Here is a 144179-nt window from a genome sequence, read left to right on the forward strand (position 1 = left end):
CTCCGGCCGATCTCCCGGGTCCAGCCAGGCCCCGCAGCCTGGCTAATTGCTCCCCGGGAGCCCAGACTGGCTCACGTGCACCTCGGCGGCGGCAGCCGCCTCAGCAGAGGTCAATGACCGGGGGTTTCCCTCCCGGAGGGAAAGGGTGGGTGGGGCCTGGAGGTGGTGGTGTGTTCCCGGTTCCCGGACCCTGATTGGTCGCGCCACTTGGACCGCACGCCTGGCCCCGCCCCCCGGGGCCCCCGCCCTGCCCCGGCTGGGACTAGCGGGTCAGTTTGTCCCGCGGCCGGGCAGGATCTGGTCCAGCCCCTTCCAGGCAGGCGGGCAGGCGGGCAGGCGGGCAGGCGTCCGGGCCCGCCCCTCCGCCGGCAGGACTAAAGGCGTCGGCTCCGCGTGCTGAGCCCGCTCTCGCTGTTTCTGCCGCTACTCCGAGGAGCTGGTGCCAGGCGGGCGGGCGGCTCCCTGCACCCCTAGCTCAGGGTAAGGCGGCTCTGGCTCAGCCGGGAGCCGGGAGGACTTCCACGTGCCGCTTAAGCCCGACCCACCTGCTTGGCGCGGGAGGACTGTGTGCGCATCCCCGGGGCTGGGGGGAGACACCTGGGTCTCTGTGTGTGCTTTTCGCCTGCCCTCTGGCTCTCCGCATTCTTTCCCTTTGCCTTCTGGATCGCCGCATGCCCCCCCGCCCTTGCCTCCCACCCAGTCCCCTTGGCCATGCCTACCGTCTCTTCTTCCCTTCCCTTCCCCACCCGCTGCTCCAAGCTCTGAGCCTTGGGCCGCGACACCGAAGAATTGGGTTTGAGTCTCCCGGCTCTTGACGTTGTGTTTTTGGGGGAGTCCCTCGGGTTCCTTATCTGTAAAATGGGAGTGGTTGGATCAGATGGTTTCTAAGGGACTTTCTAGCCTTGAGGATGTTAAAACTCCACTTGGGGTCCTGGTGCTACCTTTCACGCCCCAGTCAGACTCTTTCTGGGGGACTCTGTGGTTTATGGCAGGTTGCTATCGAGAAGGGGAACTCGGGCTTGGGCTGCCTCTGGGGCTTCACCCCCAGCTTTATCGCATGGCATTTACCCCCGCCTTCTCTGGGCACACTGGGTCGGGAGTGGCACGGGGCAGCCTTCGGAGCCCTCTGACTGAAGTCTGGCAAAGTCTGGGAGCCGAGTGCTAGGGGGTTTCAAGGACTGTAGGGCTAGAAATGAAGTTAGAACAGCCTGTCCCCAGGTTAGCATGTTCCTTCTCTGGCTAGGGAAATTGAGGCACTTACCAAGTCAGAATTAGCACCCCGATCTCCTGACTCTCATGATCCTGTGTTATTCCTGACCACCTCCCATGCGTCCCTAACTTGCTAGTCCAATTCCTAAATTTTCCAGAGGGGAAACTGAGGCCCACAGGGGGATAGTGGCTTGCTCAGAATCACAGGGGCAAGCATATACAGCAATAAAGAGATCCTTGAGAGGTGATGGTGGGTGGGTTATGTGTGTGTGGAGAGGGGCCTGTCCAGAAAAGAAGGACAGAGTCTGGTTGTAGTAGGGGGTAGACAGCAGCAGCTTAGTCTAAAGTTAGTTGTCCTTGAGGTCAGTAGGTCTGGGTCACTTAGTAGCCCAATGGTCATCAATAGGTCATTTTGGAGTCCGTTTCCTCATTGGTAGTGGAGATGACATTTGAGAGGCTGCCTACCTCTCTCACTTCCCCTCTCTTAGCCTGGAAAATGGGCATAAATAATACCTGTCGATCTTGTGGAAAAACCTTTGTAAAACTTAAAATGCCATTGGAAATGACTCCTGTATCTTGAGGCTCTTGGGTTGGTGGGAGCTGCCTTTGAAGGATGCAAGCTGTTATTCCCTAGGGAGGGGAGCTGATGAAAGGTATGGTTGACAGACAAGGTTTAAAAAAAACCCAAAAAACCCTCACCCTGTGAACAAGAGGTAGGGAACAACAGCCCCAGCTGCTGGAGGACTGTCCTAAGAGGCAGAAAGAGAAGTAGCCTGCCCCCCCCCCCTTCCATTTGTTTCAGGTGTTGAGGGAAGTTAATCATAATACAGAGCTCAGGTTTCAGTATTACTATGTAAACCTGCATTAGCCTCCACTAGTCCTGGGGAGTGGGTAGGGAGTGGCTGCCTTGTCACCCTCCACGTTGACAGGTGAGGAAGCAAATATTTGATCTGGACGGGGGATCCCTTGTGGCCCTGCAGCAGGGGGCTGTCCAAAGCTGCTGGGGTCAATGAGAGCCAGAGGGGGGGCTCAGGCAGGTTTCTTCCCCAGGCTCAAGTACCCCAGATATCAGGTGGGTAAGGGGCTGGACACTCTTCTTCCTTGCCCTGGTTTAAAAAAATTCCCTAATTGGAGGACTTTTGAGGTAGGGCATGGAGAATGAATTTTGGAACCAGAGACCATCAGAGGTGGAATGGCTAGTAGAAAAGAGGCTGTCTTAGCAGAAGGGACTTTAGAACATAGAATGTCAGAGGTGGAAAAGACCTTTGAGATGACTGGGGCCTAAAGTGAGGTCTGTTCCAGGATAATCCCTCTGGAGATGGAAAAGAAAAGGATGGGGAGGCTAAAAGGAAGCCAGCATCAGAGATGCATCAGCCCTAGTAATTTTTTTTTTTTGAAAGGGCTTCTACATCATTTGCATAGATCAGCATTTCTAGATAATTTCTAGAAGCCTTTTTGAGGTCCTAGACTTAGAGGTCAGTATCTAATGACTTCCCAGTAGGAAAATAAATAGATTTTACTGATAACTTTTATTTTTGCTAATTGCCTAATTTCCCCTTGTAACTCTTCCCCATTCCAGCGTACCATCCTTTATAACAAAGATTTAAAAAATAAGTCAGCAAAACCAGTCATGATACATTAAAAAAACAAAACCTGGCAGTATATGCAATATCCCACACCATTGCTACCTTAGCAAAGGAGTAGGGGGAAATGTCAGTCAACTCGAATTGTTAAATACCTACTATGTGCCAGGTGTGCACTGGGGATAAAAAAAAAAAGGCAGAAGACAATCTGCTTTTCGCAGTCTTACAGTATCTGCTCATATACCTTCCTTCAGACCAAGCTTCTTAGTAATTCTGCAAACATTCAATTTTGGTCGATTGGTTGTTTATAGTTACTGTGTATCTTATTTTCTTTTTCAGTTGCATCAGTTAATGTCAGTCTTCCTGTGATTCCCTGTATTTATCACATTTGAATTTTTTGTTGTTGTTCAGTCATGCCTGACTTTTTTTTTTTTTTTAAGTGAGGCAATTGGGGTTAAGTGACTTGCTCAGGGTCACACAGCTAGTAAGTGTCAAGTGTCTGAGGCCGGATTTGAACTCAGGTCCTCCTGACTCCAGGGCCAGTGCTCTAGCCGCCTGCCCCGCCTGCCCCGCCTGCCCCGCCTGCCCCGCCTGCCCCGCCTGCCCCGCCTGCCCCGCCTGCCCCGCCTGCCCCGCCTGCCCCGCCTGCCCCGCCTGCCCCGCCTGCCCCGCCTGCCCCTTTGTGGCCCAATTTGTGGCCCAATTTGTGGTTTTCTTGGCTGTGATACTGGAGTGGTTTTCCCATTTCCTTCTTCAGATCATTTGATGGATGAAGAAACTGAGGCAAACAGGGTTAAGTGATGTGCCCAGGGTCACACAGCTAGTAAGTCTCTGAGGCTGGATTTGAACTCATTCATATCTTCTTCCATCCAGGCCTGGCGCTCTCCACTGTTCTCTGGAACTTCTAGAGGGCCAGTTAAGCTGGACTGTGAAGAAGAATAATGTACATTTAGCTTGCAATGGTGGGTTTGGGGCCAGGTCCTTAAGGACTTTATGTGCCAAACAAATGGGCTCGTGTTTTATCCAAGAGGCAGCCAGGGGAGCGTCTTGATCCTTCTCCCCACCCCAAGGAGGAAGGTATAGGGTGCTTTGGGGGTCAGCTGGCCTGGGCTGAGTAAACAACAGCTTCCAAGTATTCAAATCCTGGAGTTCCCATATGATGCTTTGTGGTGATTCATCTTCAAGAAGATCAGTTTCCAAGGGTTCTCAAAGACTGTTTTTTCCAGCTCAGTTTAAATGGTTAAAAGTAATAGTTATTATAATACCAACTGACATTTTATATAGCACATTAAAACCAAGTGCCATATGTGCCTTTTCTCATTTAAACCTTACAAAGTTAGATACTACGGCATCATTATCCTTATTTTATAGATGAGGGAATGGGGGTTCAGAGAGGTCAGTTAACTTGTCCTTGGTCAGTAGGCATAGAGGCCAGATTTGAACCCAGGTCTTTCTGACTCAGTGCTCCAGCTATCACTTGGAATGGGGGAAGCTGGGTACCTTCTAGCCAAGAAGTTAGTGGTTGAGTATACCAGCAGCTGGGAGTCAGGCTGGGGTGTTCCAGAACCACAGCATTTCTAGAAGAAACATCCCCAGAAAAAGTGGCCATCCATGCCCCCCCCCCCCCCCGCCCCCCGCCCCCCGCCCCCCGCCCCCGCCCCCGCCCCCGCCCCCGCCCCCGCCCCCGCCCCCGCCCCAGGCTGGCCTTGCCCAAAGCGCTGGGGTTAGCTCTGACTGTTCTACAGCTTTTTTCTTGAGTGAACCCTAAATCAATCCTCTGCTTTTGCCAGTTTCCAGTCATCATTCTAGGTTCTGACCTCCTCTGGCATCTGGGGCTCGAGAGTTCAGTTGACATCATCTGGGTCATTGCCTCTGCATCTGAAGCCTTTTCCAGTTTCCAGAACAATTCTGGAAGGTTCACTGCTCTGTCTCAAGCCTTTCCTTCTGAATGTCCTTATCAGGGTTCTAATTAGAAACTGGGGGAGGGCGGAGAAGGGGTGCAAGTGAGTTAGAGGGTAGCCTGGTTAGGGAAAAAGGGTTCTGCTTGTGTGTCTGGAGGTTTCTGTAGCTAGAGGCTTCCCCCAACTCCTTGTAGGCTTTTTGCCTTCCCAAAAGATATGGAAAGATATTTGGAAGTTCTCTTTTGGGGCATAAAACATAGACTGACAGAGCCAGAGAGCTATGATATATACATACATACATATATATATGCATATATATGTATATATATGTGGCTAAAGACCACATATATCATATATCTAATCTAATTATATTACAGATTGAGAAACTGAGGCCCAAAGAGGAAAGTCGATTTGCCCAAGGTAACACAATGAGTTGGTGACAGGGGCAGATGACAAAGAAATTTGACAGTGGCATTCAGAATGACTATATATCAGGTCTTCTGCAAGGGCCAACTTAACCTTTTCCCTGTAGTGAGAGCCTCAGAAATTTGTCCAGGCGCTTTCAGTCAGTCTTCCTTGATCAAGCAATAGACATCCCTCTGTCCCTTTAACCATTTCCTTAAGCTTGTATCATGGCTGCTGTGCTGGACTTGGAGTTAGGAAGATCTGAGTTAAAATCCTGTCACTGACATTTGGTAGCTATGTGATCCTGGGCAAGTCACTTACCCTGCTGTCTGCCTTGGTTTCCTGATCTGAAAATGGGGCTAAGAGAACTTAATTCACTGGGGATATTGTGGGAATTGACTTTGATGATGTGTGTAAAGCGCTTTGCAAACCTTAAAGTGTTCTATCAAAGTTAGTTATCCTATCAGGTGGGGAAGGTGGTGTTGTTTCTCCTGTATTTTGCTCAAGACACAGCTGTGCACTCTGTGAGGGTTCTGGACAAATGCTTATCATGTCATTACGTAGCATTCCTTCTGGCAGGGCCTGGGCTGGCTGCCTTGCAGAGGGGTCTGTGTCCCAAAAGCCCCTGGGCCTTTCTTCCCAAGTGAGAAAAACAGGTCGAGCATGCCAGTTACAGCAATAACAGCACTCATGCTTTAGAACAAAGATTTGGAACCCCTTTGTGCGTTCTGGACCCTGTGTCTGTCAGTAGAGTGAAGCCTGTGGACCCCTTCTCAGAGGAATTTTTTTGTGTGTGTGTGGGGCAGTGGGGGTTAAGTGACTTGCCCAGGGTCACACAGCTAGTAAGTGTCAAGTGTCTGAAACCAGATTTGAACTCAGGTCCTCCTGAATCCAGGGCCGGTGCTTTCTCCACTGCACCACCCAGCTGCCCCACATCCTTTATTCTTGCTTCATGACCGGCCAACCTCTTTTCCCCCAGATCAAGATGACGGTTTCTATTTCCGATTTAACTAACATATACAAACTAGCTTTGAGGTAGGCAATACAAGTAGTATTATCCCCATTTTATAGATGATGAAACTGAGGGCCAGAGAGGTTGAGTGAGCCTATCAGGATCCCTCTTGACTCTAAATCTAGTGCTCTTTCATTGGCTAGAGCTAGGAAGGACCTTCTGAGGTTATCCAGTCCAATCCCTTAGTTTTGCAGATGAGGAAATCGAGGCCCATGGATGCTGACTTACCCGAGGTCATACAAGTAGTAAGCATGCAAAGCAGGATTTGAAGCCAGGTCTTCTGACTTTAGAGCCCCTGCTCTTTGTATTATATCAAGCTGTCTCTTGTCAGATCCCTGATGTCTTTTCTATACCTTCTCCCATGGGGCAGATAGGTGGTGCAGTGGATAGAGCACTGGCCCTAAAGTCGGGAGGACTTGAGTTCAGAATCCGACCTCAGACACTTACTAGCTGTGTAGCCCTGGACAAGCCACTGTGATGTTTAAAATCTAAATTGTGGTCGCCTTAAATCAGAAGCTTCAGCTCCAGTCTAGCCTAGAGTTCCAGCCTGGTCGGGTTCTTCCTGAAGTCCTCCTCCACGAGCCTGCTTTAATCAGGAACTCCTCCCTCCGCAAGCTGTTTGTGGAAGCTTTTTATAGATCTGGAACAGAGGTGGTCCTTACACACTGCTTCAAGCTGATTGGTTGGCGTCCTCCAAATCCATTGGCTTTGAAGGTGTTCTCAAGTTGAGTTCACAGTCTAGTTTCTGAGAACAATACCTTCTTAAGGGCTAGCCAGGTGTGATTACAATCCAGTTAACTTGAAGTAGGCTTAATCAGCAGCCAATCACTCTCACTTGATTCAATCAGTCTCGATTAATCTCCAGGTGAGTATCTGCTAAATCCCATTATTTCATCACACCACTTAACCCCAATTGCCTTAAACATCCAGGATGACATCTAGTCAGTTCTGATGTATAATATATATCCTACCACTGGACCCAGATGACTCTGGAGGAGAGTGTGAGGTTGGTGACTTTGCACAGCCCTCCCTCACTTAAATCCAATTCACTGAGCAGCTAGGGGGCACAGTGGATAAAGCACTGGCCTCGGATTCAGGAGGACCCGAGTTCAAATCCAGCCTCAGACACTTGACACTCACTGTGTGACCCTGGGCAAGTCACTTAACCCTCATTGCCCCGCAAAAAAACAAAACAAAACTATAAATCCAATTCACTGCAAGTCATGACATCACCCTGGTGTCATGGTCCTCTTAGAGAATGAAGGACAAACAACACCACTACCTTATCCCTTGTAAGTTTGTATTAAGTTATAGCCTGCTTACGTGTAGCATGTGATCTTCAGTTTCCCTTTGCCAATTAATTAATAATAAATGATCCTCTGTGACTATCCAGAAGTCAGGGGCTAAAATAACCCAGAGGAGTGAGTTCAGACTTCAGGATGGGCTATAGGGGCAGTTGGATATGCCAGACAGAACCAGTCCTGAGACTTCCACACTCACATCCCCAGCTCAGTGTGGGGAGGTGGTTGGTTGGCTCAGGCCAGAAAGCCTCTTGCCTGTTCTGCTTTGGGACCCTGTTAGGTCTCTGGAAGAGGGAACTTGTGACTCATACAACATGTATGAATGCAAATCCTTCCATGGCTGGTTATTGTTCCCTGAAATATTTGCTCACTGGAGGAGTGAGAGTATGCCATTTCCTGGGAACATTAGCAGCTTACTGGCTTTGTGGCTTGGCTGAGCCGTTGGCCTTATCGCATCCTCTGTAATCACAGAATCACAGAGCTGAGGAAGAGAACATCAGAGGGGATTTGGTCTGACTGATTACCCTCTCACTCACTGATGAGGCTTCCCAATGACTTACATTTAATGGGGACTCATTACTTCCCCAGGAGGTCTGTAATTGTTGAGATGGGTCTGGGCACAAAATCATCTTCTAGTTTTGCCTCTTGGGGCTAAGCAGAACAAATCTAACCCCTCCTTCTAGGCCTGTGAGTGACCACCTTGCTGTTTACTAAAGGCTTTCTTTGGGTGGTTCAAGGAAGACATTAGAGGAAGAAGTTTACAACAAATATTTGACCGGGAGATGCCTCTTTCAGACCCCAGGAGACAGTGAGAACCCAGCCAGTTGGTCGTTTGGGTCTCTGCCAGTATGACATGGTTGGCTAAGAACTTGTGGTTAAATCATCTCACGGATCCTTCCCACCCTTGGCCATCTCTTGAGCCGTGGATACTTCCTCTTTTCTCAATAGGAGACTTGTATTTTACAGGGGACATACAGTTCAATTTACCTTACAGGGCTGTGGCTCACAGTTTCACAGATTCTGAGCCAGAAGGGATCTTGGAAAAAAAACAATCTGATCCAACCTGTTCCTCTTATGGATGATGAGCAAACTGAAGTCTAGAGGGGAGAAGTGACCTGTTTTAGGTCATGCAGGTAGTCAGATTGGGACCCAGGGCTGTTGGCTCCAGACTCCTGTGTTCTTTCTACTTTATAAGGCTGTTGCATTCATTATTATTGAAGGAGAATCAGTAAGCATGCGCACATGCTGTGCTGTATGCACACTGAGGAAACGAAGACAAAAATGAAAACAACCCCTGCTCTCAGGGAGCTTACATTCTTGTTTGTTTTTGCGGGGCAGTAAGGGTTAAGTGACTTGCCCAGGGTCACACAGCTAGCAAGTGTCAAGTGTCTGAGGCTGGATTTGAACTCAGGTTCTCTTGAATCCAGGGCCGGTGCTTTATCTACTGCGCCCCCAGCTGCCCCAAACTTACATTCTATTGGAGGAAAATGGAATGAGCGTAGAAAAAGAAATACAAAATATATGTAATGAGAGTCTGTCACCATGTTCGGGCTCCATCAGTTTGTGAAGGTGGCATGATCCATGTGGAGGACACCATCTTAGTAGACTCAGACATTTGCCAAGAGCTCCCTTTCTTCCCTCTCCTCCTCTCCCATCCCTGTCTCTTCATCCCTCTCCCATGAAAAGGTGACGCTTCTCCTTACCAAGGCAAACTCATCTCTGTGTATGAATGATCCCCTCCAATTCTGTCACCTCCAGCAGGTTGCCCCATCTTTTGTTACTACTCTCCCGTGTATTTTCAATCTCTCCCTGACTACTGCCTACAAACACTCGCAAGTCTCTTGCCTCCTCAAAAAACCCTTGGGGGGGGGCAGCTAGGTGGTACAGTAGATAGAGCACTGGCCCTGGAGTCAGGAGGACCTGAGTTCAAATCCAGCCTTAGACACTTAACACTTACTAGCTGTGTGACCCTGGGCAAGTCACCTAACCCCAATTGCCTAAAAAAAAACCCAAAAAACAAAAAACTCTCGGTCACTCTGTCCATCTTCTCAAGTTATCATCCTGTATTTCTCCTCCCTTTTGTGGCTTAAGTGCTTGAGAAGACTGTTGACAATTAGTGCCTCCATTTTTTTCTCTCTTGCTCTCTTCTCAACCGTCTATGATCTGGCTCCTGACTTTATCATTTAGCCTAGACTGCTGTCCAAAATGACTGGTGATCTCAATTACCCTTTTCTTGAGAAGATGATTTGGGTGACACTACTCTTGCCTGGCTCTCCTCCTATCTGTCTGACAATTCCTTCTTGGTCACCTTTGCTGGATCTTCATCCAGGCCAAGCCGGATAATGATGTAGTCCTTCCTCATTCCCCTAGCCATGATTCTGTTCTGCGTCTTCTTCCCTTCTCCTTCTATACTTTTTCACTTGGTGATCTCATCCGCTCCCATACTTATCATCTCTATGTTGGTGATTCTCCATCTAGCCCAAACCTCCCTCTTGACCTCAGTCTTATATCTCCCTTAATTCTAGTGCCTTCTTGCTCTTACTTATTTCCAGTGTCTCCTTCATCAGACTGGAAGCTCTTTGAAGGCAGGCACTGTCTTTTCCCTTTCTTTGCATCCCCAGTGCTTAGCTCGGTTCCTGACACCCAAAGCCTGGCACTTGATAAATGTTTACTGATGGATTGATGGGATCTGCATATGGTACCAGATTACCATTACATATATATGAAATATTTTCAGTGTGGGAAGGTACCAGCAACAGGAGGCATTCAGGAAGGCCTCTTTTAGCTGGTGGCCCGGTTGCTGATCTTTGATGGAAGCTGGGGTTTTTCCTCCAAGAGGTAGAAGTTAGGAGGAAGGTCATGCCAGGCATGAGGAATATCAGTAAAAACACTTTTAAAAACCCTTTTGTGTGTGTGTGTGTGTGTGTGTGTGTGTGTGTGTGTATATATATTTTTTAGTGAGGCAATTGGGGTTAAGTGACTTGCCCAGGGTCACACAGCTAATAAGTGTCAAGTGTCTGAGACCGGATTTGAACTCAGGTCCTCCTGACTCCAGGACCGGTGCTCTATCCACTGCGCCACCTAGCTGCCCCTTGTGTATTTTTTTTTTTTTTTTTAGTGAGGCAATTGGGGTTAAGTGACTTGCCCAGGGTCACACAGCTAGTTAAGTGTTAAGTGTCTGAGGCCAGATTTGAACTCAGGTACTCCTGATTCCAGGGCCGGTGCTCTATCCACTGCGCCATCTAGCTGCCCCGTGTATATTTTTTAATAATCAATAACTTCAATTTATTACTGCAGTGACAAGTATAGCCGAACATGTTCAGAACCTTATAAAGCAATCCCCTCAAATAATAAACAAATACCATCTATGCACAGAAGCCAAAGGGCAGTTAGGTGACACAGTAGATAAAGCGCTGGGCCTGGCATCAGGAAGACCTGAGTTCAAATTGGACCTCAGACACTTCTTAGCTGTGTGACCCTGGGCAAGTCACTTAACCCTCTTTGCCTCAGTTGCTGAATCTGTAAAGCGACCTGGAGAAAGAAATGGCAAACTGCTCCAGTATCTTTGCCAAGAAAACCCCAAATGGGCTCACAAAGAGTCAGACATGATTGAAACGACTGAACAACAATAACACTGACACCACAGAAGCCAACTTTGTTGGAACAGATGATCATAGCTTTGAAAAACTCACATGACCTTCTAAAATGACAAAAATAGATTTTTGAGCATCACAGAACTTCTTTACTCTATAAATTAAATAAATAAGCACTACACTCTGAAAACTCTGTCCTCAGCCCAGCCAAACTAATAGGAAGACACATGAAAATCACACACACAGTGTCTGGCATACAAAAGCCAAAATATAGATTTCAGTCAACATTTACTATGTGCCAAGCACTGTGTGCTAAGCATTGGGGACAACAAAAAGAGGGAAAAGACAATCCCTGTCCTCAAGGAGCAATCGAATGGGGGACACAACATTGCTTCTAATTTCATGAGGGAAAAAACCAAATTTGCCAGTGTAAAAAGGGGACCATTTTTTCTCTTTTTAGACATTTCTTAAATTCAAAGTTAACCTTTTCTTGGAAAAAACATGACTTTCTTTCAAATCCATGTCCTAATTCCATTGAAAAGAAACCAAACTAAACCCCAATTGCCTCACTAAAAAAAAAAAAAAGAAAGAAAGAAAAAAAGAAAAGAAACCAAGCCCTTCCAGTAATGTTCTTTGTAGGAGTAATCAGCCACCATTTCATGGAGAGTTCAGGTGAGATCCCAGATGTTGCTGTTTGGTAAGAAACAAGTTCTTCCTCTACTCACCTGCATGAATCAGAAATCACTGGTCTTTTCAATGTATGTAGAATATCAGAGTACATCACAAGACATTTGGTTGTCATATAAAATAGAATTAATTACAGATCCTATTGTTTAGAGTTGGGATGTTGTTCACGAAGTAAAACACAATTGGCCGCGATTCATTCAGATTCACATTCGTTTTCCACGTTGAGTCTTTGTGAAATAAGAACAAAACCAGAACAATGCCCAAGTTCAAAGAATCCACGTTTTGTTTTGGTTTAAAATTGATAGCAGACTTTGTTCTTGTGACTTTCAGTGGTTGAGGAGAATGGCTTTTGACAAACCTCCAAAGGAAATTCTTTTTGCTTGGCCTGGTCTCCTCTCTTTATGGTCTGGTCCCCTCTCTCTATGACCTGGTCCCCTCTCTTTATGATCTGGTTCCCTCTATAGTCCAATCACCTTCTCTCTATGGTCTGGTCCTTTCTCTCTTCATAGCCTGGTCCCCTTTATGGCTGGGTTTCTTCTCTCTCTTTATAGCCTGGTTTCCTCTTTTCATGTTAAGGAGAATTCATTGAAAAGCCCCTTTTTGCTTTCTAAGTTACTTCCCATTCCAACACCATTATCCCTTTTTTTTTTTTTTTTTTGCTGGGCAATGGGGCTTAAGTAACTTGCCCAGGGTCACACAGCTAGTAAGTGTCAAGTGTCTGAGGCCGGATTTGAACTCAGGTACTCCTGAATCCAGGGCCGGTGCTTTATCCACTGCGCCACCTAGCTGCCCTACTCCCTCTTCTTGATAAAATGTGGACATACTGAGGATCTTCATTCTCAAAGCCTTTGGTGTTAAAAACCATCTTCAGATTCTGGAGGAAAACCTTCTATTTCAAACATAGCTTCTCTTTAATCTTACATGTTGGAGCAGCAAAACAATAGTATCTTGAATATCTTCTTGCCTATCCGAAGGTTGCTGAGGTGAAGGATTAGTAGTTGGGAGGGGTTTAGGTGCCTTCTGTCCTAAGAGAGTGTGTGTGTGTGTGTGTGTGTGTGTGTGTGTGGAGGGAGGTGGTGAGCAGTGAGTGAAAGTGGGAGGCTGCTAGCAGCATCCAGCCTCCAACTTTATATTTCATGCTTTACCTCCTGCTTTTTAAATCTTTAAAGTGCCACAGAATTGTAAGATATTACTATTTATTGGCAGGGGGGAGTTGATCAGTCTGGTCCCTTCCAATTCACTTGCTAAGATTATGGACCATAGGGGCAGCTAGATGGCTCAGTAGATAAAGCACCAGCCCTGGATTCAGGAGGACCTGAGTTCAAATCCAGCCTCAGACACTTGACACTTACTAGCTGTGTGACCCTGGGAAAGTCACTTAACCCTCATTGCCCTGCCCCCCCCCAAAGAGATTATGGACCATAGACCTCTCTCAAAAGGTGGACACCTCCCAAGGAATGGGCTTGTGAATTTGGCCCCTTAGTGAGTGACAAGCCCCTTGCGGAGAGGACAGGTGAGGTCCTTGAACTGGTCTCCTAGTTCCTGGAATTGTCTGCTAATAATGATTAGTTAACTAAGGAACAGCCACAAGCTCCAGTGACCTGTTAAAGTAATTTGCTGGACTCACATGCCTTTTCCTCTGTGCCTAGTTCCAAAGTGCATCAAGAGACAAGGGAGCAACTTTCTGTTCTCCTATGGCACCCAGAGCAGCAGCAGTGACTCCCGGCAGAAGCACATAGCAGGGGATACTTGTGCCTGTAGCAGCCTGAGAGGAGCCTGTCATAACTGAGCAATCCCCTTTGCTCTGCTGGTGTAGCCTTTGATAAGCCATTGTAGCCTCCTCCTCATGAGGTATCAGGAGAGGCCTGTAGTGGAGAAATGACCTTAAGAAGTCCAGCCCCGTGTTCCTTTGCTTCTGTGAACACTGGAATTTACTTTTTTTCCCCCAGAGAATTTCTAAGATTTATTTAATTAGTATTTGTGGAGAACCAAAATTGGAGTTGACCTTGAGGGCAAGGACAAGATGCTTAGAGTTGCAGGATGTGGTAGTAAACAGGATGACTTGCATTAGAGAAGACATGGTATAGGCCATTTGGTAGGAGAAGGTGTTGAGGTGATTATGTAGTAATCGTGAGGTGTAACCATTAATCAGTAAACATTTAGTAAGCACCTACTGTGTGCTAGGCACTGTGCTAAGCACTTGGGATACAAAAAGCAGCAAAAGTGTGCCTGCCCTCAAGGAGGTTACAACCTAATGGGGAGTTTTTGTTGTTGTTTGTTGTTCAGTTGTGTCTGATTCTTTGTGACCACATTTGGGGTTTTCTTGGCAAAGATACTGGAGTGATTTGCCATCTCCTTCCTCGGCTCATTTTATAGATGAGGAAATACGGGGGGGGGGATACAGTATGCAAACAGATATATACAAAGCAAGCTATATGTAGGATAACTAAGAAGTGATTAATAGAAGGAAGACACTGGAATTAAGAGGGGTTGTAATTAAGAAGGTTTTCTGGAGAGGATGAGATTTTTTTTGTTGTTGTTGTTGTTGTTTTTTTTTTAAGTGAGGCAATTGAGGTTAAGTGACTTGCCCAGGGTCACACAGCTAGTAAGTATTAAGTGTCTGAGGCCGGATTTGAACTCAGGTCCTCCTGACTCCAGGGCCAGTTCTCTATCCACTGCGCCACCTAGCTGCCCCGAGGATGAGATTTTTTAGTTGGGATATAAAGAAAGCCAGGGAGGTCAGTAGTCAGAGTAGAGGAAGAAGAACATTCCGGGCATGGGGGGCAGCCGGAGAGAGTGCCGGGAGCTGGGTTCAAGTCACCTTTGTGACCTCCAGCAAGTTACTTAGTCTTCACGGGCTTCTGTAAAATGAACTGATTGTACTTGATGGCCTTTTTAGCTGTGGAGCGCTTATCTTAGGCCGTTCCCTGAACCTGTTTCCCTCTTTGTACAGTCAAGATATTGCCCTCCATCTCAAGGCAATGTTGTCAGGTTCAAGAGAGGAAAAGTTTGTCAAGTGCTCTGTAAACATCACTTTCCTTCTTTGCTCAAAAGTCCTGTTGCTTTCCCCTGGGATGTCTCACAGTCCCAGACAAGTATTTATTTATGGGTTCAGCCAATGTCCACAAGAGTTTCAAGGCCCCTAGAATTTGGGAAGAGCCGAGTGAGCCACATTCCCCATTGACCCCTCTGCGTGCTAAGCTTAACCCAGAGATGGACAGCTCTGCTCACCTTAGAAACCTTCTTTTTGTAGGAAACATGCCTAACGAGCATACTGTGCGTGCCGCAGTTGCAAAGCCTGTGCCCAGCCCTGTGCTCTTGAAGTCCTACAGAGCCCTGCCTGATGACTCGTCCCTTAACAACATCAACGTGAACACTGCCTCCAGGTTTGTCCCGTTTCCCCACGTCACTTTCTTAAAAAAAATAATTAAAATATTTTTTTCAATGAACAAGAATCAATTTTCTCTTCCTCTCATCTCCCTTCTCTGCCATTTTGGTGAAAAGAAAAGAGAAAAACAAAACTTTTGGTGGTGCATGTAAATGGTTCGGCTGAACATTTCCTTGCAGAGGCCACGTCTGAAAACTAGGTCTTCTTCTGTACTCTGAGTTCGTCCCTCTCTGTCGGGAGTGAGGTAACCTGCCTTGTCACCAGTTCTCCGAATCGTGGTGGGTCGTCCCATGGGTCAGAGTCCTCCGGTCTTCCAATGCTCGGTTGTCTTTACGTTGTTTGGTCATTGTTTTGGTTCTTCTCCCTTTGTTCAGTATCATTTCACACAAGTCTGTCCCTGGGTCACACCTCCTGGGTCTCCATGCCAATGTGTAGGGAGAGAGATTTTAGAGCTGGGAGGGCCCTCAGAGGCCAATTAGGCTAATCCCTTCCTTTTACTCATGAAGAAACTGAGGACCAGGAGGTGTTAAAATGATTTGCCCAAGGTTATGCAGGTGGTGAATAGCAGAGATGGGATTTAAACCCAGATCTTTCCACCTCAGTTTCTGAGCCTCGGTTTCCTCGTGTGTAAAACAAGGATAATAAGGCTGGGATGACCCAGCTCACTCAGTCGATGAGTAAATGGAGGTTCCGAGAGAGGAGGAATTTGCCCAAGGTTATGGGGCTTATAAATAAGGAGGATGATAACCCCACTCTACTGTCTTGGGAATGTGCTTCAGAACACCTAGGACTTCATGGGTGTAGGGACTCAGGTTCTTAGTGTGGAAAGGACCTTGAGAGGTAGAGCATGAATGGCAGAGAGGAAGAGACCTTGGGACACAGAACCAGAAGGAACTTCAGCACATCCGTGATGGTGCCCATTGCTCACGGCCCTGTTTATGTCGCTCGCTCTGTGCTCAGTGGGGCTTATTTCTCAGAATGACCTCGTGAGTATTAGCATTGGTGCCATTTCTGAGAGTTAAAGGGACTTGTCCACATTCCCAGAGCCAGAAGGAACCTTCGTTTTACAAATGAAGAAACTGAGTCCCAGAAAGGGAAACTGACACCCAACATCTGGATTCTAGTACAGAGCCAAACTGGGACTCCCGAGTCACAGGCCACTTTCCATTATCCTGCATTCCCTTTGCCGAAACAGATCTCACCCCCTTCACACCTTGGTAGATAAACGTCATGAGTGGGTCCCCCTTTTCTCACCCCCCCCAAACCTCCCACCAACCCCAAACAAAACGCATCCAGGCTTTTGGTGAGAAGCTTCTCTGTTTCTTCAACTGACAAACTCTCCTTCCTTCCTACCCGAAGCCTGACTTGGTACACAAGACCCACCAGAACTTGGGCTCGTCAGGTGCCATCTTTGAGAGTCCTGGGGTCACCCGTTGTAGAGGCGTGTGTCAGAGGTGGATCTTTGATGGTGGTGATGATGACGGCTAACCTTTATCTAGTACCCACTATGTGCTAGGCTCTTCTACAGCTATTCTTATCCTCAAGATAATCCTGGGAGGTGGGTGCTTTTACAATCCCCATTTTACAGTTGAGGAAACCGAGGCAGATGGAGGTTAAGTGACTAGGCCAGGGTCACACAGCTTCTACGTATTTGCGGCCGGATTTGGACTCAGGTCCTCCTGACTCCAGGCCCAGTGCTCTGTCTGCCGCACCACCTAGCTGCCGTGTGTGACAGAGCTCATCAAAGCAGTCGAAAGTGGGGAAGCTTTGGTGTTTCCCTGCCTTTTTCCTGTTCCTGTACCTCACTTAGGTACCCCCAAAGCCTGGTCAGTAAGGGGTAGTGGAGCCTAAATCTGGGACATCTGAGTGTGAATCCCAAACTGTCATTGAGTCATATGTAGAGTGAACCCCTGCCTCTCTTCCTCCATCTCTAATGACAACCAGTCAATTTGGGGGGATGACCAGAGGCAGGTCAGAAATTTCCGTCATCCCCGTGAGGGTACGATATAAGATACACCTTTTAAAATCTATTCTTCTGGGGCGGCTAGGTGGCACAGTGGATAAAGCACTTGGCCAAAGCACTGGCCCTGGAGTCAAGAGGACCTGAGTTCAAATTCGGCCTCAGGGGGCAGCTAGGTGGCGCAGTGGATAGAGTACCGGCCCTGGAGTCAGGAGTACCTGAGTTCAAATCCGGCCTCAGACATTTAACACACACTTACTAGCTGTGTGACCCTGGGCAAGTCACTTAACCCCAATTGCCTCACCAAAAAAAAAAAAAATTTGGCCTCAGACACTTAATACTTACTAGCTATGTGACCCTGGGCAAGTCACTTAACCCCAATTGCCTCACTTAAAAAAAAAATCTATTCTTCTTGGACCTTGTGTGACCCTGAAGAAATCCCCTCCCTTTTCTGGGCGTCCCTTTACAAGTGTGCAGAATGAAGGGATTGGACTTAGATGATCTCTGCGGGCCCTTTCAGCTCTGAACCCCGTCATCCCAGGCCACAATCCCAGGATTCTAAGGGTCTCTGTGGATAAAGTTGTCCCTCCCTAGAGAAGGAAGGTCAGTCCTTGCTCAGATGTCACTCCCCAGGGTGCTTGTGGTGGGATGGGACCCAGAGAGAGGCTTGGACAAATGAGCCAGGGAGCAGACTCAGTGGGGTGTGGGAGGAGAGAATCAACCCATCAATTAGCATTTATTAAGTGCTTGCTGTGTGCCAGGCCAGGCTGAGGGAAATAGTTCAGAACTAAAGAGATAGCCCATTGATTGTCGCCGCTCTGTGCAAGCCAAGGAGCAATTATGTTTGGACTTCCAACAGGTCCCATTTTGGATCTGGAAAGATCCTCAGAGATCAGTCGATCCAATCCCTGCCTTTTACAGATGAGGAAACCAAGGCTCAGAAATAACACATAGCTGGGACAAAGTCACGTAGATAGTCGAGGGCAGAGCCAGAATTTGAACCCAGACCCTCAGATTCCAGGTCAGGCTATACTTCCATCTCGGCTACTCTCTCTAGTTGTTTTGTCTTGAGGCCAGGGATCAGCAGGAATCTTCCTGCCCTGCCTTGAGAAGGGAGTCTGTGCCTGAGGAAAAGCCTGATGTGAAGGTGCCTAGGATTGGGAGTTAGGGGATCTGGGTTCTGGTCTTGCTCTTTTCAGGCTGTCACCTTTTGAGGGAGGCCCCAGTCTGTACATCTGTAAACCAAGCAAGACAGCTAGGTGGCATCATGGACAGAGAGTCAGGCCTGGCATCAGGAAGACCTGAGTTCATATCTGCCCTCAGACACTTACTATCTGTGTGACCCTGGGCAAGTCACTTAACCCTGCTTGCCTCAGTTTCCTCATCTGTCAAATGAGCTGGAGAAGGAAATGGCCAACCATTCCAGTATGTCTGCCAAGAAAACCCTAAATGGGGTCACGAAGAGTCAGATACAACTGAAAAACACAACAACAACAATCCAGGAGAGCAGGACCTGACACTCACACCTTCAGGCTGAGTTGACCCATTCAGGACTTCAGTGAAGTGGGCGTGTCTCTCATCCCAGAGAAGTCTGTCTGTCTGCTTGCCCTCAAGCACTCCTCTTCAAGCATTTGGGAAAGGCGATGTCACCCAGGGGTCAGGCTCCTTGTACCTGCTTGGGGCTGGTCAGCTTCCTAGGCTCCTGTCCGTTGTTCCAGGGGTCTCCTGGTTCAGCCAGGAGAGCTAAAATTTGTGTTCTGCTGAGATGGGGTGGGGGGGAAGGAGCTCTGGATCTGGGGTTCCCAGGTTTGACTCCTGACTGCCACACATTAGCTGTGAGTCTTTAGGCAAGTCGCTTAACCTCTGGGCCGCCATGTCCTCATCTGTGAAATGGGGAGATTGGACTCTTTTCTCAACAACTGCCCTGTGAAGGGAGGGAGTGTATGGAGGAGTATCCTCTTTTTACAGATGGGGAAGTAAAGGCTGATCGATTTGGCTTTAATTGCTGATCTAGTAAATGTGGGAACTAGGACACAAACCCGATGGATCTGATTCTAATTGGGAGGAAGGGATGAGAGAGGCAGGGAATAAGCATTTATATAGCGCCTTCTGCATGCCAGGCACTGTGCTAAGCACTTTTACAAATATTTTCTCCTCTGATGCTCACAGTAACCCTGGGAGGCAGGTTATTATTCTTCCCATTTCACAGTTAACAGAGGTTAAAAGACTTGTCCAGGGGGCAGCTAGGTGGTACAGTGGATTAAGGTGTCCTGGATTCAGGAGGACCTGAGTTCAAATCTCGCCTCAGACACTTGACACTTACTAGCTGTGTGACCCTGAGCAAGTCACTTAATCCTCATTGCCCTGCAACAAACAAACAAACAAACAAAAACAACAACAAAAATACTTCTCCAGGGTTGCCCAGCTGGATTTGAAATCTGGTCTTTTGGATTCCAGGCCCAGCTCTGATCTCTGAGCAGCCACCAGTCAGTTGCTTAGCTGCAGTGTCTCTTTCCCACTTAGTCACACTGATTCTCCCTAGGGTCCCATAGATTTGGAAAAGCGGCCAGGGACCTTCTTCTTGAAGGGGCCAGGTGAGTCCGCCTGGTATCCCGGGGAGGGGGCGGGGCGCTTCTGAAAGCTCATCTTGAGCCAGCCTCATCCACCCAGGTTGGATAGAACCCACCCTGAGGTGGGGGTTGGGGAGGAGGGTTGTTGAGAGGTCACCGTGATGTCATAAGTACCAGCCGGCCAAGAAGGTTCCGAGAAGCTGAATTTTCCCGTTTGAAGGCCAAAGGAAGCTACCAGCCTGCCTACCACTGCCAGCATACTATCTGTCAGCCATCGGTGACCAGAGCCAGAAAAGGTGGAGGGTGCTACCCCTCCCAGCCTCCCTGTGGGGCAAGAAAAGTTAGTAGAAGGGAGGGACACGTGGGGAGAAACTGAGGGTTTTGGTCGCCCAGCCCCTTTGCCAGTGATGGCCCCAATGGCATGTGCCCGGGGAGTGACAGGTGCCACAAGGACTGAACCCCAGGAAGGAGAGGGAGCCACCAGGCGTTGTCCTTAGAGTAAAAGCCCGAAGGGAACTGAGAGATGCTCCTGTCCTCCTCCCCTGCCCTTTCACAGGAGAGGAAAGGGAAGCCCAGAGAGATGAAATTATTTTCTCAGGGTTCCACAGCACCAGATATTCAGCGCAACCAGAATTCAAGCCCCGTGGCCTCTGCGCAGCACCCTGCGGCTGCTTCTGCCCCCTTTGCAGGTTCCCCCCTCCAGAGCATTCAGAGTTGGCAGAGACCCTAGAAATCACTTCCTCCAGCCCCATCATTGTACAGGTGAAAAAAATGAGGCTCAGAGAGTAGAAGGAACTTCCTGGGGGCATGAAATCTTCCTTCCACACTATTGACATACTGGGTTACACAAAAAGTACTCCTTTAGGGGGGAAGGACAAGGGGAATAAGCATTTATGAAGCACCTACTGGTGCCAGGCACTGAGGCAAGCATTTTACAAATATGTCATTTGATCCTCACATCAACCTGGGAAAAGTTATTATTGTTCCCATTTCACAGTTGAGGAAACTGAGGCAAACAAATGTGAAGTGACTTGTCCAGGCTCACACACCTAGTGAGTGTCTGTGGCAAGATTTGAACTCAGGTCTTCTTGACTCCAGAGCCAGCATTCTATCCACTGTACCACTTAACTGCCTAGAGAAAGAGCTCATCAAAAGTGTTGGAATCTGAGAGTTTTGGCGCTTCTTACTTGATCCTCACAATAAATAACCCTGTGAGGTAGGTGCTGTTATTTTCTCCACTTTTACAGATGGGGAAACTGAGGCAAACAGTGGCTAAGTGACTTGCGCAAGGTCGCATAATTAGTGTCTGAGGTCACATTTGAACTCAGGTCTTCCTGACTCCAGGCCCAGCATTCTATCTACTGAGCCACCTGGCTGCCTTATAGAGTTGTGTGATATCAGATACCCTAGAGTGATGTGCTGGTCACTTAAATAGTTTTATGAATTGCTAGAAAAAAAATGTATCCTTTTATAGTTTGTGATTGAGCACCGTGATCCATCAAACACTTTTTGTACACACACACACACACACACACACACACACACACACCCGCCCTCCATTATATGTGCATTTATTTATAAATTACTGTACTACTGTATTACTATGTACTTGTACCACATACTACTATTTATATATAGTAAAATCAACATAAAAATAGAACTTTAAAAAAAGGTGAGATGGATATGAGAAAATATTTGATCCTAGGGTCACTGGAGAGCCATTGCAGTTTACAGAGTAGGGGAGTAACACCATCAGACCTGTACTTTAGGCACGGAGACCAGTTAGGAGACTGTCTCTGGTGGTGGATACTGGGTAAATGAGCGGAGGGGACAGATGGAAGAGATGCATGACCAAATTTGGCCAATGACTGGACGTGTGGGGTGAGTGGAAACTAAGATTGAGAACCTAAGTGACTAGGTGGGTGCTGGTACGCTCAACGGAGATGGGGGAACTTGGAATCATGATAGCTTTACGGGGAAAGAGAATCAGCTCTGCTTTGGTCAGGTTGAGTTTAAGATGCCTGTGGGATATCCAGTTCAAAATGTCCAGTGGGCCATTTGATGTGGGACTCGTGCTGAGGAGGAAGATCTGGGATGGAGCCCTGGGCCTGGAGGCAGGAAGACCTAGTAGCTGTGTGACCATGGGCAAGTCACTTAACCTTTGTGTCGGTTTCCTCAACTGTAAGAAAGGGATCATAGCATTTTCCTTGCAGGGTTGTTGTGAGGACCAAATGAGATGATACTAATCAGGTGCTTGGCACAGTGCCTGGCACATGGTAGGAGCTAGATAAACGTTTCCTCCCTCCTTGTCTTCCTCCTTTCTTCCCTCCCTTCCTTCCCTCCTTTCCTCCCTTTTCTTTCCTTCCTCCCTCCCTTCCTTCCTTTCTCCCTTCCTCCCTCCCTTCCTCCTTCCCTCCCTTCCTTCCTTCCTCCCTTTCTCCCTTCCCTCCTTCCCTCCCTTTTCTTTCCTTCCTCCCTTCCTCCCTCCCTTCCTTCCTTCCTGCCTTCCTTCCCTCTTTTCTTCCATTCTTTCCTTCCTTCCTCCCTCCCTTCCTTTCTCCCTTCCTTCTCTCCTTTCCTCTCTTTTCTTTCCTTCCTCCCTTCCTTCCTTCTTTTCTCCCTTCCTCCCTTCTTTCTTTCTTTCCTTCCTTCCTTCCTTTCTCCCATTCTTCCCTCCTTTCCTTCCTTCCTTCCTCCCAAAGTCACCAGGTGAGAGAGGATAGAGAGAAGAGAAAAGAGGGCCCCAGACAAGGCCTTGGGGCATACATACCCTCAGTGAGGGGGCCTGATAGGAATGAGGAGCACCCTTCCCAGGAGGAGAACTGAGAGCACTGCCACAGAGACAGGGAGGAGGGTCCCTCAATGCAGGAAGTGAGTGTGGTCCACCACTGCCAGATACCGCAGAGGTCTAGAAGGAAGAGGCCTGAGGAGAGACCATTGTATCTGCCATTACGAGGCTGTTGGTGACTTCAGTTAGCGAGTGAGGCATCCAAGAGAAAGAGAAGCCTGAGATGCTGGGAGACTATGATGGATGGTGGTACTGACAGAAGGAGGGGGATTGTGGAAGAGGGGTTGGTTTGGGGTGCAAAGACAATCTGACGGCAGCCTCTGCGTGCTTGCTTTTATTCTGTGCTGCTCCCAGTTTCCCATCAATACACAAAAGGTGGAGGGAAGGATAATGGGGAGGTGGCACTCATTGGCTGGTTACTCCTCCAGAACCGCAGCTGGGGCGGCCAGAACCCTTGAAGAAGGCCAGCTGTGGGAGATGATGGAATGGGGCTAGAGATGTTGAGCAGGGTGTTGTAATTGTGTCAAAGACAAAGCCATGATTAGCTGTGGGAGCAGACGATGGAATTTGACCTACTTTCCTACCCTCTGATGGGTTGGTTACCTATCCCTTGGAGTGAAGCCAAACCTGTGAAGACCGCTGCTGATAGTTAGGCTGATCCTGAGAAGACAGATACACTTGTGTGTGTGTGTGTGTGTGTGTGTGTGTGTGTGTGTGTGGCAGTTGGGGTTAAGTGACTTGCCCAGGGTCACACAGCTAATAAGTGTCAAGTGTCTGAGGTCGGATTTGAACTTAGGTCCTCCTGACTCCAGGGCTGGTAATCTATCCACTGTGCCACCTAGCTGCCCCAGATACACTCTTGATCCTCAGGCCGCCACTCAAATCCTTCCCAATTTGGCAGAACCAAGCAGAGCATGTAACTCGCTGATGTGGCCTTTAAGAACCTGGGTTCTTATCTGGGTGCCGTGATGGGGCAGTGGAGGATGGCTTTAGTGTTCACTAAAGTTGAGCCAGCATTTATCACGCACCAGCTGTGTGCCAAGCACTGTGCCAAGCAGTGAAGGTACAAAGACAGGCCTTGCTCACATAGTGCTTCCGTTCTTCCAGGGGGATACAACATATATGCAAGTCAGTAACTGCAGTCATTTTAAGAGGGAGAGAGTGCTAACACCTGGGAGTGTTTAGACTTGTGCTTTTATTTATTTAGTGTATTTTTTTGTTGTTGGGCAATGAGGGTTAAGTGACTTTCCCAAGGTCACACAGCTAGTAAGTGTCAAGTGTCTGAGGCTGGATTTGAACTCAGGTCCTCCTGAATCCAGGGCCAGTACTCTATCTACGGCATCACCTAGCTGCCCTTGGACCTGTGCTTTTAAAAAGAAGCAGCCACATCCCAGGCTTCTCTGACGTGGTGAGGAGGGAAGGTGCCCCATGCAAGCGTGATGACTGGTCTATGGGGAACTGTTGCTGGCCGATGGGTTTGTTTTGTTTGTTGTAATTTTGACCTGCTTTATTTTTCTCCCAATTAAAAAAAAAATCTTAATTGAACAAGCATTAATCACAACGAGCGTTTCTATCTCCATAGTGTAGCAGGAGAGGGGGTTGTACATGAAACTCTGAATTTATGATGTCGATGAGGTGGTGCAGTGGATAGAGCAGCAGGCTGGGGGGCGGGAAGACTCGAGTTCAGATCCAGCCTCAGACACTTGTGCGAGTCACTTCACCTCTGTCGTTCTTAGTTTCCTCATCTGCAAAATGGAATAATAATAGCATCTACCTCCCAGGATTGTTGTGAGGATCAAAAGAGATAATAATTGGGGGCAGCTAGGTGGCGCAGGGGATAAAGCATTGGCCCTGGAGTCAGGAGGACCTGAGTTCAAATCCAGGCTCAGACACTTGACACTTCCTAGCTGTGTGACCCTGGGCAAGTTACTTAACCCTCATTGACCCGACCCCGCCCCCCGCCCAAGGAGATAATAATTGTAAAGTACTTAGCAACAGTGCCTGGCATATAGTAGGCCCTGTATAAAAGTTATTTTTTACAGCTTGCTTTTCTTTTTAAGTATATAATAAATATATCATGGTACTCTGAAAGCTGTCCTGCTTGTCTGTGATTCCTTCTGGACTTCCTTCTTTTCCCTTCCATGCTTCTCTGTTTTCTTTTTTCTTTTCTTTTTTTTTTTTTAGTGAGGCAATTGGGGTTAAGTGACTTGCCCAGGGTCAGACAGCTAGTAAGTGTTAAGTGTCTGAGGCCAGATTTGAACTCAGGTACTCCTGACTCCAGGGCCGGTGCTCTATCCACTGTGCCACCTAGCTGCCCCTTCTATGCTTTTCAAAAACATATTTCAGTCACTTTTTTTTCTTCTTTGTTTTGTTATGTTTTGTTTTTGCAGGGCAGTGAGGGTTAAGTGACTTGCCCAGGGTACTTTTTTTTCCCCCTTCTTAGCTACCTGGCTTCCCTTTGCCTCCCTGTCCTGCCTCTCTTATTGAGAAGGGGAAAAAATAACAATAAGCCTTTGTAAGACATAGCTATACTCAAGCAAAACAAATTCTCGCATTGCCTATGCCTGAAAATGTATGTCTCATTCTGCCTCTGGAGTCCCATCCCGTCTCTGTCAGGATGCTTCCGTAGCATGCTGCTTCTGCAGCCGTTCTCCAGAATCATAGTCCGTCATTGTATTGGTCAAAATTCTCAAGTCTTTCTTGTCTTTACAAGGTGATTGTTATATAAAGTTCTCCTGCTTCTGCTTAAGTCACTGTACATCAGTTCATGTGAATCTTCCCAGGTTTTTCTGGAGCCAAGACTTTTGTCATTTCTTATGGTGAAATAATATTCTACTATGTTCATATGTCTTAATCCGTTTAGCCATCCCCCAGTTGATAGGCACCCTCTTGGCTATAAGAATAGGGACATATAGGTCCTTTTCTCTGATCCCTTTGGGGGTGTAGGCCTAGTAGTGGTATCACTGGTCCAAAGGGTATGTATAATTTAGTGACTATAGACATAGTTCTAAACTGCTTTCCAGAATGCCAGGGCCAACTCACCAACAGTGTGTTAATGTGCCTGTTTTCCCACAGCCCTTCCAACAATTGTCATTTTCTTTTTTTTTAATTATCTTTGCCAATTTCATGGGTATGAGGTGTGACTCCAAGAGATGTTTTAATTTACATTTCTCTGATTATTAGTAATTTGGAGCATTTTTTCAGATGCTTGTCTGCTTGGATTTCTTCCTTTGAAAACTGCCTGTTAGTGTTTTATTGATTGGAAAATGGCTGTAAGTCTTATGAAACTGAATCAGTTCCTTCTATATCTTTTTTTTTTTTTTTTGGTGGAGCAATGGGGGTTAAGTGACTTGCCCAGGGTTACCCAGCTAGTAAGTGTCAAGTGTCTGAGGCTGGGTTTGAACTCAGGTCCTCCTGAATCCAGGGCCAGTGCTTTATCCACTGTGCCACCTAGCTGCCCCTATATCTTTTATGAGACCTTTAACAGGGGATGAAGGTCTTCTTTATCTCAGAAACTTTCTGCAAGGATTTTACCCACCTATAACTGGTTTCCTTTTTAATTTTAGTTGCACTAGTTTTCTTTCTGCTAGCCACATTGCCTGGGATGGAGAGTGCGTGAAGAGAAACAAAGTGAAATAAGACCAGGAGAGGCAGTGGGAACCAGATTGGAGAGGGCTTAACCCTATGTGTAAAATAAATTTGTTTAATACCTAAATTTCTTTTATGGTTACGAAATGCTTTCCTCACACTTCTCTGAGGTAGATAGCATCAATATAGCTCCTTAACCCTACTTTGCAAATTAGGAAACTAAGAATGAGATGACATGACCTATCCTTGGACACCTGGTGACTTTTTAGAAGAACTGGGACTTGAACCCATGCTTGTTGACTCCTGAGTCCATTGTTCTTCAACCCATTGAAGAGGTTGAATGACCTCTTTAGTCCTTACCAGTTTTAATGCCCTAAGTTTCTTAGCATATTGCCCTATACATACAACACAGGTGCTTGGTGATTAATAATAGGGGCTTCATGATTAATAAAGTTTTGCATTTGATCCTCACAAGAACCTTATCTCTGAGGTAGGGATCACAGATATTCTCTTTCTTTCTTTTTCTTTTTCTTTTTTTTTTTTTAGTGAGGCAATTGGGGTTAAGCGACTTGCCCAGGGTCACACAGCTAGTAAGTGTTAAGTGTCTGAGGCCAGATTTGAACTCAGGTACTCCTGACTCCAGGGCTGGTTCTCTATCTACTGCGCCATCTAGCTGTCCTCGGGATCACAGATATTCTAATCCCCATTGTACAGATGAGGAAACTTAAGGATCAGAGAGAGACTTGCCTATGGTTATATAGTACCAAAGGTAGGATTAGAACTCAGGGTTAGCCAACTTCAAAGCTAGCACTCTACCTATCTATTATGATGAACTAAAAATGATTAAGCTTTTTATGACTTCACTTGTACCCAGTTTGATCTTAGAGACTTGGAGAAAACCAGCATCCTCTGGCAGAGAACAGGAGGAGATGGGAGATGGGGAAACTTTGGACTATCCCTTAATAGATCAATCAACAAGCATTTATTAAGCACTTCCTGTGGGCCAGGTACTATGTGAAATGCTGGGGATACAAAGAAAAACTAAAAATAACCTTTGCTCCCAAGGAACTCATATTATAGTAACATGTAAAGAACTATAGGGATGTAGGTTTATAGGTATATACCTATATGTAAGCATAGTAACATGACAGATACATAGAAAGCCAATGGAAGGGTGGTCTAGGGGAAAAGGCACTAGAGCTGGGGGTGGGGTGGGCAGGAGAGGCCTCCTGTAGAAAGTGGCATGAGTTGAGTCTTCAAGTAAGCCAGGGAACCAGAAAGGCAGAGGTGAGGAGCAGAGCATTCTAGGGATGTGGGGAGTAGCCAGTGAGTGCAAAGGCATGGTGGTGGGAGATGGAGATTCCCACTTGATAGACCTGTTTAGCTGGATCACAGAGTGCAGGAAGGGGAGCAAAGTGTAAGAATACTAGAAATCCCCAAACAAATCTCTCAGTCAATTAAGAATAGCATTATCATGGTTATTAGTTTAATGATGTGTAAACTTGAACATTGTAAAATATTTTTTCAATAAATATATCTGTGCATGTTACATTTTTATTGAATTTTAAGATTTATTTGCATTTAAATTGCAATACATTATTAATTTTATTTTAATAAAGTATAAACCAAGAAAAAATTACTAGAAAGATGAGGAGGGGCTGGCTTGTGAAGAGCTTTAAACAGGAGTTTATGTCTAATCCTTGAGGTAATAGGGAGCCATTGGGGCTTAAATGAGGAGAGGGCATCCTTTAGGAAAAGTCACGTTAGCAGCTGTGTGGGAGAGACAGAAGGCAGGAAGACCATTAGGATCCTATAGTGCCTGAGTTAGGGTAGTGACTGTGTAAACCAAGCCAAGGAGTTTGATATGAGAGTTGTTAGTGAACTCGAAAAGGACAAGACTTGGCAGCTGATGTGAATGAGAGCGAAGGGCTGAGGATGGCACCAGGGCTGTGAGCTTGGGAGGATGATGGTGTCCCGGACCATTGTAGGGAAATTTGGCAGAGGAAGAGGGGGGTTGGTTGGTTTGTTTTGGTGGGCAAGGGTGGTGGGGGAGGCAAGATTATGGATTCTGTTTTGGATGTGTTGAGTTGGAGAGTCTTCAGGGGCACCCAGGTGAGGCTGTCCAAGAGGAAGTTGGGGATTTTGACCCATGGAGCTTAAGAGAAAGACAAAGGCTGGATATAGAGATCCGAGAACCGTCTGCATAGAGCTAATCATTGAATTCGTGGGAGCTGATGAGATTTCCAGGCCAGAGGCTAAAAGAGAAAAAAGAAGTGGGCCCAAGGTAGAGTTATGGTGGCCACCCACAGTTAGTAACGCCGATGAAGAACCAATAAAGGAAACTGGGAATGAGCTATCAAAAAGGCAGGAGGAGAGACGAGAGAGCGGCGTCATGACACCCAAATGGAGAGGATGAGGTGGTCAGCAGCGTGCAGTGCCTCAGAGAGGGCAAGAAGAATGAGGATGGAACGAGGCTTTTCACATCAGAGCTGACTATGAAGAGGTCTTTGGTCCCTTTGGAGAGAGTGTTTTCAGTTGAATGGGAAGGTTGGAAACCAGATAGATGGCAGAGGGTTTAGAAGACAGGAACTAGAGGCCCTGACTGTGGTGGACTTTCTCAGTAAGTTTACCCCCAAGGGGGAGGAGAGATATAGAATGATTGATAGCTTGGGGGCATGGCAGGACCAAAGGAAGGTGGTTTTTTTTAGAGATGGTGAGACATGGGTGTGTTTGGAGACAGCAGGGAGCAGCCAGTATATAGAGACGGATGTTTAGAGAGAGAGAGAGAGAGTGAATGTAAGCTGGGGGGTGGGGGGGGTGTGCGGTGAGGGGGGTAAGAGGTTCAATCTGATGGAGAAGATGGGAGGGGATGGGATCAGACACTTCCAGAGATGGGTTGGCCTTGGCTAGCAGAAGGAGATTGTGGACAATGTGAAAGCCTCCTGATATGAGGAGGGGAGAAGAGAGAACTCCCCTCTGGTGGCCTCCATTTCTTTGTTGAAGGATGTGTTGAGGTTCCTCAGCTCACAGGGTCTGTGGGAGGTTTGGACGGAGGAGCCAAGGTTGGGAACAGCTGCTGGGGGTCCTGAGTCCTCATTTTCCATGCTTGCCTTTCAGCCCTGTACAGAATGGTCTCCATGTTCCAGAAAAGGGGAAGACCGAGAATCCTGAAGGAGAGAATCCTCAGGCAGAAACTCATCCACCAAATATGGGGGAAGGTAAGGAGGGTAGGCATAACACTGGGAGAACAGGAAGGGGCTTTGAGGCTCCAGCTTTGTTGGTTTGATCCTCCCAGGGATTGAGGGGGATTTCAAGGGCTCTGCTCGAATTTGAGACGCTTATCATCCTGCATATGGTTTAATGGAAGGAGCACTAGGTTTTCAGTCTTCCTGAGTTCCAGTGTGGCCCCAGACTCTTCCAGCTGTGTGACCCATTGGCCTCAGTTTCTCCAGATGAGCTGAAGAAGGCAATGGCAAACCATTTTAATATCTTTTTTTTTTTTTTTTGGTGAGGCAATTGGGGTTAAGTGACTTGCCCAGGGTCACACAGCTAGTAAGTGTCAAGTGTCTGAGGCTGGATTTGAACTCAGGTCCTCCTGAATCCAGGGCCAGTGCTCTGTGCCACCTAGCTGCCCCTTACTCTAATATCTTTGCCAAGAAAATCTCAAATGGGGTCACAAAGAGTCAGACACGACTAAAACAACTGAATGACAGCTCCAGATATGGCCTGACCAAATCAGAGGCCAGTGGGACCGTCTTTGTCATTATCATTCTGAATACTTGACCTCTCTTTTGGTCTGCCATGAAGCATTTATTAAATACCTACTATATTCCAGGTGTTCTGCTAACTTCTGAAGAGACAAAGAAAGACAAAAACGTGGTTCCTGTGCTCAGGGAGCTTGCATTCTAAGACGGGGAGGGACACAAAACCTATATCCAAAATATATGCAGAGGGGCAGCTAGGTGGCACAGTGGATAAAGCACCAGCCCTGGATTCAGGAGGACCTGAGTTCAAATCTGGCCTCAGACACTTGACACTTACTAGCTGTGTGACCCTGGGCAAATCACTTAACCCCAATTGCCTCACACACAAAAAACCCCAAAGAAAAAAAACCCAAAAAACTAAAATACATGTAGAGCAGAAGGAAGGTCGTCTCAGAGGGGACAGCTCCAGCAGCTGGAGATGCTTTTTTAAAAAGCCCTTTCTGATGTCTGTAACATCCACTGCTTTCCTCTGCTCATCCTGGGCCTTTCTGCTCTTGACACCATTTTCCCAGGACCCTGCCCCGATTTTGTTCCTGTCCCATGTGGTCTTCCCTTCCTCTTGACCACTCTTAAGTTCCTTTTAGAAAACGTGGGTTGGATTCGAATCCCGTGCAGCTACCCGGGTGTCTTTAGGCCACTGTCGTATACAGGCCGGACCAGCTGCCCTTTGCCCCTTCCCAGTGGGTGACCCTTTGATTCCATGGGCAAACGGCTCAAGGTGGCTCTCCCCCATTGACCTCCTCAGATAGATGTGCTCTCTGGACCGTGCGGCGGGATGGAGAAGTCCAGCTAAGGATGGAGAAGTTCGGCTTTGGGAGTGAGCTTCCAATGACCGTTCACCAGTTCATGAGGGACTCTGTCATCAAGTATGGGGGGTACATGGCCCTTGGAACGAAAAAGGAGAAGGAGTGGCACATGCTGTCTTACAGAGAGTATTACAACGAGTGCTGGAGGGCTGCCAAGTCTTTTCTCAAGGTGGGCCTTTCTTTCTTTCTTTACATCTTTGTGGGAGTGAGTCAAGGACTGGTCTCCAGGCGGGATGATCCCTTGTCGGGTGGGGTAGCTGCTGAGATCCCTCCCTACTTTGAAGTTCCAAGTTGCCTTAACCTATGGTGTTACTTGCTTCATCTTTGTGTGTGTGTGTGTGGGGGGGGTTGTTTGTTTGTTTGTTTGTTTGTGGGGCAGTGAGGGTTAAGTGACTTGCCCAGGGTCACACAGCTAGTAAGTGTCAAGTATCTGAGGGCAGATTTGAACTCAGGTCCTCCTGAATCCAGGGCCAGTGCTTTATCCACTGCACCACCTAGCTGCCCCCTACTTGCTTCATCTTCTAAAAACAAAATGAAACATCTTAACAATTTTCTACTGTCCCTGGGTGGGTCCAGAGATGGGCTGCACATCTGTCTCCCAAAGAAGATCTCACAGAGTCTCCCGACCTCTGTGGCTGTAGGGTAAGGATATTTTTTTAGCCGCAGAAACCCTGGAAGACAGAAATTGCAAACGATGCAGAGAGAGGATGGGGCTTGCACCCATGGAAGGGGGGCCTGCACTATGCAGTCAGGCAATGATGGCCTCAGTAAAAAGAGGAATAAATCATGTCATCTGCAGTGTCCCCCGTGGGGGCCCTTTAACCTCAAAGGTGTCAGTCGTAGTTCACAAAGCTAGACGTGCCCTCTGAACGGAGCACATGAGACATTGGGGCTGGACATCAGGCCAGAGTGTGCATCTTTTTTACTTTGTTTACAAATCAATGACCCAGGGGGGCAGCTAGGTGGCACAGTGGATAAAGCACTGGCCCTGGATTCAGGAGTACCTGAGTTCATATCCGGCCTCAGACACTTGATACTTACTAGCTGTGTGACCCTGGGCAAGTCACTTAACCCCCATTGCCCCGCCAAAAAAAAAAAAAAAAAGAACAAATCAATGACCCAGGGGCAGCTAGGTGGCACAGTGGATAGAGCACCGGCCCTGGATTCAGAAGGACCTGAGTTCAAATCCGGCCTCAGACACTTAACACTTACTAGCTGGGCAAGTCACTTAACCCCAATTGCCTCACTAAAAAAAAAACAAAACACCCAACAACAACAAAAAACAAAACAAAACAAAACAAAATCAATGACCCTCTGAGGGATGCAGGGCGAGTGTGGTCCTTAGCTCCATTTTAGAGATAGAGAAACTACTTGTGCAAGGCCACCCAGCTTAGTATGGGTCATACCCAGAATTCTTCACTGTATCTGCCTCCCTCTCCAGCTGGGCCTGGAGGCTGGTCTGCAAGATCATCTATCTTATACCATCTACCATGATGGAATGTGAGGAAGGCAGTAGGGGTTTGGCAGTCCTGTTTTACAGGGGAGGCATGTGAAGTCTGACAGAGGCTAAGTAAGTAAGTAGTTTGCTTGGCCAGGCTCACCTGGGTCAGTAATTATCAGAGCTGTGCCATGGAGCTGAGATCTCTCCTGTCTCCCAAGTTCTGCTTCCTCCAAACTCACGGTCTAGTCTCCTGATTTTATAGATCAAGAAATAGAGATGATAGCAAGAAAGAGAACAATAGCTGGTGTTCAGATAGTACTTTACGAGTGTCTCATAAAAACCCATAGAACAGGTAACACAGGTGTTAGGCTTCTCCTTTTATAGCCAAAGAAACCAAGGCTCAGGTGAAGTGCTGTGTATAGAGGTGAAATCAGTGGTGGGACTCGAACCTGAGTCTTCCCCATTACCTTGTGGTGTTGCCTTCTAGAAGTTTGTGACCGTTGGCCTCCAGGGCAGATGAGAATTTTTCCATTACATTTTTCCGACCTCAGGATCCACCAAGAACGCCTTTATTGAACACCTGTTTACCTTGGCTCCCCCGTTCCCATGACGGGATCACCCTTGAAAAATCAGGTTTCCAAAACAAATGAAACACAAAGCAGGCTTTCCCTTCAAGCAAAGAATGATAATCCCGGGGCCCCATGTTAGAGCTTTGGTCTTTGTTACCTGAGCTCTGAGAAGGAGGCATCCCTAGGCCTGGAGACCTCTCAAGCATTAGGGCTGGTGGGTGTTGCCTGGGCCCCCGAAGCTGAGCTTTGACCTGCGGTGCCCGTCACGGGATGGCAAAGTCTCTTTTCCCCTTCTCCTCATCTGTGATGGTTAGAGCGAGACAGGACCTTGACCTCTCATAGCCCAGGCTCCGCTTGGTACAGATGGAAAGCCAGGGCCCACAGAGGGGAGGTGACTTTCCCAAGGTCACAGAGGAAATGAGTGGCAGAACTGGGGTTCTGACTCCACATCTGCCACCCTTTCTGCCACCCCTCACTTTCTCTGGACCCTCCTTCCGGCCCTAAACTCCAAGCCACCGGAAACAGTGGCAGGAGCACCAGTGAATGATTTGGAGAAGACTGAGACTGAGAACAAAGGACATGATTTCTGCTCCCTCGCTCTTCTCCTTCCAAAGCCGAGCCTGCCTAGAGATGGGGCAGAAATGAGGCGGCCACATTGTACTGGAAGAGTGCCCTGGGGGGGTGTTGGGAGACTTGGGTCCAAGTTCTGATTCCGTTGCGAACTTGCAATGTGACCTTTTGCAAGCCTGGGCCTTAGTTGTCATGTCTGTAAAATGAAGGGCTTGGCCTCCTCTTAGGCTGTCCTGTTGTCTTCTGTCCTCGTCAGTGGGCGGTGCACATGGTAAAGCCTCCTGGGCCAGAGGGTTTGGTAGCTGGTGACACCCTGCTTCTCCATGCAGTGTCAGGGGCCATGTCTGCCCAGCAAGGGGAGGGGCTGCCCATGGGGCCTGGTCTAGCACCTTGGGGAAAGAAGTGAGCTGAAAGGCAGAGAGAGTATAGGGGGTCACCATCGAGTCAGGAAGGAAAAAGGGAAGAGAAAATTGTCAGGAAGGTTGTGGGGGGAGAGGAAAAGCTACCTGTGATTCCTGGAGTCTTACTAGCTCACACAAGGCACTCACTCTCTCTAGGTTTCCTCATCCATAAAAAAGAGAATGATTATTCTTGCTTGTTTGTTTGTTTGTTTGTTTTTTGTGGGGCAGTGGGGGTTAAGTGACTTGCCCAGGGTCACACAGCTAGAAAGTGTCAAGTGTCTGAGGCCGGATTTGAACTCAGGTACTCCTGAATCCAAGGCCGGTGCTTAATCCACCGCGCCACCTAGCCACCCCAAGAGGATGATTATTCTTGACAGGCAGTTTGGTGGGTGCAGCGGATACAGCACTAGACCTAGAGTCAGGAAAACCTGAGTTCAAATCTTGCCTCAGATAGAGCAAGTCACTTAATCGTCCTCATTCTCATCTTCCTCATCTATAAAATGAGGATAATAAAAGCCCCTGCCTCTCAGGGTTGTTGTGAGGATCGAATGACATAATATTCATAAAACAGTTTGCAAACCTAACAATACTATATAAATGCTAGTTATTATTACTTAGTATTATTATTACTTACCCTTCAGGGAGAAAAATAGGTGGTGCCAGGCCTGAAGTCAGGAAGACCTGAGTTCAAATCCAGCCTCAAATACTTACTAAACTGCGTGAGCCTGGGCAAGTCACTTCACTCTGTTTGCCTCAGTTTCCTCATCTGTAAAAAGAACCAGAGAAGGAAATGGCAAACTCCCTCCAGTATCTTTGCCAAGAAAACCCCAGATGGGGTCACAAAGAATTAGACATGACTGAAAAACAACTGAACAACAACAAACACCATTCATGGGTGGGGAAGAAAGTATTTTATAAACCTTAAAGCTCCATAGAAATGCTACTTGGGATTTTCTTACTAGCATAAATCAAAAGCAGTTGGAGAATTCAAGGAAAGAGGAGGGTGTGGCAAACATATGACTGTCTACCAAATCCCAGGCCCTTTATCGGTCTCCCCCTGCACAGAGCCCAGTGCCTTGCATTCTGTAGGTGCTTAATAATTAGGTAATGACTAGGGGAGTTCCTGCCTGGCGCCTGCTCAGTCATGCTCCATGTGTCAGCACCGAGGGGTAGAGACGGTGGAGGCAGAGATCTGTAGAGCTCTTGATCTGTTTGACTTCTGAAAATAAAGACTCCATTTAACATCCCCGTGTCTGTCTCTCTCCAGCTGGGCCTTGAGCGTTTCCATGGCGTGGGAATCCTGGGATTTAATTCTGCCGAGTGGCTCATCGCTGACATTGGTGCCATTTTCGCTGGGTAAGGGTCTCCATCCTGGCCGAGTATTGTGGAAACTAGATCTCGTAGGTTTGGTGTCCTAAGCCCTGTCTTAACAGCCGCAGACCAGCTGCGGCTCCATTTGAAAAAGGCAGAATGTGTTGGGGGGTATTAATTTGGGGGTTATTATTAGGCCTGCCCCTTGCTGCCACCTGTTCTTCATCCTGCTTCTCGAGTCTCCTTTTGAAAAGATGGCTTGGCCCTCCCCCAGAAAGCTGCTGCTCCTTTTTGTGGTAGCAAAGAACTAGAAATCGAGGGGATGCCCATCAATTGGGGAGTGGCTGAACAAGCTGGGGTATATGAATGTAATGGAATACTACTGAGCCATAAGAAATGATGAGCAGGTGGATTTCAGAAAAACCTGGAAAGACTTAAGTGGACTGATGCTGAGTGAAGTGAGCAGAACCAGGAGAACATTGTATACTGTAACAGCAACATTGTGTGATGATCAGCTGTGATAGACTTAGCTCTTCTCAGCAATACAGTGATCCAAGACAATTCCAAAGGACTCATGATGGAAAATGTTCTCCACATCCAGAAAAAAGAACTGTGGAATCTGAATGCAGATTGAACCATACTTTTTTTGCTGTTGTTTTTTTTTCTTTTTTGAGGTTTTTCCCTTTTGTTCTGATTCTTCTTTCATAACATGATGAATGTGGAAATAGTTTAAACATGATTATACATATATAATCTATATCAGATTGCTTGTTGGATTCAGGAGGGGAGAAAAAAAATTCAGAACTCAAAATCTTACCAAAATGAATGTTAAAAACTATCTTTCTATATAACTGGAAAAAAGAAAGATTGAAGAAAGGCCCTGCAGAAAGGGCAGAGGTCACTGTTCTAGAGTCCAGACATCCCACCGTAGCCTGGCCTAAAGGCAATTTTAATCAATTTGCTCACTTTAAAAAAAGTGATGTTTAAATTAATGTTAGTATATGGAAGCTTGTGGCATTTTTGTCACTCCCCCAGAAGTCCATCAGATTTTTTTTTTCTTCAGTCTCTTTTGCCTGTTATCACAGGTCGTGTGGACTTCATTCTTCTGACTGCTTTTTTTTTTTTCCACTTTGCATTGTTCTACAAAGGTCTTTTCAAACATATTTTTAGTGTTAGATGGTATCTCATCATATTAACGTACCATGCCTTGTTTAACCATTCCCCTGTTGTTAGACACTGGAGTAATTTCCAGTTTTTTATAGTCACAGAGAATGTGGCTATGAACAATCTTTGAACAGATAGTTCTTTTGGGAGGGAGAGAAGGGAAGCTTGATAATCAAACTTTCAGGTTCTTTTCCCAACAATTAAATTATTGGCATCACAAAGCATGATTATTTTTGTATGTGTTCTATCAGATTGGTCTCCATCCAGATTCCATAAGTAGCTAGACCATAACTTATTCATCTAATGCCTCCCCAGTCATCACACACATACTCACACACCCCTTGCTTCATTTTTATTGCTATTACATATAAAATTGCTATGAATAATCTTGCAGATAGCAAGTACTTTGCAAAAAAAAAAAGTTTTTATTGAAACATTTTATTGTGACACGTGTACACATCTTGAAAAAGTCCCTGAGAACTATTAAGCAAAACAGTCTGAAGAGTAATTGGCATGCAGTCTTACAAGAAGTTAGTTTACTGTTTGTTAAAAGAAACTTGTATGCTTTTGCTATAATTGGTTAGTATCTGTATTGTCTATTTTAAAAATCTCTATTTTACACTGTTATCTTTGATATAAACTTTATATAGTTGTAGTCATTGTGACATTGTGACAACTGTTTCATGTACATTTTGATGTACATTTGATGTACATTTCTTTGAATTTTTCATATTTGTTCCTTATGGTAGCGTAACAATTCCTCATGTTCAGGCATCCTGGTTTGTTCAACCATTCTCTAATCGTTGGGTGCAGGGTAGTGTCAACTTGACTATATTGATAGGGTTTTTTTTTTCTTGTCAATAATCTCTATGGAGTTCATTAATAGGGATCATTGGGCTAGAGGATAAGAACAATCTTGTGTTTTTTCATCTAGAATTTCACCTTGTTTTCCAGAACAGTAGCAACATTTTATAGCTCTACCAGCTGTGAATTACCATGCCTATTTTCCCACAGCCTTGCCAACACTGAATCTTTGCATTTTTGGAAATTTTATAGGTGGGTTGGGTTAATATCTCAAACAGTTTTAACTTTGAATTCTCTATTAGCAAATTTGAGCATTTTAAAAATTGCAATTTAGTGGGTTTGTAGATATAGAGCCAAAAGACCATCTGGTCCATTTTACAGATGGGGAAACTGAGGCTCAGAGAAGAGGTGGAATTTCAATCCAGGTAGTTGGGCAAGTTTTAATACAATTAGTAGTCAGTGTCTCTTCCCATACAACTAGGATTTTTCCCCCTTGGGGGTAAAGTCACTCAAATTCAAGCTAGTATATTTTTTATCATAAAAGTATTTTATTATTTTCTAGTTACATGTAGAGATAATTTTCGACATTTGTTTTTATAAGATTTCTAGTTTCAAATTTTTCTCCCTTCCTCCCCTCCCTTTCCCCTCCCCAAGACAGTAAGCAGTCTGATATAGGTTAGATATGTACAATCACATTAAACGTATTTCTGCATTAGTCATGCTGTGAAAGAAGAATCAGAGCAAAAGGGAAAAACCTCAAAAAAGAAAAACAACAAAAAAGTAGAAACAGTATGGTTCAATCTGCATCTAGATTTCACACTTCTTTTTTTCTGGATTTGGAGAGCATTTTCCATCATGAGTCCTTTGGAACTAAGATAGTATATTTTATGTTGTTTTTTTGTTTTGTTTTGTTTTCTTGTTTTTTGGTGAGGCAATGGGGGTTAAGTGACTTGCCCAGGGTTACACAGCTGGTAAGTATCAAGTGTCTGAGGCCAGATTTGAACTCAGGTCCTCCTGAATCCTGGGCTGATGCTCTATCTATTGTGCCACCTAGCTGCCCCTAAGATAGTATATTTTAAAGATAAATAAACTGTCCTCAGGGTACATGGGAAGAGTGGCTGGGTACCACTAAGGTCCTTTTTGTGTTTTTCCTGCAGGGGATTGGCTGTTGGCATTTATACTACCAATTCTCCTGATGCTTGTGAGTACGTCCTTAACCACTCTCAGACCAACATCTTGGTGGTGGAGAATGAAATCCAGTTAAACAAGATTCTCCAGGTAACCAGAGGCCTCCCTTGCTTCTGATGAGCTCCACCTTTGGGCCTCCCCTGAAAGTCTGGCCTCTCTCAGATGGGAGTAGAGTGTCGGTGGGGCATGGCAAAAAGTCTTCTGGGCTGGCACTCGGGTCCCTGCTTCAGCTGTTTGCTCCGTGTGGCCTGAAGTCATTTCCTATTGATAGTAGTTTTCTGATTCCTTACTGTTAAGCCCTCTTCTCACAGCAACCTCAGAGGGTAGGTGGTGTGAGTATTATGTATCCCCATCTCACAGATGGGAAGACCAAAATGCAGAGATCTCAGGATTCACACAGGACAGAAATTATGAAGTAGCAGAGATCATCGTCTGATGTCCTTGCTGTTCCTTCACATAAGATCCTGGCACCTCAGAGCTGGAAGGTGCTTCTTTCTTCTTCTTCTTCTTTTTTTTTTTTTTTTGGTGAGGCAATTGGGGTTAAGTCACTTTTCCAGGGTCACACAGCTAGTAAGTATCAAGTGTCTGAGGTCAGATTTGAACTTAAGTCCTCCTGAATCCTGGGCTGGTGCTCTATCTACTGCGCCACCTAGCTGCCCCCTGGAAGGGGCTTCAAGGGGCAACTTGCCCAACCTGGACCAGAATGAGAATCCTGTAACATCAGTTAGTGAATCCACTTGCATTTATGAAGGATCTACAAGGTACTAAGAACACACACACACAAAAATGAAACAGTCCTTACCCACGAGGACCTTATGTCAGAAGAGTAAATAGGAGACAGTTTTTTTGTTTGTTTGTTTGGTTTTGGTTTTTTGGTAGGGGAGAGTTGCCTTGAAGCTGGGATATGGGGTGGAGGTGGCAGAGATCAGGAAAGGTCTTATGAGCAAGGAGTCTCATACTCACACTGAGCTTGGAAGGAAGTGAGAGTGTCTAAGAGATCTAGATGGGGAGGAGAGAGAGTCTCCCGGGGAAAGGCATGGCCTCTGCATAGGTACAGAGATGGGAAATGGGGTGACACGTGGGCTGGGTTGTCTGGAGTGCAGCGTATGAAGTGGGGACGGGGGAGGGTGATCTGTCTAACAAAGCTTGAGAGGAAAGCTGGTGCCAGATGGCAGAAGGCTTTAAACACCAGACCGCGGACCTCCCAGAGGCCACACATCCAGTTTTCTACCTAGTTCTCATCTGCTATGATTGGAGGTCCACTTGCCTTCTCTACTTCATTTTGCAGACAGTCCAAATTGTCAGTGTTCTTCCTAAAACCTACCCTGTCTCAGCCCCAAATTGACAAGACAGTAAAGTTCTGATGAATTTAGACGGGGGTGGGATATGGTGGGACCCAGTGCTCCCATGCTCTGGACACTTTGCCTCTGCTTGGTGCAGCCTGATGGTGTCAGATTTGGGGGGCACTGTGCTGCCTAGCTCCCCCCACCCCATACTTGAAGAAGATTCCCCTCTGTAACATCAGCAAGCAGTGGACATCCAGCCTCTGCTTGAAACTACGTCCTAAGACGACCCATGCCATTTTTGGAATCTAGCTTAGTTGTTAGGGAGATTTTCCTTCCGTCAAGCCCACAATTTCCCATCCACTGCAACTAGTTCTGCCCTCCAGGGCCTAGCAGAATGAATCTAGCCCCTCTTCTCCATGACAGCCCTTTAAATAATCGAAGGCAGAAATCACCTCTTCCTTCCTCCCTCTGGGCGGGACGTCATCAGTTCCACCAACCCAATCTTTCTGTGGCCTGTTTCTGGGTCTCTTAACCCTCCTAGTTCCCCTCATCCTCCGTGGATCCCAGATTCTCTGTTTCCTGCAGTGTGACCCCTACCCCAGATGTGCTCTGACCGGGGCAGAGGGCAGGGTTAGTGGGGTGCTGGATTATCATTTTCTTCATTCTGCACCCTGTACCTCTCAGGGCCACCTAAAGTCACACAATTTTGAATAGCTCTGGCCTCTCACTCCTGACTCATTTAGAGGATGTAGTCTGTGATCACACCTGGATCTTTCTGCCGTCACCTCCTGACAGGCCCACCCCCTCCATTCTCTGGCCCTGTAGTGGATTCTCTGAACCCAAGAGTTAGTCTCCATCTCTCCCTAAATTTGACTGTTTGATTTGTCCCGTTGTGTCTAGCCCGCCTCGTTTTGGATCTTGCCCTCTCGTACGGCATGTTAGTAGGAACCTCTCCAAGCTTCTTGTTACCCATGGATTCGATTGGCCCGTCTCTGCTTCACGCCATCTGATGGATAAAAGTTGCTAAAGAACGGGGACTAAAACTGGATCTCTGGAGAATTCCCTTAGGGGCTTTCCTCCACCTTGACCCCCAGCTCTTAATGACCGCACTCTGGGTCTGGTCCCTCACCTGGTTCCGAATCCTCTTTACTCTGTCACTATCTAAAGCCACTTCACTCTGTCTTGTCCATGAGGAAAGCAGCTTCAATATAGGGAGCATTTACCGAGGATAAGCACCGTGCCAGCTGTTGTTCAGTTGTTTTCAGTCATGTTTGACTCTCTGTGACCCCATTTGGGGTTTTCTTGGCAGAGATACTGGAGGAGTCTGCCATTTCCTTCTCCAGTTCATTTTACAGATGAAGAAAAGGAGGCAAAGAGGGTTAAGTGACTCGTTCAGGGTCACACCGCTAGGAAGTATCTAAGGGCAGATTTGAATTCATGAAAATGAGTCTTCCTGTCTCCAGGGCTAGCTCTCTATCCTCTCAGTCAGGGGTTGGGCTTATTACCAGTCCCTGCCCTCAAGGGGTTCACCCTTTGTCAGGGAAAACAAGTAGATAAGTAAATACAAGATCATCTGGTCAATCGAAAGCCTTCTTGCTCGGTAGCTGGCTCTGTGCCTAGCCCTGGGGATGCAGAGGAAGGCAGAAACAATAGCTCCCATTCTCCTGGGGAAGAGAGAGTGTGAATAAACAGACACAGGGGAGATTGTAGACAAGATAAACTCAAGAGGGTTAGAGATTGGCTGTGGTTCACAGTCTAGGAACAGCGAGCACCCTGATGGGCTGGGGAAGCTGGTGAGCAAAGGAAAGTCATGGGCAGTCAGCCTGGAAAGAGGGGTCAGAATCAGATTCTGGAGGACTTTTGGAGCCAAACCAAGGAGTTTCTATTTTATCCTAGAGGTAAGAGGAAGCCCGTGGAAATTCCTTGTCAAATGCTTTCCTGAAATCCAACTCTGCTCTGTCCATAGCATTCTTCTCAGTCTGTTGTTCAGTTGTTTCAGTCGTTTCCTACTCTCTGTGACCCCATTTGGGGTTTTCTTGACAGAGAGACTGGCGTGGTTTGCTATTTCTTTCTCCAGCTCCGTTTTCAGATGAGAAAACTGAGGTCAACAGGGCGAAGGGCTTTGCCCAGGGCCACACAATTAGTAAATATTTATCTAGTTAAGCGTCTTCTGATCTACCAGTCTGGTAATCCTGTTGAAAAATGAAAATGAGGTTAGTCTGGCATGAATTTTGCTTAATGAAGCCATGTTGGCTCTCAGTGATTCCCAGGGGGAGGCAGTCTGGTGTAGTGGCTAGAGTATTGAACTTGGAAGACCTGGGTTTAAATTCTACCTTCCAGGGCAGCTAGGTGGCGCAGTGGATAAAGCACCGGCCCTGGATTCAGGAGGACCTGAGTTCAAACCCGACCTCAGACACTTGACACTTACTAGCTGTGTGACCCTGGGCAAGTCACTTAACCCCCATTGCCCTGCCAAAATAAACAAATAAATAAATAAATTCCACCTTCCACAATTTCTAGCTCGGTGGTCATGGACATGCCATTTAGCCTCATAGATCTTCAATTTTCTCATCTATAAAATGAGAATAACAGTACTGGGGGCAGCTAGATGGCGCAATGGATAGAGCACCGGCCCTGGAGTCAGGAGTACCTGAGTTCAAATCTGGCCTCAGACACTTAACACTTACTAGCTGTGTGACCCTGGGCAAGTCACTTAACCCCAATTGCCTCACTAAAAAAAAAAAAAAAAAGAGTGTATCAAGAGAATAACAGTACTTACACCACCTTAAGCTTCATGGGGTTTGTTGTGAGTAAGGTATTTTGCAGCCCTTAAAATGCTATAGAAACATGAGCTCCTTTTTCTCACAAACCATTCTTTAATATTATATTCTAGGATTTTCCCAGGAATTGAAGTCTGTTTCATGAGGCCATAGTTCTATGATTCTGTGACACTTTTTTCTGTTTGCCAAGATTTTTTTTTTTTTGACATTACTATTGGGCTCAGCAGTCACGTGTCAGTCTTTCCCAGTATTCTGAAATGTGTAGTTCATCAGATTCATCAAGGGCAACTCTTTTCTTACTGACCTAGTATTTCAACTATTTGTTAACCATTTCTCTCTGTCCTTTCCAGACCTGGGAACATTCTTTCTCTGAAAAGAAAACTGAAGAAATTAGGGATTGAGTAGTTCTGCCTTCTCTGTACTGTCCATTATCATTATCTTATCTTCCCTGAACAGCAAGTAGTCCTATCCTTAGTTTGATCATGCTTTAGCCTACAACGAGGTTTTGTGGTCCAGGTGGTCATTGCCAACCTTGGTTCACTCCATCAAACAATAAACATGAAGTGCTAGGCACTGTGCCAACACTGTAGGCTTTAGCTGTGGTGACCTCCTTTAGCTGGCAGTGAATCTTTCAGCAGGTCTCTCCTTCATTTGGAATTTCATTTCTTTGATTAGGTTGCTCCAGAGAGACGGTAAGTTCCTCCAGCCCTGACTCCTCCTCCATCTCCTCCTCCTCCTCCTCCATCTTCTTCTTCTTCTTCAGCAATTGGGGTTAAGTGACTTGCCCAGGGTCACACAGCTAGTAAGTGTTAAGTGTCTGAGACCAGATTTGAACTCAGGTCCTCCTGACTCCAGGGCCGGTGCTCTATCCACTGCGCCACCTAGCTGCCCCTACACTGCATCTTCTACCAGAGGCAGAGACCCTTGGTTTGACTCTAGGCTTTGCCATTTGCTATCTGTGTAAGACTTGGGAAAAGTCACTTCCTCCCACAGGGCCTTCGGGGGTCAGAGTTCTGATGCCATTCCTTCTATCTCTGCCTGTTTGTGTCCTAGTTCTGATGTCAGCGTGCTTCTTGGGATCATCTGAGTACAGACCATACTGGAGGGAGAGGGGGAGAGATTCCTGGTCAGCTATGGCTAGGAATAGGTGGCCTGTGATGCCCCTTCGGGCAGCTAGGTGGCACAGTGGAGTCAGGAGGTCCTGAGTACATATCCAGCCTCAGATACTTACTAGCTGTATGACCCTGGGCAAGTCACTTCACCCTCTTTGCCTCAGTTTCCTCATCAGTAAAATGAGCTGGAGAAGGAAATGGCAAGCCACTCCAGTATCTTTGCTAAGAAAACTCCAAGTAGGGTGACAAAGAGTCAGATGGACTGAAATGACTGAACAAGAGGCCCCTTCAAACTCCGTGCTTGAAGTGTTTGTGGTGAAAATACACCAATTCAGAAACAATACACCAGGGGGAAAGTATGCGCAAAAGACAGCTGCCTACTTCTGGACTGAGTAGGCTGTAAGCTGGATGGAGAGGGATTGAGCCTCGGCAGATGGAGGGTAGAACCTAGCGTAAAGTCAGCCCTAGCTTTCAGTTTCAACTTGGATACTTACTTGCTTTGTGGTCACGGATGAGTCATACTCGCCGGCCCCAAAACTCTGTTGGCTTGTTCTTTCCTCCTGGATCAGGTATCAAATTCCCTTTAAAGCCCATTTTGACCTGGCCCCTTCCAACCTTCCCAGGCTTCTTAAAACCTCCCTCCCCCTCTTGTACTTTATAATTCAGTGACCCCGGCCTCCGAGCACTTCCTGGCCTTTGTGGTCTTAGCATCATGAAGACGGACAGGCCAGATTCAACATAGATGGTTGAACTTGGTAAAGTGAGGCCTTGGGGTGGTAGTAGACAAATATGAGTATTGCTTTCAGTATATGAAGGGATGTCAGGGGCAAAGGGAAAAAAATTTGGTCTTTAGTGCCCTGGGGGGCGGGGTGGATCTGGACAAAGGAAGTTGGGGGTAGGGGAAGAGGTGGCAGATTCTGTCTCACTATAAGCAAGAACTTTCTAGAAACTGAATCTGCAACAAGGAGAGGTAATGAGCTCCCTGTCCAGAAGAGGTCAGTTGACTTGTATGTTAGGTATAGGTTGGTTGAAGTGGCCTCTTTGGTTGCTCTCAGTTCTGAGATTCTAGGATCTTCTTTCAGATACAAGCCTTGCTCTCACCACCATCATCATATTTTTTGACCTCCATCTCCCCCTCTATAAAACTTCAAAGGGTTGGATTAGATGATCTCCCAGCATTCCTCCTGACTGTAGATCCTGTGGCCCTCTCTGACCTTGACATTGAGAAACAATCAAATTCTTTTTCAGGTTAAGGAAAAATTAAGTTATCTGAAAGCAATTATCCAGTACAGGGGACAAATCAAAGAGAAGATGCCAGACCTTTATTCTGTAAGTATTCGCTTCACAGTGTGTGTGTGTGTGTGTGTGTGTGTGTGTGTGTGTGTGTGTGTGTGTGTGTGTGTGAGAGTGATAGATCGAGAGCGAGTGTGAGCATGCACTAATGTGTGTGGAGTGCAGCAGGTGAATAGCAGCCCTGGGCTTTGAGAAAGGCTAGAGATGGCTCTGCGGCTTGGGGAAGGGCACACAGACAGGCCCTTCAGGAACAACACCAGCTTGGGGTCCTGGTTAAGAAGGGTACCTGGAGGGGCAGCTAGGTGGCGCAGTGGATAGAGCACCGGCCCTGGAGTCAGGAGTACCTGAGTTCAAATTCGGCCTCAGACACTTAACACTTACTAGCTGTGTGACCCTGGGCAAGTCACTTAACCCCAATTGCCTCACCAAAAAAAAAAAAAAAAAAAAGAAGGGTACCTGGGCTTTGTGAGCTGTAGAGAATCTGACTAAGTCTGGAAGGTATCATATGCTTTGAGCTGGAGGTCAAAAGTGACTTCCAGGAAGCCCAGGGAACACATGCCTCTGTCTTTGGAGGACCCAATCTATATACCTTTTCTTCGTCTTTTAGCGGCAGGATAATAATGAATCTCCTTGCCACCTGAGTTCTCTGTATGCCTTCCTCTCTCCTGGCACAGTGGGATGAATTCATTGCCATGGGGGCGAGCATGCCTGATGAGCCGCTAGAAGAAATTCTGGAATCACAGAAGCCCAACCAGTGCTGTACACTGATCTATACCTCAGGGACCACTGGACAGCCCAAGGGAGTGATGCTCAGTCATGACAACGTGAGTGTCTTTCTCTTCCCCATGAAAGCTCTAGAGAAAGTGCCGTCGGGACACGCCACCTCTGCCGATGTATGTTGAAAACCTGTGGGATAGTTTGCTCCAGAGGGTGGTGAGCTCCCATCTTTGGAGGGGTGCAAGCGGAGAGCCTTCATCAAGGATATTCTAGAGGGGATCCCTTCCGGGTCTCGGGCTCTGCAGAAATTCACCTTTGGGGCCCTGAAGGACGCTGTTGGGTGGTGAAGACCATATTTAACCTCTTGTTATTCTAGGTTCTTCTGGGTGGTGTTTTCAACACTGCATTTACTTAACCAGGGATATGTGATGAATTTTCAGGGCCATCTCCCCCTACTCTGCTCTCATTTAGTTCTGGTGCAAACCTTCCCCACAAAAAATGGCCTTTCCCCTGTTCCCAGTGCCACACGCTGTGTTTGGACTTCTGCTCTCCATCTGTTTATAGCCCTTCGGGTCATGCTTATTGGGGTACTGGCGCTGGCTCTGTGAGTGAGGCAGAATTGCAGTAGCCCAAAAGAAAGGTGAGTTGCGCAGTGCACTCTGTGTTCAGATGGGCTATTTGTGTCTGAGCTATGGTGAAGCCATCTGAGCTCATCTTGGTCTGATCGGCAGTGGTCAGACACGCTGGACCTTGACCCTGACATAGCGGTGTCATTTTGATCCTCTTTGAGAATGAAGGACAACAACCAACCATTTAGGTACATACTGGATACCCCATGGTAGATCTGAGCCTCAGTTTACTCCTCTCTGAAATGGAGTTAATACTTCTTGCTCTCCCTACCTTGTGGTCAAGGCTTTGTGACCATAAAGTATGCTTCTATTTCTAATCTGACCTAAAAGCTGAGGATTGATTTAGCAGATGTTAATTGGACCCTTACTCTAGGATGTTTTGATTCTTCAGACGTTTATCAAGCTGCATGCTGGGTATTGTTGGGGATATAGAAATGAGATAGATAGTGCCTGCTCTCAAGGAGCTTACAGTCTATTAGGTAGAGAAACAACACTGATAGAGCCTCAAGTAAAGGGAAGGAGTGGGAGCTTCTGTTGCGATTGCAGGCTCCAGCCCTGCCTGCCCCTTGTTTATATGAAAAGGGACTGCCTTTCAGATCACATGGACGTCGGGAATGGCAACAAGTAGCCTCACACTGAGTTCACCCCCGGACCATCAGGAGGTTGTGGTGAGCTACCTCCCCCTCAGTCACGTTGCTGCCCAGATGATGGACATCTGGTTACCCATGAAGATTGGTGGGACCACATACTTTGCTCAGCCTGATGCACTTAAGGTAAGGAAGCCCAGAGTGCTGTCTGGACCACCGTCAAGCCACTGTTTAATTGTGGGGTCTGAGGGAGAAACGTGTGGCTTTGTAACTGACGGGATGGGTGCCTGACGCCACCGTGTCGATGTTCGCTCTTCCACAAGTCATTCTGTGTCCCCAAGGCCTAAAACCTGAGAGGGCATCCCCCCCACCCCCCCACACACACCTTAGCTTCGCCGGCTGGTGCCCTTTTCTGAATAACGACTCCTATTTCTATTACCCCTGAAGCTTTAGGAACCCCTTACCCATGACGTCCTGTGAGGTAAGATGTGTTAGCCTTCTTTTACAGATGAGGCTGAGATCAACTGTTTTGCCACAGTCACCTGGCTAATAAGTATTAGCTGGCTTTAGCAGAGGTTCTGATTCTGACCACTGCTCCTCCCACTACACCGTATTCTTGCCCATCCCTGGTGTATGTGGTGAGGAAGTATGGGAAAATGGAAGTGTAGACCATGGGCACTATGACGGCAAGAACTGTTTGCTTTTGTCCCTGTATCCCCAGCTACTGGAATACAATAGGCAGTGTGGTATAACTGCAACAGCAATAGCATTTCTTCTTTTTTTTTTTTTAGTGAGGCAATTGGGGTCAAGTGACTTGCCCAGGGTCACACAGCTAGTAAGTGTTAAGTGTCTGAGGCCAGATTTGAACCCAGGCACTCCTGACTCCAGGGCCAGTGCTCTATCCACTGCGCCACCTAGCTGCCCCAGAGCAATAGCATTTCTAAAGTGCTTTGAGGTTTGCAAAAAACTTTCCATAAGTCATCCCATTGAATCTCACTGCTACCCTGTAGTGGTGGTTGGGGGTGCAGTAAATGCTCTTATCCCCATGTTATAGATAAGTAGGCTGAAGCTGAGAGGGATGAAATGACTTAGCCAGGGTCCTATAGCTTATACACATCTGTAAGAAGATTTGAACTCAGCTCTCCTTGATTCAATTGGAGTGTTCTATTCATCATCCCAAGTGCTGGGCTTGAAATCAGGAAGGACTTGGGTTCAAATCTTGCATCTGTTTCGTTTTGTTTTGTTCATTTAGCTATATGACCCTGGGAAGTTCAGGCTCAATTTCCTTGGCTGTAAAATGAAGATGATAATGATAATACCTGTAATTATGAGGTTCAGATGAGAGTAATATGGGGTCAATGAAAACTAACTTAGAAGTCATCCCTTAACCTAACATGAGTTTTTTTTTAAACTTATTCACAACTAGAGAAATTCAGGGGTGTCCTTTTTTGGTATGCTCTTTTTCATTGATAAAATTGTAATCTCTCATTAATTAGTTTGAGCCCCTATCCCAGTTCACGAAGTATTAATTATTTAATAAACTGGAGAAAACCGTTTTCTTTCTTTCTTTCTTTCTTTTTTTTTTTTGCGGGGCAATGGGGGTGAAGTGACTTGCCCAGGGTCACACAGCTAGTAAGTGTCAAGTGTCTGAGGCCAGATTTGAATTCAGGCACTCCCGAATCCAGGGCCAGCGTTTTAACCACTGCGCCATCTAGCTGCCCCCAATCAATACATTTTTGAAAAACCTCCTATGCACTTAGACTCTTATCCCTCTCTTCCCTTCAGTCACTTTTTTTTTGTTTTTTGTGAGGCAGTTGGGGTTAAGTGACTTGCCCAGGGTCACACAGCTAGTAAGTGCTAAGTGTCTGAGGTCGGATTTGAACTCAGGTCTTCCTGAATCCAGGGCTGGTGCTTTATCCACTGCGCCATCTAGCTGCCCCGCTTAAGTCACTTTTTTTTTTTTTTTAAGTGAGGCAATTGGGGTTAAGTGACTTGCGCAGGGTCACACAGCTTGTAAGTGTTAAGTGTCTGAGGTCAGATTGGAACTCCGGTACTCCTGACAGGGCTGGTGCTCTATCCACTGCGCCACCTAGCTGCCCATCTTCAGTCACTTTTAATAGTCTCTTTCCAGAGTTTACATAATGGATCAAAAGTAAAAAAAAAAAAAATGCTCTCTCCATTATTCCATATTATTTCCATAGAGAGAAACACCTTATCACAAGACAGTTTTCAACTGCTATAACAAATTGTGTATGTGTGTGTGTTTTGCAATTCACTTGGCTTTTAAAGACCCGGTAATAACATCTGTTGTTTCTATGAGAGTTATTTAGAACAAGAGTTACGTATGTAAAGTGGTTTGTAAATTTTAAAGCATTATATAAATGTCATTCATTTTAAAAGGGTTTTTTTGACCTTTGATCTGTATAGGGAAATTTCAATGAGGAACTTCTTCCCATCCAGATCAACACTCACTCTGCAAATAATAGTCTTAAGAAGTTGCCTAGAAAACACTAAAAGGTTAAGTGACTTACATAGTCACACAACCAGTATTTGTTAGAGATGAGACTTGAACCCAGAACTTCCAGACTCTAAGACTGGTTTTCTTTCCATTATACCACATTGTTATTATTTTTTAATTTAAATTTTAAGATTTTATTTTTATTATTTTAATTTTTATATTATTATTTTTTTCTTTGGTTTCAGCTGTGTCCAACTCTTTGTGACCCCATTTTGCATTTTCTTGACAGAGATATTAGAGTGGTTTGCCATTTCCTTCCCCAGCTCATTTTACAGATGGGGAAACTGAGGTAAACAGGATTAAGTGACTTGCCCAGGGTCACACAGCTAGTAAGTATGTGAGGCCAAATTTGAACTCAGGTCTGTTCTCCCCCAATTGATTCCATAAACATTGCTGTAAGCTCCCTGGGGCTCTTCCCAGGGCAAACCACTCCAATATCTTTGCCAAGAGAACCCCAAAAGGGGTCACAAAGAGACCCTTGACATGGGTGTTTGTCCTTATTCTGCCCTTAACTTGGGAAAATAGCTTCATCATTGTTCATCAGTCTCTTCATTGGTAGAATATAACACACAGGTGTTGCCTACCAGGGCACTTAAGAAACAGGAGAATTGGCCAGCTGAGCAGAGTGTGGGTCTTGGGGAAGGGGGAGGAGGGTGTAGTGTGGCTTGGCTTGGTGTTTGATGATTCAGCTTCAGTTTAATTCAGCAAATGTTTACTAACTATCTCTTTTGTGAGAATCAATCCACAACATTAAGCACTTGCTGTGTGCCCCCAAGGCGCTGTTTGTTAGGACACTGGGTATATAAGACCAGGGAATGAAACAGTCCTTACTGCCATGGATCCTCTGTTCTCACAGGGAAGACAAGTGTGGAAAAATTTAAACAGCTTCAAGCTGATAAATACAGATGTAACTTGGGGGCGGTGCGTGTCACTAGCAATTGGAATCCTTGGGAGAGGCTACATGTAGGAAATGGCATCTTGGAGAGGACTCTTGTGAGGCAGGCATAGGAAGGATGGGAGTGTACTCCCGGCATGAGAGGACAGCTAGTGCAAAGGCCTGGCGATGGGAGAAAGCAGAGTGTGTGTGTATGTGTGTGTGTGTGTGTGTGTGTGTGTGTGTGTGTGTGTGTGTGTGAGCGCGTGCACAGAGAAAAGGCCAGCTTTGTAAGGATCAGAGTCTGGGAGGTAGCAGGGGGTAATTAGTGTCCAGGGAGGTCCTCAAGATAGGCTAGGGTTCGGGCTCTAAAGGGCTTTAAAAGCTAAACACTGGAGTTTCTATTCCCCCCCCCCCCCCAGACCAAAGGAAGCCAGTGGGTTGGGCATAATGTTTAAATAAGGCTTAACTCCTGCCCTCACGAAACTCACAATCTAGCAGGGAGATAAGGGGCCAACACAGTATTAGAGTATTCCGGCCCAGGCTTAGGTACCTGCTCAGTGGAATGTTCCCGTGCTTGTTGCTAGAGAAGATGCAATAATAATAAATAATTATAGTAATAATAACAATAGCAACAATAATAAAACAGCCTTTCTATAGTGGTTCAAGGTTCACAAAGTGTTTTACCTGTATTATTTCATGTTGGCTTTATAAAACCCCTATGAGGCAAATACTATTATCATCCCCATTTTATGGATGAGGAAACTGGGGCAGGCAGAGGTTGAGTGTCTTGCCCAAAGTCACCCTGCTAGTAAGTATCTGAGGCAAGATTTGAATTGTCTCCAAGTCTGAGAGGCCTCATCTTCCCTGCTCCCCACTCCCCAGCCTCCTCCCTGCTTCTGCCCATGGAATGGACAGTGTGGTGTATGTAGGAGATTACTCTCTGCCAGGAAGCAGACAACTTCTGTTAATTCTGGAGGGCTCATTTCTCCAGGCCCCCTCTTGAGAGTGTCTTTGGGTCACCAGGAGCTTTCTCTCCAGAGGGAGGGGGCAGCTAGTTGGCACAGTGGATAGAGCACCCGCCCTGGATTCAGAAGGACCTGAGTTCAAATCCAACCTCAGACGCTTGACATTTGCTAGCTGTGTGACCCTGGGCAAGTCACTTAACCCTCATTGCTCCAAAAACAAACAAACAAACAAGCAAAAGCCTCCGAGGGAGACCTCTCTGTGTTGGATAGCTCCAGGGCCTGTGGTAAGTGATTCATAAATACTTGTTGGCTGATTGCTATGTAGCAGGAATGGCCTTGGCTGGGACTCAGTGAAAGGACCGGGGCGCAGGGTCATGGAGCCCCGTGGATCAGATCCTTGATCCATCAAAGAAGCTCCGCACTTTCCTCTGGGGACCCCAGGATTTAGCGTTCCATCTCACCACCAGAAAGCCTCATTTACGTTGAGCCCCTGAGAGGCCGCAGTGCCCCAGTTGCTAGAGAAGTTCGCCTCAGACGGGGCTTCCAGTCTGCCTCTGACATCTGTCAGCAGCTGTGTGACCCCGGGAAAAGCCTTGACCTTCTCAGGGCCAGAGGCAACTCTCTGAGACTAGAAGTGGCTGAGCCTGCCTTCAATTCTCTAAACATTTATTAAGTGCCTGCTGTGTGTCAGACACTATGCTAGGCACTGGTGATAGAGAAAGAGGCAAAATACAGTCCTTGCCCCCAGGGAGCTTACAATCTAATGGGGAGGGGGGATGCCAACAGGCAAACATATATACAAAGCAAGATATGTCTATACAGCTATATAGATACATAGAATCTTGCTTATATACATATATATATATGTAACACACACATACACCTATATATAGGTATATATACTTATATATACACACACCTATATACAGGTATATATTCTTATATATATATACACATACACACATATAAATACACACACATATAGCATAAATAGGAAATAATTAACAGAAGGCACTGGAATTAAGGGTGGTTGGGGGAAGCTTCCTGTAGAAGGTGGGATTTTAGTTGGGACTTAAAGGGAACCAGGGAGGCCAGTAGATGGAGATGAAGAGGAGGAGCATTGCAGGCATGAGGGGCAGCCCAAGAAAATGCCCAGAGCTGAGAGAGGAAGGGTCTTGTTCAAGGAGCTGCTGGGAATCCAGTGTCATTGGATCAGAGTAAGTGTTGGAGAGTAAGGTGTAAGAAGGCCGGAAGGGCTTCAGATACCAAATAGAGCATCTTGTATTTGATGTTGGAGGCGATAGGGAGCCACTGGAGGTGAGTGAGTGAGTGAGTGAGTGAGAGAGAGAGAGAGAGAGAGAGAGAGAGAGAGTGTGTGTGTGTGTGTGTATGATGTGATCAGACCTATGGTTGTGGAAAATCCCTTTGGTGACTGAATGGAGGATGGATTGAAGTGTGGAGAGATTTGAGGCAGGCAGGACCCCCCACCCCCATTACAGTAATCCAGGTGATGAGGATCTGCCCCAGGATGGGGGCAGTGTCAGAGGAGAGAAGGGACCATATTAGAGAGATACTGCAAAGGTGAAATCAATAGGCTTAGCCACAGAATGGAGATGGAAGGTGAGAGGTACAGTCATGAGGAATTAAGGATGACTTACCAAGTCATTAAGGGGGGTTCCTCATTGGTATTTTTTTTTTTTGCAGGATAATGAAGGTTAAATAACTTGCCCAGGGTCACACAGCTAGTAAGTGTCAAGTGTCTGAGACCTGATTTGAACTCAGGTCCTCCTGAATCCAGGGCCGGTGCTTTATCCACTGTGCCACCTAGCGGCCCCTCCTCATTGATATTTATACCAATAATACCACAGCCTTTATCTCCTCAAAAAAGCAGTCATCCCGGTTTGTGTTATGTAGTTGGTGGGTTAAACTTAAAGTCTCTGCCTCACAACACTGTATATTTTACACATGAAGAAATAGACAAGGCATCTAGGTGGGCTGTGACGTGGAGTCAAGAAGACTTGAATTCAAATCCAGCTTCAGGCACTTGCACTTAACAGCTGGGCAAGTCACTTAACCTCACCTGTTTCATCTATAAAAGGCACCAGTATACTATTTTAGAGCATATTTATCTGTCTGTCTATCTGTCTATCCATCTGTCTGTCTGTTTATTCATCTATCCACCCATCCGTCTATATATCTATCTGTCCTCTCCATCTGTCTATCCATGTTTGTTTGTCCATCTCTCCATCTTTCTGTCTATCTCTCCATCTGTCTCTCTATCTTTTATATCTATAAAAAGGCACCTCCCCCCAGGGTTGTTGTGAGGACCAAAAGATATAACCTGTGAAGTCCATTGCCAACCTACAAGTGCTATGTAAATGGTAATAATCATAGTGATAGAAATAGAGACCAGTGGAGAAAAGGTGACTGCCACGGTCACGTGGAAGGTTCGAGGCAGCCAGTCTCCTGCCATTTGCAGAATTGGGACCGGAATCCCGCGTCTGGCCTCAGCCTGTAGCACTTCCCATGATGCCGCGCTGCTCAGGCTCGGGCTTGCATGCGTCATCCTTCTCCTGGGGGCTGCAGGGATAGCTCAGGAACATGGCGGTGGCACTTGTCTGGGTGACCTTGGGCAAATCACTGAACTCCTTGGTGCCCATGGGCAACGCTAACTCTGTCAGATCCGTTATCAACCATCGACGGTCAGGATCTGCTTCAGTGGAAGGAATTGCCCCCTTGACAGTTTCCTGCATGGAGAGACTCAGGGATCCAGACTCCTCGGCAAATAGTTGTGGGGAAAGGGGACTTGAGGAAAAGGAGGGTGCAAAGTTTCTGTGGAGACGGGAGGTCCAGGCAGAGGGATTTTCCTCAACCTCTCTCTGGTTGCTCTTTTTGTTCGGTTCAAGTTTGGGGACTGAATTGCAGGATTTTGAGGTGAAAGGGTTCCTAGCAATCACCCGGTCCAATCCCCTCAGTTTACAGCTGGGGAAACTGAGGACCAGTATTCAGGATATACTTATACACATGTTGTCCCCCATATTGGAATGTAAGCTCCCTCAGGGCAGAAGCTGTTTCCCTTTGTGCCTGACCGTAGCAGGTACTTCATACATAAATACTTAGTGATTAGTTAACCAGAGAGGGTTGGGGACTTATTCAAGGCTGCACAGCTGGTAAGCATCAAAGCAAAGATTTGAACTTGGCTGCAAATCTTGTGCTGTTTCTCCAAATACCAAGACACTCGAACCTTGAGGCTTGGACCTCATGGCATCTTGGGATCAGAGATACCTAATTATCCCCCTCATATCTTGTTTGGCTCAGGGCACATTGTCTATGACTTTACGGGAGGTGAGGCCTACAGCATTCCTGGGAGTGCCCCGGGTGTGGGAGAAGATGCAAGAGAAGATGAAGGAGGCGGGGGCCGCCTCTTCCTCGTTTAAGAAGAAGGTGGCCACGTGGGCCAAATCCGTGGGTCTTCAGAAAAACGTGAAACGGATGAACGGGTTAGTGGAAAGTGAGGTTGAGGTGCCCGTGTCTGGGCCTGGTGTGAGTGAGTGACCTTTTCTTTTGTAGGGAGCTAGGAAAAGCATCAGGAGGTTTCTCTCCTCCCACTTGTGACTGAGTAGGAGTCCCCTCTGTGACATTCCAACCCCTACTTGAAGACCTTCAGCCACAGGGCCTCCTTGCCTGCCTCCCTCTCAAGGCTGCCCATTCCACTGTCCATTAGTCTATACACTCCTTGAGGGCATACTTAGTGCAGAGCCTGGCATAAAACAAGCGTTTACTAAATGCTCTCTAGCCAGATCACTGCCGGCTCTAATTGTTAGAAGAGTCTCCCTGACATCAGAAATGGGAGAAGAGGGTGGCGGCAGGGCTTGGGGGGTGTTACAGGCCCAAAGGCCTTACTGTTCGTTGATGGGGCCCTGGTCTTGATTTCTTTTAAAGGGAGGCAGAGTTTTCTCTGGGCTACCATCTAGCCAAGTGGTTAGTGTACTCCAAAGTTCGGGTTGCCCTGGGCCTGGATCGCTGTGCCCAGTACTTCAGCGGAGCTGCCCCCATCACCAAGGACACCCTAGAGTTTTTCCTAAGCTTCGATATGCCTGTATGTGAGCTGTACGGCATGAGCGAGAGCACAGGGCCCCACACCATCACCCACCGAGATTGCTTCAAGCTGATGAGGTATTAGGGTTGGGCATCCTGAGAGGTCATTTGTCCTCTTCAAGGGACAGACCAGGAAATACTGATGAGGGGTGGGAGAAGGGGTATGGGCACCTTGTCCTGGGAGGGCCTTTACTCTTTATTTTTATTTATTGTGTGTGTGTGGGGGGGAGGTAACAGGGGTTAAGTGACTTGCCCAGGGTCACACGGCTAGTACAAATCTGAGCCCAGATTTGAACTCGGGTCCTCCTGATTCCAGGGCCAGTGCTTTATCTGCTGTGTCACCTTAGGCTTTTTAGCAAATGTCCCTTTACCATGCAAGTGACCTTGGGCACTGGAGCCCCTCTGCTCTCTGGGTGTGTTTCTCCATCAGGCTTTCAAACCCATGTGCTGTAGGTTGAGAAGGAAAAGGTTCAGGCAGATGGTGGGAGATTGAGTCAGTCACAAGGTGTCTGGATGGTGGGGACCACTGGGACATCTGGGACAGCATTCTCCTGTGGCTCTCCTCAGGATGTTGTGCCCATCCCTTCTCAGCCTCCAGCCTCCTGCTGCAACCAGGCAGTTCAGAGGAGATGGTGTAGGTAAAGCACCAGCAAACTTGATGGTGTAACAGAACTGCCAGCAGTTTGGTGCTGTCATGGAAGGGCCCTTGGAACACAGGCTGTCAGGTTTGGAAGGGTCCTCAGAACACAGAATGGCAGAACCAAGGGGAGCTTAGAACAGAAGGTATTAGAGTCGATGGGGTGGGGAGTGGGGGGAACCTTAGAACGTAGAAGGTATCAGAGCAAGGAGGTCATTTACTCTAACCTTCTCTGACCTTTTAAATTTTATTTATTTAGAAATTTTTTTTGTTTTTGCAGAGCAATGAGGGTTAAGTGACTTGCCCAGGGTCACACAGCTAGAAAGTGTCAAATGTTTAAGGCTGGATTTGAACTCAGGTCCTCCTGAATCTAGGGCTGGTGCTTTAATCACTGTACTACCTAGCTGTCCCAACTTTTTTTTTTTTTTTTAAAGAGACAGGGAAGCTGAAGGTGAGGAGGTGGGAGGTCCAAGATCATATATATCAGATGGCAGAGAAGGAATTAGGACCCGAGCAGTGCCTTTCTTTGAAAACCCACTTTTAAAAAATAATTCATATTCTTTCTCTGCAGTCTAATCCCCTTTCCTTCCATTTGCCATCAGTTACAGCCACCATTTAGTACTCAGCTTGGATGACTCCAAGGCCTTCTCACTGAACAGTTTCCAGTCAAATAGTATTGGGGGAGGGGGCAGCTAGGTGGCACAGTGGATAAAACACTGGCCCTGGATTCAGAAGGACCCGAGTTCAAATCCAACCTCAGACACTTGACACTTACTATCTGTGTGACCCTGGGCAAGTCACTTAACCCCAATTGCCTCACCAAAACAAACAAACAAGAACAAAAAAATACAAATAGTATTGGAACTGGGGATAAGGAAGTCAGAGAGGAATACAGAATAGCTAGGATTCATATAGCACTTTCATGTTACCCATTTGACCCTCACAACAACCCTGTGAAATGGATGTTCTTCTTATCCCCATTTTATACATGAGGAAACTGAGGGTGAGGATGGTTAAGTGACTTGCCCTGGATCACACAGCTAGTAAATGTGTGCGGCAAGCTTTGAACTCGGGTCTTCCTGACTCTAGGCCTGGCACTCTGTCCACTGCACGACCTAGCTGCCTTCCAAATGGGAGTTTGGCATCTGAGCTGGCAAGGACCTCAGAGGCGCAACCCATACCTCAGTAGGAATCCTTCTGCAAACTACTTTACAAATAGACATTCTGCCTATGCTTAAAGGCCTCTGGGCGGGGGCGGGGGAAGAAGGGGACACTTATTATTTTTTTCTTTTTTGCAGGGCAATGAGGGTTAAATGACTTGCCAGGTTCACACAGGTAGTAAGTGTAAAGTGTCTGAGGCCAGATTTGAACTCAGGTCCTCCTGAATCCAGGGCCGGTGCTTTATCCACTGTGCCACCTAGCTGCCTCCACACTTATTATGTCTTAAGGCAGCTAATTTCATTTGGGGGGGGGGCAGGGCAATGAGGGTTAAGTAACTTGCCCAAGGTCACACAGCTAGTAAGTGTCAAGTGTCTGATCCGGATTTGAACTCAGGTCCTTCTGAATCCAGGGCCAGTGCTTTAGCCACAGCACCACCTAGCTGCCCCCAATTTAATTTTTTTAAAACTGTGAGAAAGTATTTCCTTACCTAAAATCTGCGTGTGTGTCTGTAAGTTCTCCTTGTTTCTAGTTTGACCTTCTGATGCCAAGCAGTATGAGTCTCACTTCTCTTTCCAGCCCTTTAAATGCTTACTTCCCCATCCTCTCCAATATCTTTCTTTCTTTTTTTTTTTTTGCGGGGCAATGGGGGTTAAGTGACTTGCCCAAGGTCACACAGCTAGTAAGTGTCAAGTGTCTGAGGCTGGATTTGAACTCAGGAACTCCTGAATCCAGGGCCGGTGTTTTATCCACTGTGCCATCTAGCCGCTCCCTCCAGTATCTTTCTTAAAATGTGGCAACTAGAATTGGACATGGGATTTCAGAAGGGGTCTGACCTGGAGAGCTGTCTCCTAATTTAGCCTGAGATCTCTTTAGTTCTTTTAAGAAAAAAAAAACATGGCTTTTTTCCATTTATTTTAATAGTTTATTATTTTTATTTTTCAATTTACAATGAAAAAATAATTTATTCCTACCTTCCCCTAATTGAGCAGATTTTTTGCTTCCTATACAGTGTGGCAGGATCCAGCAAAACAAATTCTTACATAAGTCATGTCTGAAAACATATGTCTCTTTGTGTTTTTCCAGATCCCTTCTACGTCAGGAGCCTAGGGGTGTGTTCCATCTTCATCCTTTGGGGTTCTCATTTTATCATTGGGTTGCTCAGAGTTTTAAAGTTTTCCAAAGTGGTTTTTCTCCATAATGTTTGTAGGTGTAGAAATCGATCTCCTGTTTTTGTTCACTTTTGATCCGTGTTAGTTTGTAAAGGTCAAAGGCTCTTTTGGTGCTGCTATCAATAGGTCCACCCAGACCCCAAGATCTTTTTTCCCCAGGAACTATTATCCTTCCTCATCCTATGCTTAGATGCTTGATTATTTGGACCCAAGTATAGGTCGATGTTATATTAGATTTTGCCTGTCATTCTACTATGTCAAGACCCTTAGGAATCCTAACATTGACTTTGGATTTCCAGGTGGTTTCATGTCCTCCAGTAGAGCATTCTTCTCTTGCCTTTCTCTGTCTCCTGGGCCCTCTCTCTCTGTATCTTCCCTGGGTTCTCACATCGCTAGCTTCTTTCTGCTGTACCCATTGACATCCCATCAGTGACCTCACCAGAGTGTCCAGATCAGAAGATCGGAACTCCCTAGATGTCCTGGAGGAGGGGAGGGAGAAGGGGATGAGATGAGGAGTAGGCTCCTAAGTACCACTGTGCTATTCTTAGTAAAGCACATAGTAGGCATTTAATAAATGTTTATTGATTGGTCAGTTACCTGTTGCAGTGGAAAGAACCTGGAGTTGGGGGTAGATAAGCTCTGCATCTGAATTTGGGCTTGGACACTTTCTTTTCAAGTCCTGTAATCTTGGAGCCTTAGTTTCCCCATCTGTAAAATGAGTATTAATCTTTGTACCACCCACTGGGTAAGTCACTTAACCCTCACTGCCCCACAAAAAAAGCTCTTTGTAAACCACAGAAATTGGAGCAGCTGGGAGTAATAGCGTACATTTTTCTTAAGCTTTACTATTTGTAGAGAATTGACAACAGCTTTGTGAGAAAGGCAGTATAAGTATTATTGTCCCCACTTTATAGAAGAGGAAACTGAGGCCTTTAGAGGAAAATCAGCTTGCTCAGGGTCACAGGTTGGGTAAGTGGCAGAACTAGGATTTGCTTCCATCCCTTCTGACTCAAGCTCAGAGTCCTCCCCTCCCCCCCTCCCCTGTCTTGCTTCTGCAGGCATGATTGATTGAGGTGATTGAATGGAGGGAACTTGTCTGTAAGTGTGCTTCTCTCTCCTCCCAGCTGTGGGAAGGTGATGCATGGTTGTAGGAACCTGATTCACCAGAAGGACGAGGAGGGCGTCGGGGAGGTCTGCTTCTGGGGCCGCCACGTCTTCATGGGCTACCTGGACATGGAAGACAAGACTAGGGAGGCGATCGATGAATGGGGCTGGCTCCACTCTGGGGACCTTGGGAAGATGGACTCCAGTGGATTCCTTTATATCACAGGCAGGATCAAAGGTAATTCATGGGAAGGAAGGGGAGGGAAGGAAAAGAAGAAAGGAGAGGAGGAAGGAAGGAGGAAAGAGAGAAGGATGAAGTGATGAAGGAGGAAGGGAAGAAAGGAAGGAGGGAGGAGGGAAAGAAGGCAGAATGGAAGGAAATAAATATTAAGCTACTACTATATAGGCATGGTATTAAACACTTTACAAATATTTCATTGAATGCCTATGACAACCCTGGGAAGCAGACCATTATCCCCTCACTTTAAAGGTAGGGAAATTGAGTCAGACAAAGGTTCAGAGATTTATCCAGGGTTTCCCACAGCTAGTAAGTGTCCCTGAGGTTGGGTATTACTGACTCCAAGCCGACCTAGCTGCTCAAATCTGGCCTTAAACACTTGTGTCAACTGTGTGACCCTGGGCAAGTAATTTTTTTTTAGTGAGGCAATTGGGGTTAAGTGACTTGCCCAGGGTCACACAGTTAGTAAGTGTTAAGTGTCTGAGGCCGGATTTGAACTCAGGTCCTCCTGACTCCAGGGCCACTGCGCCACCTAGCTGCCCCCCCCGGGCAAGTAATTTAACCTCTATTTCCCTCAGTTTCCTCACCTGTGAAATGGGGTTAATAATAGCAAATAACAGCATCTACCTCCCAGGACTGTAAGGCTCAAATAAGACAATGTTTGTAAGGCGCTTAAAGTGCTGACACATAGTAGGTGCTTTATAAATGAGGATGTTGATCAGGTTCCTGATGCTGATCTAAGTTCAGTCTGTGCAGCAGATGTTTCTTTGGCCCTCTTTCACTTGGTCCTGGGCTCAGGCTTGGAAGGAAGCCCACTGACCCACTGCTTTGTTCCAGAGCTCATCATCACCGCTGGGGGAGAAAACGTCCCTCCTGTCCCCATTGAGGACTTGGTCAAGGAGAAGATCCCAATCATCAGCTATGCCATGTTGGTGGGCGACAAGGCCAAGTTCCTCAGCATACTCTTAACCCTTAAGGTAACCTTGGCTCTGGGGTATGGGGGTTTTTCCATGGGGCAGCCAGGCTTTGGGACTCAGGCTCTGGAGACAAGAGGGAAATCCCCCAACCCTTGGCTCCCCAAACTGGCCTTTTTTTTTTTTTACTGATTTGAGGACCTTTGGGGTAACTTTGAGAGCATGGGTGAGGATTGCCATTGGTGTCTCCTTCTGCAACAGTGCGAGGTCAACCTAGATACTGGGGAACCCCAAGATGAACTTTCACCCGAAGCCCTGGAATTCTGCCAGAACTTGGGGAGCAATTCCAAAAAAGTGTCAGATATCATAAATGGCAGAGACCCCCTTGTTTATAAAGCTATTGAGAAGGGCATTGAGGAGGTCAACAGGGAGGCCACCTCCAATGCCCAGAAGATCCAGAAGTGGATGATACTAGAGAAAGACTTCTCCATCGTTGGCGGAGAGCTGGGTAAGCAGGGGGTGCGCGGGCTTTTTGGTGCCACAGGTGGGATGGGGTGGGCAGGGCAGGGCTTGGCAGTGGGGCAGGGAGTTGGGTTTCTGGGAATGCCTCACATTCTGATAAGCTTCCCTTAGGCAAGTCCAAATGATTTGAACAGCCTCTGAGCTGTTCCATGCTCCTTTTCTCATAGCTTGGCCACTGGCATCTGCCTCGCGGCCTGTGATCCCAGTGTGTCTCTGGCTGGGATGGTGAGGGTGTGTGGGCATAGGAAAGGGCAGTGCTCCCAGCAGCACAAAGTGCTTGGAGTCATGGCCAGGAGGGACCTAAGAGTCCATCTTTTACAGCCACTTGAGGATTTGGGAGGTGAAGGAAGCTAGTAAGTGTCAGGGGCAGGATTTGAATGCAGGTCCCTTGTCAGGAAAACAGGGGTTCATCGCCATTTTTGTGCCCTGGACCCCTTCTTAGCATCCCATTTGTACATGTACGAGATAAAATGTGTAGGATTACAAAGGGAGTCAATTATATACACTTAGCAAAATATTTTAAGATATTAAAAAGAAAAGGATATTTTTTTAAAGTTCCCAGAGCCCACATTAAGAACCCCTGCTTTTGAGTCATTCATTGCCCTTTCCACTCTATCATGGGTGAATGAGAGATTCCTTTTCCATAGCTGACCCACTTAGTCTTCATTTCTACCCACCACTGCCACCTGCCCTAGGGAAGGGACTATTCATTACATCCCCTAAGGCTGTTCTCTGTTCCTCCCCATCCCCTGTAGTCATTGTCAGTAAGCCTTTCCTTATAGAGCACTTCAAAATTTACCCAAGTGCCTTACAACTACCTGGTAGAGGCAGGTAGAGGCTTTTTATGCCCCCATTTTATAGATTAAGAAACTGAGGCTTGGAGAAGTTTAAGGGGCTTTGCCTTCCTCAGGTTATGTGCCCAGTCAGTGGCAAAGGCAGGATTGACTTGTAAGTCCTGTCCAGTGGCAGGGAGGGTCATGAGAGCCTGAGCCCAGGCCCCAAGCCTGGCTTGCCCTCCACCATTGAACTTGATCCCTCTCTCCCCGGCAGCAGCTCCCACCTCATCTTGATGGGGGAAAACCACAGTCTGACTTTTCTCCTGCAGGTCCCACCACAAAACTGAAGAGGCCCGTAGTGGCCAAAATGTACCAAGAACAGATCGAAAGCTTCTACCAATAGCTTCGGGTCAACCGGCCGGCGGCTGCCCATCCTTGTAAAACTTAATTTTTTCAGCCCAGTAGGCTGTGCAACAAACATTTCCAGTGCCACAGACTGGCGCTGATGTCTCTGTCCAGGCCCACGTAGTCCACGTGTCCGTCTGAGGGGCATTCTTCTCTGGGAGCAAATGAAGAGAGTATTCTTATTTGTATACATGTTGTTCATTATATCTCTGGGTTCTTAGTCATCCATGTGGTCTGAGTAAATTCCTTGAGTTGACAACTTGGGCTTTGGGTGGGTGGACCCAGCTACTTCCGCCCTTCCCCGCTGTCCCCTGCTGGGGGGAGCCTGTAAGTCAGAGTGCGTTAAATTATTAATTTATTCTCTACCAAAGATTTTCGGCATTGAATGTCAAGTACCTTGTCTGCCTTCATCCAGCAAGGAGCAAGTAGAGATGTGGGTGTGGGCCTCTTGTATCGAGCAAAGAGCTTTTCACATTAAACATATAAACCTCTCTCTCTTTCCACCTTTCTCAGGGCACATTCAGGGGAAGGGGGTGGAGGTGGGGAGTCACATCATCCCAACAGGCAAACAGGAGTCCCTTACTCTCTCTCTCCCCCCAGTTTCGCCAGCATGATGTGTGCTCCTTCCAGTCAGTCCCTTGGTAGATGGCTGCCCCTGGGCTGCAATCTGCACGGCTGATACACTTGTGGGTCGCTCAGCCCCTATTTTTTCCCCTTCCTTTCCCCATAGGCTATTTCTCCCTTCCTATGGCCCTCTTGTACAGTTCAGGGATTTGACTCCCTTCCTGGAATCCACTAAAGTGAAAGCAGAGTGTGGAATAAGGGGCCATTTCAGGAGGGTGGCAGCCAGTGGGATTCCCAGGGTGGGGTGGCCTTGGACAGGTTAGTTTTTGCATAGGATCTTGGATTTAGAGTCTGCAGGACCTTTGGTGACCACTCCTTGCACTGTCATTTTATAGATAAGGAACAGTTGGGGGCCAGAGAGGGAAAGTAACTTCCCCAACATTACACAAGGTCATAAAGGGCAGAGGCAAAATTCAGACTCGGGGTCTTGGACTGCAAAGCCCCTGCTCCTCTTCCACTGGAGCATGATGCCTCCCTTTCCTACTCCAGTTCTAAAAAGGGCAGCAGGTCATCTTTCCATGCTTCTGACACATCCTCACAGGGCTCAGTTGTAAAGTGATGGGGCTCTTCATCGACAATCCCTATTTTATGATCAGGAGAGTTTTATGGAGTCCAGCCAATTCCTAATAAAGTGTTGGTGACATTTTTTAGAAAGGAAATTGTGGCTGGGTTCTCCAGCCCTTCCTTCCTTCCTTCCTTTCTTTTGGCAGGGCAATGGGGGTTAAGTGACTTGCCCAGGGTCACACAGCTAGTAAGTGTCAAGTATCTGAGACTGGATTTGAACTCGGGTCTTCCTGAATCCAGGGCCGGTGCTTTATCCACTGCGCCACCTAGCTGCCCCCTCTCCAGCCCTTTCAAAGCAGCGGGAGCCCAGAGGAGTTCCGAGGCTTTCCTCTGTAGCATGGGTGAGCACCATCATAGCCATGATAGTTAACACCTGTATAGGGCTTGAAGGTTTGCAAATGATTGTCTTATTTGATCCCTCATTTGTGGGGAAGGTGCTGCTGTTATTTCCATATTGCAGATGGGGAAACTGAGGCAGGGACTTATATAGCTAGTATCCGAGCTGGATTTGAGCTCGGGTCTTCCTGCTTCTCAAGTGTGGCACTCACTGTCCACTACACCACTCTGGGCTGGGCCCTGGTTAAGTGCATCCACACACCGTTTGTGGAAAACCTGGGGCCAGCAGCTTGGAGGCATCCTTACTGAGCTAAAGGGCTTATGGCTCAAGGGGCCTGGTGAGTTCTATCAGCGGGTGACGGATGGCTTGGCAGGGGCCTTGGTCAGTTTGGAAGGCTCTTGTCAGGAGACAAGGCCGGCCTTTACCAGGCAGCTCAGGGAACCAGCAGTCAACCCTTGACTAGACTGCCTGAGACTTGTGTCCTCCTAAACGGATGGTGAAGCTTGGATGTCGCTGGGCTTGCTTTCCTTGAGTGTTGTCAATCAATAAAGCATTTCTTTGAAGAGTCCCCGATGGTGGTCTCTATTCTTCCTCGTTGGGGCTTTTGTCTTGAAAGCAGCAGCCTTGGATTCCTCGGTGGCATGCGTATATGTTGTCTTGGCAAATATACTGGATTTTTAATTTTTAATTTTTTTTTTTGGCGGGGCAATGAGGGTTAAGTGACTTGCCCAGGGTCACACAGCTAGTAAGTATCCAGTGTCTGAGGCCGGATTTGAACTCAGGTACTCCTGAATCCAGGGCCGGTGCTTTATCCACTGTGCCACCTAGTTGCCCCCAATATCCTGGATTTTAATGTAAAGTGACAAATTTTGCTGTCTCAGCCTAGCCTGGGGCTTTCCTTCCTTTCTCAGCCCCCCACATCTCTCCTATTTTAATGGATCCATGGGGGCTTATTCCATGGGGACAAGTCATACCTTCCATGCTTCCTCATCCTGGACCATACTTGACTAAATTCATAAAAATTACATAGCCTCCTTATGTCTGTTTAATAGTACACTAATATCAGGGTGATGCAGTGCCTCTCTGTCTCCCCTTCTCTATGACTGGCCTGTTGTTCACTTGTGCAATTATAGAGGATTATAGTATTTTTATTGTCGGAAAGGCCCCAAGTCCCACTGCCTCAGTTTACAAATGAGGAAACTAAAGGCCAGAGAGAAAAGTAAACCACATGGGCAATACGTAGTGGAGCTGGGATTCAAACCCAATTTCTAAATCAAGTACTCTTCCAAATGTCTATTAAAACAAGTCAGATCAAAGCTGGTAACAGGGTGGTCTTTCTACCTTCCTCCCTCAATGCAGTCTTCCCCTACTCCAAAAATAAAAACCCTCTCATGTGATTGCTAAAGTTCAGGAGCGCTGAATTCTAAGAACTTAGATGTTACTATTTTATAGGAAATAGTGTTAGTTGTAGGGGATGTAGCTGGTTTCAAGGGGGAGATTAATTAGACTGTGCCTTGTGGGTGGCCAGGGGCAAAGGAGGTGAAGTTTCCTCTAGGAATTGATACCCCATGAGACTGTTCAAAAGCTCTTTGCTCTGATCTATTATGGAAGGAAACTTGGCTGTTTTCATAGGATTGCAGATAGCAGAGTTGAAGGGACCTCAGAGGTCATCTAATCTAACTCCTCTGCCCTCCTTTTACAGATGAGGAAAAAAGGGTCAGAGAGGTTAGGTGATTTACTTGAGGTCACACAGCTAGTAAGTGGCATAGAAGAGAGATCCTTACCGGTTCTAGATTTCCACTACTGTAAAGTGAAAGGCTTGGGGGGGGGGGGTGGCTAGGTGGCGCAGTGGCTAAAGCACTGGCCCTGGATTCAGGAGTACCTGAGTTTGAATCCGGCCTCAGACACTTGACACTTACTAGCTGTGTGACCCTGGGCAAGTCACTTAACCCCCATTGCCCCGCAAAAATACCCAACAAAACAAAAAAAGTGAAAGGCTTGGGGCAGCTAGATGGCTCAGTGGTTAAAGCACCAGCCCTGGATTCAGGAGTACCTGAGTTCAAATCTGGCCTCAGACACTTGACACTTACTAGCTGTGTGACCCTGGGCAAGTCACTTAACCCCAATTGCCTCACCAAAAAACAACAAGAACAACAAAAGAAACAAAAAAAAAAGTGAAAGGCTTGCACTGTGTGACCTTAAAGGTCCCTTTCATCTCAAAGTCTGCTTCTAGGATCAGCTGCCTTGCCCTTTTCCATCTATCACGCTCTGGTACATTAGGTACCATGGTTTGCATGATTATTACAGGATGGAGTTCCCCTAAACAGGGAAGAACTCATTCCAGAGATCTCTCTTTGTGCTACTGGAAGTCTGTAGACATGTTGATCATCAAGGTTGCAGGTGACAACAACAGTTCCAAAAAAGATGAAGACAGGTTGGAATTATGGACCAAATCTGGTAAGGTTAAATTAAACTGGGATAAGTGTAAAAGTTTTACCCTTGCGTTAAAAAAAAATCAACCACACTAGTAAAGATTGGGAGGGAGGGGTAGGACAGGTGGTGAAACACTGTCCTTTAAACCAGGTGATTTGGAAATAAATTAAATGGCCCAGTAATCTAAACCCCACTCCCACCCCCTGCAAAAAAAAAAAAAAAGATCTGGAGGTTTTAGCGGACCACAGAATCTACTTGTCAGAAGTGACATAATTGCCCAGTAACCAACACAACCTTAGGACACAATGAGAAGGAAGGAGGGAATACTCAAAAGTAGTATTCATTCTGGGTCTTCCATTTTAGGAAGAATGGTGAACATCTGTAGTAAAGCTATAAGAGGGAAATGGTGAGAGGGGCTGGAGAAGAGGGTTGGAGACCAGGCCATATGAAGACTGGCTGAAAGAGCAGGAGCTGTTTAGCCTGAACAAGAGAAGACTCGGGACAGGGGCAGGGGCAGGGGTGGGGGCAACTTAGAGACATTATGAGATTTGCTCTAAGGGCATAACTCGAAACAATGGCTGCAAGTTGTAGAGAGGCAGATTTCAGCTCCATAAAGGAAGCTGAAAGGTATCCCAGGGTGACCTGCAACAGGAACATAAGAATTCTCTGATCTTCTGGGATCATAGAATCAAATGCATCGCCCTTTTCCTTCTACCACGCTCTATTATGTTGTTATTGTTGTGTTGTTTGTCCTTTGTTCTTCAAGAGGACCAAACCTATCCCTCTCTCGCCATATATATCACCTCTGATTTTCTAGACGAGAAGCCCAGGCTTCAGGTTCATCCCAAATTTGCCCAAGTACATACCTACAGGTTTTGACCTTCACGTCAGTAGGTCTCATTTGGTCTTGGCACCATCCATTAGCTCCACAGGTTGGATGATCTCTGAGTTCCTTTCCAAAGCTGAGATATGGTAGTGGAAGTGGGGGTCAACCATGGCCACATCTTATAGGAGGAAAATGATGGGCAAAGCCAACGGTGTCCCTTTGATTTAAAGAGACCAGTTCAAGGAAAAGAAAAGGATCCCTGTGCCCAAGACTGTCACTGTTTTGATGTCACAAGAGGTCCACAAAAAAACTGATGCTGGAATTATAGATGTTCCTTATGAGGAAAGGAAGGGGTAGGGTGGCTGCTCCAAGTTCTCTTAAGCATTTCCTTCTTACCATAGTGAATCGGTTATTAATTCCTATTGATTCTTTGTTTTTGTTTTTACAGGGAAATGAGGGTTAAGTGACTTGCCCAGGGTCACACAGTAAGTGTCAAGTGTCTTGAGGCCGGATTTGAACTCAGGTCCTCCTGAATCCAGGGCTGGTGCTTTGTCCACTGCACCATCTCGCTGCCCCCTATGGATTCTTTATGATTCTCTTACCTCTATCCCTTTCCCCCTCATACTGCCACCCCCCCCCCCTGCTTGGTTGCTCATCATTTCTCCCCTGCACCAGGCCCTTAACTAGGAGCTTTGTGTTAAAACTCCTGCCTATTCTCTATCGTCATAACTTCCTAATTAGCTATCCCTGGTTCCAGTCTCTGTCAATTCAATCACTATACACAGGAGTCAAATCATGTACCTCCTCTACTCAGGGAAACATAGGAACTTCTGAATCTCCCAGTTAAGCCCCCACCACAGAGGATTCCACTCTCTCAGATTATTACTTCCTAGTGCATTCAGAGACTTATCAGCTGGTCCCTCCATAGCTTGTTCTACATCAATCGATCAGTCAAAAATAAAAAGCACGTTCTAGTCTACAATCTGGCTTCAGTCTACCTCCCCAGCCTCATCCAGTGCCACCTACTTTGCATTCCAGCCAAAACGAGTGTTGGCTATTCCTTGGTTTCCTCTGGTCCTTTCCCATTGGTGTGTTTGGGCAGTTGTCCCTGTGGTTCGAACACGTTCTCTTCTTCATCTCCAACTGCTGAAATTCTTCTCAGCCTAGTTCAGATGCCACCTCCTACAGGGAACTCTACTCAGATTGGCCTTGAGCACTTCAACTCCTTCCTCTGCCCCTGTCCTAGTGGTTAGTGTTTTCTTGCTGCTCTTAGACTGTATACTCCTTGAGGTCAGGAACTTTGTCATAACTTTGTATCTATAGAGCCCTGAACATCAGTTAACTCTCTGAGTAGATAGGTTTAAGGAAGAACTCTGTCAGTATTAGGAAGTCCCTATTTGACTTTTGTATGTGACAGGGCTTTGGGGAAGCTAACCTCATATAACTTATTAAAATTTTCTTTCTTTCTTTTTTTTTGGTGAGGCAGTTGGGGTCAAGTGACTTGCCCAGGGTCACACAGCTAGTGTCAAGTGTCTGAGGCTGGATTTGAACTCAGGTCCTCCTGACTCCAGAGCCGGTGCTCTAACTTATTAAAATTTCTTTTTTTTTGGTGAGGCAGTTGGGGTCAAGTGACTTGCCCAGGGTCACACAGCTAGTGTCAAGTGTCTGAGGCTGGATTTGAACTCAGGTCCTCCTGACTCCAGAGCCGGTGCTCTAACTTATTAAAATTTGAAGTCCTTTGCCAGACATTCAAGACCTTCCACAGTTCAATGTCACCCTGATTTTCAATTCAACCAGCCTTTGTTAAGGATCTGCCATAAGATCATGGGGAAAAAAAAAGTCCTTGTCTTCAAGAAACTTACATTGTCTTGGGGGGGAAGCACACAAACAAATATAATACACAGGAAATCGAGGCGGGAGAGAGCGCTAAGAAACTAGGGGATCAGACAAGGCTTTGTGGAGCCAGAGGCTGTCTCTGAGTTAAGCCTCGGAGGAAGCCCAGAATCTTGGGATTTCTGACAGGTAGAGAGGAAGATGGATGGGGAAGTTGGGAAAGAGAGAGAGGGACAGGGGCCAAGACAGGAGAGAGTTGTGTCATTTTCATCATTTCGATCCCTTAAAGGTAATAAAGGAGAAGGCTGGGAGGGGGTAGGACTCAGGCAGGGGCCTGTTTGTTGGCTTGAGGGCTTGGGGCTCCACCTGGTGGCTTACCTAGCCACAGCGCACCGAGTGACTGTCCCAGAAAGCAAGCCTGTTAGTGCTTGTGTAAAGCAAGTGACCCTGTGGGACACGGACCGGTGACATGCACATTGTAATGGAATTCTGTGAGGGCAGGGCACTAGGGCTTAAACGTTTTATCTCCCCCCTCCCCACCTCGGGACCTAGCCCAGGACCCCGTCTTCCTTCCATAAGCATTTGTTGTTTTGTATTAGATGTGATCCAGCCCTTACTAAGTGCTGAAGGGAGCAGGTTTCCAGGCTCAAGCAGCCTCACTATCGGTGTCCCTGTGGGCCTTCAGAAGAGACTTCAGAAATCATAGGGCCCCAGCCCCTTCTGTGTCCACTGGGATGGCATCTGAATGCTCAAGCAGGACAAAAGCTTTGTCAAGAAAACCCCAAATGGCTCACAGAGAGTCAGACACAACTGAAGAACAACAATAACACTTGCACAATCTACCTCAGAGGCTTGTAAACCAAAGAAGTATGAGCAACCATTATAAAAGGACTGACAAGGAAGAGATGCAGGGTGTCCCAAAAGTCTTAGTGCAGTTTTAATTTAAGCTATGAACGCTTAAGACTTCACTAAGACTTTTGGGACACCGAGTGGGTGTACGTGAATGCGTGCGTCAGACAGTCAGACAGACACCGACAGACAGACAGAGTTCTTCCCTGTGGAGTTTCCCAATTTGCCAAGAAATCCGTGATAACACAAGCACAAGTCAAGGAGTGTGCATCCAAAGGGTTTTAAAGCTGGAGGAGAAAATCAAGGCCCATAAAGGGAGAAGGGACTTACCCAAAGTTGCACAGATAGTAAACAGGAGAGGATGGATTTGAACTCAGGACTTCTGATTCTAAATAAGGGATTTAACCACAGTTACACAGATAGTTAGCAGGAGAGCAAGGATTTGGACTCAGGACCTCTGACTCTAAATGAAGTCCCTTCTCTTCTCTGGACCTCGGTTTTCTCATCTGTAAAATGAAGAATGAATTTGATGATCTCATGTTCTCTCGGGAACTACAACTTGCCAGGGAAGAGAAAGGCTGAGAACACCAGGGTATTAACCATGCCCATGTCCCAGACTGACCCTCCAGGACAAGAGCAGAGCTTCTGCATGTCTTATTCTCCTTTAGCCCCTTTAGCTCACCTTTTGCTGCTCAAGTGGGTGAAGAGCTGAAGGAAGAACCAAGATTGGAGTCGGCCTCACCATTGAATGCTGGGGCATGAGGGGAGCCTGGCTCACTTTTCAGGTGATAGGAATACAGCGATTCACAGAATTGCTCCCTCTGGCTTGACTTCTCCCTCCCCATCTCCCCCCCCCAAAAAAAGTTCCTCAGATCCTAATTCTGCTGGGAAACCCCACAGGGAAGAACTCTTCTGTCTATCTGTCTCATGCACTCATACTGCCCTCTATTTTTTTATTCATTTGGATTTGCTTTATTGTGTCTTGGTTTCTCATAGAGTCACTGGCTTCCATTTGTTCAATCCTCATTCTTAGGCAATTATTTTCATCAGAGAGCTTTTGCACCTCCTTTTCCATTTGGCCAATTTGACTTTTCAAGCTGTTGACTTTTTTCTCATGTCTTTCCCTGATTTCTCTTTCCATTTTTTCCTCTACCTCTCTAACTTTGTCTTCAAAGTCCTTTTTGGCCTGAGACTAATTCATATTTTTCTTGGAAGCTTTAGATATAGGGGCCCTGACGTTGACATCTTCCTCTGAGGGTGCCCCTCGGTCTTCCTTGTTACTGAAGAAACTTTCTATGGTCCTCACCTTTCTCTGTCGGCTCATCTTGCCTTTCCTTTACTTGACTTTTAGCTCCTTAAAGTGGGGCACTGTTTCCAGGCTGCAGTATCCCAAGCTTAAGAAGTCCCAGGTGGTATGATTTAAGGAGAATCAAGTTCTTCCCTCGCCCGGCCTGTTTCCTGGTCCTTAGATGACCCCAGACCAACTTGCTAATCAACCAGCTTTGTGTGTTGTGGTTGTCAGCTCCAGTGAGCCTGTGCCCCTCCCCAACCTGGGCCACTGCTACTTGAGCCTACCTCCTGGTTCTCAGCAGGGGTGAAAAATCCAAGTTCTGCCTTAGCACCAGCATAGACCCCTGTAGTCTCCCCCCTGCCCAGGGCTCAGCCCACTCACCAGACTGTGAGCTTAGTTCCAGACAACACTGGCACTTCAGCTGATTCAGAGGCTCTGGGGGTCTGCTTCTCTGGTCTGAGGCCTTCCTGGGACTGGATCTGTGTCAGGGTGACTGTGGGGTTGGGCTCCACTCCTGTATCAGCACAGCAGCACTCTCCTTCTGACCTTCCAAGGTGTTCTTGGTTAGAAGATGATTTCAGCACATTCTTGTCTCATGCACTCATGCACACACACACCCGGTGTCCCAAAAGTCTTAAACTTTCATAGCTTAAATTAAAACCGTACTAAGACTTTTGGAACACCTAGTACCTCTTCCTTGTCAGTCCTTATGATAATTGTTCATACTTCTTTGGTTTACAAGCCTCTGAGGTAGATTGTGCAAGTGTTATTGTTGTTGTTGTTTTTCAACTGTGTCTGACTCTCTGTGAGCCATTTTTTTTTTTTGACAAAGATACCAGAGCAATTTGCCATATCCTTCTCCTACTAATTTTACAGATAAGGAAACTGAGACAAACAAGGTTAAATGACTTACTTGCCCAGGGTCACACAGTTAACAGGTGTCTCAGGCCAGATTTGAACTCAGGAAGAGGACACTTCCTGACTACAGGCCCAGCTGCCCAAATATGATTACCCCCATTTTTATTTTCTGAGGAAACAGACTCAGAGGTAAAGGGATTTGCTCAGCATCATCACACAGCTAAGTGATTGGTGGGACCCAAACTTAGATTATGAGATCCCAGATTGGATCTTAGCTATTATCTAGTCTAACTTCCATTGTGCATGTAGGGAAACTGAAGCTCAGTAACCTTAATTGACTATAAGGTCATATGGGCTGTAAGTGGCAAAACTGAGATTAGAACCCAGCTTCCTAAAGGTCCTTCCAAGGGAACCTCCCCCAGGTCTTCCAATTCTAGTATTATTATTATTTGGGGGGGGCAATGAAGGTTAAGTGACTTGTCTAGGGTCACACAGCTAGTAAGTGTCAAGTGTCTGAAGCCACATTTGAACTCAGGTCCTCCTGAATCCAGGGCCAGTGCTTTATCCACTGCGCCACCTAGCTGCCCTCTCTGGTATTCTTTTGACTGAATCACACTGCCTCTAAATCATAGCTTTGCAGACCAGTTCCCCCATATCACGCAGACATTAAGGAGGCCAGCTTAGGGAGGTCCCATGACCACTGAGAACCATATGCCAAGGCCGTGACCTAGTGAGGTTTAGTCTTCTCTCTCAAGATTCCTTCTCCTTCAGTAGTGAGACTCTGCCAATAACCTCCATGCCAGTGACCACCCCTTCTATAGATAGCCCTTCTGAGGTACTTCTTTGAATTGAACTTTCCCAGGAGTTTGGGCAACTACTCTTCTTTAGGGAATGCCCTCAGAAGCAGCCACAATATCATGGCCAGAGACTTTGAGTCAGAGGTCCTGAGTTCAAATCCTACTCTCCTGTTTACAGTCCGTGCAACTTTGTATAAGTCCTTTCTCCCTTGTGGGCCTTGATTTTCTCCTTCTTTGGATGCACGCTCCTTGGCTCATGCTTGTGTTATCACGGGTCTGTTGGCATATAGTCAGCTTTTGTCCTCCTTGGGCATTCAGATGCCATCCCAGTGGACACAGAAGGGCTGGAGCCCTGCCACTTCTGTATGTGTACCTCTATTTATCTATTTATTTATTCATTTATTTATTTGTTTACTGATTCATTTATCTGCTTATTTATTTATTAATTCATTTATTTGTTTATTTACTATTTATTTTTGGGTGGGGGCAATGAGGGTTAAGTGACTTGTCCAGGGTCACACAGATAGTGTCAAGTGTCTGAGGCCAGATTTGACCTCAGGTCCTCCTGAATCCAGGGCAGGTACTTTTATCCACTGCGCCACTTAGCTGCCCTGAATTTGTGACTCTAGGTTCTACAGGGTTCTTTGAAACCTCAAATGGAAGAAACCCCCCTCTTCCATGGCTTGCAATATAGTACAGTGGCTAGTGTATTGGGCTTGAAGTCAGGAGGACTGAAGTTCGAATCCTGCCTCTGATACCTGCAAGCAGTTTAATTCTAGTCAAGTCACTGAAACTGAGCCTCAGTTTCCCCATCTGTAAAAAAAAAGGAGGTTGAACTCAGTGACTTCTAAGGTTCCTTTCCAGTTCTAAATCTATGATTCCTTTCTGGATCTCATTGCTGAGAAGGTGGGGAGAAGGGTGGGCCACTCCTCTCAAGAGTATTTGCTTCTTCCTATGAATAATCAATCATCAAACTTTTTTTTTTTTTTTGGTAAGGCAATTGGGGTTAAGTGACTTGCCCAGGGTCACAGAATTAGTAAGTGTTAAGTGTCTGAGGTCGGATTTGAACTCAGGTCCTCCTGAATCCAGGGCCAATGCTTTATCCACTGCGCCACCTAGCTGCCCCCATCAAACATTTATTAAGCACCCACTCTGTGCCTAATCTGTGCCAAGACCAAAATGGAGCTTACAGATGAATAGTGGAGAAAGCCATGTAGATAGATAACTGATTCAAAGAGAGGTCTACAAAAAGACCTTTTAGAAATTTGATGAAGACATGGCTTTAACCCGAGGTGGTGAGGAAGGAAAGAAAGGGTTGGGGGAAGGCTTCACTGAGCATGTGGACCCTCAGCTGGACCTTGGAGGAAAGCAGAGACTTCAGCAGATGGAGGAGAAGAAGACAGAGCTGTTTCAGAGAAGCCTGGGCTAAGGGGTGGGTTGTGATCAAGGATCCAAGCATTCAAAATGACGCCACACAGAAAAGGGATTGAATTTGTTCTCCTTGAGTCCAGAGGGCAGAACAAGTAACTGTGGGTAGGAATTACCGAGAAGTGGCCGTGGATCTAATAAAAACCATTTCCTGTCAGGTAGAGCTGTCTCATAGTGAGACACGCTGCCTCAGGAGGGACGGATATTTGTTGAGATAATGGACTAGATCTCTGGGATCCTTTCCACCTGAGATTCTTTGAATCCATTCCTTGGATGGGAAGAGAGAAAAGAGAGGAGAGATGTGAGCAGGAAGTGGGGAATGATGTCTTTGGGGGGAATCATGTGAAGTAAGCCTGGAAAGGTAATATGGTCTTGAATCGTGGAGGGCCTTGAGTGTTGGGATTGGGTCTTTATATTTTCTTTGGTAGGCAGTGGAAGACCACTGCAGGAGAGTTCTGAAGCCAGATAAACATTAGGAAGACTATTATGGTGGCTATGTGAAGGGTGGGTGGGGATGGGGAGAGACTGAGGCAGGAACAATATCTTATAATTATATGGTCCTATTTTTGTGTGTGTGTGTGGCAATTGGGGTTAAGTGACTTGCCCAGGGTCACATAGCTAGTATGTATTAAGTGTCTGATTCCGGATTTGAACTCAGATCCTCCTGACTCCAGGGCCAGTGCTCTATCCACTGCACTACCTAGCTGCCCCTCTATGGTCCTTTGTTAATGTGAGCTGTTGTCATTATTGATATTATCATTGTCTGGTCCAATGCACTTTTCCTTCTGTCTCTGTGAGGGAAGTAGTACAAGTATTTTTATTCCCATTTTCCAGAAGGGGAAACTAAGGCACGGAGGAGGAAGTGACCTTTCTAGGATCGCACAGTGAGTTATAGCAGAATTGGGACTGGAATCCCAGGCCTCCTGATTCTCCCACAACTTGGTAATGCCCCCCTGGTACAGGACACCTGGTCTACTAGACAAGCTTATTCCTGGTTTAGCTACACACCTGTGGCCCATATCTTAAAGTTAACCTTTATCTTAGATCACCTAGAAATAATTACTTAACCTAGGACTTCCTGTTTCTTTCACAGGGTCTAGATTGAGAAGGCTTAGAGGTCTCCCATTTTATGGATGAAAAAAACTGAAGCCCAGAGAGGACAAGTGAATTGCTCAAGGACACACAGGGAGTCAGGATTCAAACTCAGGTCTCCTGGCTCCAAGCCCAGGGTTCTTTCTATTTATCATGTTGTCTCTTTCATTAAATCCATGTGACCTGGGGGAAGTTTAGAATTCTTCAGTCATAGTTACCTTGTGGAAGGCAGAGGGTCTTTTTGTGAGAGCTCTGGCAATGCTGAGAGGTATCAAGGAGCTGGTGTGAAGCCCCTGTGTCCCTTGGGCTGCATGTGGCTCACTAGGGGATGGGCCGGGGAGAAAGGTCACAGTGATGTCACAAGTGCTGTCTGGCCAGGAAAGTTCTGAGAGTCTAAATTCCTCTTTGAAGGTCACGAAGCGAGCAGCCTTCCTGCTCCCAGCATGCCATCTGTCCACCAGCAGTGACCAGAGCTCGGAAGGGAGGAGAATGTTCCCCTCCCTCAGCACTCCTGGGAAGGGAGCAAAGCTGGTGGAAGGGAGAACCATCTAGAGGTTCTAGGTATACCAGTCATGTTTGTTGGCCAGTGAGAGACCCGAAGGTGCACACTAGGGAGAGACAGGTACTGGGGGCCCTGAGCCCCATGAATGGGGTGGGGGGGAGTTCCCATGGATGGAGCCACTGGAAGTCACACCCATTCTTATATATATATAAATTTGGGGGGGGGGAGGCAATTGGGGTTAAGTGACTTGCCCAGGGTCACACAGCTAGTAAGTGTCAAGTGTCTGAGGTCGGATTCAAACTCAGGTATTCCTGACTCCAGGACTGATGCTCTATCCACTGCGCCACCTAGCTGTCCCAGTCACACCCATTCTTGAAGCTGAGACCTCTCTGAATGCCCATTCCCTTCTCACTAGGCATTAACAACAACAACTAGCATTTGCCAAGGAACCAAGCCCACTCAGTCCTTACCCCATACCATCCCCTGTACCCTGCCCTCTACTGCTAATCGATAGGATCATAGAATCTACCACTGGAAGGGGCCTTCAGGAATGTCTGGTTTAGCTCCTTTACAGTTGGTGAGGTAGCCTGGCATGGAAGAGAGAGGACTGGGGCAGCCAGTCCCGGGGTTTTCAGCCCCACCTCCAACATGTGACGACTGTGTCACCCCAGGCAGGTGACTGAGGGGCCTGGCTGACTCTCTAATACTATTAATTCCATTGTGGATGGGGAAGATCACTCCACTCGTCTGGGCAAGAAAGAAAGAATGATGAACAGTTTTGCAGATGGGGAAACTGGGACCCAGAAAAGAAAAATTTTTCCCTAAGGTTACAGGAGGTATCTTTTTGTACAGGTAGATGCTTCATCTCCTCCATGAGATGATGGATCTCTAAGCAGTTCAGTCTCTCCCAGTTCTAACCTAAGAAGGCAAAAGATGTAATCTTGGGGTTATACAGAAACCTACCTAGAGATAGCAAGGTAGTACAATGCTGGGCCTGGAGTCAGAAAGGCCTGAGTTCAAATCCAGTCTCAGACACTATAGCTCACCCCGGCCAAGTCAGTTTCCTCATTTGTAAAAATGGAGATAATAACAGCACCTACCTCACAAGGCTGTTGTGAGGATCAAGTTAAATATTTGGAAAGCACTTAACACAGTGCCTGTCACATAGTAGGCCTTAATAAACGCTTCCTTCTTCCCTTCCTTTTTCTCTTTCCTTCCTCCCTCCTTTTCTTTCTTTCCTTTCTTTCCTTCCTTCTTTTTTCCTTCCTTTTCTTCCTTCTTCCATCCTTCTTTTCTCCTTTCTTCCTTTCTTCCTTCCTCCCTCCTTTGCTCCCTCTCTCCCTCCCTTCCCTCCCTCCCTCCTTTCTTTCCCTCCCATGACTTGCCCACAGTCACAACGTTCAGAGGTAGGATCTGAACCCAGGTTTTTCTGACTCCAAGCCTGTTTCTAAATCTATGTCCTCCAACTCTTAACATCCTATGATGCTTTAATTTGTCAAATGTAATATCCAGAGGACAGAAGAACCCCAGCCAATAGACCAAGGATCTGGAGTCGGCCTAGCCCCTTGTATACTGTAAAGTCTCCCACAAATCAGCCTCATCCTGAGCCTAAGAGAAGAATCTTGGAACCCCCAGAAGTATAGCATGTTAGGCCTGGAAGGAGCCATTTCTCTCCTTCATGTTTAAGGGCTCTTGGAATCTAGAGTTGGAAGGCACCATTGAGAACGTCTTGTCTATTCTCCGCATCTTACAGATGAGATGGATAATTGAAATTCAGAAAATGGAAGAGACTTATACAAGCAAGGCTGCAAAGCTAATAAAGTGTCAGAACAGGATTCCAATCCAGGTCCCTATGACTTCATATTTATTATTCTTTTCCCTCTGTGGTGAGAATTAGGTCGAGGTGGGGGGTGGGGAAAGGGAGAGAAAAGAAATACTTGTTAATTGAAAAAGAAAAGAAAAAGAGGGAAAACTAACTAGGAACCATAAATTATATTTATGCAATCATAGAAATTAATACATAGAAAATATTGAAATTTCCAAATTTACCAGTAACCAAGCCTATCTATCACCAAGATGCCCAGTGGGCTGCTCAAGAGAACATGTAATTCTACTTGCCACCAACTCAGGCAGCCTCCTTGGGGCTGAGCTGGGGGTAGAGGATAGATTTGGGGGGGGACAGAGAGATAAAAAATGAGGTAGACAAAACAAGGAGGGGGCTAGATCCTGCTGCTTCTAACCCCAATTCTGCTCTATGCCTTACAGTTCTGAGAACAACATCAATGCAGCTACAAAGAGAAATCGAACAAGTTTTGAGGAAAGGAAACTGAGGCAGGAGAAACTCAACTAGACATGAGTAAAGAAAGTGAGTTTATTTCTATAAAAGCCTCTATCAGTAACTACAGATTGGGCGGGTAATGTAACTGGACCAGTTATTTCCAAAATGCATTTGTCCCTGAAGTTTTTGTGGCTTGCAATAAATTGAGGGAATCCATAAATGTTATTTGGGCGGGATTGGAGGATGAGATCTGGAATACCACACCCACTGAAATAAAAGAAGATTTGGGAAACTTTGGAGGAATAAGAGAAGAAATTAAGACTTTTTGTTTTAAAAAAATTCTGCTTGTAATTCATCAATTCATTCAACAAACATTTTCCAACATCATGTTAAGAATCTTTAAAAAAAATTTTTTTTAGTGAGGCAATTGGGATTAAGTGACTTGCCCAGGGTCACACAGCTACTAAGTGTTAAGTGTCTGAGGCTGGATTTGAACAGAGGTCCTCCTGACTCCAGGGCCAGGGCTCTATCCACTGCGCCACCTACCTGCCCCAATCATGTTAAGAATCTTAAGCTGAACCTTAGGTCAGAGGCTCCCTTCTGATGACACAAAGGGCCTAGGAACATTTTAGGAATCTTTCCCTTGTCTGGTTCCCAACCAAGTGAAACCTGGGAACGTCAGAATCTGGAACTCCACTCAAGGTGACTCTCAATTTCTCTCACAGGGGTCAAAACATACAGCAGTATTATTTATATGCTAAAAGACACCGAAAGGAGCTACAGTCTGAGGCCCAGAGAATCCCTCCCCCTCCATCCTGTGACCTATCTGTACAGTACCCAGGACTTAGAGTATTATCCTGGATGGGGCCCCAGGAAGGGGGAAAGTCAGAATTCACTGCTCCACATCAGTGCTCTGTACTATTCTTTGTCTTTGCTGGTGACCTGTTCCCCAGTGGTCCATTTCGGAGTAGGTGTCATGAATTATTTTCAGTGCTGGCCTCAGGCAGATGGGGCCAAGTCTCCGGAGCAGCAGCTGACTGCTAAGGGATTACACTTTGACTGGATGTTATAGCTCTTTGACCTGAGGGCATCAATTGCTTCCAGCCTAGTTAGGTCCTCTTAAAGCAGGTGTTATTTTTACACCTGGGTTCCACTTAAGAGCTCTTTTCAAGTGGTTGTGGGAACACATCTTTCTTTTACTCTTGGGCTGGATCACAAATAGCTTGTAGCTATTTCTTTGCTCCTTCCTATACCTCCCAAGTGAGTCTTAGGGTTCAAGGAAGCATTCCTGCTCACTTTTCATTTGCCTTGCTTGCAAAAATCTTTGAACTATTACAGGAAAATATCCATGTAAATCTTTCCAGGTTTATCTGAGAGCATCCTGCTCATCATTTCTATAATATAATAATATTTCATCACAATCTTGTAACACAACTTGTTCAACCATTCCCCAATTGACGGACATCCCCTCAAGTTACAATTCTTTGCCACCACTAAAAGAGCTGCTTTAATATTTTTGTACATATAGGTCCTTTTGCCTTTTTGTTTTTTATCTCTTCAGGAAACAGACCTAGTAGTGGTATTGCTGGGTCAAAGGGTAAGAATGGTTTTATAGCCCTTTTGGGCATAGTTACAAATTTCTCTCCAGAATGGTTGAATCACTTCATAACTCCACCAACAATGCGTTAGTGTCTCGAAAATTTGCCTACATCTTTTCTGTTATATTAGCTAATTTTATAAGTGTGAGGTGGTACTTCAGAGTTATTTTAATTCTCATTTCACTAATCAATAGGGATTTAGAGCATTTTTCACATGACTATGGATAGCTTTGATTACTTTGAAAACTGGCCATTTGTCAATTGGGATATGGCTCATTTTTTTTTTTATAAATTTGATTCAGTTCTCTACAAAATTGAGAAATGAGACCTTTCATAGGTAAAAACATTTTCTGTTATGAGTACTGTATATTTCTCTCCATCCTATTTCCCCCTTGCTTATCCTACTCTCTCTCTCTCTTTTCATCCTGTCCATCCTTGTGAAAGAAAACACAGACCAAACAAAAAAAACAACCCAAGAACAATAAAGTTTTAAAAATGTATGCATTTACAGAAGAGTTCCAGGGAACTCATGATAGAAGAGGATCTCCAAATCCAAGAAAAAAAAAAAGAACTGTGGAGTATAGATGCTGATGGAACCATATTATTTCTTTTGTTTTGGGTGCTGTTGTTTTTTTTTTTCTATTTTGAGGTTTTGCATCACTGCTCTGATTTTTTCTCTTGTAACAGGATTAATGCAGAAATAGGATTAATGTTATTATGTGTATATGTATATGTGTGTGTATATATAGATATAGATATAGATATAGATATATAGACATAACCTATATCAGATTGCCTGCTGTCTAGGGGAAGGGGGAGGGAGAAAAATCTGAAATTGTGAAGCTTGTATAAACAAAAGTTGAGAACTATCTTTACATGTAACGGAAAAAATAAAATACCTTATATGTAAAAAATAAAATAAAATTTAAAAAAATGTATGCATTGATCTGCATTCAGACTCTATCAGTTCTTTCTCTGGCGGTGGGTAGCATTTTTTATCACGTCTCTTTTAGAATTGTCTTGGATCATTGTATTATTGAGAGCAGCTAAGTCATTTACAACTGATCATTGTACAATATTGTTACTATTGTGTACAATGTTCTCCTGGTTCTGCTCATTTCATAGTAACTTTCTAGGGTCAGGATCTTTTTTGGTAGTTTGCTCATTTTCTAGACCATTTCTGGACTTTTACCTTTATATTAAAGCTGGGCTCTGCTCCCAGTATAAAGTGAACATTGTCCCAAACTTTAGAGTTTTTTGTTCAGCTAGTTCTGGGTGTGTGTGTGTGTGCGTGTGTGTGTGTGTGTGTGTGTGTGTGTGTGTGTAAATTTTTGGGTTTTCCAAGATGGTATGATCTAAGGAGAGATGTGTTTGCTACTCTACTGGCCTGTGATCTGGTCTATGAATGACCACAGGAACTCTTTTCCTCAATGGAACCAGGACAAGGAATCCACTCCCCTGTGGCCAAAAGCTCTGGTGCACTAGTGCTCCTCCTTGCTCTAGGACTTGACTCAGGATTGGGAGCTTGATCCACGTATGGGCAATGCAATAGAGTCCTACAGTGAGTACCAGCAAAGGGACCCATGTATTCTTCTGACCAGTTGTCCAATCCCCTTACCATCTCTGGGCTGAAAGCTCGAGAGTCACTGTTGCTGATTCAGTTGCCCTCTAGTCCTGCTGCTGCCTTGTCATGGAGTATTGCATGCTCTGTACTGAGCTCCACTCTCACCCTGGTGTGATTCCTGCTGACCTAAGTTGTCTTGAGCTGGAAAATTGTTTCATTCCATCCATTTGTGGGTCCTACCTCTCCAAAATTTACTTCAAGGCCTTATTTAGAGTTGTTTGGAGGGGAATTTGGGAGAGATCAGCCTTTTTCTGCCATCTTGGTTTTGCCTTCTCCATTCACCATTTCTAAGACTCCCAAGATTAGAAAACCCTTCCTTAGCCCCCACTCCCATCTATGTGTTTTCTTTCCCTATTAAAATAGTAAGCTGCTCAAAGGCAGGGATTGTCTCACTTTTATATTTGTATCTCTGGTATCTAGCATAGTGTCTGGCCCATAGTTGGCATTTAAAAATTTTTTTTGGGGGGGGTGAGGCAATTGGGGTTAAGTGACTTGCCCAAGGTCACACAGCTAATGTCAAGTGTCTGAGGCCGGATTTGAACTCACGTCCTCCTGACTCCAGGGCTGGTGCTCTATCTACTTCACCACCTAGCTACCCCCCATAGTTGGCATTTAATAATACTTTTTCATTCATTCATTCATTTGTTCATTCGTTCGTTCGTTTAAATACAATCTAAGATAACATGTGATTTTGGGGTTGCCATTTCATAGCTGAAGGTGGTGAACTCCCAGGAAGTGGGAGACAGAGCTAGGTGTTTCCACAGGTACATCAGGGATGAGTTTAGTTACTTGTGATTTTGAAAAAAGATTGTAAAGTATTGACTGCTGAACTAATTATCACTATGGAGGGAAAAGTTATCCTTATGATGATTCATGTTGAGCTTCTGGTTGTCACCTGGATCAGAACCAGCCTCTAATTTGTGAATGGCCAGAGTTGAACAGAGCAGACCAGAGACAGGAGAGTCAGGAATTAAACAAAGTTTTATTTTCAGAGTGAGGAAAAAGTCTTGTAAGCAAGGAGGAGCTATAGACACATGGGTCAGGGCTCCACCTCTAGTGGGGTGACCCAGTGCAGTGTGAGAAGATTGAGACCTTATACTTATACCAGTGGCTGCCCAGAAAACTGTAGCTCTGACAATGAGGGAGCAGTAAGCGTGTGACAAGTTCGATTCATTGCAGGACTTTCTGAGTTTGTCCAGTGCTTGTCTTTGATCACCTGGTGAATTATGTGACTAGTCCAGAGGGCAAGATCATCCAGAGAGTGATTACAAAAGATTGTTGTCCTGCCAAGCTCAGGGCACAGCTTGCCTGCTGGGCCTTAGCTCTGGAAAATGGTAGGGGGGTGCCTAAGTTTTGCTTTGTCATTTTCCCATTTTGTCCAAAGGGAGGATGTCTGAAAGAGCCTTTACCCTTCTGGCCAATAACCACAAGAGGCCAGTTGGGTTAGGAAGAGATGTTGCCCAGGGAGTCAGTTCTTTGAGGGGACCCACTGGGGAAGTGTGTCTCAGGTATCATTGCTAGCCATTGTTTGCTTGCAAGCAGAAAAGGGTAGGGCAAGAATGTAGAGGGAGAAAATGCCAACAAACTTGAATCAGGGCCTTGGTGACTGGGCACGTAACAAAAGGGAAGAGGAAAAAAACTAGGATGGTATATTCTGCCCTCGTCTGGAATCTTGGGACAGCTGTCTCATCTGGGTGTCGGCTGCTCCTGGTACTAGAAGAACCTTGAGGTCCCTGGAGGGTTCTGACATTCACTCAGGAGCAGGGGCTTTCTTCAGATTATCCAGGAGTATACACCCACAAGTTTGGCAGCTGTGGGGGTAGTCAGAAGGACTGATTGATTGCACATAGAGATGTTCCAGTTTCCTAGCCTCGCAGGGCTAGGTACAAACAATGCAATAAGGTGTTTTTTTTCATAAATTCATAATCATAGTTACATTAATGTCAGATTACTGATCAAACTATTTAGAGGGCTCATGACAGACTAGTTTTAAGAAAGGAGATTTACATGTCACCAAGGTAACCAAGAAAACTTAAACATAAATCTCTTAAAAGATCAAAGCAATACAATAATTTTCAACAATATTAACTAATATCAATTCTTCTTGTTATCCTAGTGACCCATTCTCAATGTCTATTTAATAAACACATCTCGAGTGCCAGATGTCTCATGTAGTCATCTTGATAGATATCTTTTCTTGGACAATAGACTTTATTCTCAGGACAGCTCTAAAAGGGGCTTCGCTTTTCTGGTTACAAATCTAGAGATTCCTATATAATTCCGCTAGTAACAAGACTTAATACAGTTTGGTGTTTTCCAATCTTGAAACTTCAGAGAATTTCAGTTTATATATTCTATTTTCTGTTTCTAGCCTTACCTAAATCCTATGCCTAATATAAAAATCTTTTAAAAGTTTATGATGGGGGGGTAGCTGGGTGGCACAGTGGATAAAGCACTGGCCCTGGATTCAGGAGTACCTGGGTTCAAATCCAGCCTCGGACACTTGACACTTACCAGCTGTGTGACCCTGGGCAAGTCACTTAACCCCCATTGCCCCGCCAAAAAAAAAAAAGAGTTTATGATGGGGGGGGCAGCTAGGTGGCACAGTGGATAAAGCACCAGTCCTGGATTCAGGAGGACCTGAGTTCAAATCCGGCATCAGACACTTGACACTTACTAGCTGTGTGATCCTGGGAAAGTCACTTGACCCTCATTGCCCCACAAAAAACATACAAATAAACAAAAATGAACAAAAAATAGTTTATGATGGTTCAACTGTTAAAAGAACTCTCCTGCCTTTTAATACTATCAGATGGATACTTTAAAAATGGGAAAATAATTTGTCTTTATTTACCATTATCAATATAATTTATGTGTAAAGTCCAATTAATCCTTACTTAATAAATCCTTAATCCAGTTTTCAGAATCTATTACCCAAATATTCAAAACCTGAATTTCCATGATACATTTGGAAGCCAATCACTAAAATTAGTATATAGTTCCTAGAAAAAACACAGTCTAATCCTGTTGCTTTTCTCAAAATTTACTGTTTCATTTAATTAGAAAACTTTTATATTACATCTTTGTCTTATTATTTTGCCTAATCATTTCTCCCTAGGAGGACAATTACATTTAGTTAAAGAAATAATAATGTGCTTGGCATATGTTGGTCACTGTGTTAATCACTTTATAATCATATCATTTTGATTTCACAACTTTGGGAGGTGGGTACCATTATTATTTTTCTCTTTACAGATCAAGAAACTGGGGCAACCAGAGAAACTGATCTGAGAAGGCTTAACAGAATAAGAGGAAGAGGGTCTCTGATCAAAGTGATCTTTGGTTTAAACAATCTTTTCTTTTTTCATGGTCAGAATTGTCAAGAAAGGGTTAACAAAGTTATTGCTGTAAAGTGCAAACCTTTTACTTATTTTTTTTTTCCCACTCTGGGATTACTTCCAAACTAGCTGCCTTCCTTTATTACCCTAGAACAATGAAGTTATCAATCTTCATGGGAAGTATCACCCACCTTTAACTTTTACAAAATTTAATCCTTATTTTTCCTTAAAATAATTCTGTACCTCTGTACCCCAAAACTTACTAAAATATTTCAGAAGGGAGTGAGTTCCTGGAATTACCACAAACCCCAGGAGTTCTCCCTTGTAATCTTAAAATGATTAATCTTCAAACCTCCAGAATCTGATAAGATGGTTTTTTTAGCACTTCTACAAACTTTAATAATCTGACACAAACTTTTAACTCCCTGAGTTTATTTCTGCAATTCCAACTTGGCTGATGTTGAAATGACAGAAAAAAAGTGTTTTGCAGGGGTTTCTTTTTTCTTATAATCTAATCTCCCACAGAAAGCCTAAAGTGGGAGTTAGTCCTGCTTACTGAGACCATTGCTTCAAGTATGGAAGTTCATTCATCTTTCCCAGTGTCCTAAACTCTTTAGAAACTTTTTTGGATGACTGCATTTTTTGTTTGTTTTTGACGGGGCAAATGGGGGTTAAGTGACTTGCCCAGGGTCACACAGCTAGTAAATGTCAAGTGTCTGAAGCCGGATTTGAACTCAGGTACTCCTGACTCCAGGGCCGGTGCTCTATCCACTGCGCCACCTAGCTGCCCCAGGATGACTGCATTTTTAATCTTTTGACGTGACAGAATCTACAAACAGCACAAACAGGACAGAGACATTTTACTTAAACACACAGACAAAATGACAGGACAGATACAGACACAAAGCTTGCAGCTTCACACAAATACCACTTAAATAAGAAACACAGGCAGCATTCCACAAAGACAAATTAGATCACAAATTCACAGAACACACAATTACAATCTCAATTTTACTTTAACCAGTTCAATAGAAAGCACACAGTTTGAAAATTTGAACTAGAGACGTGCAAAAACCAGAGGATATAGTTTGCAAAATTTAACCAGAGGACTGCAGAGGAAAAACCAGAGACCTGCTGTTTGCAAACTTAACCAGAGGTGTCTTGGCACACCATTTGCAAATTTAACCAGAGGTGTTCTGGCACGCCATTATAAAAGTATATCCATCTTACCAGAGTGATCCGAGATGAATCACTGGAGGTGCCCAGGGGTTTTTCCTCACAAAGAAAAGGCAGGCTCGAACAAAGGCAAGAGCTCTGGATGGGTTGGAGCAGGAAGAGACCCCTCCAGATAAGGAGGAGCTGGACTCTAGAGAAATCTCCAGTGGTACCTAGTCCACTCTGGCTGGTTCTGGGCCAGTTGGCCCAGTTACATGTCCAATGCTACTTCTGACACCAAAATGTCACCTGGATCAGAACCAGCTCTAACCTATGAATCACCAGTTGAACAGAGCAAACCAGAGACAGGAGACTCAGGAATTAAAGTTTTGTTTTCAGAGTGAGGAAAAAGGCTTGTAAGCAAGGAGGAGCTATAGACACATGTGCCAGGGCCCCACCCCTAGTGGGGGGACCCAAGGCAGTGTGGGGAGATCTCAATACTTACACCATTGGCTGCCCAGCAATCTGAAGCCCTGACAATGACGGAGCACAAAGTATGTGACAAGTTTGATTCATTGCAGGACTTTCTGAGTTTGTCCAGTGCTTGTCTTTGATCAGAGAACACCTGGTGAATTTATGTGACTAGCCCAGAAGGTGAGATCATCCAGAGGATGATTGCAAAGGATTATGTCCTTCCAAGTTCAGGGCTCTAGAAAACAGGAGGTCTCAGTTTTGTTTTGTCATGGTCTGCTAGAACCATAGAACTTTCTCTTGTTGAAATATTTTAAATGACTAGCCTAATTTGGGGGGACTAATCTGATTGGGGTACTTAATCTGGAACTTTTGACTGACTGGCTATCTGACTGCTATTAACTTAATATGGACCGTTTATAAAGTTCCCTCTCTGCTCCCAAATTGATAAGCAAAAGATTAAGAAGCCTCTTAACTAAATAATCAAAGCAGAGTTTATTTATGAGATACAATTTAAAATTAAGAATACAGGGAAATAAAATGTACAAGCTGACTGCGTTCAGGGCCTCTCTTTCCACCTGCTGGGCCTGGAACCTTTTTAATACAATAAGGGCCTTAGCCGCTTCTTGCCTTAGGGCATGTTCCACTTTTCCCTGCTCAGCTCCTTTCACTAACTTTCCTCTCTGTACTGCCACAGCTGAACCCCTGTGTTTCTCTCTCACTGACCTCTCCTTCCGTTCTCCTAGTGCTCCAGTGTCCTTCTGTTCTCTTAATCTTCACTTTCTCCAACGTATACCCTGTGCTGACCGCTTCTGTGCTCTCCACTGCCTCCTGTTCTGTCTGTCTGTCTGCTCAGTCAGTCTGCCCTCTGCCGCCTTTGCCACCCCTCTCCTTCTCCGTTCTAATCTCGTCAGCCTCTCTTAATCTTGTCCTTCGGCCTCTTTTTTCCATCTAACTCCCAGGTCTATATATATCTTCTCTCCACTCAAATCTTGGGGCTTTTTGCACCCACAGCCCCCAAGCTAATCCACCAGCCAGGGCTGCAGCTGGGGGGACTGGGACACTCAAGTGTCTTGTGCATACCATACCCAGGGCTCAGGGGCCTGTGCCCCCTGCTGTGCGCCTGGGACCTCGGCAAGGGCTATGCCAGAGCCTGGCCTGGACGAGCCCAGGATCTCTCAGATAGATCTGCTCAGGGTAGAGGGAGCTGGGGCCCCTGCCCAACTGTCTGACCTGGCGTCTTCTACCCATGGGGCTTTTTGGCTCAGCTGAAGCAGAGGGGGATGGGCACCAGCCCCTCCCACACAGAAAATCCTTGAGGGCCTAAGGCTTTCTAATTTCAGCCCAAAGGTAGGGTCCCCAAATCAAAATAAATTTCCACACTCTTATGAACTGTTGACCAGACATTTATTTTGTTCTATACTGATAGAGTTGATCTCTTGAACCAAAGTGTAAAATCTATTCAAATACATCTGTGACCTTATCCATTTGGATGTTCCCTCTAATGATGCAGATAGAAAATTATGTATGCATACCAATTCTGTGTGAATCTTTTTCTTAATCTCCCATAAGTTAAAAAGCCAAGACCTTTCTCATTTTCTAAAGGATACCATACTTGGGCTGTTCCCCTGTCATCTCTTGTTTTCATCACATGACAACCCATCTTTTCTTTTTTTTTTTCTTTTTCTTTTTGTGAGGCAATTGGGGTTAAGTGACTTGCCCAGAGTCACACAGCTAGTAAGTGTTAAGTGTCTGAGGCCAGATTTGAACTCAGGTCCTCCTGAATCCAGGGCCAGTGCTTTATCCACTGCGTCACCTCGCTGCCCCAAACCCATGTTTTCTAATCATATATTTCCCCGACAACATTGTCTATTCTTGTTCTTCTCTGTATTTTTTCAGTGGTTCTAGGTTGATTCCTGTTCACACCTACCCTGATCCTCTTCATTGCCCTCTGATATTAATTGTCAATTCTTTGGAGACTTGTGCTCCATATTTTGCCACTATATAGCATACCTAATATCGATATTAAAAGATAGGTTTCTATTTCTGTTTGACTCCAAGGTCATTAAATGAACTTTGCAATTTTCTGAAGGCAATCCAATCCACTATCCTCTTGTTCAATTCTGGGTCCAACTTATTATTCATTCATCTGCTATCTATGCTGGCATACATAGTAATGGACAAACTCTATAAATTGACCTTTCTACTGCCTATCATAATCCAGGACAATAGGCATTCTTCATCTGTTTAGTCTATCCTGTGTGGATGGTCATGCCAAATTATTTCAAATGGCTGTAGATTTCTTTCAGAAAGCTCTGCAGGCTTCTAGAGCTCGATACAACTAGTCATTCAATAATCATTTGCTAATTGTTTATTATGTGTTCAGGCACCGTGCTAAGTACCTGGATTACAAGAAAGGCAAAAGACAATTCCCGCTCTCAAGGAGTTCACCATCTAATGGTGAAGATAACATGCAGACAACTATGTTCAAACAAGATATACAAGATAAATTGAAAATGGTCAACATATAGAAGGCATTAGCATTAAGGAAGATTGAGAAAACCTTTTTTCTTTCTTTTTTTCTTTTTCTTTTTTTTTTTTTTTTGCAGGGCAGTGAGGGTTAAATGATTAACCCAGGGTCACACAGCTAGTATCAAGTGTCTGAGGCTGGATTTGAACTCAGGTCCTCCTGAATCTAGGGCTGGTGCTTTATCCACTGCACCACCTACCTGCCCCTGAGAAAGTCTTCTTAAGAAGGAGAAATTTTAGCTGTAGGAAGGAATCCAGGGAGACCAGGATGTCGAGTTTAGGAGGGAGAGCATTCCAGGCATGGAGGACAGCCAGTGAAGGTACCTGGAGTTGGGAATGGAGTTTCTTGTGTGAAGCTCAGCAAGGAGGCCAATGTTGCTAGATTGCAGAGTAGGGGTGGGGAGTAAGGTGTAAAAAGACTGGAAAGGTAGAAAGGGACCAGGTAATGAAAAACTTTAAAGGCCAAACAGAGGGTTTGATAAGGAGACAATGGAGTTTACTGAATGGTGGGGGAGGGGGAATGATATGGATAGACATGCTTTAGGAAGATCACTTTGACAGTTAAGTGCAGGGTAGAGTGGAGAGGTTTGAGGCAGGGAGACCAACCCACAGGCAATTGTAATATTTGAGGTATGAAGCAATGAGGGCCTATAACAAGTGGTAGCAGTGTCAGAAGAAAGATGGGCATAAATGAAAGATATTTTGAAAGTAGCATTGACAGGACTTGGCAACTGATTGAATATGGAGGGTGAGAGATAGTGAGGAGTTGAGGATGACACCAAGATTTCTACGCTGAGTGACTGGGAGGATGGTAGTCCCCTCTACAATAATAAGAAAGTAATGAAGAAAGGAGGTCTTGGGGAGAAAGAGAATGAATTCCGTTTTAGACATGTTGAGTTTAAGTTGTCTATGGGACATTGAATTTGAGAGGGTCAGTAGTCAATTGGAGATGAGAGTCTGGAGGTTAGGAAAGAAGTTAGGGCTGGATAAGTAGATCTGAGAGTCATCAGCATAAAGATGATAATTGAGTGTGGATGAGTTTACCAAGTGAAATAGTATAGAAGGAGAAGACAAAAGGGGCCAGGATTAATCCTTGGGGGCAAATGGGATATTTACTGTGTTTAAACTTCTGCATAAAATCATTACTGTCAGTGTTGATGCCATTTCTGCTCTTCATTATCCATTTTTATCATAAACTACTTATTAAAATAATAATTTAATTAGGATTAAGTTGTTTCAATTGCATGCCATTTTTTCTATTGTTTTTTTTTTCAGCTTGTTTTTAACAAATTCCGATCTTCTCTCTAATACGTCAATGGTTTGGTTTGGCTGTACTTGGTCAGCTGATTCAGATCTACTTCAATAGCACATCTTTTCCCATATTATAAATATATTCAATCTCATTTTTTGTGTGTGAGTAATGTTGTTCATTTCTTGCCATGTCTAGAGCATACCAGTTTTGTTCTTGAATAAAGTATTTGTGAGATAAAGGCATGAGTTTTTGGTGTTATCTCTACATATGGTTTCTCTCATTCCTTCTTTCTAACCCATGCTTTGTGATATATTTCTCACCATCTTCACCTATTTCCCATCATTACATTGAAGTTACTTAGTATCAGAGTATATGTTAATTTAATTTGGAGAGTTTTTTCAAGTTCTTTGGGCTTAGCAGAATTTTTTAACTTCTTCATGTGGGATCATAAACTGTATTTTTATGGTGGTCCTTTTGCAAATATTTATTGTGAATAATGCAATACAAGGTAACTGAATGTCCTGTGAAGTGATATTTCTTCTTTTCTTATAGTTTATGATACATCCTCCACCCCTTCTAACTCCATTCTTTGTCTTTCCATTGAAATTTCTGTGAGCCACCTTACTGCTTGGTTCCAAATTCCTTTTTTCTTCTAGTTTCATTTATAGCAAAAATGTCCAGATTGATATGACTCATTCTTCTCCCACAGTATGTCAACTTGTTGGCCATTGGACAAGTATCTCACCATTCCATTAGAACTTCTTAATGTGTTAATGTGGGGTCATAAACTGCATTTTTATGGTGGTCCCTTTGTAAATATTTATTGTGAATAATGCAACACAAGGTAACTGAATGTCCTGTGAAGTGATATTTCTTCTTTCCTTTCAGTTTATGATAAATCCTCCACCCCTTCTGACTCCGTTCTTTGTCTTTCCATTGAAATATCTGTGAGCCACCCTACTACTTGGCTCCAAATTCCTTTTTTCTTCTAGTTTCATTTATAACAAGAATGTCCAGATTGATATGACTCATTCTTCTCCCACAGTATGTCAACTTGTTGGCCATTGGACAAGGATCTCACCATTCCAGTAGAACAGCTAAGTCATTATTAACAACTGGTCTAAATATTTTTGATTCTTGAAACTCTCTTGTCCTCTTTTCCATCATCCTGACACAATCCCTTCAAAAGCAGAAGGGGGCCATACAAGGTTGAGGGCTATTGCATATTTTTCTTTGTTTCATGGGTTGCCACAGTAAAAAAAAAAATATTCACCAAGTGGCAAGCCTCCTGCTGCTGAGCAATTCCATTAATATGCAAAGGTATACAGAGCACATTTGCCAACACTCAGATTTGATGCATCTCCTCGGGTCATAACTGTATATCTTTTTTTTTTTTTTTAAGTGAGGCAATTGGGGTTAAGTGACTTGCCCAGGGTCACACAGCTAGTAAGTGTTAAGTGTCTGAGGCCAGATGTGAACTCAGGTACTCCTGACTCCAGGGTCAGTGCTTTATCCACTGCGCCATCTAGCTGCCTCTCATAACTGTATATCTTGAGGTACAATATCTATATCAACCACCAGGTGGTCCTCCACTTGAGGTCACATTGACCAAGGATCCAAGCAGCTCATAAGTTCATCTGGAGTTATTCTCTACCAAGTAGGCATACATAGCATCTAGCTCCTTCCTCCCTCCCATTTACTTTCCCAATCAATCAGCAACCATTTAATAAGAGCCTTCCACATTCTATATCATGTGCTGGACACTATGGCCAAGGACTTTGGCCTTAAAAAAATGAAATAACCCCCTACCCTCAAGGGGTGAGATGAGGATAATAATAGAGCTTACTTCACAGTTGGTTTAAGGATCAAATGAGATCCATAAAACGCGTTGCAAACTTTGAAGTGATATATAAGTGCTAAATATTACTATTGGTCTATAGACCATCCACTATACAACATGCATAGGTGTATATACAATATCATTTTGGGGGAATGCTCTGTAGTTTGGGGTGGAGTGAGGGGAGCTAGGGGATAGTAATTAGGAAATTACCTATGCAGAACATAGTACTTGTTTTTTGTTTTGTTTTGTTTTGTTTTGTTTTTTGGTGGGCAGTGGGGGTTAAGTGACTTGCCCAGGGTCACACAGCTAGTAAGTGTCAAGTGTCTGAGGCCAGATTTGAACTCAGGTCTTCCTGAATCCAGGGCCAGTGCTTTCTCCACTGTGCCACCTAGCTGCCCCCTAGAACATAGTACTTGAGCTGACCTTTGAAAGAAAATAAGGACTTCAAGAGATGGAGGTTCTTGAAGGAAGGAGTACAGCCTTCTAGACATGGAGACAGTATATGCAGAAGTACAGAGAATAGAGATGGAGCATCACACAAGGAGGCTGTCTTGACTCTACTGCAGATCACCTGAAGAGGGGGAGTATATGAAATGAGGCTAGAAAGGTATTTTGGAGACAGGCTGTGAAGAGCTTTAGATGTCAAGTAGAAGAGTCTCTCTTTGCTCTGGAGTTCACCTAGTAAGGCAATAACATGTCTATAGGTGCTCCAGGAACACCATTTTAGCAGCTTGTACAGAAGGTAGATTGGAAACCTGGGACCTGAGGCAGAAAAGACCGACCAGGAGGCTGTTGAACTGCTCCAGGCAAGAGGTGATGAGGGAGCAACAAGGAGGAAATTCTTGAGGTGGTCTCTTCGTTTGAGTCTGGCTAATGCTAGCTTTCCCTTGGACATTCAGAAAGGGGGTCCAGAGGATTGTTCTCTCTCTCCCCCACTCCCAGCAGCCATGACAATTACAAGCACATGGTATCAACAACATGAGCTTACTCAGGTGAGTCTGAGACTAGATCCTAAGTCCTTGGTGGTCTCTTCTGCTTTGTGTTCCTTTCCCTAAGCAGAGGTGGTTAAACAGCAATCCAGAGAGAGGGACATTTCTAGCCCTTTCGGCTACTATTTGAGTTTGAGCGATCCCCAACTTGGGCGCTGTTTGCCTAGGAAGAGGTAATTTACATAAATGCTTCACAGAGGAGAAGGGTACCATTGCCAGAAAGCTCCTTCAACTGAAAGGACTAAAAAACCATGGGGGTCAGTCATGTGACCAACAAGATGGCAGATAAGGCATTTTCTCTGATCCTCACTACCTCTCAAATCTCTCCAAAATAGGAATCATAGGGGGCAGCTAGGTGGCGCAGTGGCTAAAGCACTGGCTCTGGAGTCAGGAGGACCCGAGTTCAAATCCAGCCTCAGACACTTGACACTTACTAGCTGTGTGACCTTGGGCAAGTCACTTAACCCTCATTGCCCTGCCAGAAAAAAAAAAAGGAATCATACACCACAGAAAAAGCAATTTCAGCTTTCTCCATGATTTAGTATACCAAAACCCCGGAACAAGGCAAAAGCTCAATGCACTAACAACAAAGAATGCTAATAATCCCTAACCCCTAAAGATAAATAACTGGCAGAATAAAAAAAAACAAAACATGAATTCGTGGTGACAGGTCTCACTGAAGAAACAATATTGAGGATAGCTGATTGAGAATGTAAATACTTTCGAGGGAATGACAATCTGGAAGAAAAGCAGCAAAAAGCAATAACATTAATGGAAAGTATATTCTCCATGGAGCAAAACATACTGATATCAAGCACAAGAAATTTAAGGATTATAAGTCTCCCAGAAGAACACAGTAAGTAAAAAAAACTTGAATACTCTAATGCAAAAAATAATACCATAATTCTTACTTTGAATGTTTGAACACAGAAAACAAAGTACCCATTGAAAGAATCCATAATCTCTAGGAAAAAAAACCCCAGAAGCAAAAAACTCATATTGGCAAACTCCAAGACATACATTGAGAAACAATAAATTCTATTTGTGACAAGGAGAAAAACCTTCAAATATGAAGGAAAGGAAATTTGAATGAAAAAAGACTATTATGCACTCACCAGAAAGCACAGGAAGAAATAGAATAATGTGTTCCAAAGCTCAAGATACAGCCCAATGTGATGGACCCTACAAATCTGAGCCTAAGTATGAATGAAAAAATATGGACAAGCAATTAAAAAACAAAAGAAAAAGGGCGGCTAGGTGGCACAGTGGATAGAGCACCGGCCCTGGAGTCAGGAGTACCTGAGTTCAAATCCAGCCTCAGACACTTAACACTTACTAGCTGTGTGACCCTGGGCAAGTTACTTAACCCCAATTGTCTCGATTAAAAAAAAAACAAAAGAAAAAAAGAAAAAAGACAATTTCTAGAAAGAAAAGTAAACCTGAAGAAATTATTTGCTTCTGAAACACTCCAGACAACAGAAATACAAGAAAAGTAAACCAATATAGCAATCAAGAACAACAACAAAATAACATCAGAGACCTCAAGAGATTTCTTTCTAAATGAGGAGACGAGAGTAAAAGCAGAGGTCAAATTGAAGCGATGGGAGAAAAATGGGCTTGCAATGTGATGGACTAACCCTCACAAAACCTTGCATAAGCGTGAACCAATGCTTTTTGTGGGACCAAATTACAGATTAGGAGAGTGAATAGAAGGGGAAAGGGAGGACAAATAAAGAGGGAAATATGAGATGTCCCCTAATCAAGTTAAAGGCTAACAGAGAAGGGAAAAGAATTCCTGTAGTCTCCTGGGAAGAAGAGAGCTTACAGAAGAATGAGAAAGGAGGCAAAGAGAGGAATGGAAAACAGGAGAATACGGGAGGAAATCTTGTTTAAGTTATGGGAGGGATCGCCATTGATGAATATTCCTGTGGGACAAGAGAGAAATAAACAGCCATCCTCTCCCTAACTACTACTTGGGAAGGGGGCCAGAGTGCATATTCATCCCCACTGCCTCCATGACATTCAATTTTTAAAAGTTTTACTGCAATCTTTTGCTTTATTTTTTAACACCACAAACATTTCCTAATAACCTTATGTAACCCTCACTTCTTGTAAAGAAAAACAACCGACATTGTAACCGCACCTGATAGTACATACAACATTCTGCATCTATAGTCCCTCACCTTTCTATCAAAAGAAGGGAGGTATATTTCATCCGTCCTCTAATATTAGTCATTGCCTTTAATCTGAGTTCAGCTGACTTTTAGTGTTCTTGTTTAAATTATTGTAGGAGGGGCAGCTAGGTGGTGCAGTGGATAGAGCACCAGCCCTGGAGTCAGGAGTACCTGAGTTCAAATCCGGCCTCAGACACTTAACACTTACTAGCTGTGTGACCCTGGGCAAGTCACTTAACCCCAATTGCCACACTAAAATAAACAAACAAACAAACAAATAAATAAATAGATAGATAGATAGATAGATAAATAAATGAATGAATGAATAAATAAATGAATAAATAAATAAATAAATAAAAATTGTAGGAAATGTTCATGTTCTGGTTCTCTTTCTCCTCTTTGCATCAGTTACTACAAGTTTTCCCCCATTTCTTTGAATTCTTCATGTTTGTCATGCCCTCATCTCTTTTAGAAGGAAGCCAAAATATGAGTAACAAGCACTTGTTTGTGGCAGAAATACAAAACTGGTATTCAAGTCATTGTAAGATTCTCCCCACTTTTTACACTTCCTGGAAGGGAAAATCTCAGTCCTTGTAGCTTGCTTAGAGATATTTGTAGTCTCCTATCACTTATTATATCAGTGAGACTGCTGTGCCAGGTTTGTGAAATGTTTCCTCATCATTTCTTTCTGCCCAAGTGGTCTGTAGCATACTCCCATAATAAAATTATTTCTGTTTTCCCCTTCCACTGACCCTTCCTCAGATATTTTCTACCATATGGATTTCTCACATAAGTATATCTTCTCCCGAGTTTATGATGCTACACCCACCAAGACTTTTTTTTTTATTCTGTAGTCTTTTTGAATAAAGAATATTCTTCCAAGAATGACTGAAAAATAATTTTGCAAACACTTGCTATCTGTGGCACACCAAGGATGCAAATAGGAAAGCAAGTGGTAATCCCTGCTGACATTCTAGTAGGGTGAGATGACACATACTGGTGGCCAGGGAGAGGTATTTTAGTTTGGAAAACTAAAAGGAAAGTCACTCTACTCTATTCCATTCCACTCTGGTTCATCCTCTCCTCCCCTTTCCTCACCTTAGTCCTTTTCCCCACTCCTCACATCTCCTTACCTCTCCTCAGCCCTAAATATCATGACCGCCTTCTAGCTAATGTTGGGGGCCCATGGTGGGATTGAGGTCTGGGCCAGATCAGACTTGAGGATAAGACTTCTAAGCCTGTCTGGTGGTGGTGAGACCCCGCACCTCATAACCTCATAGCTAGCATGTTTAGGGCGGTTTATATACATGTATGCATGCATATATGTATGTATGTGTGTATATAAAATCTCTTTTGAGCTGTACAACTATCCTGTAAGGTAAATGCTTTTACAAATGGGGAACCTGAAGCTCAGAAAGCTCCCACAGTTAGTAGGTGCCAGAGATGGTCTTTCTGACTCCAAGTTCAGCAACCAAACCACTGTCATGCCTCAACCTACTGACTCCATTCACAGAGACCATCGGTTTCTTCACTTCCCACCTGGATGGCGAAGTTATCCTGAGGTCAAACAAGAAAGGTGAAGGGAATGAGCCTCCATTAACTATTCATGAGTTGGTGCATGAAACTGTCACGAAGTTTCCTGATTTCATTGCTCTGGGGACAAGGAAAACGAACGAATGGGAAACCCTAACCTACATCGAGTACTACGAGTTGTGTCGGAAGGCGGCCAAATCCTTCCTCAAGGTAATGTGGTATATGTTCTCTGTCACTGTGAATGTTGCTCATTAGCCTTTTTTTTTTAGCACCAAGCCACAGCAAGGATCACAGAGTTCTCAAAATGTGGCACTAAAAGGGCCCTTAGAATGGTAGATCCAGGAGGAAACAGAACATAGAATGCCAGAGATAGGAAGTAGCTTAAAACAAACAAACAAACAAACAGACAGACAGACAGACAGACAGACAGACAGACAGACAGACAGATAGATAGATAGATAGATAGATAGATAGATAGATAGATAGATAGATAGATAGATAGATAGATTGGAGTCAGAGAACATGGGCTTGGATTATAGCTTTGATGCATAGCACTTATGGGACCTTGGACAAGCTGGCTCCTTGAACTGATTTTTTTTATCATCTATAAAAGGGTCTTCTTGCCTTCATTTTCATAATTCTATGAACATAGACCCTAGAATGGCTGAGCTGGAAGGGTCTTTGGAAGTCATCTAGTAACTTAACTCCCTTCTTCTTCTTTTTTTTTTTTTTTAGTGAGGCAATTGGGATTAAGTGACTTGCCCAGGGTCACACAGCTAGTAAGTGTTAAGTGTCTGAGGCTGGATTTGAACTCAGGTACTCCTAACTCTAGGGCTGGTGCTCTATCCACTGTGCCACCTAGCTGCCCCTCCCCTTTTATAGATGAGAAAATGAAGGTCCTGAGTCATACAAGTTAGTCCTCGGGTCTCCTGGCCCCCAGTCCAGTACTCTTTCTACTACATCTCACCTTGTCCATGTAGATGGCAAAGCCCACTGAGTAGGCTGGGGGAGCATCCTGAACCCACAGCGTCTGTAGGCTCCAGAGCAAGAGTGACCCTTGAATGGCCTCTGAGGTTTGACTCTCCCCAAGTCCATGCTCCTAGGCTGGAGCTCTTTTAGGACACTCTAAATGTCCTATCTTTTTTCTGAAATTATCCTTATTTTACTTTACCTAAATTTAGATGAATGAACCCCTTGGTATCATCCTCTGATGTCATATTATGGCACAGTAGGGAGACAAGACTTTGAAGTCTGTGCCAGTGGGGTGCAAGTTCTGGCCTTCCTTAGCATGAAAGTCTTCAAAAAGGGGCCTAAGGTATGTTTCTAGACTTGTCTTGAGACTGATGAGGTCCTCTTCCTTCCCCTTGCCTTCTCTTGCCTTTGTTCACTTTCCCCTGCTTTCTCTTGCCTTCTCTTTCCTTTCCTTTGCCTGTCCTTTCCTGCCTTGCCTTCCTTTCCTATTAAGTTCAAACAAACCCTTATTATGTGCCTAAATGAGCCATGTAAGGCATTAGTCCAAGAGCAAGGCTAAAAACACAAAAAAATTGTACCCCTCTTGCTCTCAAGTTGCTGACAGCCTCCTAGAAGGCCTAGGAAGAATATAACCTTTAAACATGAGGCATGCTGTGATGGGGGCAAAGGAATGGTCCACACAGGGTGCTTTGGGAATTATGAGGTGGTGGAATAGAGGGAGAGCACCTTCAGGTGGAGGGGTATCAGGAAAGACTTCAAGGATGGGGTGGCACTTGAACTGAGCCTGTGAGGAAGAGGAAAATTTCAACTAGTGAAAATGAAGAAGGAGGCAGTTCCTGGCCTAAATACAGAGAAGTGGGAGGGTACCTCCCAGGTTTGGGGAGCAGTGAAAAGTCCGTTATGTCTGAAGTAGATTCATGTGAAATAAGGCCAGAAAGGCAAATTAGAACTAGACTATAGGTATTACCAACTGACTGCAGGACATAGGAAAGAATGCTGGATTGGGGGGGGGGTGTAGGGGTCAGAGGAGCTGGGTTCAAATTCTACCTCTATCACTCATTGTGTAACTCTGTACACATTGCTTATCCTCTCTCAATTTCAGTGTCCTCATCTCTATTTATGGAGAAGAGTTCCTCTATAATGCAAACCCAGAAACCAACTCACCAAGTGACTGGAAACAGGCAGGGCACAGTGCTCATACTCTAAAGAATGAACCCTCAGGCCCTGGGCAAGTCACTTAACTCTGATTCCCCCTCCCTCCCCAAATGGACCTTTATCCACCACTAGTCTGAGGGGAAGCTGAGAGAAAGAGCCCAGAGCCTTTGCTAGATTTGAATTGAGGGGCTAAGTGGCATAGTGGATAGAGCCCTGGGCTTGGAATCAGGAGGACCTGATTTGTTTGTTTGTTTTTTTTAGTGAGGCAATAGGGGTTAAGTGACTTGCCCAGGGTCACACAGCTAGTAAGTGTTAAGTGTCTGAGGCCGGATTTGAACTCAGGTACTCCTGACTCCAGGGCCGGTGCTCTGTCCATTGCGCCATCTAGCTGCCCCCAGGACCTGAGTTTGAATCCAGACTTTAACACTTAGTAGCTGCATGATCCTAGGTAAATCACTTAACCACACTGTCTGCTTCAGTTTCCTCACCCATAAAATGGGGAGAATTGATAGCACTTAACTCTGTAGATTGGAGAGAGGATCAAATGAGATAATATTTGTACAGTGCTTTGCAAAACTTAAAGTGCTTTTGCTTATTGTTATTCCAACTCTAAATCTATGGGCTCCCATTGTAAGGGTGGGATCAGAAACCACTCCACCCCATTTTATACCTTAACTGGATGAGAATGTGTCTCAGTACCACATCAATCCAAAGACCTTTGACTAAGTGGGAAAAGTTTTTGAAAACCTTTTAACAGAATGAAATAATGGCAGATAAGAAGTCTGGTCCAGTTGGCTGGGGCAGTAATGGTAGTGGTCAGGACGGTGAGAAAATGAGTTAATTATACCCCCTGGGTCTTATACAAAAGCATCAAGTTAGAATGGAGACATTTCAGGGGCAGCTAGGTGGCTCAGTGGATAGAGCACCAGCCCTGGAGTCAGGAGGACCTGAGTTCAAATCCAGCCTCAGACACTTGACACTTACTAGCTGTGTGACCCTGGGCAAGTCACTTAACCCCAATTGCCTCACTTAAGGAAAAAAAAAAGAGTGGAGACATTTCAGAAACTGGAGTATGTGGAGTTTTAGCTGAACTCCTCTGAGAAGGAACCTTCTGGAGGAAAAGAAGAGGCCTTGGATTTAGCCTCAATCGGGTTTTCTCCCACCCTCCTCTATGATCAAAGGAGTATTTTTTTAACTTCAAAGGATTGGATGGTGTTGGACTTTCTATTTCCTCATCATTGTCTAAAATGGTGCCCCTGGATCAGCTGGAGTCAGTGTCCAGCAATGGCTTCATCATTGGGAGTCAAGGATAGATTGGACTCAAGGCTCTACAAGGAACCCAACAAAAAGACTATACCATGCCTAAAGGGTGGATTTCCCTATGAATGGGAGAAAGGGACTTCTAGTGTCCCGAAGTTGTGAGCTAGTCCTTTGCTATAAGTGCTCTCTCTGAGCTTGAGGCTACTTTCCCCTGGACCCTATTTATAGGAGAGACTTTTAGGGGAAATGCTTTGTATCAGGGTTTTTTTGTTTGTTTTTTGTGGGGCAATGGGGGTTAAATGACTTGCCCAGGGTCACACAGCTAGTGTCAAATGTCTGAGGCCGGATTTGAACTCAGGTCGTCCTCTAGGGTCAATGCTTTATCCACTTCTCCACCTAGCTGCCCCTACCACCTAGCTACCCCTGTACCAGTTTTTTATTGTACCACCTTTGTACCACTTTTTTCTATTATACCACCCTTTCTAAAGGCTACTTGAGGCTAGCTGATGGAATGATTCTCAACTAATAATTTTGGGAAGATGCACATTGATGGGGGCTCAAGCCAATGGCATCAGAGAATTACCACTATTGGTTTGTTTTTTTTTTTTTCAAATTCAGCCTCAGACACTTAACACTTAGTAGCTGTGTGACCCTGGGCAAGTCACAATAACCCCATTGCCTCACAAAAAAAAAAAAACAAAAAAAGGAAAAAATACAGAGAATTACCACTGACCCTTCAGATTTACCCCTAGAAACATGTTAAGTAGATGTAACTAAGCTCTGAGGTCCTGACTAGTCAGTGGGCATGATAGTTGACATAAAGATCCTTAGAATTTATCTAGGTTACACTGTAATCCTCAATCTGGATATCCTATAGATATGTTAAACTTAATTGTCCAACAAAACTCATATTTTTCCCCATACCTATCCCTTCCCCAAATTCTTCTATTCCTATTGAGGGCACAACCCTCCTTCCTGTCACTTAGGTTCTTTTGGGGGGGGGAGCAATGAGGGTTAAGTGACTTGCCCAGGGTCACAAGTTAGTATGTGTCAAGTGTCTGAGGCTGGGTTTGAATTCAGGTCCTTCTTAATCCAAGACCGGTGCTTTATCCACTGCACCACCTAGCTGCCCCCTCACTTAGGTTCTTAAGGGCATTGGTTAGTGATCTTTAATAAAGTAATTTCAATAGAGTGATGGGATTAGCAGTCATATTGTACAGGTTGAAGAATAAGTGGAAAGAGAGGCAATGGAGGCAGCCGGTGCAGATTACTTTAAAAATCCATTTAGTAGTGAGACATAAGAGAAGAAGATATGGGAAAATAGCTTGAGACAAGGTGTTGGGTCAGTAAAAATGGGTTTATTATTGTTTTTTTTAGAATGGGGAAACCTGAAATGGTGTGTTATATAGTGGGGTATACATACTTTGTTGAACTAAACTAACTCTCTCAAAATGGACAAGTTGGCTTAAAAGAAATCCTGCAAAGAAACTCAGATTTGGCACTATTACTGATACAACAAGCCTGAGCAAAGAACAAGAGAATGGCGGAGCCAGAGAGCTTCTTGCTCTCTCTACCAACACATTGACAGCCACATTAGAAGTAAAAACAATGATGATCTAACCCAAGCTGATGAATCTGCCCCCTTCATCCTCCATATTGAAATAATGAAGAAGATTATTAGAAATATGGATTTGTATACACTCTCATTAAGCATCAACCTTGCCCGAATGAAATGAGCAGAATCAGGCTAACAACTTATACTATCACAACATTTTAAACAGAAGCAATTTTGAAAGACTTAAAAACTCTGATCAAAACTATGTTCAACCATGATTCCAGAGAACAGATGCTAAAGAATGTTGCCCAGTTTCTGACAAAAAGTGGGTGGACTCAAGATGCAGAATGGAATGTACATTTTGGATGTGGACAATGCAGACATTTGTTTTACTGGACTATACATATCTGTCACAAGAGTTTTGCTTTCTTTTCTCAATGGGAGAGAAAAATGAGGGAAGAAAAAAACCCAAATGCTTGTTAAATGAATAAAAATTAAAAATCGATTTTTTTAAAAAAAGGATGAACTTTGAGGGGGTCAGGCCAAGATAGTGGATTAGAGATAGCCATCCAACTGAACTCTCCCAACATTCCCCTCCAAACAAATTTAAAATAATGACTCAAATCAAATTTTGGAGTGGCAGAGCCAACAAAAGGTGGGGTGAAAAGTCTGTATCATTGGGATGGACTCCTGTACAGGCCCCATGCGTCCCGTGATGGCAACAGAAGTTGCCCTAGCAGCAGCAGCTTTGGGACATCTCAGCCCAGAGATGATAACGGGTCAGAAAACTGGTCAGAAAGAGATTGCAGAGGACCCTTTGCTGGCACTGGGTACGTCTGACACTGATTAGCAACTCTATTGCCCAGAAGCAATTCTGGGTTTTGGTTCTAGGGTGGAGAGCAATATTGGTAGTGTTAAGGGCTAAAATTCTAGCTAGTCTGTCTAAAATATCCAATGAGTGGTCGCCAATAAATTATAAGCTTTAGCAAGAGTTAGACTTTTAAGCATTTATTAAGGAGAATAAGAATTTTGGTAAAGAGAGAGAAAGGCCTAGATTCCTATCTATTAAAGGGAGAGCACATTTCTAGCTCCGCTCTCCACCAGCGTCCTCAGGAAAGAGAGAGTCAGAGGAGTGCCAGTCTCTTCCTTCCTCCTCCCACTAGCCCGCGTCACTTCCTGACGCCAAAGAAAAGACTCCTGGTCTTGCCCTCAAAGACCTTCGCTTCATGGGTGGAACTCTTCTACAGTAAGTCTCCAGCAGGTGGCGTCATTCCAATCATTACAGTTGTCAGTCACAAGGGAGCAGGGGCCCTGGTCATAGTTCCAAAGCAAAGAGGAATGCTAGCATGTGTGGCTATAGGGGATTGGGGCCTTTCCTAGGTAAAGAGTAGAGTGCAGACCAGGCAAGCAGTGACCATACCTCTCCCAGGATCACACCACCTTGGAAGCACCAAAAACTTGCAGACTTCCAGAACTATGTCTGAAACAGCAACATGATAAACTCTGAAGCTTGGGACAATGCTTCCCCACCCTCTTGTGAGCAAAGCCCAACTTTAACATCAGGTTCAAAGTTAAGAAATAGTCTGGGGAAAATGAGCAAACAACAAAAAAAGTATTTGACCATAAAAAGCTACTATGGTGGTAGAGAAAACCAAGATATAAACTCAGAAAAAAAAAAAAGACAACAGGAAAATAGCTACAAACAAAATCTCAGAGAAAAATGCTAACTGGATTTAAGCCCAACAGGAATTCCTGGAAGAGCTAAAGAAAGTGATGAGTGGTAGAGGAAAAATTGGGGGAAAATAAGTGATGCAAGAAAATTATGGAAAAAACCCCACACCAACCTAACAGCTTGGTAAAAGGGGCACCAAAAATGCTGAAGCAAATAATACCTTAAAAAATAGAATTGGGGGGCAGCTAGGTGGTGCAGTCGATAAAGCACTGGCCCTGGATTCAGGAGGATCTGAGTTCAAATCTGGCCTCAGACACTTGATACTTACTAGCTGTGTGACCCTGGGCAAGTCACTAAACTTCCATTGCCCCTCAAACCCCCCCCCAAAACAAAAAAAACCCAGAATTGGCCAAATGGTAAAAGAGTCACAAAAATTTACCAAAGAGAAGAACTCCTTAAAAAGCAGAATTAGCAAATGGAAAAAGAGGTACAAAAATTCACTGAAAAAAATAATTCCTTAAATTGCTGGAGATCAGTTAGAAACTATGCCCAAAGGGCTATAGAACTGTGCGTATCCTTTGATCCAGTAATACCACTGCTAGGTTTACATCCCAAAGACATCCAAAAAAAGAGAAAAAGACCTATTTGTACAAAAATGTTTATAGCAGCACTTTTTGTAGTGGCTTAGAATTAGAAATCAAAGGAATGTCCATCAATTGGGGAATGGTTAAACAAGCTGTGATATATAATTATAATGGAATATTGTTGTGTTATAAGAAAGGACAAGCAGGATGATTTCAGAAAGGCCTTGAAAGATTTGTATGAATTGATATATAGTGAAGTGAGCAAAACCAAGAGAACTTTGTGCACAGTGACAGAAATATTGTTTGATGAACTGAACTGTGAATGACAACTATTCTCAACAATACAATGATCCAAGACAATCTTGAAGTACTAATGATGAAGCATACTATCCACCTCCAAAGAAAGAACTGATATTGATTGAACACAGACTAAAGAATGCTATTTTTCACTTTCATTTTTTCTTTTATTCAAGCTTTCTTGTACAAAATGACTAATATGATAATGTTTTACACAACTATATATGTATAACCCACATCTGATTGTTTATTGCCACTGGAAGGTGTGAGGGAGTGGATGGAGGGAAGGAGGGAGAAAATTTGGAATCCAAAATTATAAATAAAAATGCTTATTATCTAAAAAAAAATAGAATTGGGCAAGTGGAAGCTACTAACTCCATGAAACTTCAAGAAACAATAAAAGAAAGTTTTTTAAAAAAGAAAAAAAATAGATGAAAATGTGAAATATCTCACTGGAAAAACAACTGACCTGGAAAGATAGATTGAGAAGAAATAATTTAAGAATTAATTATTAGACTATCTGAAAGCCATGATCAAAAACAGAGTCTAGATATCATAATTCAAGAAATTATCAAGGAAAACTTCCCTAATATCTTAGACCCAGAGAGAAAAAAAGAAATGAAAAGAATCCATTGATCACCTCCTGAAAGAGATCCCAAAATGAAAGTTCCCATGAAGATTATAACCAAATTCTAGAGCTCCATAGTCAAGGAGAAAACATTGCAAGCATCCAGAAAGAAACAATTCAAATATTGTGGAGCCACAGGCAGGACCACACAAGATCTAATGGCTTCCATGTTAAATGAAGGCAAAGAAGCTAGGGTTACAACCAAGAATCACCTACCCAGTAAGACCAAGTAATCCTCCAGGGGAGAAAATGGCTATTTAATTAAATTGAGAACTTTCAAGCATTCCTGATGAAAAGACCAGAGCTGAATGATTTGACATTCAAACAGAAGACTCAAGAGAGGCATAAAAAAGCAAACATGAAAGAGTATTCATAAAAGACTTAATAAAGTCAAGCTGTTTACATTCCCATATGCAAAAGAACTGTATTATTATTAGCACAGTTAAAAAAAGTTTACATGGGTGGGTGTGAGTTGATTATGTTGGAATGATCTTACTCAAAAAATGAAGGGGTAAGAAAGAGGGAGGCATGGGAGAATGGGGAGGGGAGGGGTAGAATGAGGAAATTTCTCTCACATAAAAGAGGTGCACAAGGAAAAGCTTTTACAATGGAGGGGAACATGAAGGTGGCGTGAGCAATGTTTGAACCTCACTTTCACCAGAATTAGTTCAAAGAGGGAAGAATGTGTATATATGTGTGTGTGTGTGTGTGTGTGTAAAGAAATATAAGTTACCCAATAGGAAAATAGGAGGGAAAGGGGGTAGGAGAAAGGGGGGAAGATGATAAAATGGAGGGTAGATTAATGGAGGCAGTGGTTAGAAGCAAAATAGGATGGGATGGGATGAGCTCACCCATAAAATGGAAGGAGATGGAATAGATTAGAAATCAGAATCCAACAATATGTTGTAACAAGAGAGACACTTGAAACAGAAACAAAGTTAAAATAAAGAAGTGGGGCAGAATCTAATATGCTTCAGCTGAAGTTAAAAAAAAAGTCAGGGGTAGTGATCATGATCTCAGGCAAACTAAAAGCAAAAATAGACCTAATTAAAAGAGACAATCAGAGAAACATTTTGCTAAAAGGTATTATAGACAATGGAGTAATATAAAAAATCTTTACAGCAAGTTTCTCATTCTCAAGTCCTCATTATCAAATACTGAACATAGAACTGAGTCAAATTTATAAAAATGAGAGCCATCCCCCAACTGATATAAAGGATATAAAAACAAGCAGTTTTTAGAGTCATATAAAAAAAATGCTCTAAATCATTATTGATTAGAGAAATGCAAATTAAAACAACTCTAAGGTTATACCTCACACCTATCAGAAATGACAAATACTAAAGGGGATGAGGGAAAAATAGGTACACGAATGAATTTCTGGTGGAGTACCGAATTGGCCCAACCATCCCAGAGAAAAATTTGGAACTGGGCCCAAAGGGTTGTTCATACCCTAAAAAATAGCAAAGGGTGCTATACATAAAAAATAAGTAAAACTGAGTATATCCTTTGACCCAGCAATACCATTACTAGAAATGATCTCAAAGAGATCCAAGAAAAAGGAAAATATATATACAAAAATATTTATAGCTGCTATTTCTGTGGTGGCAAAGAATTAGAAATTGAGGGGATGCCCTTCAATTGGGGAATAGCTGAAGAAGTTGGGGCAGCTAGGTGGCGCAGTGGATAAAGCACCGGCCCTGGATTCAGGAGTACCTGAGTTCAAATCCGGCCTCAGACACTTAACACTTACTAGCTGTGTGACCCTGGGCAAGTTACTTAACCCCAACTGCCTTATCGAAAAAACAAAAAAACAAAAGAAACAAAAACAAAAAAACAAACAAAAAAAATAGCTGAAGAAGTCATGGCATATGATTGTAATGGAGTACTATTGTGCTATAAGAAATGATGATGGGGATGGTTTCAGAAAAACACAGAAAGACATGAACTGATGCAAAGTGAAATGAGAAAAACCAGGAGATCATTATGCACAGTAAAAGCAATGTTGTAATGATTATTAACTGTGAAAGAATTGACTACTCCAAGACAATTCCAAGGGACTGGTAATTGAAAAAAAATGTTGGGGGCAGCTAGATAGAGCAGTGGATAAAGCACTGGCCCTGGATTCAGGAAGACCTGAGTTCAAATCCAGCCTCAGATAGTTGACACTTACTAGCTGTGTGACCCTGGGCACTTAACCCTCACTGCCCCACAAAAATAAATAAACAAACAAATTAATTAATTAAAATAGAGTCCAAAAGAATAAGAACAATAAGGTCATTGTGAGGCTCCGATGAGATAATGAACATTAAAAAAAAATGTTATCTATCTCCAGGGGGAGAACTAGTGAACTTTGAGTGCAAATTGAAATAAAGTTTTCCATTTTATTTTTCTTGCTTTTAAAAAATGTGGTTGGGGCAGCTAGGTGGCACAGTGGATAGAACACTGGCCCTGGAGTCGGGAGGACCTGAGTTCAAAATCTGGCCTCAGACACTTAACACTTACTAGCTGTGTGACCCTGGGCAAGTCACTTAACTCCAGTTTCCTCACACACACAAAAAATGTGGTTGGCCTTCCTGAAATGTGGCAGATAGAACTATACACCAAGATGTGGTCTGACCAGGGCTGAGGTCAGCAGGACTATCACTTCTTCCTATGCTTCCCTTTCATTATTATCCCTATCCACCTTATCACTGTGGTTGTAAGCCCTTCATTCAAGTCTTTGTCAGATACTTCACTGGGGCATGGACGGGACTCAGTCTTTTTGGAGTAATTTTCTTTCTTTCTTTCTTTCTTTCTTTCTTTCTTTCTTTCTTTCTTTCTTTCTTTCTTTCTTTCTTTCTTTCTTTCTTTCTTTCTTTCTTTCTTTCTTTCTTTCTTTCTTTCTTTCTTTCTTTCTTTCTTTCTTTCTTTTTTGCAGTGACTTGCCCAGGGTCACACAGCTAGTAAGTGTCATGTCTGAGGCTGGATTTGAACTCAGGTCCTCCTGAATCCAGGGCCCGTGCTCTATCTACTGCAACACCTAGCTGTCCCCTTTGGAGTCTTTTTCAACTGAGTTTCGGTCCCGATAGAGCTTTCTAGGCTGGCAAGACTTACACTATAAGCCTGCCATCATAGGGAAGCTTTCCCTAATCCCCTTAATTCTAGCACCTTTTCTTTGGAGGCGATCTTCAGTTTATCCCATCTATAGCCTTTTTGTACATAGCGATTTGCATGTTGTCTCTCCTGTTAGACTATGAGCTTCTTGAGAACCTTTCTTTGTTTTTATTTTTTATATAAATATTTTATTATTTTCTAGTTACATATAAAGATAGTTTTCAACATTTGTTTTCATAAGATTTTTAATACCACATTTTTTCCACGCTCCCTTCCTTCCCCCCTCCCCAAGACGGAAAGCAATCTGATATAGGTTATATATGTACAATCACATTAAACATATTTCTGCATTAGTCATGTTGTAAAAAAAAGAATCAGAGCACAAGGGAAAAACCTCAAAAAAGAAGGAAGAAAAAACAGCCCCAAAGTAGAAACAGTATGGTTCAATCTGCATTCAGAATCCACAATTCTTTTTTTCCGGATGTGGAGAACATTTTCTATCATGAGTTCTTTGAAATTGTTTTGGATTATTGCACTGCTCAGAAGAGCCAAGTCTATCACAGTTGATCATCATACAATGTTGCTGTTACTGTGTACAATGTGAGAACCTTTCTTTGTCATCCCATATTGTCATCTTGCCCCCTGTTGGCTTGGGACCTATGAAGAGGGGCCCCACACTAATGAAATTATGAATTCCTAAAGTATTGAAATAACAGTGTTAGTGTCATCATTGTTATTAGAGAAACTGCAACTCTGGTTTCCTGAAATGGAGCATAAACTGGTCTGGAATGATGCATGTTTTGAGTGTCTCAATAATCAGGCACCTGAGAAGAGCAGAAACATTTTTGTATTTCCACAGCTTGGCCTTGAGCGTTTTCATGGCGTGGGGATCCTGGGCTATAACTGCATTGAGTGGCTCATTGCTGACATTGCCAGTATTTTTGCCGGGTAAGGAGGAGGATGGGGTCAGTTCAGGGATGTTTTGGCTGGTTGTGGTATGGGTCATAGAGATGAGAATCTCTCTGTCTGTCTGTCTGTCTCTGTCTGTCTGTCACACACACACACACACACACACACACACACACACACACACCCCTAGACCTGGGGATGGGAGGAGAAGGCCTTAGAAGTTACCTAATTGGGGCAGCTAGATGGCGCAGTGGATAGAGCACTGGCCTTGGAGTCAGGAGTACCTGAGTTCAAATCCAGCCTCAGACACTTAACACTTACTAGCTGTGTGACCCTGGGCAAGTCACTTAACCCCAATTGCCTCACTAAAAAAAAAAAAAAAAGAAGTCACCTAATCCAACTCCTTATTTTATATTTAGGAAAATTAAGGTCCCAATGGGTGAATTAACTCGCCTAAGGCCACATCACTAGTAAGTCTCAGAGATGAGTCTTGGGCCTCAGTCTCCCTTTCTCCCAGGTGCTTTTCCCATTATACCAGGTGGGTGGTGTTTGTTGGGAATGAATTTTTTCTTTTAGGAGTAATAAAACCAGCCTGGATCTCTAAAAGATCAGTTGGATTCAGTTCTCTCTTAAGGTGCTCAGGGGTCCCTGATGATTGTATTCACTGAAGGGCGTCCATGTACAGTAGGAAAGAATCCAGAACTGGGAACCAAAAATCGGGATTTGAGTCCTGGCACCCACAATTACTAGCTGTGTGACTTTGGGCAGATATCTTCCCCTGTCTGGGCCTATCTCCTCCTCGGTAAAGTGAGGATAATAATACTTTCATTCCTTTTCTCAAGGAGTTGTTGGGGGTGACGTGCTTTGTAAACTGCCAAGTGTTAGAGAAGCCTAAATTCTTAGTGGTAAGCAGTTGATACGAGACAGTGGCATTTCCAAGGCGTGGGGCTGACCGATGTGACTTGGCTTTCTACTTTAGCTTTGGAGAAGGCTGAATCTAGAGCCCCTGAATCTAAGCTCAAATGCTAAATCCTTTCCCTAGCACATGCTACCTTGTGGTCAGAAGAAATGGTGCCAATTCAATTCAGTAACCATTTACCAAGTGCCTACTATTCTGACTTGTGTTGAGTGTGAGTGACCATACTTTTAGGATCAGAGGGGGATAAGCAGAATGGAGCGAGGACTAAATATTAGGCCAAGGGAGGGCTGGTTGAAGGAACTAGGGACATTTAGCTCAGAGAGGAGACTTAGAGGGACATGAGTGGTAAGTATTTAAATGGTCCTCATGAAGAAAAGAGATTCTGCTCATTTTACTTGGCCCCAGAGGGCAGAACTAGGGGCATTGGAGGGGAGGGAGAGTTGCAGAAAGGCTTATTTTGACTAGGTAAAATACTAACATTTATATATCGCTTTAAGGTTTACAAAACACTTTATAGGTATTATCTCATTTTGTCCTCACCACAACCCTGGAAGTTAGGTGCTGTTTCTCATTTTGCAAACGAGGAAACTGAAGCAGATAGCAGTTAAGTGAATTGCCTAGGGTCACACAGCTAGAAAGCATCTGAGGCTGGATTTGAACTTAGGTCTTCATGACTCCAGGTCCAGTGCTCTATTCTGGTGCCACCTGGCTGCTTACAAGAAAAAAAACTTCCCAAATAATGTGAACTGTCTGAAAGTCAAATGGGCTGCCTTAAAAGGTAATAAACTCGGGGCAGCTAGGTGGCGCAGAGGATAGAGCACCAGCCCTGGAGTCAGGAGGATCTGAGTTCAAATCCAACCTCAGACACTTAACACTTACCAGCTGTGTGACCCTGGGCAAGTCACTTAGCCCCAATTGCCTCACTTAAAAAAAAAAAAAAGGTAATGAACTCTCCATCACTGGAGGTCCCTAAAGAGAGGGGATTCTTGCTCAGCTACAGGATAGAACAAATGCTCTCTGAGGTCCCTTCATTCTCTGATCCTGGGAGAGATCAATCTGGCAGAACAGAAGCAGCAACAAGTCTGGTTGCAGAAGACTTGGATTCAAATCCTGCCTCCAGTGATAACTATCTGTATGACCTTGGGCAAATCACTTCTCCTTCCTTGGACTTAGTTTCCTCATTTGTCAAATAAGGGGAATGGGACTGGATGACCTCTATGGTTCCTTCCTATAATCCTATAAATGGGGAAAGAAATACTTGGGGAAACCTGTGCCTTCTTGGGTTCCTTTCACCTCTCATTTCCTTTGCTTTCAGAGGCATTTCTGTGGGCATTTTCCCCAGCAACAGTTCCCAAACCTGCCGGTTCATTGCTGAAAACTCTGAGGCCAACATCTTTATGGTGGAGGATGACTGGCAGCTTCAGAAGATCCTCAAGGTAACCTTCTTCCTCCCAGGGCAGGGAGCCAGATGGGACAACAGGTGCTGACAGAATTAGGGATTGAGGCTCCTGATCTCTTCCTGGAACTGAGTACAAGATGACACGTTTGTTGCAGCCTCTCCATTGATTCAATCAGTATTGACCGAAGGCCTACAATGCACTTAATCCAGTGATAGGTGCTGGATGAATTGTGGGAGGAGTGTGGAGAGAGGGTCTAAGACCTAGATAAGAGATTCCAGTCTTGATGATACTTATCGAGCATCTGCTGTGTGTCTGTATTTGATCTGTACTGGATACTAAGAAAAAATACAAAATTTGGATGAGTTTTGATGCCTTCCCTCATGGATCTTATAATCTAAAAGGAAGATGATATGCTAATAAAGATAATTTTAATATACAATATTATGTGAGTATTAGAAGAAATAATGGGCTCCCTTTAACTTGAAAAGTATCTCCCTGTCAAGACTAATCCAAGTTCAAGGTACTATTCTATGGGTCCATGTCTACTCAAACCATAGTTTAAGAGCCCATGTTGATGTGTTTCCCTTAACTGACCATACTAAGGATAGTCTGTTTAAAGCAGACATTTAAGGAGATATTCCCAAAAGAAAAGTAACAATAAAACTTTTGTCTGTTGTGATGTTTAAAATCTAAATTGTGGTCGCCTTAAATTAAAAAGCTTCAGTACCAGTCTTTGGGCATTAAACATTTATTAAAGCATACAGATATTTACAAGGAGTTCAGAAAGTTAAGAAAAAGAAGTCCTACCTAGCCTAGAGTTCCAGCCTGGTTGGGTTCTTCCTCAAGTCCTCCTCCATGAGCCTGCTTTAATCAGGAACTCTCCAGCAAGCTGATTGTGGAAGCTTTTTATATGTCTGGAACAGAGGCGGTCCTTACACACTGCTTCAAGGTGATTGGTTGCTGTCCTCCAAATCTATTGGCTTTGAAGGTGTTCTCAAGTTGAGTTCACAGTCTAGTTTCTGAGAACAATACCTTCTTAAGGGCTAGCCAGGGGTGATTACAATCCAGTTAACTTGAAGTAGGCTTAATCAGCAGTCAATCACTCACTTGATTCAATCAGTATAGATTAATCTCCAGGTGGGTCTTTGAGTATCTGCTAAATCCCATTATTTCATCACACTGTATATCTATGGCACACTCCCACAAATACATATACTGTTTTGTTTTTTGTGGGGCAATGGGTTAAGTGACTTGCCCAGGGTCACACAGCTAGTAAGTGTCAAGTGTCTGAGGCCAGATTTGAACTCAGGTAATCCTGAATCCAGGGCCGGTGCTTTATCCACTGCGCCACCTAGCTGCCCCCAATACATATACTGTTACTGCTTTGGGGTCAGAAAACCTAAATATAGAAGGAATATAGGTGCAAGTAGTCAACACATGACTAAGGTACATCTTGGAAGGGCATTCACATTGGGAACTTATGTGGTCAGGACATAGGGATGGAGGAGCAGATCAAGTCTCTGATACTACAGAGCTACTGCTATCTTCTGGGGAAGGTATTATGCTGATGCTGCTAGGCTGTTCCTTGCAATATACAGTCTCTGTTGGGCATGTAAGTCTTTGCTAGTAGTCTTTTATATAGGAGAGGTGGTAGTCTCTGCAAGGCCCCAAATCCTAACACACACAGTCATGCAGACTGAGGAAAAAATTCTCAGCAACTTTTTTCCCCACAAGGAGAGGGGTCTTTTTATTTTTCTGCCTCCTGGATTGCTGCCTTGTCAAGGGAGGGGTAGGGTGTGGGGGTGGGGTTTGTGTAGCTCAATGAAACTTTGAACTATAACATGCAGGGCTATTTGAGATGGACAGGTCATAGTAGAGAGTTCTGACAAAAGGTGATCCACTAAGAAGGAAATGGCAAACCCCTCCAGTATCTTTGCCAAGAAAATCCCATGGACAGTATTAAAATGATAAAAGATATGGCATCTTCTGGAAGATGAGCCCTTCAGGTCAGAAAGAGGCTGGGCCAAAGCTGAAAGGAAGCTCTGCTGTAGATGTGTCTGATGATGAAAGGAAAGTCTGATGCTGTAAAGATCAATATTGCATAGGAACCTGGACTGTAAAATCTATAAGCTAAGGTAAACTGGATGTGGTCAAACAGGTGACAGAAAGATTACACAATGACATCTTGAGTTGCAGTGAACTCAAATGGATGGGAATGGGTGCATTAAATCCAGGTGATCATTACATATGCTACTGTAGGCAAGAATCCCTTAGAAGAAATGGAGAAGCCCTTATAATCCATAAAAGGCTAAGAAAAACAGAACTGGGGTATAATCTCAAAAAGGAAAGAATGATATGTGTTCAAATCCAAGATAAACCATTTGACGTGAAAGCAATACAAGCCTATGCTCCAAAAACTGATTCAGAAGAAGCCAAAGCTGATTAATTCTTTTTTTTTTTTTTTTTTTTGCTTTTTATGGGGCAATGGAGGTAAAGTGACTTACCCAGGGTCACACAGATTAGTAAGTGTCAAATGTCTGAGGTTGGATTTGAACTCAGGTCCTTCTGAATCCAGGGCTGGTGCTTTATCCACTGAGCCACCTAGCTGCCCCACCAAAGCTGATTAATTCTACAAAGACCTGCAATATCTTCTAGAAATAACCCCCTCCCAAAATGTCACCTTCATCACAGGGGATTAGAATGCTGAAGTAGGAAATCAAAAGATAATTGGAATAACAGGCAAGTTTGGACTTAAAGTATAAAATGAAGCAGGGCAGAGACTAATAGAACTTTGTCAAGATAACTCTCTGGTCATAGGAGGTGCTCTTTTTCAACAACCCAAAAGGCAAGTCTATACATGGACATCACCAGATGGTCAATGTTGAAATCAGACTGATGATATTACTTTGCAGCCAAAGGTGGAGAAGCTCTATACAGTCTGTTAAAACAAGCTGACGATGGCTTAGAGCATGAGCTTCTTGTTGCAAAGTTCAGACTTAAATTGAAAAAACTGTAGAGGTCTGACCTTATGAATATGAAGTGGAAGTGAAGAACAGATTTAAGGGATTAAATCTGGTAAATAGAGTGCCTGAAGAACTACGGAGAGAGACTTGGGATGTTATACAGGGTGCAGCAACAACAAAAAACATTCCAAAGAAAAAGAAGAGCAAGAAAGCAAAATGGCTGTTTGACGGGGCTTTACAAATAGCTGAGGAAAGAAGGAAAGGGAAAGGAGAAAGAAAAAAAATCCAACTGAATGCAGAATTCCTAAGAATAGCAAGGAGAGATAAAAAAAAAAAGGTTTTCTTAAATGAGCAATTCAAAGAAATAGAAGAAAAAAATACAATGGGAAAGATAAGATATCTCTTCAAGAAAATAGATATATCAAGGGAATGTTTCATGCAAAAAAGAGCATGATAAAAGACAAAAATTGTAGGGATTTCATAGAAGCAGAAGAGATTAAGAAAAGGTAGGGGGGCGGCTAGGTGGTGCAGTGGATAAAGCACTGGGCCCTGGATTCAGGAGGACCTGAGTTCAAATCCGGCCTCAGACACTTGACACTTATTAGCTGTGTGACCCTGGGTAAGTCACTTAACCCCCATTGCCCCGCCAAAAAAAAAAAGAAAAGAAAAGAAAAGGTAGCAAGAATACACAGGTGAACATTACTGATAACCACTATGGTGTGGTGACTGATCTAAAGCCAGACATTCTGCTGAATGAAGTAAAAGGGGTCTTCTTAGCATCTCTAACAACAGGGCTACTGGAATTGACAGGATTTCAGCTGAAATATTTAAAATCCTAAAAGATGATGCTGGTAAAGTGCTGCACTCAGTATTCCAGCAAATTTGGAAAACTTGACAGTGGCCACTGGATTGGAAAAGATCAGCTCTTTAAGTCCCAATCCTAAAGAAGGGCAATGCCAAGGAATATTCAAATTAGTGAACAATTGTGCTTATTTCACATGCCAGCAAGTTTATGATTAAGATCCTATAAGCGGAGGCAGCTAGGTGGTACAGTGGATAAAGCACTGGCCCTGGATTCAGAAGGACATGAGTTCAAATCCAGCCTCAGACACCTGACACTTACTAGCTCTGTGACCCTGATTAAGTCACTTAACCCCAATTGCCTCACAAAAAAAAAAAAAGAAAGAAAGAAATAAAGAAACAGATCCTATAAACTAGGCTTTGGCAACATATAAACCATGTTTTTCGAAGAGACAAAGATCAAATTACCAACATTTGCTGGATTGTGGAGAAAACAAGGGAGTTCCAGAAAAACATTTCTGCTTCATTGACTAAACTAAAGCCTTTGACTGTGTGAATCACAACAAATGTGGCGAGTCCTCAAAGAGATGGGAATACCAGATCATCTTACTTATCTCCTGAGAAGCCTATATGCAAGTCAAGAAGCAACAGTTAGAACTGAACATGTAACAGCTTATTGGTTTAAGATTGGGAAAGGAGTACAACAAGGCAGTACACGATCATGTTATTTATTTAACTTTTATGCAGAGTACATCATGAAAAATGCCAGACTAGACAAATCAAAAGCTGGAATAAATAGCAACAATCTCAGATATGCAGATGATAACAGACTGATGAAAGAAAGTCAAAAAGAATGAAGAAGCCTCTTGATGAGGGTGAAAGAGGAGAATGTAAAAAACTAGCCTGAAGCTTAACATTAAAAAAATCTAAAATCATGGCAACTGGTTCCATCAATTCCCGGCAAATAGATTGAGAAAAAATGGAAGCAGTATCAGATTTTATATTCTTGGGCTCAAAAATCACTACAGATGGTGAATGCAACCATGAAATTAACTTTAAAAAACATTTTTTTTTTTTTGCAGGGCAATAGGGATTAAGTGACTTGCCCCGGGTCACACAGTTAGTAAGTGTCAAGTGTCTGAGGCTGGACTTGAACTCAGGTACCCCTGAATCCAGGGTCAGTGCTTTATCCACTGCGCCACCTAGCTGCCCCGAACCATGAAATTAAAAGACACTTGCTCCTTAGAAGGAAGGCTATGGAAAATCTGGACTTCATACTCAAAAGCAGACACCTTTCCTTGCCAACAAAGGTCTGTAGAGTCAAAGCTATGGTTTTTTAGTAGTTATGTATGGCTGAGAGACTTAGACTATAAGGAAAGCTGAGCACCACCGAATTGAAGATTTTGAATTGTGATCCTGGAGAAGACTCTTGAGAGTCCCATTGGATAGCAAGGAGATACAAATAATCAATACACAGAGAAACGAGTTTAGGCAATTCACTGGAAGGTCAAATACTGAAGCTGAAACAGAAATGCTCTGGGTACATAATGAGAAGATGGTACTCACTGGAAAATACCCTGATGTTGGGAAAGATTGAAGGCAAAAGGAGAAGGGGATGGCAGAGGATGACGTGGATAGGGAGTGTCATGGAGGCAACGGACATGAATTTGAACAGATTTGGGGAGATAATGGAGGATAGAAGGGCCTGGCATGCTACGGTCCAAAGGTTTACAAAGAACCAGGTATCACTGAACAACTATTTGTTTCTCAGAGTCTTTGGCTAGAATGTTTCCTCTCTAGTCCATGCTTTACTCAAATTACCGAAGTGTCTGGAACACAGAGCCCAAGCTATCCCAGATGACTAGGGTCTTCAGGCTTATGTTTATTTTTTGAATTCTACTTCTTTTTTTTGGGGGGGGGGTGTGAGGCAATAGGGGTTAAGTGACTTGCCCAGGGTCACACAGCTATTAAGTGTCAAGTGTCAGAGGCCGGATTTGGACTCAGGTCCTCCTGACTCCAGGGCCAGTGCTCTATCCACTGCGCCACCTAGCTGCCCATTGAATTCTAATTCTTGATCACCAAGAGTAAGGTCTCTGTTCTAGTCCTCATTCTGACTTAGATCAAGGAATGCCTTATAGCTCCCTGATCATTTCTGATTGGTGATCCTGTGCTCTCAATTTATTTCAGGGGCTAGGGCTTAGCCAAAGAACCTCTGCAGAGTTATGTGGGTATGATACCTTGAAGTACTAGAGGGGACCCAAAACGTCTTTCGTCTTGCTGCTCAAATCTGAGCAAGCACAAAAGCTAAACCCAGGACTCAAGATCACTGTTTTCTTCCTCCCTAGGACATTCTTGCCTTTAATATGTAGACAAATAATAGCCTATCCATAGAGGATAACTAAGTAATAGAGCACTGGACTGAGAATCAAGAAGATCTGAATTCAAATCCAGTTTCAGACATTTATGAACTCAGTGACCCTGGGCAAGTCACAACCCCTATTTACCTTAGTTTCCTTATCTGTAAAATAAGGATAATAATAACACCTACCTTCCCAGGTTGTTGTGAGGATTACATGATATAATGAACCCTGAAGACATATATAAATGTTAGCTATTGTTATTTTTATACATTTATAAAGGTTTTGCAAAATACAACTCATATAAATATCAGGTTTGGATAACGATAATGATGAAGATAATACTATCCATTAGAATATAAGCTCCCCAGGGGCAGCTAGGTGGTAAAAGCACCGGCCCTGGATTCAGGAGGACCTGAGTTCAAATCCTCCCTCAGACTACTAGCTGTGTGACCCTGGGCAAGTCACTTAACCCTCACTGCCCCTGCACGCACACAAAAAAAAGATTGTAAGCTCCCTTTTGTTTTTTTCCTTGTATCCTCAGTGTTTAGCACTTTAATCAATGCTTGCTGATTGCCTGATAGGTTCATTAGGAAAGGAAAAACAGGTGATATCATGATTTTTTTTTTTTAAGTGAGGCAATTGGGGTTAAGTGACTTGCCCAGGGTCACACAGTCAGTAAGTGTCAAGTGTCTAAGGCTAGATTTGAACTCAGGTCCTCCTGAATCCAGGGCCAGTGCTCTATCCACTGCGCCACCTAGCTGCCCCTGATATCACGTTTTATAATATTAACTTTCTTGTACCCCAAAGGCCTAAGTATGTATCTGAGCACTTCTGCTGTGCCATTCTCTCTTTTTCAGATCCAGGATCACTTACGTCATCTGAAAGCTATTGTCCAATATAAAGACAAACTCACAAAGAAGATACCTAACATTTATTCTGTATGTATGAGCCATAAAGGGGCCAAGGGGACAGAGATGGGAAGACAGCTATTTAAAGTACAGGCTGCTTAGGAAAAAGGGATGGAGGCCTGGGGTGAGAGAGGCTGGCCACCATGTCAAGAGCCCATTCAGGCCCAAGCGCAGAGTCAGTGGACATACCTAGGGGAAGAGGGGAGCATTCTTCTTTCATTTTCTTTCTAATCTGGATTAAAGGTTATCTGAACCTATGGTAGATCAACCTCCTTAAAGAAGGAGAAAGAAGCCTTGGGAAAAAGATGATAGCGAGAAGAAATTAGGGTCACTGCTAAGAAACAGAGCAGATGGGCCACAAACAAGAGGAATTGACTACAAAATGAAGTGGGGCATGGGAGAAAGAACACTGGATTTGGAGACAGGGGACCTGAGTTTAAATTTCGAATTTGTCAGTTACCTGTACATCCTTGGACAAGTCATTTCCCTTATCGGGAGCTCAGTTTCCTCATGTGTGAAATGTAAGGATTGGACTTAATGACCTATAAGGTCCCTTCCAGCTTGAAAATCCTATTGACCTAGGTACTAGAGAATGGCAACAACAATAATAATAATAATACTAACTCACAATTATAAAGCATTTGAGTTTTGTAGAATCCTTTCCTTGTGACACTCCTGTGAGATAGATGTTGCAAGCATTATCATCTCTATTTTACAGATGAGGAAACTGAGACTTTGAGAGGTTAAATGACTTGTCTGTGATCATCCAGCTAATAAGTATATGAGGCAGGAATCTAATCCAGGGATCCCTATTCCAAGTCCTGAGCTCTATTTTGGTCCAATCCACATAATGTGCTAAGGGGGGTTTCCCAGAGTTGTATGTGACAGGGGACCTGTGGGCATCAGTTCTTTGGGAACAGAATGAAACTCAGGTGGTGGGATGGACTGGATGGGAAATGAAGGGAGGAAAGAAGGAAGGAAGGAAAGGAAGAAGGAAGGAAAAAAATAAATAAGCATTTGTTAAGCATCTCCTGTTTGCCTGGCACTGTATTATCTCATTTTATAATGAGAATGATAAGAAGGGGGCAGTTAGGTAGCACAGTGGATAGAGCACCAGCCTTGGATTCAGGAGGTCCTGAGTTCAAATCTAGCCTCAGACACTTGACATTTACTAGGCAAGTCACTTAACCCCAGTTGCCTCACAAAAAAAAGAGAGAGAGAGAGAATGATAAGGGATGATGCCTACATGTATCACAGGGAAGGAGGTCTGAGAGAAGAATGAGACACCCTGTCTTTCCTTCTGCTGGGGTTCCTGTGTCCAGCTTAGGAACTACTGCTTATGTAGGAAGCCAGTCCAGTGAGACCTATGGGCTGGGGTCAGTACGAGGACAGCCAATTAGTTCCTAAGCTCACTCCTGAAGACTTGTGTCTACTTCGGTGGCCGGGGTGGTCTTTGGTCACATTGCTGCCCTTCAGGTACAATTTGAGGGCTGCGTAAACAAAGCTCCATCCTGGGACAATACAGTCTCTTTTTTTAATGAGTATATGACCAAAGGGGCAGCTAGGTAGCGCAGTGGATAGAGCACCGGCCCTGAAGTCAGGAGTACCTGAGTTCAAATCCGGCCTCAGACACTTGACACTTAATAGCTGTGTGACCCTGGGCAAGTCACTTAACCCCAATTGCCTCACCAAAAAAAAAAAAATGAGTTACATGACCAAGCCTATGTAATTTGACCCCATGGCCTATGTGCCATAGTGCTGAACTTGGCTGGAACTATGAGCCAGGATGACCCAAGAGCTTTGGGAAAGGCTCAGTCCACATTAGAAGGCCCATCAGGACACTTGAGAACCCCTGTGTTAAGGAAAGGAGGGTAGTGGGAATGGGTTAGTTATACCAGGAACAATGAGTTGATAATGACTTAAAGGGATAATTAGCTGGGGAGGCTGGTTTGCACAATTTCTTTTCCTGGTTTAGAGAGTTGGGCTACTGATTCTCTGTAACACCCTAGCCATCTATATGCTATTGCCTGTTCACTTATACAGTGGGAAGAATTCCTCGCTCTAGGCCTAACTATTTCTGATGAAACACTGGACAGAATCATTGATTCCCAGAAGCCCAACCAGTGCTGTATGCTGGTCTACACCTCAGGGACCACTGGATCACCAAAGGCAGTTATGATCAGTCATGACAATGTAAGTATCTTTCTCTGAAGCCCCAAAGCCTTTCTCTTTTCTTTCTTTTTTTTTTTTTAGTGAGGCAATTGGGGTTAAGTGACTTGCCCAGGGTCACACAGCTAGTAAGTGTTAAGTGTCTGAGGCCGGATTTGAACTCAGGTCCTCCTGACTCCAGGGCTGGTGCTCTATCCACTGCGCCACCTAGCTGTCCCCCCCAAAGCCTTTCTGACCCTAACTCTGTGACCCTATATCATTTGAGTGCACTGAACATGGGCAGTATAATATATTAAAGGGATCTTACATTTATGACTTACAAATTAATGGGGAAAGAGGGGTCTAACCACTTGGGTCAATAGTTCCCCCAAAAGACTTGCTGTGTGACACTAAGCAAAGCACTTCTCTTCTCTGGGCTTCTGTTTCATCCTTTGTAAAATGACAGGGAAGGGGTCACTTGTAGATGAACTACAAGACCATTTTTAGAGCTAATATTTTGTCATTTTGCAATCTGTAAATTGGAAAAAAAATCACGTCTGATGCCAAGGGAAAGAAACAAGGATGGTTAAGATTAATACTGTATGGGGGCAGCTAGGTGGTGCAGTGGATAGAGCACCAGCCCTAGAGTCAGGAGTACCTAAGTTCAAATCCGGCCTCAGACACTTGATACTTAATAGCTGTGTGACCCTGGGCAAGTCACTTAACCCCCATTGCTTCACCAAAAAAACAAACCAAGCCAAACCAAAAAAAAAAAAAGATTAATACTGTACATTCTTCTAACATTTTAAAGGTATAATTATAATGACAATGACAACAATAACTGACACTCATGTAGTGCTTTAAAGTTTGTTAAGCTTATTCACAAACATTTCATATGAACCTCCTCATACACCTGTGAGGTATGTATTATTATCCCCATTTTACAAATTAGGCAAGTGAGGCTCAAAGACTAACCCACAACTTACAAAGAATGAAACTGAGGCTTAAAGAAGTTAAATGCCTTGGCAATGATCAAATTATGTCAGAGCCTAGGCTTGAACTTAGGTCTCCAAATCCCAAGTCCATTTTTCCTTCCTCCCTTATTGCTGTCGGGGGCACCATCATTATCTCAGTCTCCTGGGCTAAAAACTTACATGTCTCCTGGACTCCTCATTATTTTTCTTTTCTTTTCTTTTCTTTTCTTTTCTTTTCTTTTCTTTTCTTTTCTTTTCTTTTCTTTCTTTCTTTCTTTCTTTTTTTTTGGTGAGGCAATTGGGGTTAAGTGACTTGCCCACGGTCACACAGCTAGTAAGTGTTAAGTGTCTGAGGTCGGATTTGAACTCAGGTCCTCCTGAATCCATGGCCAGTGCTCTATCCACTGCGCCATGTAGCTGCCCCTCACTATTTTACTTAAAGAGAAAGAGGACTTTACCAGGCCCCGTCCAATATTTTGTCAAGTTCTGTGATTTCCTCTTTGTAACACCTCTCACGTATGCCTACTTCTCTCCTCTGACACTGCCATAATCCTGGTACAGGCCCTTATCACCCCCTGCCTAGACTATTGGACCACTCTGCCAACGTGTGTCCCTGTCACAAATCTCTCCCCACTCTAATCTATCTCCACTTAGCTGCCGCAGTGATTTTCCTGAAACACGGATCTGATCATATCATGCCCCATTCCCCTACTCATTAAACTGTGAGCATTTTTTTTTATTCTTGTTGTTCCCAGTGCTTAGAATTCTCTCTTGGGGCAGCTAGGTGGTGCAGTAGATAGAGCACCGGCCCTGGATTCACAAGTGAATTCTACCAAATATTTAAAGAACAATGAATCCCAATACTATATAAATTATTTGAGAAAAGAAGTGAAGAAGGAGTCCTACCAAATTCCTTTTATGAGACAAATATGGTGCTGATACACGAACCAGAAAGAGCCAAAACAGAGAAAGAAAATTATAGGCTGGGGCAGCTAGGTGGTGCAGTGGATAGAGCACTGGCCCTGGAGTCAGGAGTACCTGAGTTCAAATCCGGCCTCAGACACTTGATACTTAATAGCTGTGTGACCCTGGGCAAGTCACTTAACCCCAATTGCCTCAAGAAAGAAAGAAAGAAAGAAAGAAAGAAAGAAAGAAAGAAAGAAAGAAAGAAAGAAAGAAAGAAAGAAAGAAAGAAAGAAAGAAAGAAAGAAAGAAAGAGAAAGAAAATTATAGGCCAATCTCTCTAATGAATATTGATGCAAAAAATGTAAATAAAATACTAGCAAAAAGATTACAGCAATACATCACGAGGATCATATACTATGACCAGGTGGGATTTATACCAGGAATGAAGGACTGGTTCAATATTAGGAAAACTATCAGTATAATTGACCATATCAATAACAAAACCAATAGAAATCATGATTATCTCAATAGATGCAGAAAAAATGCATCACCCATTCCTATTAAAAACACCAGAGGGGCAGCTAGGTGGCGCAGTGGATAGAGCACCGGCCTTGAAGTCAGGAGTACCTGAGTTCAAATCCGGCCTCAGACACTTAACATGTACTAGCTGTGTGACCTTGGGCAAGTCACTTAACCCGAATTGCCTCACTTAAAAAAAAAAACAAAAACAAAACAAACAAAAAAAACCACTAGAAAGCATGAGCTTACCTTAAAATTATAAATAACATTTATCTAAAAACCATCAGCAAGCATTATCTGTAATGGGGATAAGGTAGAAGCCTTCCCAATACAATCAGGTGAAGCAAGGATGTCTATTATCATCTCTATTAGTTAATGTTGTACTAGAAATGTTAGCTATAGCAATAAGAGAAGAAAAAGAAATTAAAGGAATTAGAATAGGTAATGAGGAAACAAATCTATCACTCTTTTCTGAGTAGTTAAATCCTTCACAATTGCTCATAGAACAGTACGGCTGTCACTGTGCACAGTGTCCTCTCAGTTCTGCTCATTTCATACACATCAGTTTAAACAAGTCTTTCCAGGCCTTTCTGAAATCATCCTGCTGGTCATTTCTTATAGCACAGTAATATTCCCTCACCATCATATACCACAGCTTGTTTAGCTATTTCCCAATTGATTGGCATTCCTTTGGAAAATCAATATTCTGAGGACAAAACTGAGTCTCATTTCGTGTATAGGTATACCTTAGGCTACTCCCTAGGCCTTGGGTTCCTGTCTGAAGTGGGATTTCGATGCAGGTCTTTCTGACTCCACGTTCCAAGTTCTCCACACTGTACTACCCATCTGTGGGAATGCTACAGGAAAATATTTTAACTAGACAGATTGGTCCAGGGGTTCTTAGCCTGGTGTACATCATAGACTCCAGAGGGGTCCATGATTTTGTTTTTTGTTTGGTTGGTTTTTTTGGTGAGGCAATGAGGGTTAAGTGACTTGCCCAGGGTCACACAGTAGTGTCAAGTGTCTTAGGCCAGATTTGAACTCAGGTTCTTCTGAATCCAGGGCCGGTGCTTTATCTTCTGCACCACCTGGCTGCCCCCGGGTCCATGATTTTGGATGGGAAAAAAATTACAGCTTTATTTTTGCTAACTTTTCGCTTTTGTTTAGCATTCCCTTCAGTTATTCAAAAGCATTCCTCTGAGGACATAGTCTTTCCAGACTGCCAGAGAGGTCCAGAACCCCTAAAAGGTTTAAAAACGTCTGATCTAATTCAATCTCCTCATTTTACAGATGGGCAAATGAAGGCTAGAGCTGGGGGTGTAGCCACTCCTTACTTCTCCAAGGTCACACACAAAGTCAGGAATCCCATTCAGGTCTAATGATTCCTACTCATGACAGGTAGCTAGAGTCAGAAAGAGCCTAGTTCAAATGTGACTTCTGATTCTAACCAACTGTGTGTTTAATCAGTGCTTCTCTTCCCTAGTTCTCTCCATTACATAACTTGTGTTTCAGATCACGTGGACTGCGGCAGCTGTGCTCCAAAGCCTTCCCTACACTTATCCCCCTGAAAATCAAGAGATCTTGGTGAGCTACCTCCCCCTCTGCTTGATCACTGTTCAGATATTTGAAGTCTGGATCCCTCTCACCACTGGGGCTTCCATCTTCTTTGCTGATTCTGATGCCCTGAAGGTATGTGCCCCTGGAGGTAAAAGCAAGGTCTGTACTCCTATAGGCAAAAGCAGCAGAGGAGAACAGTCTGGGGAAGCCCATCTTAAACCTAGAGGCTTATTGTGTTTTTTTTTTAATTTATTTTTGTTTGTTTGTTTTGTTTTGGTGAGGCAACTGGGGTTAAGTGACTTGCCTAGGGTCACACAGCTAGTAATTGTTAAGTGTCTGAGGCCTGATTTGAACTCAGGTCCTCCTGAATCCAGGGCCCATACTCTATCCATTGTGCAACCTAGCTGCCCCGAGGCTTATTGTTAAAGGCAAACATCTCACATTGGGCTTATGGGTGCTGGGGGCTTGATAACATCATGTTATCCCATGTAAAACTCTGCTGTAAGTCATTGTATCTGTAAAGACGCTTTCTGTTGCCCGATCTCTGCAGACAATATAGGGGCATTTTCATGGGACTGCAGGCCAAGGAAGGCATCCAAATACACTGAACTCACTGCTGTGTGAGTTCCCTTTCTTTTCTTCTCCTCCGTCCCCAACATTATGGTTGGGGGACCTTGTATCTGGGGATGGACATTAAGCTTACCTGGAGAGAGAATGAGAATACTCAATTTGGAATCAGATAATCTAGTTTTTAATCCTGGCTAGATGACCTCGGCCAAACCCCTTCTCCTTTGTGGATATCAAGTTTTCTCATTTGTTAAATGAAGGGATTGAGTTTAATGATCCAATCCAGCTAAAATAAACATAGTATAGGAGAAAGATCACCTCATCTTGAATCCATGGATCTAAGTTCAAGCCCCACCTCTGTTGCTTTCTACCTGTGTGATCTTGCTTACTTTATCTCCTTGGTTTCTTCATCTGTAAAAGTGGGAGAGGTAAAGGCAGAGGGGAACAGGGCTGGATTAAGTGACTTCTGGTTTTTAATCTCTTGCATTTCCAAATGCCTACTGGCCATTGGGAACCAGATGGCCCATAGACATCTTTTTTTTTTTTTTTTTTTTTTTTTTTTTTAGGCAATGGGGGTTAAGTGACTTGCCCAGAGTCACACAGCTAGTAAGTGTCAAGTGTCTGAGGCCGGATTTGAACTCAGGTACTCCTGAATCCAGGGCTGGTGCTTTAACCACTGCGCCATCTAGCTGCCCCGCCCATAGACATCTTAAACTCAGTATGTCCAAAACTGAACTTATCTGAACCCAAACCTCCCCTTCTTCCTACATTCCCTATTACTCCTAAGAGTACCACCATCCTCCGATCACACAGGATCACAACCTAGGTATCATCCTTGACCTCTCCTTCACTCTCGTCTCCCCTCCATCCAATTGGTTACCAGAGTCTATTAATTCAACCTCTTCTCTTCTTCCTCCTGTAGCCCCTCCTTCTTTCCTTTACTTCGTGAGCTTAAACAATCTATGACCCTTTAGTGATAGAAGTGAGGTTGGGGAAGGTGTAAACACCATGTGGGCAGCCACTCTGGGATGGTTTGTGGAAGATGAACTCATCAATAATTTTTGAGGCCTATCTCATACTGAGCTGGGACTTCTGCTTGAGGAGAACTCAGAGTGTTAATCTTATGGCCAGCTATGTTGTAAGTGTTCCTGGAGGTAGGGGATGTGGAAAAAGCCTAGGGCTGGGGGTGGTTGGGTGGTGACAGAAGACCTGGGTTCTAGTTCTGTTCTGCCACTAACTCACTGAGTGAGCAGAAGCAACTCATTTTCCCCTTGATAACCTGTTCTTCTATCTATGAATGAGAGATTTGGACCAAGTTTTCTCCAAGACGTGTCCTAGCTTTGACATCCTGTTTTTGAGTTGTCTTCCAGCTCTAGAATTCCATGTCCTAAAGATTTCCATCTGATTCTGTCTTCTATATTCTAAGGTCCTCTCCTTCTGATGTTCTATGTCCTAAGGGACTCTTATGGCTCTAACATTTTATGATTTCAAGGTCCCAAAACACTACCTTAGGGATGGAGAGGCAGTGATGGCTATGCTTGGGAGTAGCCTCGCCAGAACTTTCTGTAAGTTCAAGGATTCATATACCCAGGAGAGGAGTTGTTTGGGTCCTGATAGTCTGAAACATAGAGGCCTGAGCTATGCTCAACTACCCAGGTGTATTGGAGCTGGCCACCAATCCAAAGTCAAGGCTTGCGATGAAGGCAAGACCTGACAATTTCTACACTTTGTTGAAGTTGGAAGCCAAAATGGATGTTAATGTTGCCCCTAGCTCTGACTATTCAAATGAAATGTATTAGGATGATGCCAAAAATGGATTCCCAGAGTCTATTCATACTGAACACAGAATGTTAGAGATGGTATTGACCTGAGAATAGATGGGGAAGGATGTTACAATTTACAGTGTCAGTGCCCAAACGACCCACAGAACGCAGAATGTCTAAACTGGGAAGGATCTTAGAGCATAGTCAACAAAAAAGTTATTGTGTCAGGGGGCAGCTAGATGGCACAGTGGATAAAGGACCGGCCCTGGATTCAGGAGTACCTGAGTACAAATCTGGCCTCAGACACTTGACACTTAATAGCTGTGTGACCCTGGGCAAGTCACTTAACCCTCATTGCCCTAAAAAACAACAACAACAACAACAACAAAGTTATTGTGTTTATTAAATGCTTACTAGATGCCAGCCACTGTACTAAGTGTTGGGGGTAGAGGGTGTAAAAAGGAAACAAACAACGCCAAAAAAACCCCAAAAAAACCCAACAACAAAAAAACTAGTTCCTGCTCTCAAGGAGCTCACAATCTTTAAAAAAAATATATATTTTTATTTATCTGAAAACAAAATGCCTTATAAAAGGAAAGGCAGCTAGTAAATAATGTTTAAATAGAGTAGGAGAGGGTGGTGCAGTGGATAAAGCACCAGCCCTGGATTCAGAAGGACCCACATTCAAATACGGCCTCAGACACTTGACACTAGCTGTGTGATCCTGGGCAAGTCACTTAACCCTTATTGCCCCACCAAAAAAAAAAAATAGAGTAGGAGACTCCCAAGGGTAAGTGAAATGTTAGCCAGATCTTTTTTTCTTTTACATGTAAAAACAGTTCTTAACATTCATTTTTTAAAATGTTGAGTTCCAAATTTTCCTCTTCTTTTCCTCCCTTCCTTCCCCCTCATTGAGATGGTAAGCAACTTGATATAGGTATTATATATGTGCAATTATACAAAACATATTTCCATATTATTCATGTTGTGAAAGAAAACACAGACTCCCTCCCCCCCAAAAAAATAAAGTGAAAAATAGTATGCTTCAGTCTGCATTCAGATTCCATCATTTCTTTCTCTGGAAATGGATAGCATTTTTCATCATGAGTCCTTTGGAATTGTCTTGGATCATTGTATTACTGAGAATGAGCTCACAATCTAATGGAGGAGACACCATGTAAACATCTACAGATAAGTAAGATACATATAGGATAAATTGGAAATAATCAATGGTGAGTAGGTACTAGCAATGAGGGGATTAGATAAGGCTTCTTGTAGAAGATGGGATTTTAGTTAGGACTTGAAAGATGCCAGGGAAAACAGGAGGCAGAGATGAGGGAGACCATTCTAGGCCTGGGGGACAGCTAGAGACAAGTCCCTGAGCCCAGAGATGGAGTGTTGTGTGAGGGGAACAGCTGGGAGGCCGGTGTCACTGAATCACTGAGTATGTGTGGGTTAACAAGGTTTAAGATGACAAAAAAGGCAGGAGGGAGCCAGGTCATAAAGGGTTTTTGAGGCAGAGGATTTCGTACTTGATCTCTGAGGTAAAAGGGAGTGATCTTTTAGAGGAAGAAGAGAAGAGGGATTGGGACAAAGCTTGGAGGGATCCTCATGGATAGTGGGAATAGCCTTGAGGAAGAAAGAGCATAGAAGGCTAAAAAGGTGCAGTCATGTAAAAGGAGAACAGCTTCCAGAAAACTTAAAGAGAGGAGAGTATCAAGGAAAAGGGAGGGGGGGAGGAGGGGTGCGGGATCGATAGTGTCAGAGGTTGCAGAGAGGTCAAGGAGACTGAGGCTTGAGAAATGGCCACTGGATTTGGCTTTTAAGAGATCATTGGATATAGAACATCAGACCTATAAGGGACTTTATGATCTAAAACATCAGGTCCTTAGAACCTAGAATGACAGAGCTGGAAGGGCCATTAGAATACAGAGCATAAGATCTGGGAGGGCCCTTACAACACAGAATGTCAGAGCTGTGAAGGACCTTAGAACAGAATGTCAAAACTAGGAGGGTCCTTAGAACACAGGCTGTTAGAGTTGGGAGGGCCCTTAGAACATAGGATGTCAGAACAAGGAGGGTCCTTAGAACACAGAATGTCAGAACAAGGAGGGTCCTTAGAACACAGACTGTCAGGGCTGGGAGGGCCCTTAGAACACTGAATGTCAGGGCTGGAGGGGCCCTTAGAACACTGAATGTCAGGGCTGGAGGGGCCCTTAGAACACTGAATGTCAAGGGCTGGGAGGGTCCCTCAGAATCTGGAAAGTCAGACTGGGGAGAGGTTTTAGAACATAGAAAACTGATTGTCAGTGGGATCTTAGAATATATTCTATGCAATAAAATAAAACAAGCTTTTACTTAGTACCTAAGTATATGACTGTCCTTGGGGCCAAGAAAGATAGAAAGTTGAGATAAGATAATGTCCTTGTCTTCATGGGGGTCACCATCAAATAGGGAGAATAAGATACCAAACATACAGCTACACTACATAAAAATTACACATGGAAAGTGTAACAGAAAATCTCAAAAGAAAGTTTGATGTGAGGGCTGAGTGGGCAAGGCTGTCACTAACCAAGGGGGAAGGGGTTTGGGCATCTGAACATCCTGGTCCTAGAGAAGGTGGCATTTGAAATGGAATTTCGAATAAAGGTAGGAATTTGACAGAGACATTTGAGGTTCAGGAAACGGTGTGAATAAAACCATGGAGGTATGAGAGTCCAGGACATAGTTAGGAGAAATAGAGCCTAAAATTAATAGGTTGGAGTTATATGTGATAACATGATTGGGTGGTATCAGCTTATGCTGAATATCACTTTGAATATAAAACATCAGAGTGTAGAGGAACCTTTGTCTCTTAGATCCTGTTTGATCCCTTTCTTTTGGATAGTAAAACTGAGGCCTCTAGAATGGATTAAGAACTTGTCCAGAGGCTAGATGGTGCAGTGGTTAAAGCACCGGCCCTGAATTCAGGAGTACCTGAGTTCAAATCCGGCCTCAGACACTTGACACTTACTAGCTGTGTGACCCTGGGCAAGTCACTTAACCCCCATTGCCTACAAAAACCAAAAAACCAAAACAAACAAGAACTTGTCCAAGGCTATAGATATAGAGTAAGCCAGCAGCAAGGCTGAGACTCTACTTGAGGCCTTCTCATTCCCAGCCTATGGATTTTTCCATGACTCCTTGCTAATTTCCTGACCTTCATTTCATCACGACAGGTTCAGGGATCTCTTATAAACACACTGCGGGAGGTGAGACCTACTACCTTCCTTGGAACCCCCGCTGTCTGGGAAGAGATACAGGAGAAACTGAAGTCAGATCAGATGTCAGCCACCCCATGGAAGAAAACTGTGATTGATTGGGCCAGGAAAGTGGGATTAAAAACCAATTTGAGACGTGATGAGTGAGTAGGAAATCCTTCAGTCACTTTTTCTTTCTCATTCTTTTATTCTCTCAACATTCATTCCACACACATTTATTAAGCACCTAACAGTATACAGAGAGAGCATTGTGCTAGGGGTTGGGGGAGGTACAAAGATAGATCAGGACACACTTCTCTGCATCACCAGCTGCTTTCCACCTGGGAGGTTCATAGACATTTTTTTTTTTTTTAGTGAGGCAATTGGGGTTAAGTGACTTGCCCAGGGTCACACAGCTAGGTTCATAGACATTTCAAATTTAGCAGATCCAAAAGGAAGCTCCCTCAAAAGGTACCATTCTACTTATCTTCAGCATCATCCTTCTAGTTACCCAGATCTGCAATTTTGGAGTTGTCTCTGTTCTTTCCCCACCCTCATTCCTCCTTACATGTCTAATCAAGGGTCAGGTCCTGTTCATTTTTCTCATTCATTTTCCTTCCACTCATATGGCTGTCAACCTAGTTCAGGCTCTCAGTTTGTCTGGTATGACCTATTACAGAAAAGGAAGGAAAGAAGGAAGGAAGAAAAAAAGGATGGGAGGAAGGAAGGAAGGAAAAAAGGAGGGGTGGAAGGAAGGAAGCTATTCCCCACTTGATGGACATCCCCTCATTTTCCAATTCTTTGTGATCACAAAAAGAGCTGTTATATAAATATTTTTGTAGATAGAGGTTTTCCCCCTTTTTCTTTGACCTCTTTGGAATACAGACCTGGTAATAGTATTGATGGGCCAAAGGTATGCACAGTCTAATAGCCCTTTGGGTATAGTTACAAATTGCTCTCCAGAATGATTGGATCAGTTCACAACTCCAGTAACAATGCATCAGTGTCCAAATCTTCCCACATCCCCTCCAACATATCATTTTCCTTTCTTATTTTATAAGCCAATCTGAGAGGTGTGAGGTGGTACCTCAGTTTTTTTTTTTAATTTGCATTTCTCTAATCAATAGTGATTTAGAGAGTTTTTTCCTATAAGACTATAGATAGCTTTGATTTCTTTACCTGAAAACTGCCATTTATCAATTAGGGAATAAGTTGTCTTATAAATTTGAATCAGTTCTCTCTATATGTGAGAAATGAGACCTTTATCAGAAACTGGCTATAAAAATTTCCCTCTACTTTTCTACTTTCCTTCTAATCTTGGAAGCATTAGTTTTGTTTGTGCAAAACCTTTTTAAATTAATGTTATCAAAATTATCCATTATATATCACATATGCTCTGTGTCTCATTTGGTCATAAATTCTTCCCTTCTCCATAGATCTGACAGCTGAACTATTCCATGCTCCCCTTGTTTGCTGATGCTATCACCCTTTATGTCTAAATCATCTATCCATGTTGACCTTATTTTGGTATGCTATGTAAAATGTTGGTGTAGACCTAGTTTCCACCAAACCGTTTTCCAGTTTTCCCAGAAGTTTTAGTCAAATAGTGATTTCTTGTCCCAAAAGCTTGGATGTTTGCATTTATCAAATACTAGATTATTATGGTCATTTATTACTGTTGTGTACCTAATCTATTCCACTAATTCATCACTCTTTCTTAGCCAGCGCCAGACTGTTTTGGTAGTTTCTGGTAGATTGATTGGTATGACACTAAAGTGAATTTAGGTGGAATTGTCATTTTTATTATATTGGCTTAGCCTACCCATGAGCAATTAACATTTTCTCCAATTATTGAGATCTGACTTTATTTGCATGAAAAGTGTTTTGTAATTGTGTTCACATAGTTCCTTGGTTTGTCTTGGCAGGTATACTTGCCAGTATTTTATATTGTTTGCCATTAATTTAAATGGAATTTTGCCCTATCTCTTCCTGCTGGAAGGTAATATATAGAAATACTGGTGATTTATGTGGGTTTATATCATGCAACTTTGCTAAAGTTGTTAATTATTTCAACTGGTTTTTTTGTTGATTTTCTAGGGTTTTCCAAGTATACCATCATATCATCTGCAAAGAGTGATAGTTTTTTCTCACCGCTGATTCTAATTTCTTCAGTTTCTTTTATTTTTTGTCTTATTGTTATAGCGAGCATTTCTAGTACAATACTGAGTAATAGTATGATAATGGACATCCTTGCTCCACCCCTGATCTTATTGGGAAGGCTACCTTATCCTCATTATAGGTAATGCTAGCTGGTGGTTTTAGATAGCTAGTACTTATCATTTTAAGGAAAATTCCATTTATTCCTATGCTTTCTAGTATTTTTAATAGGAATGAGTGTTGTATTTTGTCAAAAGCTTTTTCTGCATCTATTGAGACGACCATATAATTTTTAATTTTGGGGTTTTTTTGGTGAGGCAATGAGGGTTAAATGACTTGCTCAGGGTCACACAGCTAGTAAGTGTCAAGTGTCTGAGGTCACATTTGAACTCAGGTCCTCCTGAATCCAGAGCCTGTGCTTTATCCACTGAGCCACCTAGCTGCCCCGATAACCATATGATTTTTGCCATTTTGCAAACTGACATGGTCAGTTATGCTGATAGTTTTCCAGATGTTGAACCAGTCCTGCATTCCTGGTATAAATCCCACCCAGTCATAGCATATGATCTTCGTGATCTATTGCTGTAATCTCCTTGTTAGTATTTTAGTTAAAAATTTTGCATCACTATTCATTAGGCAAATTGCTCTATAGTTTTCTTTTTCTATTTTAGCTCTTCCTGGTTTAGGTATTAGCACCATATTTGTATCATAAGAGGAATTTGATAGGACTCCTTCTTTGCCCATTTTTCCAAATAGTTTTAGTAATAGTAGAATTAACTGTCCTTCAAATGTCTGGTAAAATTCACTTGTAAATCCATCTGGCCCTGAGGAGTTTTTCTTAGGGAGCTAGCTCACTGATGGCTTGTTCAATTTCTTTTTCTAAGGTAGGGCTATTTGATTATTCTAACCTGAGCAATTTACATTTTTATAAATATTTATCCATTCTACTTAGATTATTAGATTTATTGGCATATGATTGGGCAAAATAGTTCCTAATAATTGCTTTAATTTCTTCTTCACTGGTGGTGAATTCATCCTTTTAGTTTTTAATACTGGTAATTTGGTTTTCTTCTTTCTTTTAAAAAAATCAAATTAACCAATAGTTCACCCCCACACCCCCCATAAAACCAGCTTAGTTTCATTTATTACTTTAATTATTTTCTTACTTTCATTTTGTATTAATCTTTCCTTTGATTTTTAGGATTTATAATTTAGTGTTTAATTGGGAATTTTTAATTTGTTCTTTTTCTAGGTTTTTTGTTTTTAGTTGCATGCCCAATTCATTGTTCTGTTCTTTCTCTATTTTATTGATGTAAGCATTTGGAAATATAAAATTTCCCCTAAGGATAGCTTTGGCTGCATCCCATAAATTTTGGTATGTTGCCTTGTTGTCATCATTCTCTTTAATTAAATTATTTATTGTTACCATGATTTGTTCTTTGACCTACTCATTCTTTAGGATTAGATTATTTAGTTTTAATTAAATTGTAATATATACTTTTATGGCTTTTTATTAAATGTGGTTTTTATTGCATTATGGTCTGAAAAGGATGCATTTAATATGTCATCTTTTCTGCATTTTTGATGAGTTTTTTTTTATGGTTTTATATATGGTCAATTTTTTGTGAAGGTGCTATGTATCACTGAGAAAAAGGTATATTCCTTTTTATTCCCATTCAGTCTTCTCCAGAGTGCTGTCATAACCAACTTTTCTAAAATTCTATTCACCTCCTTAACTTCTTTCTTATTCATTTTATGGTTAGATTTTTCTAGTTCTGAGAGGGGAACATTGAGGTCCTCTACTAGTATAGTTCACACACACACACACACAAATATAAATATATATATGTGTATGTATATATATATATGCACATACCATCATATACCACTGATCACAGTCCAACTGAAATTACAGAAGGTAACAGAGACAATATAGTATCTAATTATTAAATAAATAAAAAAGAAGTGTCTACATTGTTGCCCCTTTCTGAGATATGATGTTCTTCAGTTCAAGCTCAACGGAATTGGAGGGTGGTTAGCTACTGGACACTTGAAATGACCTGAAGGCATTTCAGTCAATGAGCATTCATTATTAAATGTCTACTATGTGTTTAAGTGCTGTATTAAGCATAGGGAATACACAGAAAGGCAAAACACAGCCCATACTCTTAAAGAGCTCACAGTCTAATAAGGGAGACAACATGTAACAACTATCTACAAACATGATACATATATACACATATATGTGTGTATAAACACATACATATGCATATATAATAAATTAGAGATAATTTCATAGGGAACATGTCATTTGAAGATTAAAGAGAACTGGGAAAAAGGCCTCTTTTAGAAGGTGAGACTTAAATGAAATCAGAAAAGCTAGGAGGCAGAGATAAGGAGGGGGAACTACCATCCCACCCCTACCCCCACCCCCACCCCAGGGGAAGAGCAGCCAGTGAAAACACTGGAGACAGTGTTTTGTTCAAGGAACAGCAAGGAGACAATTGTTACTGGATTGAAGAGAACATGTGTAGTTAAGGTGGGATGGGGAGTAAGTTTTGTAAGAAGACTGGAAAAGGTCTCAAACTCAGTTTGTCCAAAACATTACTCATTTTTTTCCTCCTCAAACCCACCCCCTTCCTACTTTCCCTATTTCTGACAAGTATACCACGATCCTTACAGGCACCCAGTTTTGTGATCTTGAAGCAGCCTTTACTGTCAACCCAGATATTAATTGCTAAATCTTGTCATTTCTATCTCCAAAAAACCACTTTTATCTCACCCTCTCCCTCCTTTTGGATTCAATTCCCACCCTAGTTGGGGCTTTCATTTTTTTTTCTGGACTCTTTATCAAGAGCCTGACTCAATCTGTCTTCCACATAGTACATCTATCTGGGACAGATGCTGTCCACTTTTTTTTTCCTTAATGGGAGACAGAATACTTTAGTGGTAGGAACATTCAATCTAGAATGAGAAAGTCTGAGTTCTAATCATGACTCTGACATTTAGTACCTGAGTGACTTTGGGAAAATCACCTCACCACCTTGGGCCTCAGTTTCCCCATCTATAAAGTGAGAGGTTTGGACTATATGACTTCTAAGGTCCTTCTCAGCTCCTTTTCCCATCAATATTATTCTAGTAATGCTATACAGTTGTGAATTATGAAATGCCCCCTTAGTTTATCACCTCTCACCTGTTTTATTGCAGTAGCCTGCTAATTGGTCTTCTTACTTCTTCAGATCCATTCCCCATCTAGCTATCAAACTGATATTCCTAAAGCACAGATATGCCCTTGCTATTCTGCTGAGCAAAAACCTGCAAGAGCTTCAACTTACCTCTAACATGAAGTATAAACTCCTCTGTTTGGCATTTACAGTCTTTTATCGTTTGGCACCAGATTCCATGTTACTTTTGCTATATGGTGGGCAAACTGGCCCACGTGCCATTTCTTGTACCTGACATCCCATCTCCAGACCCTGTTCCTTTTCAATGTCTGTCGGCTTTCCTCAAGACCACAACACTCTCTTTACTGTAACTACCAGAATTCCTGCTTCCCATCTCTTAAATGCCATTCCTTGAAAGAGGCCTTCTTGGCCTCTCCCCTTCCAGTTGTTATCTCTCTCACCCACACTTAACTTGCATTGTAATTACTTTGTATATAGTTTGTATTTACTTAACTTTGTGCATATTGCTTCCTCAAGGTCAAGTGCAAACTCCTTGAGGCCCGGGACTGTTGAATTTTTGGCTTTGTGCCCCAGAGCCCAGCACAGTATTTGGCATATGCTAGCCATTTAACAAATGTCTTGTTGAATTGAATTGAATGAAAACTGAGGGATGGCCAAAGGGTGATGGACAGGTTCAAGGCAGGAAGGAGCAGGCTGCAAAATATTTAAAAATGAAGAATTATCCCAGAAAAGTAGTATTTGATGAATCATCAGAGAAATGCCCATCTGCAAAAAGGAATGATCATGTAGTGACCAAAACCACTGTAAAATCCATATGTTATCTCCCTTGGTATCTGTACCAGGTCAAGAGAGCTAAGGGAAGGTTTGTATGTGAAATCACATTAAACATATTTCTGCATTAGTCATATTGAAAAAGAAGAATCAGAGCACAAGGGAAAAACCTCAAAAAAGAAGGGGGGGAAAACAGCCCCAAAGTAGAAACAGTATAGTTCAATCTGCATTCATAATCCACAGTTCTTTTTTTCTGGATGTTGAGAACATTTTCTATCATGAAGTTCTTTGAAATTGTTTTAGATTGTTGCACTGCTAAAAAGAGCCGAGTTTATCACCATTGTTCATCACACAATGTCGCTGTCACTGTGTATGATGTTCTCTTGGTTCTGCTCCTCTCAGTCAGCATCAGTTCATGTAAGTCCTTCCAGGTTTCTCTGAACTCCTCCTGTTAATTATTTCTTTTCTTTTCATTCATTCATTCATTCATTCATTCATTCATTCATTTTTGCAGGGCAATGAGGGTTAAGTGACTTGCCCAGGGTCACATAGCTAGTAATTGTCAAGTGTCTGAGCCCAGATTTGAACTCAGGTCCTCCTGAATCCAGGCCTGGTGCTTTATCCACTGTGCCACCTAGCTGCTCCTCTCATCATTTCTTTTCACATTGATGTTTTTAAAAACTTTGTGTTCTAAATTTTCTTCTTCCCTCCCTCCTCGACCTTCCTTATGAAATCAGGCAATTCAATCTAAGTCATACATGTGCAGTTAAGCAAAACATCTTCACATTAGTCAGGTTGTAAAAGAAAATAGACAAAATAACTTTAGAAAGAGGATCTAACAAATAAAATTATACTTCAGTCTGTATTCAGATACCATCAGTTTTTCCTCTGCTGATGGTTTGCATTTTTCATACATCCTTCTGATATAATCCTGCTCATCATTTTCACAGTTACTATTGCTAACTGTATTACCCTCTATCTTATTCCCTCCCCTTGATATTTACTGTATTTTCTATCTTCCTTCCCCTATCCCTCCTCAAAAGTGTTTTGCTTTATACTGCCCCCTCCCCCATCTGTCCTCCCTTCCTTTGCCTCTCCCCCTCCCCCCCCCCATCTCCTTCCCCTCCCACTTTCCCTCAGGGCAAAAGTGTGTATGTTATTCCCTCTTTGAGCCAATTCTGATGATAGTAATGTTCACTCACTCCTCCACTCCTTCCCCATCTTCCCTGCCACTCTATAAGCTTTTTCTTGTTTCTTTTATGTGAGCTACTTTTCTCCAGTCCACCTCTCCCTTTCCCTTTCTTCCAGTGCATTCCTCTTACCCCTTCACTTTATTTTAAAGATGTCATCATTGGTTAGCTAGGTGACACAGTGGACAAAGCACCAGCCCTGCACCCAGGAGGCCCCAAGCCCAAATCCAGCCCCCGACATAAGCTACCCCATCCTCCCTGCCCCACAAAAACCAAGGATAAACAAAAAATAAATGCTTTACAGATATCATCCCTTCATATTCAATTCATACCTGTGCCCTCTAAGTATATTCCTTTCAGCTGCCCTAACACTGAGAAAGTTCTTATGAATTAGAAGTATTATCTTCCCATGTAGGAATGTAAACAGTTTACTCTTTTAATATCCCTCATGATTTCTTTTTTCTGTTTATCTTTTTATGCTTCTCTATGGTCTTGTATTTGAAAGTCAAATTTTCTATTAAGTTCAGGTCTTTTCATCATGAATACCTGAAAGTCTTTTTCATTGAAGTCCCATTTTTCCCCCTGAAAGATTATACTCAGTTTTGCTGAGCAGGTGACTTTTTGGCTGTAATCCCAGTTCCTTTGCCCTCTGGAATATCATATTCCATGACCTCTAGTCCTTTAATGTAGAAGTTGCTAGATCTTGTGTTATCCTTACTGTAGCTCAACAGTATTTGAATTCCTTTTTTCGAGGTGCTTGCAATATTTTCTCCTTGACCTGGGATCTCTGGAATTTGGCTATCATATTAGTGGAAGTTTTCCTTTTGGGATCTCTTTCAGGAGGTGATTGGTGGATTCTTTCAATTTCTATTTTATCTTCTGCTTCTATAATCAGGGCAATATTCCCTGACAATTTCTTGGAAGATAATATCTAAACTCTTATTTTTATCATGGTTTTCAGGTAGTCCAATGATTTTCAAATTCTCTCTCCTGGATCTGTTTTCTAGGTCAGCTGTTTTTCCAAGGAGATATTTCATATCAACCTCTATTTTTTTATTCAGTTGGATTTGCTTTACTGTGTCTTGGTTTCTCATAAAGTCACTAGCTTCCATTTGTTCAGTCCCGATTCTTAGGCAATTATTTTCTTGAGAGAGCTTTTCTATTTCCTTTCCCATTTGGCTTTTCAAACTGTTGACTTTTTTCTCATGAATTTCCTGCATTGCTCTCATTTCTCTTTCCAATATTTCCTCCATCTCTCTAAATCTTACTTCTATCTCTCCTACTTTCTCTTCAAAGTCTCTTTTGAGTGCTTCCATGTCCTGAGACCAATTCATATTTTTCTTGAAAACTTTGGATGTTGAAGCTTTGACTTTGTTATTATCTTCTTCTTCTGAGGGTGTATTCTGGTCTATATTTCCCCCAAAGAAGCTCTCTATGGTCCGCAGTATTCTTTGCCTACTCATCTTGACCTGGAAACAGATGACTGATTGAAATCTGATTCTCTATGGTCAGAAGCTTGGTGTGCCTGTGCCCCTCCCTCACTAGGCCCCCACCACTCGAGTCAGCCCACTGGTTTAGAACCAGGGTGCTTTGCCCCACCTCTGGAAGAGACCACAGCCACTTTACCCTGGCCAACCACTGAACCCCCTCACTGGTCTGCGAGCCAACTCTCAGAAGAAGCTGCTAGTGTCAAAGATTCTGAGGCCCAGTCTGTTCTGGGTTGGTTCTTCACCACATGCTGAGCTCCTCTCAGCCGAACAGCAGGTGATCCCAGTTGCCATCTTTGGCTGGAAAATAGTCTCACTCTGTTCTTATGTGGGTTAGGTTGCTCTGGGAGTTGTCTTATGGCATTATTTTTGGAGTATGTGGATGGGTTTATTGGGAGCTTGGAAGAGTCACAGCCTTTCCTCCGCCCCACTAAGGGAAGGTTTATAACACATTGTGTTAAGTCCCTGTCACAGATTTATGGGAAGACATAAGTAAGAGTCAAAGGACTAGGAGAACATGGTTCCACTAAATTATCAGTAAGTTAAATCTTTTTCCAAAATCATAAAAAATGAAATAATATATTTGCCTCAACTACAGCAAAAAAAAATCATAAAAAATGAAATAATATATTTGCCTCAACTACAGCAAAGAGGAACATTTTTATCAGTTGAGAGGAAAAGAAAATATTGGAGACAAATATCAATGAATTTATACATAAATAAAAGGATTCTGCACATCCAAAATCAATAGGAGTTGATGTGAAACAAATATTTGCAACAAATATGAGATACACGTGATGATATAACACTAATGTATACTCCCCAGTGGTCAAATGACACAGACAATATGAAAAAGGAAATATAAATTAACAATAATATAAAAGGATATAGAAATTCCCTAATAATCAGAGAAATACAAATCAAAACCACCTTATAATGTCTTACATCCACCAGAAGGACAAAAGTAGCAACAAATGATAAGATTCAAAACTGACGTGGCTGTGGGGAAATAGGTATTCCACAGTATTTTTGGTGGGGCACTGGACTGATGCAAACTTTTGGGAGGAGAATATAAAAATGGACATTTATAAAGTGTTTGAAGCTTTAACAAATACTTCATATATATAATACTTCGCACTTGCTTAGCACCGTGCCTTACTTAATTACTTAATAAATGTTTATTGATTTATTGGTAAGTATATTCTATAGAGTACCTGCTAAGCAGGATTTTTCAATCATGTATTTTTACTCTCCTACCCTATGACTCATAACTTAGATGGATTTCCCTGAAAAAACATCTTTGTTCTAGGAAGTTGTGACAAATGAAACTCTAATTCATCTCTCTCCACCCCAGAGACAGTGCTCTGGAAAAATGCTAAATATTTAATTTTCTTTTTCCTCTCCTTCAGAGTTCCTCTAAAGTACACCCAGGCTTAAAAGACAAAGTAATGTTTAAAATAAAGAAACATTTTGAGCAGCGAGGTGCCATAGTGGATAGAGCACCAGGTTTGGAGTCAGGAAGACCTGAGTTCAAATCTGGTCTTGGATACTTACTAGCTGTGTGGCCCTGGGCAAGTCACTTAAAGGATGATACCATCAGCAAATTAGGGGAGCATGGAATAGTTCATTTGTCAGATCTATGGAGAAGGGAAGAATTTATGACCAAACAAGAGAGAGAGCATTATGTGATGTAAAATGGATAATTTTAATTACATTAAATTTAAAAAAGGTTTATTCTGGAGAGCAATTTGGAACTATGTCTAAAAGGGCTATAGAACTGTGCACACCCTTTGATCCAGCAATACCACTTCTAGGTTTATATCCCAAAGACATCCCAAAAAAGAGAAAAAGTTCTATTTGTACAAAAATATTCATAGCAGCTCTTTTTGTGGTGGCTAAGAATTGGAAACCAAAGGAATGCTCAATAATTGGGGAATGATAAACAAGCTGTGGTATATGATAGTGATGGAATATTATTGTGCTATAAGAAATGACAAGCAGGATGACTTCAGAAAGGCCTGGAAAGACTTGTATGAACTGATATATAGTGAAGTAAGCAGAACCAAAAGAACGTTGTGCAGAGACAGCAATATTGTTTGATGAAGAACTGTGAATGACTTAACTATTCTCAATACAATCATCCAAGACAATCCCAAAGGACTATTGATGAAACATACTATCCACCTCCAAAGAAAGAACTGATATTGATGGAGTACAGATGAAACATGCTATTTTTCACTTTCATTTTTTCTTTTATTCAACTTTTCCTGTATAAAATGACCAATATGGTTAATGTTTTACATAATTGCACATGTATAACCCATATCTGATTACTTACTGCCTCAGGGAGAGAAGAGGGGAGAAAGGGAAGGAGGGATAAAAATTGGAACTTAGAACTATAAATAAAAATGTTTATTACTTTAAAAAAATTTTAAAATGATTGTTATGTGTTAACCTGTATACATAACTTATATCCAATTGCTTGCTGTCTGGGGAGGAGGAAGGAAGAGAGAGAGGGAAAAAAATTTGGAACTCAAAATCTTACAAAAATTAATGTTGAAAACTATCTTTACATGTAATTGGGAAAAATAAAATACTGTTATGTGAAAAAAAGAAAAAAGTTCTATTAAATTATATAAAAAAAATTAAAAAGGTTTTGCACAAACAATTCTGCCAAGATTAGAAAGAAAGCAGAAAAGTGGGGGAAAATTTTTTTTTTACAGTAAGTTTCTCTGGTTATTTTCAGAAGAGTTGCTAGGGAGTTCATACAGTAGGAGTTTCCTAAGCTCAAGAGATCACAGGTGGCAATGGAATAAAACGTTACATAACTGGGGCAGCTAGGTGGTGCAGTGGATAGAGCACTAGCCCTGGAGTCAGGAGGACCTGAGTTCAAATCCGACCTCAGACACTTAACACTTACTTAGCTGTATGACCCTGGGCAAGTCACCTAACCCCAATTGCCTCACTAAAAAAAAAAAAGAATGTTACATAACCATAAAAAGTAATAAATGTGAATAAAAGGAAATAGGTAAATCAATCAATATGTGTTTATTAAGCACCTACTATGTGCTAAGTGCTGGGGATACAAAAAGAGGCAAAGGACAATCCCTGCCCTCAAGGAATTTACACTCTAATGGGGGAAGAACAACATGCAAACAGATATATACAAACAAGCTATACATGGGATAAATAGGAAATAATTAACAGAGGAAAAGCAGTAGAATTAAGAGAGGTTGAGAAAGGCTTCCTGTAGAAGGTAGGATTATAGTTCACACTTGAAGGAAGCCAAGAAAGCCAGGAGGTGGAGATGAGGAGGGAGACTTTTCCAGGCATGTTGGACAGTTATAGAGATATGGAGTATCTTGTCTGTGGAATAGCTAGGAGGCAAGTGTCACTGGGTCACAAAATATGTAGAGAGGAATAAGGTGTAGAAAGACTGGAAAGTTAGGAAGGAGCTAGGTTATGGAAGGTTTTGAATGCTAACAGAGTATTTTGTATTTCTTCCTGGAGGTGACAGAGAGCTGCTGATGTTTATGGATTTGGAGGGTGGCATGACCAGAACTGCAATTTAAGAAAATCATGTCAGTTACTGAATAGAGGATGGACTAGAGTTGGTAGAGACTTGAGGTAGGCAGACCCACCGGCAGCTATTGTAGCGATCCAGGTGTGAGGTGATGAGCGCCTGGATCAGAGTGTTGGCAGTATCAGAGGAGAGAAGGGAGCATGTTCGAGAGATTTTGCAAAGGTGAAATCAATATACTTTGGCAAAGGTTGAATATTGGGGGTGAGAGAATGAGAATTTCAGGATGACTCATGGGTTGTGAGTCTGAAGAATTGGAAGGATGGTGTTGTCCTCTACAGTGATAGGGAAGGTGGGAGATGGGGAGGGAAAGATAATACAGTTGTTTTGGATATATTGAGTTTAAGATGTCTATCGGACATCCAGTTCAGGATGTCCGAAAGGTAGTTGGAGATGTGAAGGTGGTTGGAATAGCATAGGTAGATCTTAGAATCGTTACCGTAGAGATGGTGATAAAATCCATGAGAGCTGATGAGATCACCTAGTGAAGAAGTACAGAGGAAGAAGAGAAGAACCCTGAGGGACACCTCTGGTTAGGGGGTGTGATCTGGAAGAGGACTGAGCATAGGAGAAAGAGAAACAGCATTCAAGTAGGTAGGAGGGAAACCAGGAGGGAGTGGTGTCCCGAAAGCCCTAGTGAGAAGATAGTATCATAGGTAACTCTGGAGAGCGGTTTGGGTGGGATGATAAGGTCAGAAGTCAGATTATAAGGGGAGAATGAGAGAGAAAGTGGAGGCACCCATAGGCTTGGTGGACTCAAAGACTTGAGCATAGGAGATATAGAATGATATCTAGCAGGGATGGAAGCATCAAGTGAGTTTTTTTCAAGATGGTGGAGACACGGACAAGGAGTCCGATAAATTCCCTGGATTTGGAGTCAGAGAAGTGGCTTTAACTTCTGACTCGATTAGTTCCTGTTGTGGCACATGAAAATACAGCATGACTGAGGAAACAGAGATTCTTCAGGCATCTTTTACCTGCCGTACTATGAGACTTTGAGGCAAATCATTGGTTTTCTCATTAGACAAAATGACTTCTAAGGTTCCTTCTTGTCCTAGTTTGAGAAAGAGCTGGGTGTAGTTTATAGAGTGTTGGAACTGAAGTTGGGAAGAAATGGGTTAAAATTTTGACTCAGACACTTAGTAGCTATGTGACCTGAGCCTTGGTTTCCTTACCTGAAAAATGGCAATAGTCATAGACTTACCTCATCAGCTGTGTGACAAGTCACTTAAACTTATATAAGCCTCACTTTCCTCACCCCAAAAATGGAGATAATAATTGCATCTGCTTCACAGGGTTGTTGTGAGAATCAAATCAGATAAATGCTTTGCAAACCTTAAAGCTATATGAGTTTTTCTGTGATAATTTAAGGTTTTCAATAGACTTTACAAATATTATTTGAACCTCACAACAACCCTGAGAGGGAAGCATTATTATGACCCCCCATTTTACAGATGAGGAAATGGAAGCAGACAGAGGTTAAATGACTTGCCCAGGGTCACATATCTAATAAGTGTCTAAGGCTGGATTCAAACTCAGGTCTTCCTGACTTGAGTCCAGGGATCTATCCACTGTGCCAGATATCTTTTAATCCATAACTCTAAAATATTCTACAAATCTTTCTAGCCTGCCAGCCCCTCATCTTTGCTTCTTTTAAAGGACCTATGCTCCTGTTGGCTACCGTGTGGCCAAGAAGCTGATATATGAGAAGGTGCGCCGCATTCTGGGCCTTGACCGCTGCCTCCAGTTTCTGACCACAGGTTCTGGCCTCTCCAGGGAAATTCAGGAGTTCTTCATGAGTTATGACATCACCCTGTTGCCGATGTATGGGATGACAGAGTGCACGGGACTTCATTCTGTCTCCAGTGAGAGAGACTACAAGTTGTTTAGGTATTGAGGCTATGGCTGGGAGCCAGAGGCCACTTTAACTCCCCCCTCTCCCCCCCAACCAAAACCTAGGAGAGTTAACAGGAGAGACAGGAACCCAGTGTGTGGGGGGTGGGGGGTGATGGTGGTGATGGTGGAGGCTGTTGCTGGTGTTCTGACCCTCCGATGGTCCCAGAGGCTGGATGGAAGGAAAAGAGGCAGGTTCTCATTCTTGCTCTATATTTCCTCATCAGCAGACTGGGGACGTTATTTCTGGCCTTGCCAGGTTTTTGGCTATAAAAGCCTGCATGAACCGGGAGAAGCACTGTCCAGAGCAGTAAGACACTTTAGGGGAAACAGGGAAAAGAAAGGAGCATTACAGGAAAACAAATGAAGCCTGGAGGAGAGTGTTTGATAAATCACTTTTTTCCTCCAGTCCAACCAAGTACCCAAGAACTGCATTAGACTGTCTTGTACCCGACGGGAAGGACACAGTTCTTATCATTTTGGAGCTCATGGTCTAATAGAGAGAGAAAACCCAAACAAAGGGAAGGATGACAATACCCAAGCTTTAGCTATGGGAGTATCCAAGAAGAAAGTGGCCATCAACTGGTATATGTAAGAGAGGGAAGGGGAGGGTAATCATGAGCTGGGCCTTTAAGGGTTGGTTAGTCTTTTAGGTGACCTATGATTGGTTTAAGGTCTATGAAAATGCCAGGGTTTTCTTGGTTATGGGCAAAGAAATTGTATGAGTATCTTGGAGTTCTGGATGGGATAATGGTAGT

The 144179-nt window shown here is 43.8% G+C and overlaps 2 protein-coding genes across 3 annotated transcripts in view; both read left to right on the plus strand.

The window, feature by feature from the left end:
• Nucleotides 1-329: 329 nt before the first annotated feature.
• LOC122735097 (long-chain-fatty-acid--CoA ligase ACSBG2-like) lies at nt 330-62015 on the plus strand. Of its 2 annotated transcripts, XM_043976405.1 has the most exons (15): nt 330-480; nt 14945-15077; nt 29103-29203; nt 30495-30724; nt 34804-34892; nt 37973-38093; nt 44430-44510; nt 45149-45298; nt 46417-46593; nt 54086-54267; nt 54710-54943; nt 58957-59174; nt 60012-60151; nt 60350-60596; nt 61716-62015. In XM_043976405.1, exons 2-15 carry the CDS (start codon nt 14950-14952, stop codon nt 61787-61789), a joined length of 2172 nt encoding a protein of 723 aa, XP_043832340.1. In that variant the 5' UTR covers nt 330-480; nt 14945-14949; the 3' UTR covers nt 61790-62015. The 2 variants fall into 2 exon arrangements, with proteins under 2 accessions (XP_043832340.1, XP_043832341.1); XM_043976406.1 differs by lacking the exon at nt 54710-54943.
• Nucleotides 62016-95916: 33901 nt separating this feature from the next.
• LOC122745429 (long-chain-fatty-acid--CoA ligase ACSBG2-like) overlaps nt 95917-144179 on the plus strand; it is a 57678-nt gene continuing 9415 nt past the window's right edge. The window contains 10 exon segments of the mRNA XM_043990732.1: nt 95917-96216; nt 108085-108173; nt 110369-110489; nt 117435-117539; nt 117541-117578; nt 119528-119678; nt 123545-123721; nt 129138-129322; nt 134388-134393; nt 143188-143418. Of these exon segments, the coding sequence (XP_043846667.1) occupies nt 95917-96216; nt 108085-108173; nt 110369-110489; nt 117435-117539; nt 117541-117578; nt 119528-119678; nt 123545-123721; nt 129138-129322; nt 134388-134393; nt 143188-143418 (1403 nt within the window).

This window comes from Dromiciops gliroides, chromosome 1 (genome assembly GCF_019393635.1).
Source record: "Dromiciops gliroides isolate mDroGli1 chromosome 1, mDroGli1.pri, whole genome shotgun sequence".
NCBI classification, from domain to species: domain Eukaryota; kingdom Metazoa; phylum Chordata; class Mammalia; order Microbiotheria; family Microbiotheriidae; genus Dromiciops; species Dromiciops gliroides.

Bases quoted from the DNA above. Each gene is read 5' to 3' on its own strand.
- LOC122735097 (XM_043976405.1), top strand. From the start codon at position 14,950: ATGCCTAACGAGCATACTGTGCGTGCCGCAGTTGCAAAGCCTGTGCCC. The intron at 44,511-45,148 runs GTAAGTATTCGC...CTCCTGGCACAG, and splicing joins AGATGCCAGACCTTTATTCT to TGGGATGAATTCATTGCCAT. The intron at 54,944-58,956 runs GTATTAGGGTTG...CTCTCCTCCCAG, and splicing joins GATTGCTTCAAGCTGATGAG to CTGTGGGAAGGTGATGCATG.